Source organism: Seriola dumerili, unplaced genomic scaffold (assembly GCF_002260705.1).
Source record: "Seriola dumerili isolate Sdu_G_001 unplaced genomic scaffold, Sdu_1.0 BDQW01001298.1, whole genome shotgun sequence".
Lineage (NCBI taxonomy): Eukaryota > Metazoa > Chordata > Actinopteri > Carangiformes > Carangidae > Seriola > Seriola dumerili.
This window is the reverse complement of record NW_019175553.1, coordinates 474262-579261: the sequence shown is the minus strand read 5'-3', so window position 1 is coordinate 579261 and position 105000 is coordinate 474262. Positions and strand designations below refer to the sequence as shown.

At 42.2% G+C, this 105000-nt stretch overlaps 11 protein-coding genes across 16 annotated transcripts in view; 4 read left to right on the top strand and 7 right to left on the bottom strand.

Annotated features, from left to right (window-relative positions):
- LOC111238290 (ribosomal protein S6 kinase alpha-3) overlaps positions 1-13207 on the bottom strand; it is a 64980-nt gene extending 51773 nt beyond the window's left edge. For both annotated transcript variants that reach the window (XM_022767721.1, XM_022767722.1), the window contains exons 1-2: positions 12991-13207; positions 4818-4877 (exon numbers count right to left, since the gene is read on the bottom strand). In XM_022767721.1, the coding sequence (XP_022623442.1) occupies positions 4818-4877; positions 12991-13053 (123 nt within the window). In that variant the 5' untranslated portion in view covers positions 13054-13207. The remainder of the gene's footprint in view (positions 1-4817; positions 4878-12990) is intronic.
- Positions 13208-15344: 2137 nt separating this feature from the next.
- On the bottom strand, positions 15345-24448 carry LOC111238317 (pyruvate dehydrogenase E1 component subunit alpha, mitochondrial-like). Of its 4 annotated transcripts, XM_022767754.1 has the most exons (13): positions 24298-24448; positions 22769-22789; positions 21934-22089; positions 20919-20984; positions 20590-20763; positions 20389-20515; positions 20211-20302; positions 19892-19984; positions 19583-19738; positions 19123-19194; positions 18495-18562; positions 17976-18084; positions 15345-16128 (listed from the first exon to the last, which is right to left on the bottom strand). In XM_022767754.1, the coding sequence occupies exons 1-13, from the start codon at positions 24355-24357 to the stop codon at positions 15964-15966; spliced, it is 1359 nt and encodes a 452-aa protein (XP_022623475.1). In that variant the 5' UTR covers positions 24358-24448; the 3' UTR covers positions 15345-15963. The 4 variants fall into 4 exon arrangements, with proteins under 4 accessions (XP_022623475.1, XP_022623477.1, XP_022623476.1 ...); XM_022767756.1 differs by lacking the exon at positions 21934-22089; XM_022767755.1 differs by lacking the exon at positions 22769-22789.
- A 674-nt stretch (positions 24449-25122) lies between these two features.
- acot9 (acyl-CoA thioesterase 9) lies at positions 25123-33046 on the bottom strand. Of its 2 annotated transcripts, XM_022767739.1 has the most exons (16): positions 32881-33046; positions 31666-31760; positions 31022-31048; positions 30191-30236; positions 29329-29499; positions 29159-29196; positions 28989-29072; positions 28166-28269; positions 27798-27871; positions 27588-27655; positions 27362-27473; positions 26978-27068; positions 26455-26540; positions 26263-26350; positions 25963-26113; positions 25123-25804 (listed from the first exon to the last, which is right to left on the bottom strand). In XM_022767739.1, the coding sequence occupies exons 1-16, from the start codon at positions 32892-32894 to the stop codon at positions 25749-25751; spliced, it is 1305 nt and encodes a 434-aa protein (XP_022623460.1). In that variant the 5' UTR covers positions 32895-33046; the 3' UTR covers positions 25123-25748. The 2 variants fall into 2 exon arrangements, with proteins under 2 accessions (XP_022623460.1, XP_022623461.1); XM_022767740.1 differs by lacking the exon at positions 31022-31048.
- Positions 33047-34666: 1620 nt separating this feature from the next.
- Positions 34667-38828, top strand: sat1 (spermidine/spermine N1-acetyltransferase 1). The gene is made up of 6 exons (XM_022767750.1): positions 34667-34915; positions 35972-36023; positions 36114-36194; positions 37547-37648; positions 37740-37780; positions 37874-38828. The coding sequence occupies exons 1-6, from the start codon at positions 34853-34855 to the stop codon at positions 38048-38050; spliced, it is 516 nt and encodes a 171-aa protein (XP_022623471.1). The 5' UTR covers positions 34667-34852; the 3' UTR covers positions 38051-38828.
- Positions 38829-40955: 2127 nt separating this feature from the next.
- apoo (apolipoprotein O) lies at positions 40956-52871 on the bottom strand. Its single transcript, XM_022767729.1, has 10 exons — positions 52826-52871; positions 48749-48891; positions 48300-48413; positions 46854-46982; positions 46133-46165; positions 45722-45776; positions 45129-45224; positions 44397-44488; positions 42391-42480; positions 40956-42304 (listed from the first exon to the last, which is right to left on the bottom strand). The coding sequence occupies exons 2-10, from the start codon at positions 48770-48772 to the stop codon at positions 42260-42262; spliced, it is 678 nt and encodes a 225-aa protein (XP_022623450.1). The 5' UTR covers positions 48773-48891; positions 52826-52871; the 3' UTR covers positions 40956-42259.
- On the bottom strand, positions 49355-60473 carry klhl15 (kelch like family member 15). Its single transcript, XM_022767728.1, has 9 exons — positions 60261-60473; positions 58957-59044; positions 56641-56779; positions 55176-55364; positions 54848-55072; positions 54532-54693; positions 54230-54439; positions 53869-54059; positions 49355-53675 (listed from the first exon to the last, which is right to left on the bottom strand). Exons 1-9 carry the CDS (start codon positions 60319-60321, stop codon positions 52916-52918), a joined length of 2025 nt encoding a protein of 674 aa, XP_022623449.1. The 5' UTR covers positions 60322-60473; the 3' UTR covers positions 49355-52915.
- A 1209-nt stretch (positions 60474-61682) lies between these two features.
- On the top strand, positions 61683-66355 carry eif2s3 (eukaryotic translation initiation factor 2 subunit gamma). The gene is made up of 12 exons (XM_022767758.1): positions 61683-61782; positions 62756-62819; positions 62940-63067; positions 63258-63379; positions 63528-63622; positions 63737-63895; positions 64165-64299; positions 64411-64505; positions 64678-64822; positions 65049-65218; positions 65487-65659; positions 65871-66355. Exons 1-12 carry the CDS (start codon positions 61714-61716, stop codon positions 65932-65934), a joined length of 1419 nt encoding a protein of 472 aa, XP_022623479.1. The 5' UTR covers positions 61683-61713; the 3' UTR covers positions 65935-66355.
- A 1223-nt stretch (positions 66356-67578) lies between these two features.
- Positions 67579-75123, top strand: lrrc31 (leucine rich repeat containing 31). Its single transcript, XM_022767746.1, has 10 exons — positions 67579-67736; positions 68418-68609; positions 68955-69098; positions 69193-69360; positions 69624-69788; positions 70198-70380; positions 70992-71159; positions 71279-71443; positions 71677-71832; positions 74584-75123. The coding sequence occupies exons 1-10, from the start codon at positions 67706-67708 to the stop codon at positions 74955-74957; spliced, it is 1746 nt and encodes a 581-aa protein (XP_022623467.1). The 5' UTR covers positions 67579-67705; the 3' UTR covers positions 74958-75123.
- Positions 75124-75864: 741 nt separating this feature from the next.
- On the bottom strand, positions 75865-79290 carry lrrc34 (leucine rich repeat containing 34). The gene is made up of 10 exons (XM_022767744.1): positions 79196-79290; positions 78611-78720; positions 78466-78530; positions 78200-78286; positions 77682-77810; positions 77433-77528; positions 77139-77293; positions 76890-77045; positions 76206-76332; positions 75865-76104 (listed from the first exon to the last, which is right to left on the bottom strand). Exons 1-10 carry the CDS (start codon positions 79288-79290, stop codon positions 75865-75867), a joined length of 1260 nt encoding a protein of 419 aa, XP_022623465.1.
- Positions 79291-81383: 2093 nt separating this feature from the next.
- On the bottom strand, positions 81384-89193 carry LOC111238308 (myoneurin-like). The gene is made up of 11 exons (XM_022767743.1): positions 89158-89193; positions 88493-88562; positions 88343-88365; positions 86975-87249; positions 86423-86865; positions 85859-86305; positions 84858-85017; positions 84263-84441; positions 83747-83839; positions 83271-83396; positions 81384-82681 (listed from the first exon to the last, which is right to left on the bottom strand). Exons 4-11 carry the CDS (start codon positions 87238-87240, stop codon positions 82266-82268), a joined length of 2130 nt encoding a protein of 709 aa, XP_022623464.1. The 5' UTR covers positions 87241-87249; positions 88343-88365; positions 88493-88562; positions 89158-89193; the 3' UTR covers positions 81384-82265.
- A 15630-nt stretch (positions 89194-104823) lies between these two features.
- LOC111238302 (phospholipase D1-like) overlaps positions 104824-105000 on the top strand; it is a 42251-nt gene continuing 42074 nt past the window's right edge. Inside the window, exon 1 of the mRNA XM_022767734.1 lies at positions 104824-104944. The gene's annotated coding sequence lies outside the window, so the exon portion shown is untranslated. The remainder of the gene's footprint in view (positions 104945-105000) is intronic.

Here is a 105000-nt window from a genome sequence, read left to right as displayed (position 1 = left end):
TGGACTTCCAACCTTGTTTTCAGGGCTTGTCATGCTGACACGATCTGCAGGGAGGCAGACAGACATTAAAGTGGTGGTCAGTGTCAGTCTCTCCCACAGCGAATAAGTGACCTCATCCTGGGCCCAAACATGATACTGTGTCTGTGCAACACACACACACACACACACACACACACACACACACACACACACACACACACACACACACACACACACACACACACAGCTGAGCAGCAGCAGATGGCAGCAGATGTTAGTCAGTTCCTCAGAGAGCAGCGATGTTCCTAACACTGTGTCTGGAAACCATTTTCTGCCTCGCTGGGGGCATCAATGAGTGAGTGTGTGTGTGTGTGTGTGTGTGTGTGAGAGTGTGTGTGTGTGTGTGTGTGTGAGAGTGTGTGTGTGTGTGTGTGTGTGTGTGCTGCTGACTCAACAATGAACAGTGTAGTCAGTATGTGAAGTGAATGTGTTGCACTCATATCTGAACTAGTGATGATGAGTGTGTGTTATCGACTCAGCACACTTGAATGTGAGTGTGTTGTTCTGTCGCTGTGTTTCTGTGTGTGTGTGTGTGTGTGTGTGTGTGTTATTCATATATAAATTTTTCCTAAAGGTTTTAACTCAATACGTAATTTTCTGGAACTGTGAGGAAACACTCATTCCAGCCGACACTGGGTCTGATTTCTGTTTTAATGTTACAGATCTTTTGGGAATCAGATTTCTGTGAGTTTAACAGAACTGCTGGATTAAGATTAGGGAGGTGTTTGGAATAATGATGATTATTTTCATTATCAATTAATCTGTGAAATGTCAGAAAACTGTGAAAAGCACCTGCAATAAACCAGGAGATCCACTGACATCCAACACAGAGAAGAGTAAAGTTATGCCTCTGTTCTCTTTTGCAGTAACTTTATTCTTATGTGACAGTTATAATTTCTCAAATGTCTTTTCTTGTCCGACCAACAGTCGAAAACGAAAGACATTCAAAGTTTACTGTGATGTCTGAGGAATAAAAAGCAGGAAGTCCTCAGGTTTCAGCAGCTGGAATCAACAAACGTTACCAGAATTATTAGAATTGTATTTAAGAATATTAGAATAATAGAATTACAGTAGAATAATCACTGCAGACGTAGTTTAGTGAATGTATTGTGTCAGTGAGGACAGAAGTAAATGCCTCAGTTTCACACTGAAGACTTTAGCAACGTGACACAGAGAGAAGGCTGCCTCATTAGCCCAATTTAACCTGAGATAACACACACACACACACACACACACACACACACACACACACACACACACAGAGAAGTTTCACACTCAGTTAAGTCCGTGGAACAGTCTAACTCACTCATTAACAGCTTTATAATAAATTCATCGTCACATCCTTGTAACGTTCACACCGTTTTCACATCTAGCTTCTTGCCTCAGAGGTTGTGTGTGTGTGTGTGTGTGTGTGTGTGTGTGTGTGTGTGTGTGTGTGTGTGTGTGTGTGTGTGTGCTGCAGACTCTGGAGAGTGAGGTAATGAGTGCTCAGCTCTTCTCAGACAGTCGATCCATAAGCCATCTCCTCTGCATTTAAAAATCGATGTGTACAGCTGCCCTGCCTGCCTGCCGCCGACACGCACACACACACACACACACACACACGCAGATACACACACACACACACACACACACGCACATACACACACACACACACGCACATACACACACACACACAATTACGAAGGCCCTGAAATAAGATCAAAGTCAGATGCTGTTTGATTGCAGTGAGCTGTATTGTAGACTCCAGTGATTCCACCACAGCTTCAACATGAACCAGCATTTATTCCTCTTGCGTTTGTCCGTGAGCTACGTGCTGCCGTTCCTTCACCATACTGTTGATGTTTTAATCATTTCAAAGGGCTGACGAGGTAAAACTGCAGCATTTCATGAGAAACAGCAGAGATTAGACCGAAGTGTGGAGCGTCGTGGAGAAGAAATGATTTGCACACATGATTTCATCACTTTTAGCAATAAAAACTAAATCATGTGCACAAATTTGACTTGTGTTTTCACTGTGACACTCCCTGCGCTCCGTAGATAAAACTGTGTGATATTAAAAATGAATAAAAACCCCTCAGAGTCATCTGGTGACCTCTCGGGAGCCCCTGAGCCTCAGGTCGCAAACCCCTGCTCTAATCCAATGACACTGACTCCTGAACTATTCCAGACAAGCCGTGTCATTAATGATGATTTATACCTTTAACGTAGAAGCAGTGATGTCATTTGGCCTTACTGTCAAATATCTTAATGTGGGACACTGAAGGCCTGAAGAGACCAGAGACCAGAGACCAGAGACCAGAGTCCAGAGTCCAGAGACCAGAGTCCAGAGACCAGGACTTTATCTTTGTAACCCTGAGACAGTCTGATGTGTTGGACTCTTGCTGCAGATATTTGAGTGTTGTCAATAAGCCTAAAGCTAAAACGCAGACGGGGAAGCGACTCATTTATTATCTGTATCTCCTCATCTTAACTGTCCAAAAATTATAATTAAATCTTATCAACTAAATGAAACCAGTCCAGAGACAAGCTCTGTGTTTAAAAGACACAGTTCCTTCCTTCCAGTTATCTGTGTCAGTTCGATGCAAATGTTTTCATTAATATTCAAATGTCAAGCAACTTTGCCCACAGTCAGTCAGTTCAGCTGCCGATCTGCTGCTGAGGAACAAAGAGCTGGTCTTGAGCTCAGCCGGTGACTCACTTTTAATCTGATTGTGATTTTTCTAAACTGAAGTCGAACCAGATAAAAAAAGAAAAGAAAAGGTGTTGTGGTTCAGATGTCCGTCGGTCAGAGGAGGATCAGACGTGTCCGGCTCTCGCTGAACGGCTCAGCGTGGACGTGAGTCATCAACACTCCTTCCTCTTATCTGGAGACCGTTGTGAAGGTATTCTGGGAGCCGTGTCACAACTACACACCAAACGTGTCATTTCTACAGAGGGCCCGTACGGTTTGTGGACACGGTTCCCACCCAGAAAACAGAGAAGCTGCTCACAGCTGCAGAGTGAAAACTAACCAACAAACATCTCAGAGAACATCCTCCCTTCTCTTGTTTGAATCGTGTCACTTTATTGGTCTTTTGACGGCTCATATTTTACACAATTTCCTGTTGTTGTGAAGTGATTTGAAATCTGAATGTCCAGGTCCCACGTCGGACTGAATCAGTGTCTCGTGTCACGGTTTGTGTTTGTTTGTTTTCCTGACGTACGTGAAGGTTGTTTCTGACAGAATAAAACCAATACAACACACAGCAGTATACAGCATGGGACACATCATACGGGACAGCTCGGACTCCTCACCAACACAGCGAAGTGCGAGGTGCATTAGTATTATGGCGGATAGAGTGCAGAAAATAGAGCCTGCACAGTTTCATACTAACAGAATGATGCAACGCGTGTGGTAACAGCCGCTGTGTCAACACGCTTCTGCAGAACGACTAATGTCAGAAACTTCACAGATGAGTGAAGAAAAACTTTTTCTTAAATGTCTGAAGTCTGATTCACACGAGGATAAAAACAGAGAACGAAAACAAACCAGGAACAAAGTCTCTTTTATACAAAGGGTTCATTTTGTATGTTTGTTTCTGCTCAACAAGGATTCACGACGCTTCTATTAAAGTCTCCATTTTACTTCCTGTTCTAGTTCATTTCTGTTTCCGTGCACAGTGCAATATCGTAAATGGAAAAGATGTCTCGTATTTATCTATTTATTTTCTATCTACTTCCACTCATTTTTATTTTTATCTCTTTCTTTTTGATATGTTTGTGTTTTAGACGCATCTACGAGTTGCAAAAGTAAGTTTGTTTTACTAGAGATGTGTTCTCTTCTATTCTACTCTATTCTATTCATTACATTAACTTTTCATCACATCACAAAAAGCATCAAAATATTGTAATTTTTATAATGTGATAAAACAGAAATGTTGATCTGAATCTGCCAAAATAATTGCAACAGATTTTTTTTTTTTTTACATTTCGTTCAGGCCTCGTTTCACAGATAGAAATATGCCTGTTAGATTTTATTTGATTTTGTTGCAGTGAGTAAAGTAAAAACATCTTTACCTGCCTCCACAGACCATCATACAACAGTTTCTAACCTTTTCACAGAGGTGAGAATCTCCTCTCTTTGTCCATCAACACTCTTCATTTTGTCATTTTTCCACAAACAACAACTTCAACACAAACGTAGAATTTGTGTTTAGTTTGAGGCGGGGACACGAGTTTGACGCATGCTGAGGGAAAGTGGGTTTACATTAAGAGTAAATAAAACATCTAACCCAGAAATAACTGCAGCGATATGATGAATGTCACAAATAAATGATGATATGAGCAGCGCAGAGGATCCGAGGGAGGATTTCTCTGCTTTAAGATGACTCACGACTTTAATAGAGAGCTTCACTTTCATACCAGCAATTATCCTGCAGGAGTAGGCGTCAGTTTTCTCAAACAGTGGATAAATTATCTGAGAGCAAAACTCTGTGTGTGTGAGAGAGAGAACTGAAACTCACACACACACACACACACACACACACACACACAAGGTCACACATGTGTCGATGTACAAATGACCTGAAGGGCTGTTTACTTATCAATAATATGCAGTCGAACACACACACACACACGGACAGCTGCCATCAGTGAGTTCAGAGTGCTGCGCTGCTGCGAGCACTCACAGAGTGTTTACAGCTGAAGCTCGCTGATGTCAGACGGGACCAACAATAAACCTCCAAACACAATCTGGAGCCTCGTGTCTGTGTCATGTGAGCGGGACGTGGACTTACGGCGCAGGCGGGCATGGCGTCGTCCTCGCCCGTGGAGTCCTCCGGATCGTGATGAGCATCCTGTAATCACACACACACACACACACATTGACGCGTTAACACACACCTGATACAGAGGCTTCTTTCACACTGATCATCCATCAGCGAACATTGGTCACATTTATCTCTGTCAGTGTCCATTTTATTAGGTACACCTCCACAGTCTAATGCAATCCAACACCATCACGTCTACTCCTCTGGTGCTAAGTCACAGTTAGCGGTGTTGTTGTACTGGACTGCTTTATTATTGTGTTTCTAATATTCTGCAAAAAAGGACAAAACATTGGAAAGTCCGGGTCAACACTTGAAGATGATTGGCTGAGGATTATCTACAATGCATCACAGACAAGTGTTTGAAAGTCGTTTGCAGACACGAACAGAAACAGCTGGATGCATGTGGACATGAAATAAAATCTGATTAAAGGAGCAGTACTAGGTTTCGGAGGATGCTACTGACGCCAATATGAAGCAAGAACCAAGAACGAGTCATGCACACGATCGTTTATACACTCAACACACGAGATGTGACGTGTTAATTAAGCCCCTTTTCCACTGCTCTAAAAACCCGCTCACATCAGGATTCTGTCAACAATGGGAAAGGGAACCATCGGCATTCACACCCTGGTCAAATGACTCTGCAGTAGACGCAGGTATGTATCGGCTCTGGCTCTGATCGGCAGTGATGTAAACATTTTTCGCCCCTTTTCCTGCTGAGCACCCAGACACTTAGGCACACTGAGATTCAGGGTGAAAGAGTGAAGCTGCAGCCCTGAAATAAGTTTTAAAAACACACAAAGCGTCTCACACGGACGCAGTGGAAAAGGGGTCAGTGATGTTTTACTCTCTGTGTCTGCCATCCATCTCCACCTTTGTTTAAAAAACGGGTATTAAAGGGTGATAGCGAGCTCTACAGGTGCTGGGGGGTAGATTTTATTACCTCAGGACAGACTCGGGCTAGATGTGATTATTTTAACACCATCAAGTTGTTTTTGTGCCTAAACTGATCCAAACCTTTTCCACAGCGTTACTACATCATAAAATGGTTCATATTTACTTTATGTCACTGTTTATCTGTGATATATCTCCAGTGTTTATATTGATATTGTTCGTCCCTCCAGCTGAAGCTTCACAGACTTGGAGAATCTGTGACAAGAAGCAATAAAACTTTAAACTCTTTAAACTACTTTTTTTTAAGCCTTCAGTAGATAACACCTGGAGAGAGGTGACAGAAAAAGATGGAAAGAGCAAGACTTAGCACTTCATGGTCGGCATGCTGAATGCTAAACCACAGGGGGGCACTATGTCGGTTTCCCTCTTAATTTAGCCTGAGAAACATCTGTAGTTGTAGAAATATCTCTAATGAAATTATAAGGAGCTGCAATTCCAGAGTATTCCTTTAATCTGTCAGCCATCTGTATGTTGTTATTATGATCTGTCAGGTGTGAGTGATGGTGAAGATGTTGAATCTACAAGAATTAAATCTGGATGGAAACTGTAAAAAGTGACAAAGCTAATCACTGAATCTCTGAGGTTAATACAGTCTCAGCTACCAGCAGTTTCACTTTAATAGATCAGCCCTAAAAGACCTTCACCAGATAGTGAACTTTACAGTCCAGCTCTCATTTAACGATGTGCAGCAACCATCCGTTCCCTGCTGTGTGTCCACAGCTCAGATCAGGTCTGTGCACACGTTCATTTTTCTGTCACATCAAGGACTGTGCTGCCTACAAAAACCTGTCTCTTATTTTGAAACCCTCTCATCATCATCATCATCATCATCATCATGCCCTGTGAACTAAATCGAGGAGCTGGAGAGAACCTTCTCCAGGCGGTCGCAGCGTGAGATTTATCAGCGAGGACACCGAACTCGGACGGCGTCTACCTCATCTGCTCGGCCAAATGGGAAAACTAAAAACAACAGATATGAATTAGCATTACGTAAGGCAGATTATCAGCCTGTCTGCCTCCCTGCTGGAACAACAGCTGTGATTCAGACACTGATAGCACTGATACTACTGCCCGACAAAAACAATAATAACAATAAAAGCGATTATGGTGATTATTTACTTTCCCGCTAAGTACGGAGCCGGGAGGATAAGCCTGAAATCAGCACAGCAGGGTGACAGGGGGGGGGGGGGCACGGAGGAGATGGATGGCAGACACAGAGAGTGATGGATTATGATGAGGACGAGGAAGAAACATGCAGAGATAGAAGGTGACAGAGAGGACAGGGCTGAGGACGGAGAGGAAAAGGGAAAAGCTCGGGTTTTTCTCAGATGCTGATCCATGAGTTAAAAACATGCAGCTTGTGTCTGATGCAGGAGGTTTCAAAGACTGACAAGAGCAGGACAAAGTGGGACAGAGCGGGACCCTCCCCCTTAGACAGAAGTGAGGAACGCCTGCTCCATGCAATTCTAAATATGGGATAATCATGCTCGTAGTTTTGTAGAAACAGTTTCCATAATTTGGGGCCATGGAGTCAGTGAAGCCTGTATTTGGTCACATTTGGGCAAATTATCTCCATTAAAAGTTGCAGAATTAGCGATTAGCAATGTACACATGGATGTTCAGACAACAGTGTCTGAGTTTGACTTAAAAAAACATGATGATTCTCAGGCAAGTTCTGCGTCATGTTTCTTTGATGTCTAAGCAGATTTACTGACATTAATTAATTATTGACATCACACACATGATATCCACAGGAAGTGTAAGTGACACTGAGTCTAAAAATGTGCGTGCCGTGTGTGTGTGTTCAGATTTGACTGAGTTTTGACTCTGAGAAGAAAGAGAGGTTTTAGGAGCCGACTGCAGCCGTCAGGCACCGAGGGTTTTATAATAACTTATTTTTAATGAGTCAAATTACAATCACTAACTTCCAGCTGTTTCTCGAACATCAGCATGTTCCCGTCTCTTTCACCTCACGCTGCGTCTCTGCCTCCTCGCCTCTCCCTCCTCGCCTCCTCTGCACCGACGTTATCGAGCGCATAATGTCTGAAGCGGCGAGCGTTAAAAACTGTCCGGTACTGAAAGCTGAACACACGTGTCTGCCACATGTCGGACTCCTGGACACCGTCTCCACCTGGTTTCAACATGTGATGCAGCTACACCTGGTATTAATAAGCATTACTGTTGTTACCTCGCGTCTGCCAGCATTGTAATGGGATATTATTATGCAAACAATATGCAGAGCTGGCAGACCTGCCAAGAAACACGGTGCATCGCCGGCCAAGGGAAGTGATGCTGCCGTTTGGGCTTCACTCATTTTTCCTTTACAGAGGAAGGGCTCGTTTCTGGCTTTTTGTCGAGGTTACTCATCTCTGTAATTGTTCCTCCTGTTCCCACATCAGCTGCAGCGGCCTGACGAGTGATTATCTTTGACAGTTAAAGTCATTTTACTACAAAATTTCCCTTTTTGTGTCACCGCAGTGCAGCCAGGAAACACTGCAGAGGGAAACACGAAAAGGGAATTTTACAGTGAGAAGGAAAACACCTGCTTGATTTGTCAGACTCGAAAACCTCTTCGATGCATCTTTGCATAGAAAGAGATCTGTGGATCCTCCATCAAACACACCGGAGTTGTGTTGGGAGGGGCAAGTCCGACCAGGAGGAACAATTACAGTGACCCACATCACTTTCAACGGGTTAAAAAACGCTTCCTTTAAAAATGTAAAACAGCTCAGATTATGTTTAAACTTGTCTGAGATCCAATCACAATATGAATTTTCAGATGTGGTCTCTCTGATTGAAGCATTTCTGATGTTCTGTTTGCATTAACATCTGCATAAACATCTGGGTTTTTTTTTTCCCTCTTAGCTTTGATTCCTGCTTTAAATGCTCAGTTTGTGTAGGAGGAAAGATGTTATCAGCCTGTTTCAGTTTAGACAAATTAAAAACTGATGCTTATGAAAGAGCTGAATGAAAAACAAATCAGATTCAGCAGATTTCAGACGGAAAACAAAAAGAGGATTCTTAGAAAAAACTATTTTACATCACAAAAAAAACGAGGATCATTTTCTCATTTTTCAGATTACCTGTTCGTCAGGTAGAGACTGGATTTGTTTGAATGACGGATGCCTGTTCCAGCTGTTTGATGTTATCTCAACCTGCTGATGAGCCACGCTCCCAGGTGCGCTCAGGCCTGTACCTGAGAACGCTGCCAACACCCAAACACAGCGGGGGGTGAGCTGACGTTTGTTTGTGATCATGAAAAATTCAACCGCAACATGTTTTCTAAGAAACAATGTGCCGGTTGTTTAAGATGATCCAGAAACGTGACTGTGAACAGGTTGGATTAGAAACTATTTATCGGTGAATAACCCAGGGCTGAGTTCCAATAAATCTTTTTTAGTTTAAAGATCTGACGTCGAATCTGAAAATCCCCAGTTCAGGCGACGTGTTCTGACATTCACAGCTGTGGCTGGTTGTTGTCTTTTGTTTTGGTCTCGTGTACAAGGGCTCACTGAGTTGTGTGTGTTGACAGAAACTTAAATCCTGTAGGATCGGTGCTTAGTTGTGGAAAGTAAAGAAATGTAAGTTCGTGCAGCGAGCTCAGACAAGCTCTTCCATATTTACGCAACACTGATATTTACCTGATGTAACTCATTCTACAAGAGCAAATCAAAATGAACTGAAATGTCACTAAAGCTAAAAAAAAAAAACAAAACAAGAAAATGCAGCAACAGATTTCCCAGAGTTCAACAGGACGGCTTTGAATGTCTTGTTATGTCCAAACGACACAAAGATGTTCAACCAAAACTATCAACATGACAAAGATCCCAGGAAATATTCAGGCTAGGGCTAAAACGATTAGTTGATTAATCCATTAGTTGATTAGTTGATCGACTGTAAATTGATCTGTAATGTTTTTAATCATAATTTCTGTCATTTTTCAAGCAAATTTTCTCGTTTCACTTTTAAAATGTGAAGATTTGATGATTTTATTGGTCGTGTGTTAAATATATTTGGATTTTTAACTGTTAGTTGGATAAAACAAGCAATCTGATAATAATCATTTTTCATAAATTAATGATATTTTATACACAAAATAGTTTAATCAGTAATTAAAATAATCATTAGTTGCAGATCTAGATTAATCCATTAGTCGAATAGCCGATCAACTGAAAACTGATCGGGAACTTTGAGCGTTTCTCAGGCGATGATTTTATTTATTCTACATGATATTAAACTGGATGCATTTGGGCTTTAGACAGTTGGATAAAAACAAGCAATCTGATTGTGTCACGTTGCACTCTGGGAAATAATAACAGGCATTTTTTTATACCCAACACAATCCACTGATAATGAAAATGATCATCAGCTGCAGCCTTAAAGGAGACGGTAATAAAGAGTCGCTGCTGCAGCCGTGTTCATCCACACTCATCTTTGTTTCCACATTTTAAAAAGGCAACAGCAGCGCCTCTCTGCTCTTTGTGTGCGCGTTGAATGATCTTGTCTTTAGGGCATAAATCCTCCAGCGCCATGTCCACTTCATTCCACAACTTCCCCACTCACTCCTTTGTGTGTGTTAGTGTGTGTTAGTGTGTGTTAGTGTGTGTTAGTGTGTGTTAGTGTGTTTTGTTCTGTGGTGGCCTAGAAAAAGCCTGTACAACAGCTCTGGCTCTGCTATCAGACACATCGCCGCACGTCGAAGGGCGTCGAGGAGTAACACACGAGTCAAAGGTCAGTTTCATCCAGCAGCACGTTCCTGCCTGGTGGATAGTGAGGTGAGCGGAGGCGGAGTGGGAACGCTGCGAGCAGGTACGAGCTTGTCAGGAGGCCACACAGGACAAAGAAAAAAAGAAAGAGAGAAGCTGGCTGCAGTGACTCAGTGCATTTTTCAGGTTTGATTATACAGAATCTACAGTGACACACACACACACACACACACACAACACAAACAACACACACACACACACACACACACACACACACACACACACACACATGCATGCAGCCATTTCTCCATGCAGCCTTTGTGACACCTCATACAGGAAATGGACACACACACACACACACACACACACAAAGACGTAAGCTCTTCCTGAATCATGCGTTCGCAGTGGCACCGCCTCCTGCTCTTTATCAAGATTCAAAAACTTGTAGGAAGGAAGAACCGAAGAAACAACACACTCACACAGGAGCTGTTTTTGTTTCAGTCTCGTATCTCAGTGTTGGAGACAAAGACGTCTCTGCACCACATGAATCCCACACTTTCACTTTGTCGATTTGCATCGACTGATGTTTTTGTGTTACACCAAAAAAATAAATCCCAACGTAAATCACATCAAATCAAAACCACTATGAAGTGACTTACTCAACATTGATTTGACTATCACCTCAGGGTGCTTCTATTCACATACTGCATCATTTGAAGTTTGTTTGTACAAGGTCACTATCTAATTGATTTCTCAGGCAAACATGCCAAACATTATCACGCTCGAGCGACTAAACTGTGAAGAGAAAAGCAAGAGAAAAAAAACACACACACTTCTTCTTCACATCTTTCATTTTCTGCTCATATATAGACTACATGATTAACGAAACATAAGCGACTGAAAATACTAACACCAGTTAATAAATGTATTTAGGGTTAGGGTTAATAAATAAGCACATTATAGTGCTACAAGTATTTATGTACTGTTACAGGACACACAAATATGAAAGTACAAGTTTAAATTGACTTTAAAATACAAATGTGTTGCACATATTTGGTAGTTTATAGCCTTACTACGGTAGGTTATGGTTTGTGTCTCCCGTGATGCTACGTCCATTCAGTCTCACAGCGTGTTGGTTTATGCAGCTTTTTAATCACATTTGGTGTCACTTTAACGTCCTTACAGCAGCTTAAATGGTCGCTGAAGCTGCGGCTGGCGGTTTAAGGCTTCTCTGTTCACATGACATCATTTAAAGTCTCTATATGCTCTTATGGTGCTCACAGAAGTGACATATTCTGTAGTTTGTAGTGGTATTGTGGTTCCTGATGTATTTGTGTCTGCTGTAATATTACTTTAACACTTGTACAGCAGTCTTACAGCAGTACACTTGTACCCTTGAGATAGTGTGCTGTGTTTTTAATAATCTAATCTGGTGTCACTGTGATGTCCCCACAGAAGCTTAAAGCATGGCTGCTGCTGTCATCATCGTCTAATAGGGACTTTAAGGTGACTTAGAAGAGCTGATTTATAATGAGTCACAATCGAGCTGAGAGTGAGACTACAATTTATGGCCTTTTCAACCTCACTATTTAGATTAAAGTCCGTTTATCATTTACTTTTATATTTTTTTACTTTAAAGGGTTAGTTTAAAGGGTAGCTAATCTACTAACATTAACCATACTGTCATATATTTCTACTTCTATCACATTTACAACATCCTATAGAGATGTGTAGCAGATATCTGGTATTTTATAGTATCTGTGTATCCTGTAACACTACTTTAATATGTTTGTGTATTAATTTGGGGTCACTATAATGTCCTCAAATAGGCAATAATAATCTAATCTATTATATATACACATATTTGGTCCTGTATCTGTGTGTCCTGTAATACTACTACTAACACTTCTATATAAAGTATTGCAGCATTTTTGTGTACTCAGTGATATTATGATGCTTTACAGTGTATTTTAATCAAATTTGGTGTTAATTAATCTAATCTAATTGTCATTTTCTTGTTTTTGGAGGTTGCTGTACTGTCTTTACAGGAACTTAAAGTGTGGCTGCAGCTGTTGATAATGATCTAATCTAATTGTCACCAACTGTCCTGTCACATTTCTGTACTTAAATAAGAGTTTTAACCTCACAGCTTAGCAATTTAACACGGCTATTACACCCATATAGAGATTTTTAGCACATGTTTGTTAGTTTACGCTGACACGATGGTACTTCATATTATCTGTAGTATTAATTAACTTCTACACAGAGCATCACTGTGGTCTTAAGATACTTTAAGCTGTATTTTAATCACATTTAGTGTCTTTAAGAGAGGCTGCAGCTGTTGTATGCTAGCATTAAATGTCCCCCTGTGTGCTGTAGTCAGTGTGTAGTATCTCTGCTAGTTACTGCAGCCCGAGTCAAAGTCACTCAACTGTCAGTCAGAGTCTGTCTCCCGGTGTGTTTGAATGTGACCGTCTCACCTCTCCCGCCGTCCCCCCCAGAGGCATCTTCTGCCAGGGATCCGCCAACTGAGCCAGGGGCATCTTTCCCTTCTTCTCCTCCCTCTACTTTTTCTTGTCTTCTTCTTCTTCTTCTCCTTTTTTATTCCTCTTTTTCTGCTCTGGTTTGTCGTCCGTCCCCTCGGTCGACACTTTCAGTCCAGCCTCTTTCTTTCTTTTCTTTCTTTTCTTTCTGTCTTTTCTGTCTTTTTTCTCTCTTCTCTTTTTTTCTCTTCTTTTAAATGTTTTTTTTTTTGTTTTGTTTTTTTAAAGCTCCCGTCCTCGCGCTCGTGTCTGTCGGCTGGAACCTAAACCGCCGCGGAGTCCACCAACCGACCGACTGACTGACCGACCGATCGAGCCGAGCCGAGCCGAGGGAACACGGGCTGATTCCGGATCTGCTGTGGCGCTCAGACCGCCCCTTCCTCCGGAGAGACAGACATGAGAAAGGCAGAGAGGCGGACGCCCTTTTTCGGAAACTGATTGACTCAACACACGAGTTATCTCTCTATCTGCTCCTCTCCCTCTCTGTCTCTCTATCTCTCTCTCTCTCTCTCTCTCTCTCATTTCCGTTGTTTCCCAATATGGCGGCCGGTGTCGGCTTACCTGTCCGTCAGACTGCTGCGTCACGCCTGCGTCACGTCAGGAGGCGGCATCCTTAGGTAATAAGAAAAGTAAACTTACAACCACTTTGGCTTAGATTTTATCCTGAATTTCTATTAATAGAGAAAATAAGATTCACGATCATTTCATAATTCTGTCAAAAAACAAGCAAAATCATTTGGTATAAGTATAATATCCAAAAATATTTATATACAAACTCAAAACCTGTCTGTCTTGTCGTTATTGATGAAACCAAACAGTTTCTGACATAATCTTTCAGTCAAACAGTAAGAAAGCTGTTTAAACAACTAAAGTGTAAAAGTGAAATTTCCTGTTTGACACAAAACAACCACAAACACTCAAGACAACCGTGAAGACACACAAAATGAGCAGAGAGAGAGATAGAGAGATAAAAAATGACGTCAAAAGAGATGAAAAATTAACACAAAGACACTGAAGTCAACCGTACAGACACACAAAACAATTACAAAGGGACAAAAATTACCAGAGAGACCAATAATTACCACAAAGAGACACAGAATTTAATAAAGAGACATAAAATGACCAGGGAGATGAGCAGAGAGACACGGGGCGATTACAAAGCTGTATCATGTGTTAGTGCATCACTGTGTCACAACTGAATGGGAAGATTTTCATTAACTGTCCATAAAGGATTATAGTAATAAAACTTCCCATTAGATCAACCTGCTGTTCCTCACTCCGTGCCGTTTGGTTTCCATGACAGCGGATAAATAAATAAAGCTGAATCTAAAGTCTGGTGGTGACACACAGTGGAAGGAGGAGGAAAACAAAACTCACATGGTTCAATGTCAATTTTTTTTATTTTTTTTTTACACATTTTAAGTTAAATTTTTGATTAAATGGTTGGTAATATTATCACCAAAATCATACTGCTTCATATCCAAATAGCTTCTTTTAAAAATTAAAAGCGCCTCACTGTGTCAGCTGTGAGGTCTCCGACAACTTAACAAATCATTTTATATTTGCTAAGAAACTCAGCTTCTGGTAAGACTTAAAAAAAAAAAAATACAGACACAAGAAACAAATATTTTATCTCCCAATTTCTTTCTGTATTTATTTTAAAGCCAAACAGTCTTTCAGCTCAACATACACACAAAGAGTCAAGTAAAGCTTCATATCTGTACAAGCTCATGGTCAGAATCTGAAAACAGGAGCAGGAAATAAGTGTAACACAGCTTGAATTGCATCTTTACATGTAGCAGAGACATAATTCTCCTTAAATTCAAGTCCTGAAAACTGTAAAAAACTAAATTATATCAGAGTGCATCTACTCTTCAAACATGAGCTTCTTCCATCTTCTAATGCAACAACTGGAGTCTGATGTTTAAACATCTGTCTCACATGTAGAGATCACTCTGGGTTGTTTGTGTGAAGTGAAGCAGCTGGTTCATGTTTGAAGGTTCAGGTCAGTAGTTTCCTGCTTTGCCACTGTAACCGCTCTGAATAAAAGCATCAGCTGACGGCAGAATATTTATCTTAGGGTAGTGATCTCCTGTTAAAATATTGGCGGACAGCTCTGCTCAGCATCATCTTAAAACTCACATCACATGGTTAATTCCTTTAACTCCATAAATACACACACACATACCTTTAAAGTCATAGCTCATCTTGCTCTGTAGCGTTTTTAAAAATGTTTTCACTAAAGCAAAGAGGTCTGAAGAAAGTCACAACACTCAGCAAGTGATTGATTGCTTTAAAAAAAAAAAAAAACTGTGACTTTATAATTGAATTTCTCAAAGTTGGAAGTGATTTCTCGTGTTTCAAACACCTTCTGCACGTATTCATCCCACTTTCCCGCACTTTTAAAAGCTTAAAAACACCTGCAGAACGCTGGATAAACATGGAGGTAATTCATATCAGACATGTCACAATGGGAAAAGAAAGTTTAAAATGTGAAACTTTAACTTTTGTGCGTATATTGTGCAGCCCTGCTGTAAATAAAACCTTTAAAGTACACACAGTGCGCTCAGAGGAATGGCTCATCTTCTCATTTTCAAACAGTCTCCGGCTTGATGATGGTACAACACCGACTGGTCAGATATACGGCAGGACAGAGCAGAACAAACATACAGACGAGGAATAAATCTTAAATATTTCTATATAAAACTATAAATAAATAACACTGACAGGTTTCAGGTCAAAGCTGAGTCCCATTAAGGTGCAGGAATGCTGAGCTCTAAAGTCGAGGGAGGATGTGCTGATCGTTTCTGGATATTTGTGGAGCAGTGAAAGGGCCGTGTTTAGTACTGGGGGTTGGAGGTTAGAAGGTCGGTGTGTACACGTTATTCTTTGGGTGTGTGAAGTGCGAGTCTAGCTGATGGACTTGAGTTTGGCCCAGGGGTGCGTCCCGCGGACCTCCAGCGGCGGGCTGTTGGAGAAGATGTGGTTGCACAGCTCCTCCAGCGGCGGCTCTGGATCTGATGTGGCAAACTGAGCCGCGTCCTCCACCTGCTTTCGGATCTCGATGTCAATTTCCTGACGAGAGAAATTTGTATTAAAAAACACTGACGGCTCATTTATTTATTTATTTCTAAATGAAAACCTCATCTGAACCAGACAGAGTTTTTATTGTTTGAAACTCTGAGGAGACGTTGCCGTGTCCTGTCTGTGGTTTAAGCACCAGAAGCTGTTTTGATTGGTTTTGGTTCAATGTAAATAAATACTGTCTGAAGTCATTGAACTTTTTCCTGTAATAAATCAAACCAGGATCTTTCTGACTTTAACAAAGAGCTGAGAGTCTGAGCAGAAGCATAAAGCTGCAGTCTCTACAGGTGGAGACTGTTCTGCAGGATCACATGTTTTGGTGTCTGAACATTTTACTCACACGTTCAGTATCAAACATATTTAATATCCTGTCAAACACATGAATTAACATTTCTCCAAAACTGCACTGGTGTTGGTTACTGGAGTGAAGGATCAGTACATTCTTACACTGTAGATGACAGACGACATCAAACCGGTGAATGTTTCCAGTGAAAGAACTGTTACCTGATGACACTGGAATAACTGGATCATCCAGTTATTTGAGACACGTGACCATCAGGTGTTCAACTGAACGTCAGTGACGGTTTTTAGCTCGGACAGATTTCGTAAGTGAAACATTTGAGCATTAACTCAGCTGGTTTCAATTTACAATTTACAGAAGGAGGTAAGAAAATCTTTATGTTGCGTTTTTGGCTAAAATGAAGGAACATGAGTTTATTATTTCGAGACTTAATTCATGTGCTGATAGAATTGTTTTATATAGAGAGATTAATGTTTGAATCTAATGTTTTTATTTGATAAGTTCACCTGTATTTATGTTTTACTAAAGTCAATAAACCAAAGCATCCAACGATGAATCCTCAGACATCAGCTCCGTCTGAATCATGTCAAATGTCCCTTCAGGTAACAGAATCTTTTCACACACACTTCATCTGAAACGCACTGGTTTTAAATTTCTCCTTCGTCAGTGGAATAAAACACGACCAGCGTCAGATCAGAGATGTTCTTTTTTTGTTCTGCCCATTTATCATTCAGATAACGATTCGAGCCAAAAGAGAAACGATGCGAGGTCAGATATGAGTTCATATAAATGTGTAGGTGCCTCTGTGGTTCAGCATTTCCATTTACATCATGTTGGAGTTTCTTCTAAGAATATCTCCTCCTTTGTCAACATCCTCCACCGATCTTCTCAAGAAATTCTGACGGGGATTTTTTCTTTTCTATTTCTTTTTAAAACCAGAAATGACAAAGGGACAGTTCCCACGAGTGTAAGCTGAAACTTAATGCATCTTGTTGACCTTTTTTTAAACAGTGAAGTCCCAGTGTGATCCAAGTGTGCAGCTACACAATGAATCAAATGTTGTATTCCTCTTTGTAGTCACACGTCGCACTAGTAAGTTTCCATTTCCCGTCAGCATGAGCACCAGTGGTTTAATCGTATCAGGGTCAGAGTTCAGACGGCCTGTGTCTATACCAACACTTGTGGTATTTGTGGGTTGTCAGGTGCCCACTTTGTTTCTGCAAAATCTACTGCAGCTCAGAGGACGGTGAAAAACAAACGGAGCTGAAGCAGCAACACAATTAATATAAACAGATTAAAACTATTATTTTGAAAGTTATTGATGAAACTATGATTTAATATTTATGCTGTAAATGTCAGAGGTGCAACATCAATCAGAGCAGTGTCATGAAGAAGAACAGATGTTTGATACTGAGGTTCTGTCGTAGTTGAGTGATGTTTGGATCTGCTCGCTCTCTCTCTCTCTCTCGCTCGCTCTCTGCAGGTCGTCATGTGGACTGTAGTCTGACTGGAGTTTGTGCGAGTTGTGAGCACTCACCTTGAACTCCTCCACAGACGCCATGTTGTTGGTGAGCATGCGCTCTTTCAGCAAGGAGATGGGGTCGCTCTTACTGCGAACCTCCTGGATCTCCTCACGAGTGCGGTAGCTGCAGGAGGTCACATGACACTTTGAATAAATAAACCAACGCAGCTTTTTCACTTTAGAAACATCATCATTAACAGGAAGGAAGCAAGCTATGTGTTATAGGTGACTGATGACACCTGATGAGCGAGAATATGAGCTGTTAGAAATTTGAGAAAGAAAAAGATTCACAAACAGTTAATTTGCAGTTTACTTAGATTTTCCAGTGACGTCACCTTGTCTGCTGATTCATATAAAACCTCTGAGTCTTTGGTGAGAGAAAACCTCTCACCTGGTCACTCAGGGACGGATGAGTAATTAGTTAATAACAGGAGAAAAGGGAGGAAATGACTGTGTGGATGAAGGTGAAGCAGAGACTAAATTAAAGAGAAGAGAAGAAATAACAGAATCAAGTCAGTGTTAAAGATAGCTCACCTGACCCCGGGGTCACTCATGCTGTGCCCATGGTAACGGTAGGTCTGCAGCTCCATTATAATGGGACCCTGAAAACACACAACAGGTCATTCCCCACACACACACACACACACTCTGCTGTGGACCCTCACAACCCCTCACAGCTGTCTCACATCTGTGTGCACTGGATAAAATCTGTAAATAATTCTCTCAGAATTGGAGCTACGTTGTGAACAATGTCTAATATGGGTCTGTTACAGGCAAAGCTGCACAATTAATCTGAAAATGATCGAAAACCGACGTTAAAGGAAAATGTTTGTTTGGTACAAGAACAGAAAACAACCAGTCGAACTGAAATCACGATATCTGCCAAAATAATCAGAATATGAAGGTTTTTTTTGCTTATCGTGCAGCCCTAGAATATAATGAGGATTAATGATGGGAGCTGTGATACTGCAGGGAAAAGAAAAGAAATAAATGTCATGCGCAGATTCAGGACGTGTCGTCTAGCTGAAGTGATAATAGGAGGATGTGGGGACGGAGCTGTGAAGAGGATTCTGGGAGGTTTTCTGGTGAGACTGTAGAGACAGAGAAAAAAGGGGGAAACTGTAAACCCATCACACATTTTAACCCTGGACGTTCTCCTCACCTTTCCTGATCGGCAATGATCTGCAGCGAATTTGGTGGCCTCTCTGACACACAGGACATCCATCCCATCCACCTACGAAGAGGAAACACACAAGACAATAAGGAAGTGTTGAAACAGAAACAAACAAATGAGCAGTCTCGGTTCAGAGGCTCACAGGTTTTCCTGTGAGTGGTTTGTGCGCAGTATCATACATGAGCATCAGACAGCTGTATGCATGCTCACACCTGCAACTGCCAGGACGGATCATCAGCCTCCTGTTATAGTCTCGGTCCACACAGGCCAGCTGCAGCGTACGGCCCAGACACACTGCAGCTGCGGCCCAAGACCGCCGTGTTTAACCACATCTGACATCATCAAAGTCCAGGATCACAGTGAGATCTCTTTAACTACAGAGCTGCCTAAATCAAAGGGAGGAGCATCTGCAGCCTCATGTGTCTGTGGTGGTGCGTTTGTGTCTCACTCTGATTCCTGGGATGTAGTCTCCTCTCTTGTAGTAGTCGGTGCTGGCTGAAGCTCTCTCCACCGACGTCCCCATGCCGTACTTGTTGTTCTCGCAGATGAAAATACAGGGCAGCTTCCACAAGGCGGCCATGTTGAAAGACTCAAAGAGCTGACCCTGATTGATCCAGAGAGGACAGGGGTCCAGTTGAGCAATGTATCCATATCAACATCAACATATTTAGGAAAGTAAATAAGTAAATAAAGTAATAAAGATAGTTTGTGAATTTTAACTGCATCTCTCCAATCAGGAGGTTTTTCTACGTCTTACCTGATTGGCTGCTCCGTCTCCGTAGAGCGTGACACAGATCTGATTGTTGCCTTGGTACAGACAGGCCAGAGCGATACCTGCTCCCAGAGGAACCTGGGTAATTTACCAGCAGAGAAAACTTAGAAGAACTGGAGAACTGGGTTCATCATATTGAGCTTTCATACAAATCAAGAGAGAATTAATGACCAATGAACCAATCAATATCTAATCAATAACGAACTGTCAGCTCTGACAATAAAGTCATGTTCTTTTCTGTAGACATTACTTCTGTGTGTGTGTGTGTGTGTGTGTGTGTGTGTGTGTGTGTGTGTGTGTGTACCTGTGCTCCCACAATGCCGTTGCCTCCATAGAAATGAGGGGCGTACATGTGCATTGAACCTCCTTTGCCTTTGGCCACGCCCCCTTTACGACCTGAGGAGGCACATAGAAAAGTGAAGGGATGAACCCTAGAACCGCTTCAGGCCTGTAAAGGTGAGAGTCTGTGACCCCTCCCTCACCTGTGAGCTCCGCCAGGATCTCTTTGATGGACACGCCGCGGGTGAACGTGTATCCGTGGGCGCGGTACGCCGTGATCAGGTGATCAGAGGGGGTGATGGCTGCCTCGATGCCTGCAGCACACGCTTCCTGTGGGCGGAGACAAACCTCATCACATCTCATTCATTTATTCAGAAATGTAATCTGTGTGAGCATGTTCGTACCTGTCCATCATACAGGTGACAGAAGCCTCTGATGATCTTCTGTTTGTACAGCTGATCGGCTTTCAGCTCCATGCGCCTCACAGTCTGCATGGTGCGGTAGTACTGCAAACCCTGATCCCGAGTCAGCTCCGCCTTCAGCGGAGGACCGTCCTCCAGACGGTGCATGTCGCATTTCTGTTGACCAGGACAGTGCGGAAAAAAATATAAATATAGATCGATTCTTTTATTTTAACCAGAAAAAGTTTTTTTTTTTTTTTTTAAATCCACAATGCAAACTTCAAAATCTGCATTAAAAACACACTGATTGTGAGATCTTTGTTTGAACTTGCCTTGATGTCAAAGGTCGCCTGAGGGGTGAAGTCAGCGAAGGAGCGGGAGACCACGACTCTGGTGCCCTGGCAGACAAGACGACACACTGAACATTTATTCAAGCTCCCCGGTGGTTTAACAAATAAAATCACTGCAGCAGCAGCAGCAGCAGCAGCAGCAGCAGCATCATGACGACAAGCACACAGTCTTCCACACAGACAGCGTGAGGCCTGCCCTCCTCTTCACAGCAGATGCAGGGTTAGTGGGTGTAGAGAGGCTGGGGATCAGGTTTGGTTCTGGTGGTTCAAGCTGGACTAGACTGTAACTACAGCGGTGATATGTGGAGGTCAGTAACAGGGAGGGAGAGTAACAGCAGCCCGGACTTCAGACGCTCGTTTACTCCTCTAACCACTGGTCAACATTACTGCTAATGTGCTGTTATATAAAGGGAGATGATTCACCAAAGTATTTGCCAGATATGAGGCATTTCTTTTCACTATTCTCTGTTAATGATGTAACCACATGCATGTTTAAACACAAGACAGTTCTCAGTGTTAAATAACAAATGTTATATGAATACTCTGAACACAACGGGTGTTCATGATCGTGATCTAACATGTGATGGATCCATTTATTTCCTCCTGACACGTCTGAAATGTTACTTGAGCTGAAGTTTTATTTTTTTTTTTTTTATTTTAAACCATTTCCTACTTCGACAGACTAAACAGTTAATCGATTAATGAAAAATAAAAGGCTGATTCACAGAGACATGAGGGTGATCGTTAGTTGCTGCCCTGGTTTTACAGTTGATCTGTGAAATGTGGGTGTTCAACCTTCATCTTCACTTAGCAATTAAATATATTCTCCAGGAGAAAAAAAAGAAAAAGAAAAGGAGGGGACAAGGACCCAGTTACCCAGAAACAGAAGGACATCACCACTAACTGTTTCTTTAACATGTTATTTTCCTTTAATTCAGATTGTTTCCAACCCCCGTTAGTGACAGGCAAACATGGAGGATGCTACTCGTGTTCTTACTGGAGTGTCTAGCGCGTCGGCCTGGGAGCTAACTAACTGTGCCACAGATGCTCTAGTACTGACTGGTGGTGGTTTAGGTGGTTGTCGCTGGGTCGTTGCCAAGGCAGGCGCCGCCGGTGAGGTTAGATTGACGTACTCTGACAGGTCAATCAGCAACTGGGGAACACAGGAGCCAACCAATCAGACCAGAGCACAGCACAGCACAGCCAGAGCAGCTCTACAGAGGCTACAGGAAGACGAGACGTCTACGGGTGAAAACAATGGACACAGACATGATGACTTCTGTCTTCTAGAGACTAAAACATGGAGGGAAAACATGGAGACTGTGCGCCGGCCCAACAGTGTCTACACTTCAGCTGATACTTCAGGACTGGCACAACATTTTAATACATTTACCTACAGAGTGACGTCATTTTCTATCAGATTAATGTGAAAATGACTGATCAGTAATCAATTCATGATAAAAATCATGTTTGAGGAACTTAATTAAGGGATAAGTTTTTAAGCAGGTAACAAGGTTGAACCGTGCTACCACTGAATTATAGGTGATAATATTCGTAAATTCAATACATAAAGAAAATGAAAATAAAAAGACAAGATTCATGTTTGGAACGGGCACTTTAAACGAAACTTAAACCTAAACTTAAAATGAGAATGAGCTGTACAGATGGGGAAAATCATTTTTGATATTTATGGTGATTTATTTTAGCTGTAGCAGTTTTTCTGGTTTAGAAGCACGTTAGAAAAGCTCCTATGGAAACAACATCACTGCAGAGGGGAGGAGGCGTAGGACCGGGCCTACAGACAAACATCAGCAGAGTGACGAGCTGCTTACCTCAGACACTGTTTGGGCTCCCTACGGTTCAGGCGAGGGGGAAGGGGGAGAGGAGGGAGAGAAGCAAGAAATGAACAGGGATTGTCGTGAGTGTGAGTGAGTGAGTGTGTGTATGTGTGTGTGTGTGTGAATAAACAGGGAGAGGAGGCAGGAGGGAAAGAGTGACAGCCAGTTCAACACGAAGCCGAAGAACAACAGGGTTCCTACAGTCACCTGGAAATCAAGCGTCTCGACTCTGAAATGTCTCAATAACGAAAACATGGTTTGTTTGTAAAATCAGGCATAAACCTGCCTGAAAGAAATCATGAATAGGATTTAGAATTATTTTTAAAAAACATGCCTGTGGAGACCCTGTTGTCACCGACACCACAGCACAGACACAACATGCTGCTGCCAGTGCTATGACTTCTGCTACTGAAGCAGCTATACTATATCAAGCATAGAGAATATGGATGCACTGATGTGTTCTTACCGAAACCAATATCCGCCATTTATCCACTTATAGCTGCTGATCGACTGACATGTGATTGTCTCGCTGAGCATGCAAGCACATGCAGCAATGTGTAGCTTTCACACTGTTCATTGTTACTCTGTTCTACTACAAGAAGAAAATTCAGTCCGGGAAATAGTAAAAATATCAACAAGGTTAAAAATGGCTTCCGCTTCACTCCGTTTTCTCCACTTAAATTAATTTAGAACTGTATGCCATGGAAGCATGGGATCAGCTGAGATAACAAAACAAGCTCTTCTCAGGGCCCTTGTGTCTGTGGATACTGTGCTTATGTAAAGGATATTCCCAAACTCTAGAGCTGAAACATTCAGTCAATAAACTAAATTATTATTTATTAAAAATTATTAAAATTAAATATTAAAAATTATTGGCAACAAGTTGATTACAAGGCATTTTGGACTCAATTAATCAATGTTAATAGATAGTTTTCACTTTAAAAAAATCACCAAAATTTTATTGTTAAAAAGTATTTAAGTTCCTAATATTAAATCTAGTGCCTGTTTAATGATTTAAAGTGATATAACAAGTGGAAGCCAAGTTTAACCTTGTTAGTAGCAGTAAAAAAAAATAGTCACTGTATTGATACTTGGGGTGCATTTTAAAGCTGATATCGGCCAATATTGATCATATCAGTGCATCTCCAGCAGTGAAAGCTCTTTTTCTGCTTGAGGAAGGCAAACCACAACCAGAGACAACAAAAAAAACAAAATTAAGATTAAAGACAGAAACATAAAAATAAAAATGGCCGTTCCCGCATTTCCACATCTTCTTCCCGTGCACAAGCTGCGTTTTACCGTTAAACCAATCAATCATAAACGTGCTCGAACATTATATATCCGACCAAAATATTTCTTAAGCAACTTTAGAGCAAGAGAGTTAAACCAGCCAGGAACATGCTAACGTTAGCCGCTCACAAGGTCAGCCCCAGGCCGAACGTTTCCAGGCTAACTAACGGTTAGCATGGACCAGCTCGGCTCACAAACGGCCTCCAGCTCGACGTTAACCCGGGACCACTCACCACATTCCTGCCAGTGATCCGACAAAGAGCGTTGGAGATGATGGTTAACATATTTTGCATGCTACTGAGCTGCGACCGGTCTCTGAAGGGATTAATTAACGGCTCTAAGGCGCGGTAAGCTGCTAAATACTTTGTTAGTGTCCGTCCCAGAAATGCGCTCGGTGAAAACTGGCTGAGCAGAGCATTGGTTCCGCGAGGCTTTTATAGATGCCTGCAAATAAACCTTCGCTTCTTAAAACAAAAAAGCTGCATTAAAATCACTGTAAATATAGAAATATATAATTAAAGACAACAAAAAAATTATATAAGATGTGAATAAGCGGGATGTTACTAATTAAAGGGACAAACCGTAAATTTTGCAGGGCAGAATAGAGAATATAGGCTTGTTTTTTCAACAAAATATTCAATTATTTTAATGAAAAGTTTCAATTCCTTTAAAAAAAACATAAAAGTGTGGTATCTGAAAATTTGCATCTGTGTATTTGGCGCTTGGCTGTGCTGTATAATTAAATTAGATTAACCTAAATTTACATTTTTATTTCTACATTTATTACAAATGTATTTATATATTTATTCCTACACATATTTATATATTTATTTATGTCTGTATTTATCTATTTCCACATTTTATATTCATGAATTTATTGTTCTACATTTATCTATTTGCATTTATTTATTGCTTCTATTTGATTAGATAGATAGATAGATAGATAGATAGATAGATAGATAGATAGATAGATAGATAGATAGATAGATAGATAGATAGATAGATAGATAAATCACTTATATTAGAACATAAAGAAAGAAAGGAAACAACAACATCTGTATAGTCAGGATAAATAATTCATTTATTGCATTTGAGTAACTTAAGGCTAAAAACAATGACCCCATCGTTCCTTTCGCAGCTGTCAGACACATCCAGGATAAAGCTTCCCATTCCAAACAAAAAAACAAAGTAAAGGCGTTTGTGCGTGTAAGCGACAGTAAAATATAAAAATGTAACAGATTTTATTGTAGCGTCATGCACACAGTGAACCAGAGATTCATGAGGTTACGACAAGGACAGAAAACCAAACCTTTGTTTCATTTTCTTCTGTAAAATGTGACTGCAGAGACGCTGTAAACGCTGACTGGTTGTCAAACAAACAGCTTGGTATAGAAAACTAAGTGTGAAAGAAAGAGTAAATAAAATAGAAGCTGTCTTTTTGTTTCTGCTGTAGTGATCCAAACAACAGTTAACGTAAACCACCAGAACAAACAATGTAACAGGAGTCAAAATGTCACCAGGTGGGTTGTGAAAAATGTGCAAAGCGTGATATAAAATGATATACTAATGGCAAACGAACACACACACACACACACACACACACACACACACACACACACACATACACTCTTAGACCTCATTGGTCAGACGCTGAATGGCTTTAGCAGGAAGTAGATTTGATCTGTCAGTGCTCCACAGTTTGGTTAAAGTGTCTCTTTCCGTCCAGGTACAACATCGACTCTGTCAGACAAACACAAAAACACCAGCATCAAATGTTTCAGACGGTAAAGTAACACAGCATTTATTTACTTTTGTTATATTTGTATTTAAATTTAACAAGTTGTGTGTGTGTGTGTGTGTGTGTGTGTGTGTGTGTGTGTGTGTGTGTGTGTGTCTACCTCCATATGTCTGTGGGATGATGTTGGGGACGTCGCGGTCTGAAGCGAAGGTGAAGTGGAAGACGTTGGTGGTGTTGTGCTGGCGGGTCAGCGGGTCGAACACCTCGCTGTGAACTCTGACCTGGATGTACTTCCCCTGCGTGTAACACACCTGAAACACACAGACACACACAGACACACAAGTTGAAAAACTTCAGTCTTCAGATGCAAACTATTTACAATTTATAATTTACTAACCTTAACCCTGAGTTAGAACCAGGACACACACACACACACACACACACACACACACACACAGACCTGTGACGAGAGCAGCAGCAAGGAGCCGATGTCCACGGGCTTCTGGAAGAGGATGTCATCAACAGCCACCAGAGTTGGTCGACATCCTCTGCAGCACACCAGGGGAGGGGGCGGGACTCAGTTTAAAACTTCACGCCAAACAAACGTAAATAATTCTGCTCTGAACGCGGTCACATGATCAGAATCTCTCACCCGTAGGAGCAGGCGTTGGCCCAGCCCAGCTCGTACGCCTTCCTCATCAGGAAACCTCCGAATATCCTGTTGAAGATGTTTCTCTCCTGGTCACATCAAACACACAAACGGATTTAACCTCCACTCACTGTTTCGACTGTCAATCACCATATTCAGTTTAGAACAATATAAACACAGAAAAAAGCAACTAATCGTCACATTTAAAGGCTGAAACCAGAGAATGTTTGCATAAAGAAATCATTGAAACAACTAATTGATTATCAAGATAGTTAGTTTGTTTTTTTTTCACCCATTCAACTGATTAATTAATCAATTTCAGCCTCAACTTGAAACAATTAAGGCTGAAATTGTGAAATAATCTTCACAAAATGGCAATTTTATCTATTTAAAATGAAATCTACAACCACAATAAAAAGTGCAAGAAGTGACAGGGTGTGAAAACTTTCTGAAGCTCCTCCACATTTAATATAGAAATGAACATTAGTGTTTTTTATTCTGTTTTCCAGCTGTTCCCTGCTCTCACCTGCGGGTGGCAGATCTCCAGTCCTTTCAGTTTGCCGTCTTCCATCCACGCTGAGTTTGGAGGCAGAACTCTGCTGCGGAAACTCACCGTCCTGTTGGAGGAGACACAAACACACGGTCGAATACTACGAACCATCAAACCTACAATAACAATTTAACACCTATTGTTTGAGCCATTTAAATATTTTGTTGATGTACAGCCACGGGAGCCGGACCACCTGATGATGTCACCGGTGGCTCGGGTTAAATAATGTTTCTGGATTTTGTTCCCAAGCTTTGACCTTTCAATCAACAAACTTCAATTTAAATAAAAAGGGAAAGTTGAATCTGGTGCAACTAAACTCTTATCAAGTGCATGTATAATTTCATTATTTCTCAGCCGTACTTTGAATCCAGGGTGTTGAGGAAGAGGCTGTGGACGATCTTCCTCTCCTCATCTGTAGGAGCAACCTTCAGCAGCGACGCCGTGCTCAGCTCCACACGGCGAGATTTATTAGCTGGGAAACACGATCACACGATGCAGGAAACAGAGAAGAGGGAGAGAAAAGGTCATAATCATCTAAAAGGATAATATAATATCATCTTAACCATGGTGATAAAATCAAACATACCTTCTCCTTCCTGGAAGATTTTCTCCTCCTCTGGTCCGTCCGGCTTCAGAGGATTTACAAACGCTGCCCTGAAACAAACAGGAAGAGAGAGTGTAAACAGACTCCACACACTGACACTGACCCTCAGCGGCAGTTCATTCTGTTCATTCTGTTCATTCTGTAAATCCCCATCAAACATCCCAGCGTCAGTCCGTCCGCCGGGGTCCTCACCTCTTGTTCTCCGGGTCCCGGGCAACCATGACAAACGTAGCATCCAGGACTGGGGAATAAGCTCCATCGCGGTACTGCAGGAAGAACAGGCTTTACTTTATGGTTTATGTTTCATTTCAGGAAGATATCTGAGAGCTGATCTGCTGCATTTGTGATTCTCTTGATGTTGAGTTCTGATTTCTGTCACCTGTCAATCAAACAGTCTGGGCGGGACCATGACAGTTACTTTTGCACTTATCCTGGTGAAACTTGGGTTTTTCTGTTGGTGGTTACCTGTTTGTGTGGACTCTCTAGATGTAACACAAATATAATAAATGCATAATATAAATACTGTCTGTGTCTGAGTGTGTGCAGGTGTGTGTGTCTACCTGTGACATGTGCATCTTGGCTTCAATAGACGTCTTTCCCACCCACGTCACATGACCAGTGAACTTGATGTCGCAGTCGGGATAGATGATGTGCTGCCTCATGTCTGAACAACAAAAAAACAAAACAAAACAAAAACACATCAATATTAAGGTGGAACGTCCTTCACTGTTTCCTGGAGGCCGAGGTGACGTCTTCAAACGTCTAGTTTTGTCCAATCAAGAGTCAAAAACCCCCAAAATATTCACTTCATAATGATGTAAAACAAAGAAAACCAGCTGTTTAATGTAGTTGCTGATGAGTCAAACAAAATTAAAGTGTTAATTGATTAATTGACTTGATAGTTTCAGGATTAAAATCAACCACAGGAAGTGACACATAACACTACAGGTCGGAGGTCGAAGGAGGTGCTGACATCTTGAGCCAAACAATTAATCAATCAACTGAAGATTCACCTGCAGTGATTTAGACAACTGATTAATCGTTAGAGTCTGATTTTTTAAAGCAAAAATGGCAGAAATGTGCTTGTTTCATTCATTTCATATTTAATGTCTAAGAATATCTGCTGGTTTTCTTTGTCTTCCATTATAATAAACTGAATATCTGTGGGTTTCAGATGTTGGTCGGACGAAACAAGACGTTTGAAGACGTCGCTTTGCCTTTTATTTCACTGTTTTCTGACGTTTTATAGATCAGAAAATAATCAGCAGATCATTCAGTTCAACTCTAGTGGCGTCAAAGAGCCAAACTGACTGAATAAAGGTTTTCAGGACCAGACGAAACAATCTGTGGTGTGATCCTTCACTACACGTGAGAACCTCTTACCTATTTTGTCCACCAGGGCGGTGACAATCGACAGAGGAGACCTCTTCAGCGCCGGGTTGTAGGTGTGAGAGTAAGATATGAGAACTGAGGAGAGAAATGTATAATGTGTATAATGTGTATAATGATGTATAACAATGTATAATGATAGTTCTGTAAGTAAACTGTGATACCTGCTAAACTGTCCAAGTCCTCCAGGATACGACCAAACCTGCAAAGAAGAAGAGAGGTGAGTCCGAGGCAGACGAGAATCTTCTGTTATGGTTGGTTATTCCACATAGTGGTACTGGTGTGTGTGTGTGTGTGTGTGTGTGTGTGTGTGTGTGTGTGTGTGTGTTCATACCTGACGGTGTTGTGGAAGGTCAGGTACTTCTCTCTGAGCTGTGGCTCGGAGCCCAGAGGCAGGTGAACCTCCAGGTAACTGTCTTTCATCGTCTTTGCTGGAAGGTCGTTTTGAGACTTCGCCAACATGGACGACAGCAACACTCGCTCTGCCATGGCGTGCTTGTGGTCGCTGCGGAGGACATTACGAACTACATTAATACATGTAAAACTTCCTGGATCTGTTGCTGGTAAATATCCATTTCATTTTTTCCCCTTTTCTCTTTTCTTAACACGTTTAGTGAAATAAAATGTGGCTGAGTGTGAAAAAATAAGGATCAGAAAAACTGAAATATTAAGATTAACAGTTATAAATATCTACAAAAGAAAAATGTTCATATGTCACAAGTGCAAATATACAATGTGCAAGTTGTGTAAAGTTCCACTTTTTGATTTTAAATATGGATTTAATTACTGAAATAAAATGAGTAAGTCTCTAAAAAATACCCACAAATTCTCACAGATGTAAAATATGTCAATAACACCAAGAACTGCAGCCGGTCACTTACTGACATGTGTAAATACTTTCTGCTCAGATTCATAATCCTGTTAGAATTATTTTGTTTGTGATGTATAATTTGTATTATTTGCCACACAACTTTACATCCAGCACCGCAATAATACAACAAATGAATGTGTAAACTGAATATGAACAAGGGATACGACAAACAAGAAAACAAACGCACACAAACATATGCATGAAAAAAGACAGAGAAATAGAAATAACAATAAAAACTAAAGCCAATCAGAGTTTTGACTGGAGACTGAGTGTGATGACAATATGAGACCAGACGAAACACAACAGCTGTTTTTTGGTTCAGTACCTCCAGTTGGTGGAAGCTCCTACGATTTCTCTCAGTCTGTTCCGCACTGAAAAACACAGAAGACTCAGTCAGTACTTGTGTGTATGTGTGTGTTTTCTCTGTGTGACGGTCGTGCAGTGAAAGCACCACAACTTCCAGAAGTCAGAAGTCGCATGACAAACACTGAGACTGTTCACGGCTGCAGCCTTCAGACACAAACTGTTTGCATTTTGCGGCACAGGCACTAAATACTGTTTGGGGCTGTGATTATGTGCAGCAGTGCCACACACAACACACACACACACACACACACACACACACACACACACACACACACACACACACACACACACACACACACTTAAATTAGTGCACTGATCTGGAAACAGCTTCAACTGTGAAACCTTCTGTCTGTTTGTCTGGAGGCTGCAGCACATCGAGGCCCAAACGGTGAGCGGACATAAAACAACAGAGAGAAGAGAAGCAGTCGGACGGAGACGGCCATCACATGGTAACCAGCTGTAACAAAACACTGAAGCTCATTGGCACAGACGGAGGAAGAGATGAAGTTAACACACGCCACCTACGAATGCTGCAGGGAGGGTTTAGCTCTACTGTGGAGCAGGAACAGAGATCCAGCCGGAGTGAGAATTAGATCCAGACCTACAGAGAAGCAGAACGGGTGCATAGGAAAAAAAGAAGCTGCGTGTGAAACAAGGTGCCCTTCAGGTAAAAGAGTGGATGACAAGTCGGTGGGGGAAACATGCAAAAGGAGAGTTAACGAGCAACTAGAGCAAATTAGAAAAGAATTACTAGGTAGTTAGGATTTGTCTGGGTTTTACCAACACACACCATTTGACACGTGTAAGAGTGGATTTCCTGTGGAGAAACAAACATGATTAAATCATCTGTAAGGTGAAAGGTCAGAGGATGAGTCTGGGTGCATGTGAGGAACAACTGATTTGGGATTTATTCACAAAGACATTAAATATGTCACAATTTCACTTAAATCACCACATATGTTTGTTACAATAACACTCAAAATCCAGCAAGTGATTATGTCAGAATTATAACCAACCAATGACTAATCAATAAAGCTGCTCATTTGCAATTGATTAATTTGGGATTAACATGTTTTTCTTCTTTATTCTACACAGGTTTTCAGATCTGGAAACGACAACATACACCAGTTCTACAAAAACAAAACATCACAGAACAAACAGGCACAAGTCATGAGGAGTTCAGACATGTACAGTGTATAAAGTCTCATTTCCAGTTATTCTATATTTAAACAGTTAAGTTACTTGTTTGGTGTCTTGTTTCATTTAAATCTAAAACACATTTCTGAACAGTATCGAGTCATTTCCCTGAAGGATCAGCTTCACACTCATTTCTTCTTTTAGCTTTTTCGCTGGCGACAGGCAAAGATTTTGTTTCTGTACAGGTATTTCTCTGCAGGTCATTTCAAAAGTCAGGATGAATCGTTTCAATCTTACCGTCAGCCATGTCCGGCGCCCTGCCTTGCTTCGACACCCCACCAGCGCAGAGCGACCTGGTCGTCAAGGACGCAGCCGACCGGAGCAGCAGGAACCTGCAGCGCACATGAGGACATGACAAAAAAAATCCCAAAATAACCTTAAGATCAAGAAGCACAGAAACATCCTCCTCTTCTAATTATAGCGGTTTAAAGCATCTGTTCTGTCTGTAATCCACAGTGAATGAACAGCTGAGCAAACACACACAGACAGACACACACACACACACACACACACAGACACACACACACAGACACACACACAGACAGACAGACACACACACACAGACACACACACAGACACACACACACACTGCTGGCTGCCATGGTGTTGTCAGACACTTCATCTCTCTTCAGCAGCTTTGTTTGTAAAGCATCTGCTCCAACTTGTTCCATTATTAACACAGGAGGAAAGTGACGGAGCAGAGTCAGTACAGACAGTTTTATATAATATAGTGACATTACCTCATAGCTGTAGCTTTTACCCACTACTCATACTCATTACAATACTTTGTTTTACTTGTCACTTGAAACTTTTATCCTTACTGAATTTCAGATACTTTACTTTTTACTCGAGTGCATTCATGTCAGAGCTGCACCTACAAGTCACACTGTACAATAAGACTTCACATGCATATTATATATATAACATCTATATAAAATAACAAAAGCTTCAGGATTCAGTTTTACCAACAAAATGTAAATCTTATTTTATCTTAAAGATTTAAAAGCAAAATTAATCATTATGCAAAAACAGTCATTTCAGATTGTTAAATCATTAACAATACATTGTATTATTGGATATTATTAGTTAATGTTGGTACTTTTAACAATGAAGAATAACATATTTTATAAAATCCTCATATAATCTTTAATGCTAATCTTAATCTTAGCATTAATAAGTATTTCTAGTACTTTTTGTAGCAGTGGTATGAACATGGCAACACCCTCTGTGTATACAATGGATCCCCACCCTGTTTGGGCCTGGCTGACTGTTTCCAGGTGAGGCTGATTTCTTCATTCATGCAGCATATGAGTCATTAAACACCACTGAAGGTAAAGAATCACCGACACATCTACCTTATGAGGCTGTTTACTGTTTCTGGCGTTATTTAGCTGCATTGTAAGCATGCTAACAGTTAGCGATGACTTTGACCACGTTTTTACCGGCACTGACCTCGGGGAGAGCATCGTAGAGTCCGGGGTGACAGAGTTACAGCTTCGGGTGTCCAAATAAATCAGGTGAGCGGGTTAAAAGGGGGAAAGCAACAGGTTTTCCCTCCTCAGAGTGGTGTCGTGCCAGGCGGTCAAAAAAAAGCTGGACAGGAGGTTTCCGTATTGCCTTTCAGGCCACGCCCACCTCTTAATGACGTAAGACGTTCCGTTCGAGAGCAGTGGGTCTTTAGACCCTGAGTACAGCCTGTCAGGCACTTCTCCCTGCGTGTAAAGGTGAACTGATAAGACCTTCTGGAGAGTTTGGGCTGTGTCTTATCTTATCAGTCATTTCGGATTGTTATATCATTAGTAATACATTGTATTATTGGATATTATATTTAATGTTGGTATTTTAAACTGTGACGTCATATTTTATGACTGCCTCAGTGTCCAGTGAGATTTTATGTTTAACACTTTCAGTTCCAGTGCTACTGCAAATATTCACATCATGGTCACACACTTTATTCTGTTAGCTGTTGCTGTTGTTGTGGTGTAGCACAAAAATCTGGGTCCCACATATGTTCAGCCTCACTGGCCTCCCTCCCCCCCTTCCACTACATCCACTGTCACATCTGTACAAATACCTGCATTAACAAGTAAACACATGCTTCTGTGGTAGTTAGTAGGACTTCAACTGCAAGTTCATCATAGAAAGCCTGCATTACAAACTGGAGGCGTGGAAAGGTGTGTGCATTCATTGGGGAGAAATGTTGTTTGCTTTAGGGGAAATGCACAATCCAGAGTTTTTGGACCTTGACCCACACTAGGGATCGAAACTCAGGATATCTCCAGCTCTGCTACATCAATTTTGACCATTCTTTTTTTTAAATCTGTCTCACACAAGTTTCCTGACTTGAGTAAAGTGCCAGAGTATCCCTTTAAGTGTAGGATCTGAATACTTTTTCCACCATTGCATACTAGTGTTGTTACACTGACATAGCCTAAACTCATCTAACCTTTCTGTGTGTGAGAGTTGGAAAATTCCACTTTTGGTGCTATTATGGGGTGTGTATTAAACTACGTATGCACTGTTAGGGTTCAACACACATTAAAGTGTATGGAGAAGTCTTTGTTGTCCTTGCAGTCAGTTCCAGCTTCTCAAATTTGCTGCTTTTCTTTTTATTTATTTTAATTTATGTCACTTAAGATATGTCAGTTTGGACTCTGAGTATTTGTGATGGCATTTGGCACTATATGGACCAAGCAATGAATTGATCAAAAAACAAACAATCAGATAAATCTATGATAAAAATGATCATCCTATCCAGTCCTATACAAAATAGTCACAAATCAGCTTCACCTCAACCAACTTCAATAATACTTGCTAATCCATTAAAGCAGTGTGGTATTAGTATCTTATACTAACTAGAAGCTTCTAAAACTAAAGGGACCACTGAAAAACTATATCTACTTGTTACTAATTTACATTTAATACTTTACTATTTGAGCCCAGTAAATATACAATACCTTAACTTTAAACTGAGTAACTTAAAATGTGGAGTAGCTACTTTTACATAAAGTAGGAAATACTTCCCAAACTTTCTGCCTTCGCCATCAAAAACAAAGATCTTATGACCTTACAGCAGAATCAAAACAGACCCGCCACGTCATCATTCGGCTGCCTCTGATTGGTTAAAAATCCACCACAAGGTGCCGCTGATTCGTCAGAAATCTGAGACCTCTCTGAACCGACCAATCGCATTCCAGCGCGAGCCGGGTATAAATATCGCGATGTAAACAAAGGCAGGAGTTGTTTAACGGCAGCGACCCAGCCGAGGGTGACTTTTACTGGATGTTCTTGTCTCGACAAACGCGTCCCGATCTGAGGCTGACTGTGGGGGAAAAGCCACTCTGAAGCGAATGAAGAAACATCTAATCTTTCACTTCACATACCGAGGACTTCTAACGAAAGGAAAAAAGAGTAAAAGAAGAAAATGGAGTATAAATTACGAAAGGCTGAACCAAAGGACGTGTCTGATATATTACGACTGGTGAAGGTAGGCATATAGGACCAGCACAGACCAGATATGGTTTCAAAATAACATGCTACTCCACATGAATTCAAAATAACGGTCCGCTCGAGTAGAGCTTAGTTCGCCCAGCTAAGCTAACTGTTAGCTAGCTTCGTCTAGTTCCGACGACATTGTCGGATAAAGGTCAGACGAGGCCTCAAAAGACGGATTACATCGGATCATAGTGACGAAGTGGCAGGTGTAAAATGTCCGGAGGATGTCCGAGTGTGAGATCAGTGTCTGCGGCCTTTGTTTACACCCAGCCGACTCACATCCGCTATGGCTGCCAGTTTTCCAAATATGGTCAGTGTGTCGTCGATATGCCGTCCTTCTGAGGGGTTTACCCTGATGAAATGTGATTAGACTTCGTGTAACCACTGACCTGACTTAAATAACATGGCTACGATGACCATTTTCATAATTATTTTGCTTAATTCACTAAATGTTTAGTCTGTAAAATGTAAGATGTTGCACATCACTAGTTCCCAGATTCAACATAAGGTATCTGCAGATCTTAAAGCCTTAAAAACCTTGATTTCACCTCCTTCATATAAGCCCTTAGAAGGTATTTAACTTAATTTACAAAATCTTGAATAATTACCGAAAAGGAAAAACACATACTTCACAAAAAACATGGAAGATGGGCATTGAAATTAGAGTAGCAGAACTTTTTTCTCTACATAAATACTACACTAACCCTTTGGATTAAAGGTGTCTGGGCCCTCAAGTTAAGGAAACTCTGAGATAAGAACAAGGAAAAGAAGCAGATCCTCACACACGAGCATAAAACTATATTGAATATTTGGTCTTTTTGATTGAGAAATCACTTTAATGATTAATTGATTGTCAAAGTAGATCTCCTGCTCAGTACTTTTAATCTTTAAGTCATTTTAAGGATCTTTGAATTAAATTTTTCTTTTATAAATTTGAGTATCGGTTGTATTTCGACAGTATGGGTTGGGTTATAGTGTTGATCGACTAATTGATTAACTGATTTGTCATTTCAGTTCTAAACGTGAATATTGTTTTTTCTTGTCGCAGGAGCTTGCAAAATACGAAGAGATGGAGCACCAGGTGACACTGACTGAAAAAGGTGAGTGTTCAAGTTACCTCCATCTGTTCATATACACACTAATTAATCAGTGTTCTTCTCCTTGTGCTTAAAGTTTTTCTTTCCCTGCAGAACTCCTTGAGGATGGATTCGGTGACACCCCGTTTTACCATTGTATCATCGCTGAAATCCAAGGAGAGAACAGCAGTGACGGTACGAAACACTACATTTCCTCTTAGAAGAAGAAAAGAAACCAGCCTGCTTCTCTATTCTGGCTCAACTCACAGCCTTAACCTGCAGTTCCTCTACCAGTGTCCAGTAACAAACCCAGTTCATGTCCCAGCATGACACACACAAATTTACCGATTAGGGTGTTAACCTCCACCCTGTTCTCAGACCAGCAGTGTGAACCTAACAGCCATACAGTGTGTGCTTCCTGTTTTTGTGCAGTGACTATAGATCTCATCTGATCTGACGCCTGTAGCTGCACATTTTAGTTAAAGAGTGAGACGCTGCTCGGCTGCAGGTGTTCCCTCTCTGTCAACAAGCTGACACAGATCTAAAGTGTATAGATCAAAGTGCATCAAAATATCTAATTTAACTTAGTTTACTTCACGTCACCTTGTTTACAATAAGATGTTCTTGTCAAAATGTGGCACAGAAGTACAAGTTGTGCCAGACCTGTAATTCTTTACTTTTTTTTTTTTTGTAGCTTAAACAATCTTTTGAACAATTCAGAGGAAGTTCCCTGTGATCACAGAACATATTAACCTACAATTCAGCCCAGAGATTATCGATTCATGTGTCACAGCAGGACATGAAATAGGCCAAAGAGGAAGGATAAAGAACTATTTTAAAGGAAATGCATAAAATAATGAAATCAAAAGGTAAATATGTGCATTAAATACCTGAGACGGTGTATATGAGATGTGCTGAAATGTCTGTGCAGAGACACTGTATATGTGCAGCAGTAATGAGTCCAGTGGTGCAACTCTGAAACCCTGACTTGAGTGTCTGAGGTGAATAATGTTGAGTATCTCGTAACATCGGCGCATGTCGACGTCTGGGATTCGTTACCAGGTGAAGTGAGCAGTTGGTTCTCGAAGTCCATGTGTTGGCTGTAGGTGGAACGTGCAGGTGTAAAGACCTGAGCAGATTTGAGGAGAGCCAGACCGCGCTCCCTGTCAGTGATCCGAGGAGGAACAAACCATGAACAGGATCTGCTGAGAGGCAGCATGTAGAGAACCGACAGCATATCGCTCCCTGTCAGTGATCCGAGGAGGAACAAACATAGAACAGGATCTGCTGAGGCAGCATGTAGAGAACCGACAGCATATTTAGCAGGGGTGGTCATAATGAACTGAACATGCTTTTAGCCCCTTGTTTGAAAGGGATGCTCCCTCATTATAAGTCACTTTGGCCAAAGGCATCTGCCATATAAATGTACTGAAAATATAATGTATAAAAAAAGACTATATACAGAGGTGTTTGTGTACAGTATATTTGGATGTGTAAAGTAAGATATTGAACTATTTCATCATTATTTAACCTCCCTGTCTCCTCAGAGCCGAAGGTGGTGGGTTTTGCCATGTACTACTTCACTTATGACCCCTGGGTTGGCAAACAGCTCTACCTGGAGGAGTTCTATGTGATGGATGAGTACAGAGGTAAAAACAACTCATCTGCTTCTCAAGTCTAAGTTTAATTATATCTCAGCAGCTTCTTTATTAAAAAGCTCTTTCCTTTTTTCTTTTTTAGGGCTGGGCATCGGTTCGGAGATCCTGCGACACCTCAGTGATGTGAGTGTGTTTACTGAACCAAAGCTCTCAGCACAGTATTTAAATATTATATCAGCGTCTCGTCTGATCCGTGGTCTGTCCCTTTAACTCCAGCTGGCGATGAAGACGCGCTGCACCGGCATGATGTTTGTGGTGGCGGAGAACAACGAGCCGTCCGTCCAGTTCTACAAGCGTCGCGGTGCTGAGGACCTCTCCCAGGAGGAGGGCTGGAGGCTGTTCCGGTTCGACAAGGACAGCCTCGTCAAGATGGCCACCCCGGCTGAGGAGTGACGCAGGTCCGGCGCAGCAGAGGAGGGAGAGGAGGCAGCGGGAGAGTCTGGCCTCTGTGACCGACCCCTCGGCTCTCCTCTCCAGTCAGACGAGGTTCAGCTTTTAAAAAGGGGGAAACCTGTATCACAGTAACGTGATTTTGTGTGTGTGTGTGTGAGAGAATAGTTCAGTCTCATCAAGCCTTTTGTGTTTTGCTTAATCACCTCTTTAAGTTTCTATTGTTCCTGTGAATCAATCATGTTTATTCTAACCTCTCATTGACCAGTCTTTGTTAGAACTGGTGCATTAGATGTGCAGGAAGTTGCTATCACGTATGTTTGCAATAAAACAATAACTGATCACACACATCATGGTCTCATGCTTCTGCACACTTTGTACAAGCAGTTAGTTCTGCTTCCAGCGTCTGTTTTCAATGTTTCAGATTGTTTCTATTTTTTTCCCCCCAAAAGAAACCGTCTCTACAGAAATAACTTGGATGAATTGTTTCTATCAGGCGCTGGACACGGACAGTACAGGCTTCAATCAGCAGTTATTTAATATTCAAACTTTGTACTATTTCAAAGTCCAGGCTCGATGCTTATACAGCAGCTGTACGTGTTGATGAAACACAGCTGGAGGTTTTTACGCTGCAGACGGAGTTTGTGTAGTTACATCACAGAACTGAAGATGTGAAGTCTGTTCATGTTTTATTGGCACATAGCAGTTGGCAGAAATTAACTCAAATGTAGTGCAATAAAACGGTCTCAAGAAAGGTGAATAAATAAAGTGGACGGAGTAATAATAGCTTTCATATGCTTCCTTTTTTATTTTTTGTCTGTAATTTCAGTCTAAAGGTGATGTTTTTCTTTTCATACACTTCAATCTGCTTCAGTCATTTTCCTGTAGAAGATACAAATATCCACAATAAGACAATGTGCAGTTACACATTTCCTCGTCCAAACCAAAAACATCCAGCAAATATGCCAAATATTTTTCAAGCAGAAACATTTGATGGTTCCAGCTTCTCAAACGTGAGAATTTGCTGCTTTTCTTGGTCTTGTGTTTTAATAAGTAGAATAGTTTTGGTTTTCAGTTTTACAGACCGAGCGATGTTGCTGCAGCATAGATTACTAGCAGTTTGACGATCCGCAAGAAAAAACACAAACTTCTCTTAATTATGCCAGTTACAGACGGGGCAGTTACACCTGACTTTAACTGATTAAATAAACTTCTCTCAGTGATGTAGCAGCCTTTCTGAACTTGAATTGATGTATTACCGCTTTACTTTAGTCAACCCAATAAACTCAGCTCGTCTTATTTTGAAGGGCTGATCTCTGTGTGACTTCAGACATGTTATCATGACCCGAGGTTATTCCAGGACACGACTCTGCCCCATAAAGACGAGTTCAACTGAGGTGAGTTGTGATAGTTTACCACAGCAGTGAAGGGGGGACATGCTCTTGTGTTTTGCAGTAAACTGTGACTTTAACCTCAGAGTGGGAACAGAGTGACCCACTGCTGTTATCAGCTGGTGACGTTTATGATGATAATTAAAGCTCCAAACTGCCGTCGCACATACATCTCTGACCTCTGATCCCACTCCGTGTTTATGTTGAGTTATTGAACTCTGTGTCTGGTTAAATGTTGACCAGGTGAAGTTATAAAATACTTCTGCAGGTCAGTGTCAAGTCGGTAGTGTATCAAAGGTGAGATTATAATCATTTTATGCACAAACTGGATTTTTCCCTCAAATCAACCCTTCACTTTGTCCTTGTCCTCCATAAATAACCACATTGTATCACAGTTCAGCAGCAGCTAAAACCCTGACGCTTAAATGAATACCAGAAATCATTTTTACATCCACTGTTACAGTAACACTCGGGTCCATAAAAGGGTTTTCCCCTCAGGATGTGAAGCGCCTCATTCATCTGGATTATGTTAATTGTTCAGGAGGGAAATTCAGAGACACTGAACTTCCTCTGAAGAAGCTCCGACTGAAACTGTTCGAGCTTTTGTCGCAGATTGATAGAAAGATAGAAAATGTCGGGAAACTGTTGCTACTTCAGCAGCTTGTAACAAGTTGTTCACACGCAGCGTTCGGCCAAATATAAACCCACTTTCAAACATCTCAATGTGAATGACAACGCCGGCAAAATACATTAAGTTCTTTTGTTCCTCTGACAAACTTGTTGTGGTGGTTAACAAACGGTTCTTGTTGACGTAATTAAGTTTTGCGTGTACCTCAGGGCCACCGTAGGAAAACTGACACAATCTCCTGAAAAATTTCAAACGGCAGTCGAGGGTTACATCAGGTTTTCGTCCACGTTGCATCAGGTGTCTGGAGAAGAATCTAACCCAGGCTGAGAAAAGCAAAACAGGAAGAAGTGAGACGTCAGCTTGAAGAGGCTGATTCTCTGAAAGTAACTTCAAGTCAACTTTCTGTGGGTTGAGGAGGAACTGCTGCTGTGGTCTACCCACACACAACAACAGGACGTGACCTGCTCTCAATGATGCCTCCACATTCTCCTGTTGTCTTTGAGCAGCAGCTGATCAGACCTACACAACGTCTGACTGGGCTCCGACTCCAACACGGTCTTAGTTTGAATTCTGTAGTAGATTTACTTTGATGTTTAGTGTCATTATCCTGCGGCAGCCGCTCTGACATCATCCTGTCAGACACTGTGATTAAACTGGGAATGATGACATGGCAACATGTCCAGATCCAGAGGAAGCCACCGATGTGTCACTTCCTGTCGTAGTTCTGTGACTCTGCACTCGAGTCTTGTGTCTCAGCGTTGACGAGAAGTGAAATTGAAGCGTTAGAACTGAATGCTGATGCACACACAGTTGAATTTTTAGCTGCAAATGTTCTATTTTACTGATGACTCATGAAACAGAAAATAAACATGAAGATGTCACCTCCGTTAGATACCGTGTTTAATTAGATATCACTAAGACAAAACATCATAAGGTATATACAGAGCATTATCAAACATGGACCATAAACACAGCATCACCCAGTTCATTCATAATTAAAATCAAGAAGGAAATTGTTTGTTATTTGGCCCTTTGCTGTAGCACATAGAACAACATCAGGGGAAATAAATAGTAAACAATGAGTGTGTGAACGTGTCACTGACACCGAGCGATCATCCCGGAGATATTACACTGTGGAAACCTACAAGAGACCAGAAGACAGTGACGCTGCACCAGCAACACTTTAAATTAAACACTCCTCCACCTCCACGCAGCTCAAACTACAGAGCACACACACTGTCAGGACAGAGTGGGTCATCTGTCCACAGAAAGCTCCACTTACAATCTTTTACACCGCTGTGATTTGTGATTCTGAACTTGTCAGATAAAATTCTTCTTTTCCTAAAAGCTAATAAATAATTCACCTGTTTATCTCAGCTGATATTTCGAGCACGCACGTAATAACTAGATTCTAACCAAGACACCGGAAGATCAATACCAGCTTATCACATTTATCTGTGTTACATAATGTGGTGAATATTAGTGAGGGCGTACACCTCTGTAAATGCTTCATAACCCTCTAAAGTACCAGATGCAACAGAACAAAAATACTTTCATCTTAGTTTCTCTGAATTTCTGAGACAATAAAAACAGACTGAACATAAACAGCCTCAGTATCAGTGTCAGAAACTGGAAAAATAAATTGTATTTGTATTTTTTTTAAATCACTTTATGGCTCCAACTAATAATCGTTTTCATCGTGGATTAATCTGCCGATTGTTTGGTCTGTAAAAAATAAATAATGAAACTAATGAATTCATCCACTTTTTCTGATCTTTAAAAGTTTCACATTTTTCTGTGAAGTTTATGTTTTAACACATAATAGAACAATAAAGTGCTTCACTCAGAAAACCTGACACTGAACTCAACTAACTGGAAGAGCTGAGGTCACTAAAGGACAAACTACGGAATGGTTACAGAAGAAGAAGAAGAAGAGGAGGAGGAGGAGGAGGAGGAGGAGGACTGTTCCAAGAAACAGGGTCAAGAGATGTCCAGAGAAATGAGTAAACCTGCTCCGTGGAACAGGACTGGAAACGTTCAACTCTCTCTCCCAAACCTCTGCTGTAAGTCTTAATAAGCTCGTGTGAAGCCGTGGGAGTTTGGTTGTGAGGAAGGAGTCGTACAGGTGTGAGTGTGTGTTACTGGAAGGTGGAGGTCTCTCAGGATGGAGAGGGGAGCGTCCTTGTTGGCGTCTCAGCTGCTCGAGTCGTTGCTCTGTGTTTGCTCTTTCTTCTCAGCCTTCAGAAAAAAACAAAACGCACCACGATTATAAACCTTTAAATCTTTCGGACGACGGAGAAAACACAGAAGCGCAGAAGACTCACCTGCTTTTTGCCAAAGGGCGGATCCTTCCATAGAGTCTCCACGGTTACACGGCCCTGCTGAGCCCAGGTGTACGCCGAGTCGCGACTCACCTGGTGGAAAGAAACACAAGAAACATCGTTAGCCGAGCGCACACACAACACTCAGGTTATTTTACACTGAAGGACTTTTATTCTGAAACATTCACAAAAAGAGGAAGTGTGTAGGTGAGGATTCAAGGTCTTTTAAACACTTCCTGTCTTTTTCTTACTGCTCCTATAATAAAGTCATAAAAAGCCTGAAAACAGAAGTTTAAAAAAATAAAAAGTAATAGTAAGTAGTAAAATGACACGGTGAGCTTCATGTCACATCTGGAGCGACGGCTGCTGCATCAACAGGGTTTTCAGCTGCGGTTAAGTTTTTCTTTCTCTCGTTTTCCAGATGCACTTCCATGAATTTGCAGGACGAGAGACAGATTTATAAAATAAATAAATAAAGCAGTCGACACTGAAGCAGCAGATACCGTCATCAGACTTTAAGGGGGTCAGTAAACTACGTCAGAGCAGCAGGACAGCTTCGGAAACTCCCTCCGCCCGACACTTTCCCGACTTGAAAAGCGGCGTTTGTGTTTTTAAACTTTCTGAGGACGATGTGACACTCACATCCTCGAAGTGAGAGAAGTGTCTGGGTTTTAACTTCTCTTTACTTCTTCTTTTGAAGGTAATAGAAACACGTGTATTCTAACACGTCTCTGGTTTTCAGATCTTTGAACAGATCCACGTTTTGATGATTTCATTTAAAAAGCAGCTGACGCCGTCTTTCCTTCTTTCATTTAAATCCTCAGAGTCTCTGGTTTTTATTAAACATCTCTTAACACGAGGTTGAATCTCCTTTTATCTGGTCGGCTCATGTGTTTCCACAGCTGCCCCCCCCCCCTCGTCTGCTCCACCTCTGCATGCGTCCCGGGGGGTGAAGCGTGATAGCGTCGAGGTGTGTCTCTGCGTCCGTTCGTGCCTGGCGGTTCTCTGGGTGGAAATACAGTTAATAAAACCACCCAGACATCAGTGAAAATTAGAAACTAGATTCACAGCCAGGACTTCCTACAGGAAAGCACGGCCCTTTCCTCGGAGGAAACGAGTCAGCGATCAAACGTACACAAACACTGATACAGCACCGACTGCTTCATGAGACCTGCCTGGAAAGTTTTAAATCTACGTGATGTCCGTCAGAGCTGGAGACACAGTTTATAAGGCCTGGGTGTGATTTTCCTCAGTGGTTTCCTGTCCAAAAAAAAAAAAGAAAACTCCCCTGAAATGAACTTTCTGGTTGACCAGTGCCCCAGAACGAGCTACAATAAAATAACATAACTCATGAAGAAGAGGTGTCACTGCCTCTGCTTTCACAGCTGTTTCCTGACTGTATTTCACATTAAATAAAGTTCAGTGTCGACTTGATGTTTCCACTCACATCAGAACATGAACATCTGGAAACGCAGCCTTTGGGGGTAAACGCAGAGCTGATGCATCTTGTGCTTTAAATGTCTTTGTTGTTCACACTGAAAGGTTGTAATTTGGTGACACAGTGATCAGCTGACTCAGTCACTTAACATGATGTCTGTATTTTAACTGTTGCATGAACCAGTTTGTAACTGAACTGCAGCAAAAGAAACAAAGCGACTTCACAGTTAAACCCCATTTACACCCGGAGACGCTCCCAAGGGTTATCAACCGAGCAGCTGTTGAACTCTGAGCTGAGATTACAGGGACATTAGCAGCTGCTGTCACTGACGTCTCATCTCTGGTTTATTGTATTTTATCTGAGTATTTGCCAAAGATACAGCTCAGTGATGAAAACATAATGATCTGTGTGGGTGAGGGCTGATGTGACTAAACTTAAAATTATTAAGAGTTATTTTAACTAAAGGGCCAAAGCTGCAAGAGTGACTCAGGGAACAACTCTTGTGTAACAGCAGCTTCATACGTGAAACTCTAACATCTGGTAGGTGAATATTAATGCACTAAAAACACACCTTCAGGACGGACGCAGCCTGCTGAGGGTAAAACATGGAGGCACTCAGAGCCATGAGTCCCAGTGGAAACACCAGTCGCTTCAGCCTGGAGCCTGAAGGAGAGAAACGCAGGTGGATCAGACTTACATGAACCGCTGTGACCTTTTCGCTCCACGCCTCCTCACCTTTACTTTGCCGCTTTAAAGAGGCGCCATCGTTCAACAAGAAACATTAACCAAGACAAAACTATTCAAGGCTCAACATCTGCCATCACTGACACGTCGCTGTGTTCATTCATTTACCAGAAGGCTAAAAAGTTAGATTTATGTTTCCGTATCTGTTTCCTGGAGGTCGATAAAGGGATTCTGGGATCTGTAGGAAATGAAACTGAGACTGAGATAAAACTGGTCACACGAAAAATACTAAACTACAGCTTTTCTGTCGAGTCGAAGGTTGTTCCTGAAAGAGAAACTCGTCTTGGATTAAAAGGAAGAGCTACATAGGAAACAGATTTATCACGAGAAAAACACATTTAATAAGTAACAAGTGAAAAAGCAAACCGATGAGCAGTGTAACAGATTGTTCCTTTAATTTATCTTCTATTTCCTGAGTCTGATGGTGCGAGCGAGGCGCCGTGTGGTCACATGATCACCTGTTATCAGCCCGTCTGCCACCTCTGACCTGACTGCTGTGTTGTCTGCGGGGGGGGGAACGCAGGTCAGCGAGTGTGTTTGCGTGAGCGCTGAACGTTACCTTTGGCCAAGTAAAGTCCCAGGAAGCCGGAGAAACCCACCACGGCCACACTGGCGTAGAGGTCAGGGGGAGGGTCGCTGAGGAACTGGTACACGTCTGAAAGATCAAATAAAGGAGAGGAAGGAGAGGAGACGAGCGACGGGTTGTGAAATATCTGATAACGGCAGAGGGGTCATGTGGGTTTATTCGTCTGGATGTGAAGGAAATTTACTTCAGTTGTGAAGCAGCAACCAACATTAGAAAGGACATTTACAACATGTGCAGGTCAATTATCAAAAAGTGAAATATTTGCAACTCGTTTTGCTGAAAATACAAGATGTTCACACAGTTTCCTTCTTGTGTTGCTCAAAGATTTAAGGTTTAGTTTTTATTATTATTATTAAGTTAAAGGTTTAACAGACAAAGATTTGGTAGATCTGAGATTTCAGTCAACTTGTGTTAGCTTGATGTTGGTGTGTGGATTTAATTCTGGTCCATTTTTCCTGAGCAACAAGTGAAATTTCCAGACACCGGAGTCACAACACAGATACTCTGATGATTATTCTCACATCATACGTTGCATCAGCCGCTGAGTCAGACGTGTGTTTTCTCACCTGTGACGGTGGTGACTGACGTGTTGATGGTGGGCTCCACAGTCTTGTACACTTGCTGTGGTTCGTCAGCAGATACAGACACAGACAGGAAGAGCTGGTTACATTCATCTGATTACAGATAACAGCTTTTCAAAATGAGGAATACACAGCTACATACAAAATAAAGTGATAATGTTAAAGCTCCTGTGCGAAAACAAACAGAACCTTCTCAACTTTCAAGTAAAGGAAAAAGCCAGCAGCTTCGTTTGGACGTGTTTTGAGTGTAAAGACGTCTGTCGCTGAGCTGCAGCTGGATATCAAACAACCAGATGTGTCAGCGTTAAAAGAAAAACTCTTTCTCATAACAGCACAAACAGCAACAGCAGCTCCAGATAACAGTTCTTAAAGATTGTATTTCTACACTTCACCCACCTCAGCTTTCTCCAGTGCAGCCCGACCCGTTTGCTGCAAAAGACAAGACGACAAAACGTTTAACAGGCAGCATTCAAGGACTTTTCAAGCCCAATCCCCTTAAATTCAAGGACCCAACATGGCACGGATGGAGACACAGATCAAGGTGAATTAATGTCACAACATTAAGAATTCATCATGTGCATAATGTCAAGTAAAAAAAAAAAGATATATAAAAAATACTTTATATTATAATTTCACACAGAATATATAAATTCAAGCACTTTCAATGATCCATGTCTATTCATGTCAAATTCACAAACTTTCAAGGATATCCAGGATCCGTGGGAACCGTGAAAATAAAATTGCATGTTAAGCCGTTGTTGACCTTCTGAGCACAGATGGGAAAATACATGTTGCTTCCGTTCAGCATTAAAAATAGTCCCAAGCTTTCCTGTGTTAAATCCTGCAGGTTCAAAAAAAAAAAAAAGAAAAAAGGAAGAAAAGAGGAACTGGATCCAAACAGATGTGAAACAAGCTTCATGTGTTTCTGTGAACACGCCTGATAATTTCCTCTGTTTGTATTTAAAACTTGCCAAACCGCAAATGATTGAGCTTTTTGAAATTTAAATTAAAACCGCAACGATTCTATTAATCAAACCCCAGAAAAATGTCACGCAACAATCAGAGCTCTGTTTCCCTCTTCAGGGGGAAGCGGCACAGCACTCAGACGCTGACACACCTGACACTGGGTGCTGTACGGCTCGGCCCATTTCCTCAGAGATGCGACGCTCTGCTCCAGCGCTCCGGCCTCCGGCTCCGGCTCCACACACCGAGGCTCTGCTTCAGGTCTCGTGTATAAAGACGGCAGCTGGAACAGACGAGATGAGCATCAGCGTTAATGATAAAGTGCTAATATTCACTGCAGATATATGAAACATTTAAAGATGCTATGTTACTCTTTCATCATTTAATCATCTTTTTTTCCTTTTTTTCTGACATCATAGAAGGAATATTATGCATTAACATTAAGCATTTACGTTTAAGATTTAGTGCTTGTGTGAAGGATAATTTGCATTTTGTATTCGTCACATTTAACGCCATCAACTCTGTCATCACTGAACACTGCACGTGTTTAGCTGCAACAATAAGAAAGCTTCACAAACAGCTATTGTTTCATCAAAGCCAGCTCGTCTCACAGCGGAGGAAAACACCTGGAAGGTAGTAACCTGAAAAGACATGTGAGTGCGTCCTTTGTTCGAGGTTCCACTTTATCTGACTGAGACGTTTCGGTACCTTTTGGAAATGTTCCGATAAAAAAAGAAGAAAGAAATCTCCTCTCTTATAATCTTTACTTTAGAAATTTCAGCAGTGCAGTGAGGTGAGGAACCAAGATTAATATTTTGTCCAGACACGTGAAATGAGATGACATCACCTAGTGTGCAACAAAACAAGTCATTACAAGCTGTAACTGAGCCCAATGAAAAACATGTTCAACGGGTTCACAAAGAAACAGAAAACCCTGAAGTCAACAGTGTCAATATCTACCTGTGGAGTGAAACCACTGACTGTGATTACAGGCAGTGAGGAGTACAAAAAAATGTAGTATTAAATGTTTTATCTGCAATGAATATTAACACTTCTCATACAAAAATGTTTTCAAGGAAATTAAAATAATCCTTCTTGGGAAAATATAGAGTCAAAATAACTTAAAAAGTGTTTATTTGTTTTTAGCTTTATTATGCAAAATCTATGGCACTCTTATTTTTTATGTAGAACCAAATAACTTTTAGATGAGGTAGAACTATTTAATTTATTCAGTGAAAAAGAAGTATTAAGAGTAGAGCTATAGGATTGTTCAAGGTCCCATGAATCCCAGCTCATGTGATGAGTTTATTTATTTATTAATTCATTCATTTATTTAACCTGAATTTAATTTCCCATCACGTAAAATGACTCTAATGTCTCCATGTTTGATAAGAGATATCTAAAACAGGGATATCTGATATGAATGAAACCTGGACTATGTTTATGTAAAGGTGAATAACCAGGTTTCACAAAGTTTAATGTCAATATCATCACATCCTAGAAGTGATTAAAAAATAAGACACAAAAACCAAAACATGGTAAAGAGCTTTTCTGTGGTGGTGGAGGATGTTTCCCCCCTCCCTGCTGTCAGTTAACCCACCTCGTCGATGCTCAGGACGGGCTGTGCGCTCCTCTTCTTCCCCTCAGCGGCCGCAGCCAGCACGGAGCCGCCCAGCAGGCCGGCCAGCCCCGGAGCTACGGCGCACAGCGACACCTGGCGGCAGAACGGGAGAATACACACGCCGGTTAACGATGATAGACAATCACAAGTACGGCGGTAAATGACTCTTTGGTGTCTATTAAAACATTTTAATTCAGACACTGTAATTCACCACTAGATATAGACGATAAAACACATTTCATGTCCCGTTTTCTTAAAGAAGGAGACGCCTGTTTAACCGGCTTGCTAGCGACAGCAGCTAGCAACATGCTAACTGTAGCTGTTAGCTATTTTTTTGCAACGTTTCACTAAATGACAGCCACCGAGTCTGTGGCGAATTATATTTAAGGCAGCAAAAAGAGGAAAATTAATAATAAATGAGTCGTTACCACTTTCACATAGGACATTTTCATCCAGGAGACGTTTGTCTACAATCCGTGGTGCTCTCTGTACTTGTGTTCTTGTGAAACGTCATCAGTCATCGCCAGCCCAAGTACTGCTGCGTTCAAGACGGCCTTAAACTCGGGAACCTCTATGTGGGAACGTCCGAAAAACGTGCGTTCAAATAAACTCGGAAAATAATAAATATAGATATAATAATAGAAGTAAGATGAATCAGATAGAGACAGATATAAAAGCAGTCAGAAAAGCAGCTGAAAGTTGACCAATATGAACATTTATTTCTGGAAAGAAGTTACAAATCGTTTCCAAAGAGTTTCTACTCAGATTATAAGATATGTTAATCTGATTTTACTTTCTTTTTCGGATACAGTCGTTGTAGCAAGGTATGTTTTTTTTTTTTAATCCTCTATTCTGTTTTCCTACTGACAGACTGAAGACTGGTGGACTAAAGGATGCTGCGCTATGACTGAATGTGCCTCAACTCAGGACAATAGTACTTCATCAGGTACATGTTTCTTCTTTAAAGAGCATCATGAGAGGAGGAGCAGCGAGAGGACTGCAGAGTGACAGATGTGATGTTCATGGTATCAGAGTAATGTAAGGGGGACGTGGATTTAAAAAGAGGCTCAATTCCCAACCACACATGCCTCTGACAGTGTGACCATGTGTGTGTTCAGCACATGTGAGACTCCTGTGGCTTTTAAAGATTGTTGAGGCGTAAAAAAAAGAAAAGTGACCAGGAAAAAAAAGTGCAAAAATGAGAAAATAAAATGTGAAGTGTGAAGAATTTGAATAAAAATATCTGAAAGTTTAAAAAAAAAGTTTAAAAATTTGGGATAGAATAGAGTCTGAAAGCAAAAATAGCTTATTTTCCTTTGACTTAGTGTTTTCTATTTTCATTCCACTCCTGTTTTACCAGGTTTGATGGCAAAACATTTGTAAAATGACAAGTAGTGCAACGGCTGCGTTTCAGAGCTGCAACGATTAGTTGATTAATCGCTTTTCTTTTTACAGTAAATGACAGATCTTTGGGTTTAAACAAGACATTTGAAGACGTCACCTTCAGCTGTAGGAAATTATGACGGACATTTTTTCAGACTAAACGATTAATCGACTAAGAAAATAACCTTCAGTTGCAGCCCTCCTGCGTTAAATGCATTTTATTTTTATTTTTTTTGCTTTCAAACATTTCCCCAAATTAGAAAACAGAGATTACGTTAAAAGTCCACAGGGACACACACACAACTTCTCACTGCTGAGGCGTTCACAGAGGAAATGTACACAATCTAAGATCTCTGCCAGTGACATGAAGCGTTGAAGATTTCCCCAAAAATACGAACCCAAGTGGCATCGCATCAACACTGTAAAGCTGCGGCTCAGGTCTTCAGAGGTTCGTGTATGGACAACAGGGACAATGTTGATTCAAAGAATCATGAATTAAAAGATAATACCAGAGAATCCAATAGAAATCTGCCACCAACAATTTATGTTTTGGAAATGATGGAAAACCTGAAAATTTACCATCTGGTGAATCTTCATTTGCATGAAAGAAAAGGTAAAGTTGCTGGACACGGTGATAACTGGACTGTAATTTGAAATGACACCAGTATTCTCCTTTAAAATGCACCTGTTCATGTGTTAAGACCAAAGAAAAATGTTCAAATATTTCCACCTATAGGCTCACTGATTCTCTTCTTGGGAACCCGGGAGACGTTTCTCCACAGCATCCATTCATCAGCCACATGCAGTGCTGCTGAGGTGGAGGAGGACAGACGGCCGAAGGTGAGACGAGGAACGAAGACAAGGTACAGATTGAAAACAACACGGCTCACAATGAAATTCTTCTCATAATAAATAATCCGACTACTGTAACTGCATAGCTCGGTGAAAAGCAATACCTCACAAAATAAATAACTTAAATACGCGGCTGACAGACAGAACTGCATCAGTGTGTGCTCTAGCCCTTTTCACAGTTGGCTCATGAAAATAAAAATTTAAAAAAATAAAAAAAAAGGAAAAATAAATATCCAGAAAGGACACGGAGCTGCTGGGCTGCAGGGTCAAGGCGCCGGACTGCTTGGGTGTCAAAGCTGTGACAACAGAAAGGTTGCATCTGCTGAGTAACTCCTCTGACATGGCTCAAGTGCTCCAGGTGAAATCTCAGTGTCTGAAATTAACAGCCTGACAAACGCTTCAGTGGACAAACATCTGGAAACACTGGCTGGTGTTGATTCTACTGAGCTTCACTGGTTTACAGGAAGATTTGGGGATTTTTTACTGGTGTGTTTTACTGCACAGAAACTTGGAAACTTCTCTCACTCCTGTGCGGACTTTCTGCTTTTCTTTGTCATATTTCATTATTGAATGAAAGCCTGTGGGTTTTACACTGATGGTCAAACAAAGAAGACATTTAAAGACGTCACCTTGAGCTCTGAGAAGTTGTGATGGGTATTTCTTTTTTTTTGACAATTTATTTTCATATTTTACAGATTAAAAAAAAGGATATATGGATGAATCATAACTGAATACTTAACAGCAGCCATACAACTAAGTCTGTGACTGCACCTGAAGCTCTGCTGTGTAAAAATCTTGTTTTCACTCTTTGATAATATTTCTGTGAATGAATCTGTCCCACAAACGCAGCAGAACAGGAAGCTTTCTGCCACTATTTGATTATAATAACGACCTCCTCGTGAACATGTCGTATCCATCAAGTTGATTTACGAATCATTTTCTCTTGCAGAAGGTTTAGTTCAAGAATATCAACATGTTCTTCCATGATTTTAACTTGCTGCATATTTCATGGAGCGTTCACTGCGAGTCCGCCTCGACACGTCAGACAGAGAGTTAATTTCAGACACTGCTAAACGTCTCCAGCGTTACAGGCGTGTTGTGACACTACAGCTGCTTGGAAGGTTTAGCTGGTGAACTGTGCACTTGCACCCAACCAGAGGCAATAAAGTGCAGGGAATGTAGATGAGAGTAAGTAAAGCACTGCCAGTGACTGGACAGATACAGGACCGCTCCGAGACGTTACCTCCGCCTACGACATCGTCACCGTATGAAGAATGAACCATCGTGTACCATGGAGTTGTGCGGCGGTTTTTTTTTTTCTTTTTTTCCCTCTCAATCTTGCGTTCAGCTCTCGCTCATCCACACACACACAAATATTCTCAAACTATGAGACAGAGGAAGGAGAGGGGACACAGAAAGACACGGTGACGTTATATGGACATGAGCACAGTGGAGTGGATATCTGGGAGTAAAGAGCAGAATTAGGAGGAAAAAGCCGGAACGCACTGGAAGCGAAACCTGAATTTATGGATTTGTAATGGGACAGATTACAGCTGGCGGCAGCCTGAAGCGTCAGCAGCATCTGTGGCAACATCGTCATGTTTAACGGTCTCCATTCTCTAATCTGCTTCGTATACTTGGAGACAGGCTATGATATCAACTACACTACAGTATATAGTGTTACATTTTGTTTATATACCTCATTGTACGCTTTAACTTGCTGTTATATATCTGATAGGGCGTTTAGTGATCGGTGGAAATCGTCACTAACCTATTTCTCAACAAGAGCAACTGGATTAAAGATATACAGGATGTGTTTGCCTTTAAATAGGTCGATGGCTGCGACGCAGGAGGAGACGCATAATTCAGACGAGACTTCAGGTTTTCATTGACTGGTGAAGATGAAGTAAAATAAAAGCAGGTTCCCTTTGTCAATGAATGACTCTGACGCTTCCAGTGCGTTTCTGCAGTAAGCCTGACTGGACAGCTTAATACAGTAGGTGAGTAGTAGAATAGGAAACTGACCACAGTCCAAACATAAACCAGCAGAATGAAACCTTTTTTTCTCCCCACCATTATTTTCCTTAATTTTCTGAGAAAGCTAATTCTGAAAATGTTCAAGCTGACTGTTAACGTGTGGCGTGTCACCGCGCCACGCTTCGACTGCCTTCAGTAAGAAGAGCGAATCTATGGCCCCAGCCATCTTTTCCTTACCTTAGGTAAGTGCTGGTCTCTAGGTTAAAAGCCTGCACATCATTAGAGTCTCTCACCTGTAAACACCTGGTCTCCCAGCGGGAGACTTCAGTCCTTGAACAGTGCATTCCCATTTCTATAAAAGGAGGCGTGTTGTGGAGCAGACCTCAGCTGCAGCGTCTCACGTGCTCTAGCACATACTCTGGGAAATGCAGGCTGCACACCTGCAGACCGTCCAGTTTGCAAGGCATCCTGGGATACTCGTCCTCCTTCCACTTGTTTTCGTCAGGGTCGAAGGTGAGGATGGAGTCACTGTAGTGGCCGTTGTAACACAGGCCGCCCAGCACCATGATCTGCCTGTCCAACACCGCCACCCCGTGGCCGCTGCGCCCAATGGGCATGGAGGCGAGGATGGTCCACTCGTCAGTCTCTGGGTCGTACACCTCGGTGGACGGGCAGCCCTGCGACTCGAAGGAAGCCCGCAGGATCACGCACACGCCTCCGAACACGTACAGCTTCCCGTTGTGAGAGATCATCTTGTGGAAGCAACGGGCGTAGTTCATTTTGGATTTGTTCTCCCAGCAGCTGGCGTGAGTGCCGGGCAGCAGGGGGCCTCGGCCGGCGCGTGTCCTGTGTGCGTCCGAGCCGCCCGAGCTCCCTCCTCCTCCCCCACCTCCGGCTTCCCGCCCCGGATCAAACACACACACCTGTTTGGAGGTGGAGGAGGACGTGATTCCACCAGTGATGTACAGTTTTCCATTGAGGACCGTTCCCTCGTGACCGTACTTGTTTACAGGGTACGGGTCCACGAACTCCCAGCGGTCCTCTGTGATGTCGTAGCGCTCTGTGGAGTAGAAGGTCTCGTCTCGCGTCCGGCCCGCCACCGCGTAAATAAACTTGCCGATGACGCCCACAGCAAACTCTGACCTGCAAACAACAAGCACCGTGAATGTGTATCGATAAATGAAGAGTTCATGTGAAGCTTGTTGTCTGGGAGCATCTGTAAGAACATCTGTAAGAACATCTGGACTTCCACATAACGTGACGATAAAGACAGAAAAGAAGAAACAACAACAACACCGCTCAAAGAATGTAGTCTGAGGCTTCGGGCCGCTCTAACCTGGGCACGGACATGTCCGCCATGCGTAGCCAGGAGTTCTGGCGAGGGTCGTAGCGGTAGACTTTGGAGGAAGCGTGAAACTCCCCGTCGGGCCCCAGCTCCTCTCCGCCCAACAGGAAGGCAAAGTTGTTGACAATAGCCAGGCAGTCCGGTCGCAGCGGCACCTGAGGTCCCTCCAGCTCCCACCACACCTGAAGGATCACAAGAGCAGTTAGTGAACCCGAGACAGACGCCGATTCCAGATCAACAATAAATCCTGATCAAAGTCAAACACAGCTCAAAGGTCAGAGGTCATGGTCAGCTGCAGGATTACTGAATTTACTGAAACGTGCCCCTCCTGGACGGAAAAACGAGCAGACACCTTTGGGCGCTGCAGCAGCAGGATCTTGCTGTTGACCATACTGTGACCGATCATCCCCCTGAAGACGGCGGTCTGCGGGCGGACGGAGCGGATGCGGTTGGAGCGCGTCTCCACCAGAGGTTGCTGGTTGACATCATGGAAGTAGCTGAGCGCCTGGTCCACCTCCTGCCTCAGCTGTCTGGAGTAACGGTAGAACTCTGACGTCTTCACCTGAGGACAGAGGACAGACACCAGCCGCGACTCAGGACTCCCGTCAGGAGGAGACACAATAAAAACCCCCAGCTGCCGGGATCAGCACCCACCTTCTCAAAGATGTTGGCGGGCGTCATGAGACAGAAGCGGATGGACTGCACGATGGTGTCCGTGTGCCTCCAGCGCCGCCGGTCGTGTCGCAGCCACGCCTGAACAGCTTCGTACAGCTCGATTTCTGGGAAGCGGCTCAGAGCGTCGCTGTTCAGGTACGCCTGGGTCACACACACACACACACACACACACACACACACACACACACACACACACACACTGAATGTTGCAAACTTCATCTCTGCTTGACTGCTGAATGAATCATTTTAAGAGTCTTGGTTTAAGTCTTGGTAAGCGTGTGGACAACAACCGAACCTGCAGTCTCTCGAGGCTGAGGTAGGACAGGAAGTCGGGTCGGCTCATGAGGGGGACAAAGTTGTCGAGAAGGAAGTTGTCGAGCTGCTCCTGGACGCCCTCCACGCCCACGCTGAAGTCCTCCAGGAGCCGCATGACCTCGGCGCAGTTCTCCAGGCAGATCTTGGCCAGCAGGAAGGAGCAGCAGAACTCCACCGCCTCCGTCAGCTGGACGTACATGGCCGCCTGCCGGGACAGGAGGAGGAAACAGAGGGAGCGGGTTAGAGAGGGCGTTGTGATGGCGAGGAAAAACAAGGACAAGCACAGAGCCGGCACTCGTGTTGGCTACCTGCAGGATCTCTTGGACAGTGGGCATGCTGAGCTCCAGCGAGCCGTAGTACATGAAGCGGAGGATGTGGCCGAACCCAGCGGCCGTCAGCCCCTTCATGTGGATCTTGTCCTGGTCCCTCTCCCTCATGTCCGCCGTGAACATGACCCGGAAGTAGTCGCTCTGCGTGGCCAGAAGCGCCTTGTGGGCCTGAAGGAGGACGGACACACATTAGGACAGGACAGCGAAGCCACGTCCTCTGGTCGCGTCTTTCCGTCTACACACTCCACTCGGTTTGTTGCAGGATGTCTCACAGAACTCAGTGATTTCAGCTGCTCAGAAAATTTCTTACAGAAAGAATTTTAAAAATACAAACTCTCCAGATGGTAGAAAATATCTTTAGCCAATTACAGTCTGGCAGCTCGAAAGTAAACGACACGTACGATTTATTCCAACAGAAGAAGAACTGAGATGAAGTGACCTCCTCTCTGTAGCAATAAAAGATGGATTCTGTTGACATCAAAATTTAAACAATGAGGCAGGACTCTTCTCCAGCACACCATGCTTTATTCAACAAACACTTCCAGCTGCCTTGCCTTCATCAGTGTGGTGACTGAGGCCGTTTCCACTTCTCTTATAGAACACACTCCTCTGTATATCAGCACAGACACCATATACACTGTATATAAAACACTGTGATCGCTGCGATACCACTTTCCCTTTATATAAAACATTTCAATCAACCATTAAAGTCAGTTTTCTTTCAACTTCATTATTCCAGTCTTTCAAAACACAGTGTATTTAAATCTCCTCCTTCACTTAACATTTACAAAGAACCCACACTAAATTTCAAAATCCACGTGTGTTTGAACATTTCTAATAGTTCTCAAAGAAATCCTGTTAATGCAGAACAAATATAATCCAGTTGACTCTTCAGAATCTGCCTCAGGTCTAATCCATCCACTTCACGCTGCCAGACATCGCTTTTTTTACAGCCTCTAAGTTTCTGATATTTCCTCTCATCCAGTGCTTTTATATTTTCAACAACTTTATGAACAGATCTGTCAGATGTTCTTATATAACATGTTCTTATATAACATCCCGGACCAGGGCTTTAAAAACAACATGCATTTAAAAAAAGTCCCTTATTTTACACTTTTCGTTACTAAAACTTTACGTTTTACTAAAAGTTTTGATCCATAACTAGAATAAAAATAAAGCAGATTTCAGGTAAAAACACTCAGAGAAACCAAATCCTGCAAGGTTTGGATGGTGGGTCCAGGTGGGCGGGGCTTGGTGACTGCTTTGTTGTGACATCACAAAGTTCCAGAAGTCCTGACGGCTGGTTTTAAGGCTCAGTTTCTGAATACAGGCTGTGTGCATTTCTCTGTCACAGTATTAATATAGAACCTATAGATATCAATATATAACTTACTATATGGACATTTAATGCAACATACGTGTGTCTCCAGCTTTGTTTGTGTACCTGGAAGTGGTGCTCCTCTATCAACAGCGTGACGTCCAGCAGCAGACGCTCCTCGTACAGCGCCCGGAAGCCCGACGACACACTCCCATCGTGTACCTGGGACAGGTACACCTCCACATCCGCCCCCGACATAACACACCTGAAGGCGTGAAGGACAGGAAGGGGAGGGAGACAGGGTGAGGCGTTACGACTGATCTTTAGGGTCAAAATACTGAACTTGGCTACAGCTGTCTAGTGCAGGGAACTAGAATTAAAAGCTTCTAGAGGATGAGTTCAGCAAAAACAAAGATGTGAGTTTCTCCCAGGAAAAGATTATGTTTGTTTGAGAGCTGCTGGAAACAGCAAGTCTGGGACTGGAAGGGCATTCAATAGGACGCTCAGCATTAAAAGCTCAGCACTTCAGCTGCTGCATCCTAACAACCACCAAACGTACTGTGTGTGATTCTTTGCTGACACACTGGGGAAATACCCCACTCCACTGCAACACAGTCAGGTTAGTGAAAAATAAAGAGAAAGAAAAGGAGAAAAAAACATCCAGTACGTCATTAGTCCAATCTCTTCAGCATGAAAATACACAACCACAACCACACACACACACACACACACACACAAACCACAGAGAGAAAAGGTGACAACATGAACACACACTCGAAGCTTACATTGAACTTTACCCAGTTTTTCAAAACAGGAAAGACTAGAAACACAAACACACCAGCACACCAACACAAACTCAGTTATTCATCAAAAATGCAAAAGTAAACAAACACACACACACACAGCACACTCACCTCTGATTGGCCACGGGCATGTCAGAGGGGGTTGTCCGAGCCAATCAGAGGACAGTGCCCCTTGTGTCCAGTAGATGCTAACAATGTCCCTTTTCTGAGCGTCAATCACCTGGACGACAAAGCCAACACAACCGCCACATTAAAGCGTGAACGTCTGCAATAAAAAAGCCAAACAAGGACGTCTGCGCATGTTAAATATCTTCTACAATGGCCAAAAGTATGCGGACACCTGAACATTACACATTTAGATTGTAAACCATTTCATGTCCACATACTTTTGGCCATATTGTGTATGTCAACAGAAGAGAAACAACAATTTGTTCACTTCTCATATATGTGTTTAAAAAATGATTATTGCATGAAAATTTATGGTTAGTTAATGGTTAAAGGATTATTCCAGTTTATCACAACCTGAGTATTTGTATTAGTGTAGTTCTGTCCATCATTTCTATCTATAATAATAATATCGTGCTCAACATCTGAGATCGGGGAATATACCAACATCCTCTCTATGAATTAATCCATCATTTAGTTTATAAAATGAAAAATGAAAAAACACTCATCACAATCGCAGCCTGACATTCAAATTCTTTTCTCCAACCAACGGTCCGGAAAACAAAGATAATTCATTTACTATCACAAGTGGCAAAGAAAAGCTGCAAAAAGAAAAAGAAAAACGACTGAAACAATCAATTGATTATTAAAATAGACGCTGATTAATCTTCTATCGACTGACTGATTGATTAACAGGCTAATTATTGCAGCTCTAATCATGAAAATGGATCAAAAAAAGACTTTTACTTCTCTGATTGTCTGACCATTGTGGGTAATTTCTTTTTCAACAATTACTTCAACAATTACAGTATTACCATAACTGATAGAAATGATTAACTAACTATCAAATTAAGTCTCAAGTTGTAATAAACCAGAATCATCTTTTAAAATCAACAAACAAGTAAAAACACACACAAAACTACTTTCAGCTGAACATGACCATTTCTGCCGTGGATGAAATGAGACATGAGGCCTTTAAATGAAGGACATGCAATGTTAAATATCAAAACTTTTCTGTGGGAGTGGGCAGAGAAGTGGGTCAAACTCAAGCCCAACTAGAACTGTAGGTATTATAGTGTAATAAGATACACACAACAAATCATTACAATTCCAATCTTTCATTTAAGGTGACTTTTTCATTTATACAATAAGAGTTTTTAAAACTTTTAACCTCTAACAAGTAAAAGATGCTGCATTGACCCTGATCCCTGTGCACGACATGATGCTCAGCAGTATCACATTAGCCATGGAGTCTTGCTAAAGGACACGTCAGCAGTGCCGTGACTGTACTGACAAAGGGCTCTAACCTGTAACCACTTGTCTTCCCTGTAACATCCCAAAATACAGGGGGTGTTAAATGAAGCAAACTGTGTGAGGGAGGGGTGGAGGAGGAGTAAGAAGGTTGATGAGTTAAAGGTGAGATCCTGCTGGAGTTCAGGTCTAACATGCAATGCTTCAGGGTGGAAAATCGTACCTTTTGGAGCCTGGGCGAACAATCACAGGCTTTGACGGCTGAGCGCTAAGGGGCCGCTCGCATTTCCTGTGTTTATGTTTCCCTGGTTCTAACAAAGGAGACAAGAAAAAGACCCATAAGACAGTGAAGAGGAGCTGGGACACAAACTGTACAAACAATATCACAACTACTGCAACTATTTTCCACTTATTCCATTATTACTCATAGGGCTACAACTATTATTTTATTTAATTGGATCATTCACTAAGTGTAAGTTTGGGGTATTTCATTTGATCAACAAACATTTCAAGTTAAGATGCCACAGTGAAACACAGAAAAGCAGGTCCATCCATAATTTATCAATCTGAAACCAACAATCTTGATTGGTACTTTTTCACTGATAACTAACTACAATTATGCATGAATTAATTACTGAAACTACAATTGATTATTATCCAATTAACTACTCATTTAGTCCTCTAATCATTACAGCAATAATCCACAATACTTCTACGTGTGAAAAGATAATTGTGGAGGTTAAGTTGCCAAGTATCACAATAAAAACTTGAACCTCCAGTTTCAGTGGCAGCTACTAAGTGAAGACATATTTTATATTACATTTCACAGACAACAGCTGTCTAAAATTCACATACATCCCGGTGTAGTTTGGTATTATAATGTCTCAGCCTCTGACTGACCTGACTTGGTGGGAAAGAAAAACAACAGGTTGACAGCCTGCACAGAGTCTACCAGCTCACTTACTAGCCTGCAGCTAACTTCATTTACAGTATACCTATCACCCACAAAAAAAGACAGTATTTCAAGTTGAGTGACTTTTTATAAATTGAAGTTTTTGTTTGTGTTTTGTGTCATTACGTTACAGTAAGGAATGAGCCTTGGACAGGCAGGCAGAGTTGGTTCTTAAGACAAAGCAAAGACGGAGTAACCGTGTTGCTTCGACGTGCTAAATGTTAAACAGTGGGCTAGAACAGCTAGCGTCCGTCACCCCTGTTTGTCTTTATTACAGCGGCAGGTAAAGGTGTGCTACAGAGACCTTAGACGCTAAGATTAATGTCCCAAAACAAAGGCTAACGCTACACATTCAACTCCGGTATCCGAGCATGAAGGCGACTGTACGAGCTGCTAGCTGACGTTAATCACGTTGGAGGAAGTATACAATAAAGGCAGGTGTTTTATTCCGAAGCTAAAGCTAGCTACCCTCCTGACCCAACTAACTGTCACGATTCTCAGCTGTGGTGACAGGAGCTACGGGGGATCGACCCGGGGAGCAGCGTTAGCTTAGCTGCTGAATCTAGCCGTCTCACCTCGGCGGTGCGAATCCCCACAACCCCTCTTCGACCAGGCAGCTCTGGCTCCTTCGGACATGAAGTTGCGGGTTCGATTCCGGGCTCAAGAAAGCGGACGGCAGCGGTGCACTGCCATATTATTATCGTCCATCTGCCAGACGGAGAGACCCCCCCACTCTGCTCTGAATTAGACGGGTATCAAACCACAGCAGTACACAGGCTTTGCGGACGCCATTTTCTGCGCCGGCGTCATTTCCCTTCTGGGCGGAACTAAAGGGCGTTGTGCGGTGCAGCAAAGATTGTATATTGAAAAGATGCCTCACTCCCCTCTTTGTTACATCTTGACAGTTCCTGAAAACGTGCTGTGCTCAACATTTCTATTGCCTATCATTCATTTAAATATTCAACCATGGAAGGATTACTGAATGGGTCAACCGGGCACAGGCCAAAGGCTCAGGGGGCTCTGCTGAAGTGCGGTTAACATTTAATTTCCAGATAGTCAGTTAAATGACTACGAAAAGATTCAAAAGACTCAAAACAGAGGCTCAAAAAAACCACAAAGTAAATCTAAATGAACCACAAAGAGATGCAAAAATGACCACTAAGAGACACAAACTAACCAAAAATTGATTCAAAATAACCTAAAGATACGTGAAAAAACACAAATCTGAGACAAAACAACTGTAGACACAAAACAACTGCAAAGAGAGACGAAACAAGACTCAAAACAACCACAAAGAAATGAAAAATTACCATAAAGTAACGCAAAGACATCGGTGTTATTTGTAATCGTGTTTTTTTTCAGTCTGGGTGTCTTTTTTCCATGTAAGACGGATGAGGGGCCGTTTACAGTGTCTGTGCCAAGAGCCCTGGTGTCTCATAATATATTCATGGTTTAAATGATGTATATGTCCAGATAAATTGCATTTAATTTGATTATCATAGTTATTTAGATAACAGAAAATGTAGTCAGGTAAACCAGTACTCCAGGATTTCTCATTATACACATTACAGAACTACAAAACACATATCAGGACTACAAAAAACTCCATAGATGGCGTCACTAAACAACGACGGACCTGACACATGAATAAGAATATTTTTTTTTACGTAATGGAGAGGGAAAAGTTAGTCAAACTTGTGTCCATTTTAGTGATACACAGTTGTTGATGGGATATAAAGAGCAGCAATTTGAATTGATAAAGTGAAATTTGTTTCACGGTGGAAATAAATTGCATCAGCCCTTGTGAAAGGACCCCGTTCCCGTTACTTGGATGAATCACGCGAGTTGCAAACTGAAAATATCTGAATACCTCGCGTCTTTCACTAAACTTATGAGATTTCCTACTAATCCCAAAAAAGTGAACTACATTCGATTTAATAACTGACAACGGGAAAAGAAAAACGGCGTATTTTTTCGGTTGATCAGGCATTCGCCGCAGCCGCCTTCTTCATACCCTTTTCATTCAAGATGGCGGGGGATGAGTCTGGTACAACGCTTGGTCAGCCTCACCTGGCCAAACAAGACCTTAGTTCTCTGGTAAGTGTCTGTTTTACGTATTTTTAAAGCTTTCTATATTTATGTTTGGAGCTGTCGAGCCATCGTGTCGTTATAACGGTCAGACAAAAGGTGACAATTCTTAGCGTTAACAGTCGCCGGTGCTGCGCCGCCACCACCCGGCACATGACGGCAGGCCCGGCGGGGCGGAGAGCGACAGACACTCGCTTAAACACTGACACGAGGATTAGACTCAATTTTATTAACATTTAAAATCGAGATTGTCGTAATAACGTATAATAGTTACATTCGGTGGCTACTACAGTCGCCATCTTTGTTCTATGTGATAGTATCTGCTTTATCCAAACGGCATCATTTGGCAAGTTGAAATAAAATGGGTAAAAATGTCAATGGAGTTCGCAATGGTGATGGAAGACTATGCTGTTCAGAGTAATCCCAGTGTTTTCCCAGGCTTTTAAATTACGTTACAGTAACAGTTTATACATTTAATTAGTATATAATAACATGGATATTGGTTGAAGGTGTTCGTATTGATATGTATCAGGTTACCTTCCTTTTCTGTTAGACAGTAAAGTAAATAAAACTAGATATGGGTCAGAAACAACATGCTTTGCTATTTGATCAGTTCACTAACTTCATGTATGGTTCGTGTGTTTTGTTAAATTATGTTCAGAAAGCTGATGGAGTAGTCATTTAGTCCAATCGAATATTTTCAGGCGTGCACAATAGCACAGTTTTAATAGCTTTACATGAAATGTTTTCTGTCGCTGCCTCTGTTGGACTAAACTTTGGGTGTCCAGTTCATGAGTTTGCAGAGTCATTATTGGGGCTGTGTTTGCATGTTTGTCAATGTGCTGCCCCCCCCCCCCCCCCCCCCCCCCCACCCCCCTTTTGTTCCCATTCACCTCCGGGATTAAACAGAGGGATGCAGCGCTGCTCTGCTGTGTTGTTGTTCGGTGTGTGATCAGTCTAATGTGTGTCGTTGTCTCTCCAGGATGTGTCCACCCTGACACCTCTGTCCCAAGAGATCATCAGCAGACAGGCCACCATCAATATTGGTATGGAAATCAATCATTGGGCTAAACTATATTTACCATTGTTTTGGTTTTGGTACACTAGCTCCCATTATGGAGGCTGTTTTTTGACTTTCTCTACCCCCCCACCCTTCCTTCTGCTAGGCACCATCGGTCATGTGGCCCACGGAAAGTCCACAGTAGTGAAGGCCATTTCCGGCGTTCACACTGTCAGGTTCAAGAATGAGCTGGAGAGGAACATCACCATCAAGTTAGGATATGCTAATGCTAAGGTAAACAGTCTGTTTCTGTTAACTTGACCTCTGCTTGACCTCTTTTTAGAGGGAAGTGTCAGTGTGTTAAAAGTACATAAATAAAAACATGAGACTCCTTTAAGCTGCTATGTGTTGATAATAAAAACTCGTCCTCGTTTGGAGAAGCTTATACTCACTTGAATGTTTTTACCCTCCCATTGTGTCCTAGATCTATAAACTGGATGATGTCAGCTGTCCCAGGCCAGAGTGCTACAGGTCGTGTGGCAGCAGCACTCCAGATGAGTTTCCCACAGACATCTCCGGCACCAAGGGCAACTTCAAACTGGTCAGGTGAGCCTTCAAAGGGACAGATTAAGGGTTTTCAGTGAAGGGTGTCAGATTCTCTTCAAACGACTCTGTCAGCAGTTTGACAGTAAACTGGTAAAATCTGTGAAATCTTTGCACATGCATCAACAGGACTTTCTCTTCTTTCTGACAGACACGTGTCATTTGTGGATTGTCCTGGTCACGACATTTTGATGGCAACTATGTTGAACGGAGCCGCCGTCATGGACGCAGCCCTCCTGCTGATCGGTAAACCTCTGACTGCTTAACACCCTCCAACAATAAACAAGACTGAAATTGAATTTATTAACTCCCAGTCTGGTTGGAAATAATCTGGGTTTTGTTCTCGTCGCTTTGTGCCAGCGGGTAACGAGTCGTGTCCTCAGCCCCAGACGTCAGAGCACCTGGCAGCCATAGAGATCATGAAGCTGAAGCACATCCTCATCCTGCAGAACAAGATCGACCTGGTGAAGGAGAGCCAGGCCAAAGAGCAGTACGAGCAGATCCTCGCTTTCGTACAGGGTGAGTCAGAACAAAGCCACACTCCAAAGAAGAGGGCGTCTGTTAGGGTTTCGTTCAAAATCTGAAGCAACAAAGTGTCCCTTAGAAGAAAGATATCATTTAAACACAATCAGTTCAAAGTTATGATCAAAAACAAAATGCTTTTCCAAAGAGCAGATCCAGCTGCATTTTCCCAGTTTGGAAAACCAGTGTCTCTTCATGTCACTTTCTTCTTTCTCTAAAACCTTGATCACCGTCGCCTGATGTTGTGTGTAATGTTTCTCCTGCAGGGACGGTGGCAGAGGGAGCTCCCATCATTCCTATCTCAGCCCAGCTGAAGTACAACATCGAGGTGGTTTGTGAATACATCGTCAAAAAGATTCCAGTCCCCGTCAGAGACTTCATTTCTGAACCCAGACTCATCGGTAAGAAAAACCCCACACGTACACAGGTGGCTTCTTTCAGCCTTCTGACACTCTGTAAGTAAATTTCACTGGTTTGAAGTCTGTTCACATTTTTACTCTTCCATCTTTCAGTCATCAGATCCTTTGATGTGAACAAACCCGGCTGTGAAGTTGACGACCTGAAAGGAGGCGTGGCAGGAGGAAGTATCCTAAAGGGCGTGCTTAAGGTGAGCGTCAAACAAAAGATCCTGAAACCCACTAACATCAGTTTAGTAACTGCATGTAAGAACTTAAACAGCTCCTCTGTTTAGAGATTACACCTGCTTCTGTATCAAAGTCGGATTTGATTCATTTATTTATTTTGTTAATATGTCGTGTGTTGCTCCGTGTGACCTCCAGGTGGGTCAGGAGATCGAGGTGCGGCCCGGTATCGTGTCCAAAGACCAGGAAGGAAAGCTGATGTGCAAACCCATCTTCTCCAAGATCGTCTCTCTGTTTGCTGAGCATAACGACCTCCAGTACGCTGCACCCGGAGGCCTGATCGGTGGGTCCACGCTCACACACTTCAACCTTCATTTTTTTAAGTTCTAGTGAAGAGAGATGGCCACGTCTTAGTCACAGGAAACCAACAGATTTATGAGAAATCACTGAGTTTTGTAAAATAACTGACGGAAAGAGGTTGTAGTAAAATCAACAAAACTTCTACACAACAGTTAGGGGTAAAAAAAAAAAAAAACCTTTGAGTGATTATAATATGTGTTTGCGTGCAGGTGTGGGCACGAAGATCGACCCGACGCTGTGCCGTGCCGATCGTATGGTCGGTCAGGTGCTGGGTGCCGTCGGAGCGCTGCCAGAGATCTTCACCGAGCTGGAGATCTCCTATTTCCTGCTCAGGAGGCTGCTGGGAGTCCGCACAGAGGGAGACAAGAAGGCTGCCAAGGTGAGCTGTGCATCATGGGAAAGACCTTCTGAACTATATGTTTTCCTGAGCTGTAACTGTGCCGGCAGGTCCTGGAAACGTCTTTTAATTTAAGTTAAGATATTCAAGGCTTGGAATTAATTATTGTATAGTTGTAAGGTGGGTCTGTTATATTCTCATAAACGCAGTGAAACTCAGAATTCAAGCTGAGACAAAAAGTTTAAACAGTTTCCTTGTTTGAGATGATCGATGTGGTGACGGCAGCCCTCGTCTTTTTATGTCCCTGCAGGTCCAGAAGCTGTCTAAGAATGAGGTGCTGATGGTGAACATCGGCTCGCTGTCGACCGGCGGCCGCGTCAGCGCCGTCAAGGCTGATCTGGCCAAGATCGTCCTCACCAACCCCGTCTGCACAGAAGTCGGAGAGAAGATCGCTCTGAGTCGACGAGTGGAGAAACACTGGCGGTAAGGACCTTGTTAAAATACGCAGTTATCTCAATGGACAAAGACAAAGTTTGTACAAGTGGTGACGTGAACATTGACAAGCTACCGTCCATCACGTGATGTTAACACAGTCTATCATCTCAGCTCATCCTCTACATACTTTTATTTTGACATTCAGTGTTTGACAGTGTTTTCTTCCTCTAACCTGGAGTCTCCTCTTTTCTCCTGACAGTCTGATTGGTTGGGGACAGATCAGGAGGGGCGTGACCATCACACCCACAGTGGACGACGACTGAGGAGAACAAACTGGGACGTTGCCATAAAGTTCCCATCAGCTGGACAACACAACCATCCCACTCATCTTGGCATTTTTTGTTGTTTTTGTTTTTTCCACAAGGAAGGAGGGAGGAAGGAAGGAAGGAAGGGAGGGAAGAGAGCAGGACATATCTGTGGTTTAAAGACGCCTCCTTCCTCTGCGCTGCTCTTCTTCCTCTGCAGCCGCATGAGAGTCAGATCAGGTGGAGTTTAGCCTTTCTGCCGTCTGTTACCTGTTGTTACTGCAGATGGAGGAGGACAGAGGAGGAGAGGAGGCGCTTTAGACTGATAATCCTCCAGAGAAGGTTCACCTGCAGTGAGCCAAAGGTTGATTCAGTACAGAGATGATCCTGTACATTCCAGAGTTTTCAGTCAGATCTAATAAAGTTAATTTGGAAGAAACGTGTTCGTGTTTGAGGTCTGTGCGTTTGGTTTCATTCATGTTGCTGCACACAAGTATTAAACGGGTCAAAAGGATTGATACTCATGAAGTGAATTTGTCTGATAATTTGGTGTAATTTTTTATCTTTTACATTATTTCAAGCAAAGCTTGAAATTAGTTGATTAATTGGTTTGTGATTTACTCTTTAACAATATTTTTTTAAACAAAACACCAACGTTTTCCAGCCAATAATTAGAAGGTGCCACTTTGAGCTTTAGGAAATTGTCATGAGCTTTTGCAAGGATTTATTAGTTGGGCAGAGAGTTGCCCAGACTCAGTGTCTGATGCTCTGGCTCTTTTCCAAAAACTTATTTTAACACCTTAATTGTTTTATATTGACCTGGCACGGTCTGTTTTGACAAATGTGTTTTTAATCAAAATAATTATCATTGAAAACAACAGCAAGTTTTGACAGAGGCTGTTTTAAAATGTATCCATGAGCGTTTTTCACTATTTTAAAATAATCATAATTTCCTCTAATGTAAGCAGCAGAACACACTGAACGTGATTATTGTGAGATTTATCAATATTATTTAATAATATATATATATATATGTTTAAAAATATATATTTTTTTCTGTTTCAATATCACCCAGCCGTGATTTAATTTCAAAATAAAAGTATGTAGTAAATGGTGATGCAGTCACAGCTGGATAATTAAAAAAATTAGAGTTACTAAAACATTTTGTGACAGTAAAATGGATAGAAAATTAAACAAAATTGAACAGATCAATCACATATTGATTATGTTGATTGATGATCATTTAGAGACGTTCAGTTTGAGAACATTTTTCTTGTTTTATATGAATTTATTTTGAAAATAAAATCAAACTGGTCGAGAATAGAAGATTTTAAATATTACTAAATTATTACTTTCACTTGCGTGTCACAATATTTTTTGTGGGTAATAAATAAACAATGTTAAGTTTCCATGTTGAATATATTTGGTTTAACAGTAATAAGAACTAGTTTTAACGGCTTTGAGTGCACGCACAATGTTATACCAACGTTTGCTGAAGGTGTTGTCGCACTTCCGGGATGATCCACCTGACGAGCACGGGACATAACGTCACCCAGGTGTCAACGTGAGACCCGAGCGGAGTTAGCTAGTTACTTTACATAAGGCTGAATCAGTTATTAGGAGCTGCAGATATGATTTAAGGAGTGCGGACATTACAAAGACCTTTATTTTTTTATCTTTTCATTTTCACGAATCAAAACAAACAACACGTGAACGCCTCTCCGTGACGACTGATTATAAAAACACTGGAGTTTCTTTATTTTCTCATCATCTCTGTCCTGGTCAGCGCATGGAGTCTGCAGGTAAGACGACTGCTGCAGGTGAGTGCAGTAAAGATCAATCTTTTTGCCCTGGTTTCACTGGTTTCACTGGTTTTACTGGTTTTACTGCAGTAATGTGCAGGACTGCAACAGTACAGTGATTTCTGTCCTGGAGGTTCTACAGGCTGATTCCTCTGTGGAAGAAATACATTGATTATCGATCTATCATTTATAACTTTAACCTTCCTAACTGACTGTAAACTTCTGTAGAGCGAAATTAAAACACTTTAAGGTTTAATCCCTTAAATGCTTTTACTTTTTCCAATATGGTTAATTATTAAATATTAAACTTTTAATTGTGACTTTTTTCAGCTGTTAATTCATGGAGAATCTCTTATTGTAGTTAAGAGACTTAATATAATTACGATACATAATATACTTCATTACAAAAGTGTTATCTCTTACACCTCCCAGTTATTCTTTTGTTTCTCAAGCTCATATTGTCAGTAACAACGATTAAAGGGTGATTTATTGGACTATAATTTAACATTCATAACCCTGTAAACATGCACATAGATGCACACTTACAAAATCCTTGCATCATAGCATTTATAATAAATTAATCTTTGTTTTAACGGTGATATTAAGAAGATTTAAAGGATGAGATGTTTTTGGTTCATAGTGTCACTTCATTAAAATTTCAGTTGATTGACCTCTTGTTTTGTGTTTCTCCTTGGTCAGATGGTCAGCGTGGGCGAGATGGCGGCAGCCAGAGACGCTCACCTCTCGACGTCATCATGAGCCAGATCCGTCGGAAGCGCACGGCCTCGGACAGGAGGCCGCTGGGACGCTTCCTGTCCCGAGGCTCGGACCGGACGGGGATCCCTGAGGACGGAGAGACGGAGGGCAGAGAGGAGAGAGGACAGAGCTCAGGTTTGTTTTCTGTTGTCCACTCTTTCTGGTGGTGTCAGTCGAGATGAGATTACCAGGTAAAAATCTCAGATCTAAACTTTCCTTTGACTTCACATTAGACCTTTAAGTGCAAGTGCTAAAATATCACTTGAGCACAGTGAGTCTGGCTCTAAAACTGGTTGAATTTTTTGTGTTTTTTCTCTTTTTGTGAACTGATCCTTTAACATTGTTCATGCTTTTGAAAATGATGACTGAACTACAGAAGCAAATGTTTAGGTGTTTAACAGTCTCCTAAAGGTAAGAATGAAAGAATCGGGTGCAGACGGCTGTATAAAGTTCGTGCACGTGTGTGTTTGTGTGTTTCAGGTGTCACAGAGGCGGCGGAGAGTGAGCGAGATGTCGGCTGGGGTCGAGTGTGTGTTTTCCTGCAGAAGCTGGGGAAGAAGGCCGACAGCAGGAGCCTCAGTCTGGCTCACTGTGATCTAACTGCTACAGATCTACTGGAGCTAGGTGCACGCACACACGCGCACACACACATTCACCCACTCACATATTCACACACTCACACACACTCATGTGATTTCTTCTCCTCTGCCCCCCTCAGCGACGCTGCTCCAGTTGCTCCCTCAGCTGGAGGAAGTGAACGTCTCCTGGAACGAGCTGATTGGTGGATGTCTGAAGGCGCTGACCTCTCACCTCCATCATGTGGGTGGGATCAGGACGCTGAGGCTCTGCAGCTGCAGGCTGAACGCTGATGACATCACTGCACTGGGTGGGACTAAAGACTTCATATTATTATTATTATTATTATTATTATTATTAAGAATAACAGACTGAGTTCATGCATCAAGCTGCTTTTTGAGTTATTTTGTTTTCAAAGGTGAAACATTCATGAAATCCTGATTGCTTAAGATGTTTTAATTTCACATATCATAAATGAGTTTTCTCTGACTCTTTAGCTCTCACTGCTAAAGAAACTAAAATAACTAAAATATATCGCTCCTAATTTTCAGTTCTGTGTGATTTTTTTTTTAGGTAACGCTCTCGACTGCATCCCTCTTTTGGAAGTCTTGGATTTGTCCTGGAACAGCGGCATCGGGGACGGAGGCTTGCAAGGCCTTCTGGGTAACCTTCAACCACCACTGAGGGAGATTCACCTTGTGGCCTGTCAGCTCTCTGCAGCTGATGCTACTGCTCTGGGTAATAAAACCAACCTCTATTCACTTATTTATTCATTAAACAGAAGAAGTTATTAGATAACATCTCCTGTCTAATGTAGTTCTATTTCAAGTAGCTGTTTTTCCTATATTTCCCATAATGCCACAGGAGCACATCCAGGGAAAGTGAGGGATATAACAGCATGTTATAATCATGTGTAGCTGCAGTGTTTATGGTTCATTTACTTCTCTCTGTATGATCATTCAACTCTGCTGCTACACGGCAGCTGTATATTGTGTTCAGTTATGTGACATAAACAAAAGAAATCAAACTACAAAACGGACTCAAAACAGACTTTAAACTATAAGCAGGTTTATAAAGCTTCGTCAAAGCTTGTTAAACTTCATTACATCGTCTCTGTCTGCTGTCTTACTGTTGTCTGTCCTCTCAGGAAGAACAGTGTCTGCTCTGCCTGGACTCAGCGTGCTGGATGTCTCTTGTAACCCTCAGCTCGCACAGGAAGTGGACGATGGTGGCTTCAGGGAACTGGCCACCTCTCTCTCTCACGCCGCCTCCCTCACTGTGCTGCGGTTACAGGCCTGCGGTCTGATGACGGACTGCCTCCAGGCTCTCGGTAGGAGATCTGCTGCTGGTGAAACTGTCAACACAGGCTGTATGAGATGAATGAGATGATGGTGAAAGCACAGTTGGGGTTATAGTACTGTATATAATATACTAATTATATTTATCATGGAGTTCATATTTTCCTTCCAATTTGTCTGTTAGTCATAATATTTCAAAAACTACACAATGGATTTCAATGATATTCGGGGCAAACTTCCTCCATGCAGAGAAGAAGTGGTTTGTTTTTGGTGCAGATAGCGCCACCATGTGGCTATTTATAAACCACTTTACCTTCTGGCTAATTCCTGTTTTATTTTCCCGGATCATCTTCATTCTGAGGGTGACTGAGTTTCCTCTGCTCAGGTGGTTTTCATGCTCTGTGTGTTTGTCTGTATCTACTTTATTTCTGCTGTTTTATCACCTAAAAATGTGAATTCAACAAATTTCATTCAATCAAATAATGGTTTGCAACAAACATGGATGAGCCAGAAAAATAGATTTCTGATATTCTATAAATAATTAGTTGTCCAGTTCCTGTAAGTGAGGCCTTTTTCTTATAACTTGACAATATCTTTTTAAATAATTCATGAAATGATCCCCCCTCGTCCCACTGTCCTGCAGGTGGTTCGCTCCGCTGCCTCCCCTCAGTGCGAGAGTTGGACTTGTCCTGTAACAAAAATCTAGCTGGAGGACTGAACCAGCTCACCCTCCACCTGGCTCACCTCACACACCTGGAGAGCCTTGACCTTCACCTGTGCTGTCTCACACACACCGACCTTGAGGCCCTGGGTGAGTGAGTGTGTGTGTGTGTGTGTGTGTGTGTGTGTGTATGTATTAATATATTAATCTGAACCCTCAGGTGAACTGATATGAGAGGCTGTAGCAGTCATGTGACTCCTTGTTTTCAGTCCAGGTGCTCCCCTCTCTGACAGCGCTGACAGAGCTCGACGTGTCGTCCAATAAGGAGGCAGGAGGCATCGTTCACCCGCTGGTCTCTGCCCTCCCTCTGACACAGATGAGGCGTCTGCCTCTCAACAGCTGCAGCCTCAGTGAGGAGTCGCTCACTGCTCTGGGTAAAGCTGATCCTCGTACTACAACTACCACCAGTACTACAGTCACTACTTGTACTGGTACTACGGTGACCAGTACAGCTGCTGCTCCTGCTGCCTCCACTTTATCTGTACTTTGGAGTCTGAGTTCTTGAGCTTGTTACATACAGGTGACCCCCGCGAAAAAATACCAGCAAAAATTAAATTTTTGTGTGTGTGTGTGTGTGTGTGTGTGTGTGTATGTGTGTGTGTGTCAGCCCTGGCCGTGCCTTACCTCCACAGCGTGGATGTTTCCTGGTGTAAGGTGGTCAGCGGTCGCTCGGCTCTGCTCCTGGATGCTTTGCAGTCATCAGTCCTCCTGGAGCTTCGCCTCAGCAGCTGTGAGCTCTGCACTGAAGACCTGCGTCACCTAGGTAACAGACAGACGACTTCTATTTACTAACTCTGGGTTGCGAATTCCACAACGTCACAACGCAGCAAGCCCCGCCCATTTCAATAATGCCACTATGACGCCACAACACAGAAACTCCGCCCATGTACACGACGTCATTAATACGTCACGAAGTTCGTGAAACCGAGTTAGTAAATAGAAGTCGTTTTCTCTCTCTTCAGTAGAGCCGCGCTCCCTCAGGGGAGCGGTGGCAGAGGGCTCTGGCGGTCGGGTGAGCGCAAGGTCTCGGTCTCTAGGGACGGCGACCGAGATGCCCACACGCACAAGGCTGCGGTGGAGGCCCCGTGAATCTGGAACTGGACGTTGCAAGCTTAAGTTTGCCGTGCGGCTCTCCTCTGAGATTGAGCTGCTGCCGACCAAGTGGGGCAGTGACATCCGACCGCCAGAGCCCTCAGCGAGTGGGAGAGCGAGTGGATGTGTGAGTGAGAGAGCGAGTGGATGTGTGAGTGTGTAAGTGTGTGAGTGAGAGAGTGAGTGGATGTGTGAGTGTGTAAGTGTGTGAGTGGATGTGTGAGTGTGCAAGTGTGTGAGTGAGTGTGAATGAGTGAGAGAGTGAATGTGCCAAAACAAACATGAATATCGAGCATCCAGCACCAGGATGACTGAACGTGAATCGGTCATCACGGTGTCAATTCATGTTAAACTGTGAAATGTCTTCACAGTTTAACTGAATGTGAAGCTGGAACATTGTTGTTCGTTTACAGAAGGCCACACCGTGAACACAACCCACACATGCCACCTCCCCTCACCGTCCTGTAGACAGTCAAGCTGTACATTTAACCGTGATATTCAGTGCATCACTCCCTCTCCTGTGATATTACTTTTATACAACAGTTCTACGGACGCCACATTAGTTAAATGACGAACAACAGATTATGATTTGTTTTTGGGTTTTTTTTTGTTTGTTTGTTGTTGTTTTTTTTTATCATTTTGGCTACGACAACACAAATAGTTCCGACACTGGACTGGCAGACGACCGTTGCTAGCTAGCTACTTTGTGTACACGTTACCTCAGGAGTGCGCTGAAGTATCCAGACTTCTTCCCTTCATCCTCCTCTGACCACCATACTCCATTTAATACAAATATTATTTCTGGAAATATTTTCATCTTTGCAAAGTTTTTTTTTTTTACAATCTAAGACAGATAACGACCGTTAAGGTAACGCTAATTAACGGTTAAAAGAACACCGGTGAAGCGGAGTGATACAATAAGTTAAAAGTCTCAGTGCTGTTGTATGAAGGAATACCTCTCGTCCAAGCAAATTACGTGGTCGGAACAAACTCATGTATCATGAGTAGTAACACAATCACAGGTGATGCAGTCACAGTGAACTGAACACAAGGTTAAAGTTGATGATTGGTTTCCTGTTTTCTTCTTTTTTGCTTCTTTTTTCTGAAAACTTTCCACCAAACAAACGTACGTTTGTCACATGGGGTGGACAAACTACAGCATAATCAAGTCATGTGATAATATAACATATAGATGCAGGATAATTCATGTTCTAAAGTAATTATTATTATTTTGTTCCGCATAAAATCAGCCAACATGTACAGTGTTTCCTCAGACCAGCTGATCCAGATGTTTGCTTCCTGATTCCAGTGATTTAAACAGCTGTACCTCTTAATTAGGCTTTTTGAACAATTAATAATCCATCAGTCAAAAAAAACTGGTTAACTTTGGGGGTCATCACTGTTGTGAGGCGTTGTTCTCAGGCCACAAAGTTGATTTTTTTGTTCTTCCTATAAGTTAAATATGGTGTTATATTAAATGTGGAAGAAATACTCAAATCTTTAAAGTAGTTCTACCACAGTGGAAAAATGTTGAGTAACAAAACAAGCTGGAAAAATATGACTAAACAAAAACAATTTAATTTTACTGTCAGGTGAAAACAGCAGTTTGATTAACTGTGGTCTGCGAATTCCACAACGTCACAACGCAGCAAGCCCCGCCCATTTCAATAATGCCACTATGACGCCACAACAGGAAACCCCTGCCATTTACATGACGTCATTAACACGTCACGACGTTCGTGAAACCGAGTTTGTAAATAGAAGTCGTTTTCTCTCTCTTCAGTAGAGCCGCGCTCCCTCAGGGGAGCGGTGGCAGAGGGCTCTGGTAGGGTGAGCGCAAGGTCTCGGTCTCTAGGGACGGCGACCGAGATGCCCACACGCACATGGCTGCGGTGGAGGCCCCGTGAATCTGGAACTGGACGTTGCAAGCTTAAGTTTGCCGTGCGGCTCTCCTCTGAGATTGAGCTGCTGCCGACCAAGTGGGGCAGTGACATCCGACCGCCAGAGCCCTCAGCGAGTGGGAGAGCGAGTGGATGTGTGAGTGGACCGCCAGAGCCCTCAGCGAGTGGGAGAGCGAGTGGATGTGTGAGTGTGTAAGCGTGTGAGTGAGAGAGCGAGTGGATGTGTGAGTGCGCCGGGGATTTTGGGCCCCATGAATAAATATCACATTGGGCCCCCTCACCAAAGGTCAATAAAAATATATTTTTTATTTTTTTTGGGAGGCCCTCTGTCAATCATGGGCCCTTAGAATCTAACTTTCCCCCCCTTTACGGCCCCCTTGAGTGAGTGTGAATGAGTGAGAGAGTGAATGTGCCAAAACAAACATGAATATCGAGCATCCAGCACCAGGATGAGTGAACGTGAATCGGTCATCACGGTGTCACTTCATGTTACACTGATTTCTCCTCTGTGTCCTGTGCAGCTGCAGTGTGCAGACGTGGTTGTCTGTCGTCTCTCCGGGTTCTGGATCTCTCGTACAACGGCTCTGTGGGTGACGACGGCTGGTCGGCCCTGTTTGCAGCGGGAGGCCTGGGCTCCCTGGAGGACCTCGACCTCAGCCTGCGACCTTCGACCTCCGCCTCCTTCTCGGCCTGGCTGCCGGCGCTGCTCTGCGCTCTGCCTCGGCTGCCGGCGCTGACCCGGCTGGCTGTGCGGCGGTGGACGATGGGCTCTCAGGACCGAGAGCAGCTGAACCACAGCCTGAGGAAGAGGAGCGTCCTGCTGGAGTGGGATCCCGACATTGAAGACGCGGCATCATCATGTAAGACGACCAATCACGAGAGGCCAGAGGAGTAGGCACCAAAGATGAAGGACGTCTGAAGAATCAAAACATTTCCAGCTCTCATTTATTGCACCTACGAGATTTCACCAGAGCAAAAGCAAAATGCTTTGTAAATAATCATTTATAGTTTTTAATTTTGTGATTTTTTTTTGGTTCAATACAACAAGATATGAATCTGATTAAGGCGTCTTCTCAGGTCTGGAGAGATATTAGGAATATTTTTTGTCATTTTCACAACTTGAATCTTTTTCAAACTGGCCAAAAGATTTTTTTTTTAAAGTCTCATTGAGAATCTACATCCAGGCAAACAGCTCTGTGAAGTTGAACTGACAGGAATGTCATTAGTCGGGCAGGTGTTGTGGTTATAAGATTTCTGTTAACTGCTGTTTCCATGGCAAACACATGGTAGTTTCTCTGAACCTCCTGCTGTACGCTCTGCCTCCCTCCACGAGCTGATTTCATTAGTGTTTAGGTGTAACTGGTGTGGAATCATTACTCTGGACACAGATATGATGATGCTGTGTGTCCACATCATGATGCAGTTTGAGTCAGAGTAGATATTGAATCACTGCTGAGATTTAGAAATGCACTTACTGAATACTTGAACTATTTCAGATGCACACACAATGTATGTTCACCTGCTTAAATCCTTACAGTTCATATCATTCACCCTTAAATCTCATTTCACATTTAAATGTAAAACAGAAGGATCTCGGGATGCAGATGTTGATTTTGGATTCACCTTTGATTAAAGAAAAAGAATCATAGGCAACATTTTATTTACCTTTATTGTTCAGAAGCTTCACGACTTCTTTTGTCATATTTGCATCATTTATTCTGTTCTTTTGATGCTCGTACAGGCTTTGGTGGGTGTGTCTGACTGTTCTGACTGTCTCTGTGTGTTGGGAGAAGTTAATGAGCTCAGTAGGGCTGCAGAGGAACGAGCTGCTGGTTCTCAATGAGCCGTGCAGAGGTGAAGTCTGGCCCGGCAGCGGGGTTTGAGTCGGAGTGTGTTTCTGTACCAGAGCAGTCTGTGCTGTAATAATTTCTCCTCAAATTCTGGAAGACCTCGGCGAGAAACACCCGACCGTCCACCTCGTACGCGCTGACGTCTGTGTGCTGCGGCAGCAGGCGGCCGCTGGTTATCAGCTCTCTGAAGGCCTGAGGGAAGCAGCTCATCTGAATCTGTTGCAGCTCAGGAGGACAGCATGTGTATAACCATAGTGTGTGTGTGTGTGTGTGTGTGTGTGTGTGTGTGTTACCTGGCAGACAGGCTCTTCCAGTAGGTTTCCCCAGATGTAGATGTGCGTCAGAGTTGTGTTAGTTTTCATAGCCTGAGTCAAAGACAGCAGACCCTCCGTCCTGATGTTGTTACTGTTGACAGACAGCCTGACAGACAAAGACAGACTGAGTCATTCATTTAAAATAATGGTTCTTAATCTGGGGGCCGGGACCCACCAAGGGGTCTCAAAATAACTCTGAGGGGTCACAAGAGGGTTATTTTTTTATTTGTTTGTTTTCACTCACTCACTCACTTTTGATTTTCTTTATTTTAATTTTAGTTTTAATTTTAATTTATTTTTGTGGAGCCTGGCTTTCCTAGTGATCGAGCCGGCTGCCAACCGGTGGGGCTGTGGGATCCGGACTTCCAGAGCTTTCAGTGAGTGAAAAACAACATAAAATAAAATCAGCATTGTTGAATATTCAGATGAGAAAACTGACACAGAAACAAACTAAATTAAAAAAAGATACTTTTTGCCTGTAACCCATGACCCACAAGGAAACACTGATTCATTTTAAAGGGGTCAGAAGCTGTGAACTCACTGCCCTCGACCACCAGAACATTTACTGAATAAAAATAAAATGTTTAGATAAAACAGGTTTAAATGTCCGAGAGTGAAACGTCACTGTAACTTCTAACGTTTTCCTGAGTGTGTCAGACTCACTCCTTCAGGGCGCAGCGTGGCCAGGCGATGGCTTCACTCAGGTACACAGCGCCCTCATCTTCAATCCGATTGGACGACAGATCTATGATCTCCAGGGTCGGGTTCTGCTTCAGCACCTCGGCGAGATGGTGCACGCCGTCACGAGTCACACGGTTGCTACAGACAACAAAGACGAGGTGAGGTACCTCAGCAGCACCCACAGTATGAATTTGAACCACGCGGCATTTTGTTTGATGTTGTCGTTCCTACCAGCGCAGGTCCAGGTAGCGCAGGCTGTGGTTGAGCCTCAGGCCTTCGCTCAGCCTCTCCATCCCGGTGTCGGTCATCCCCATCTTCCCCAGGTGCAGCTCCACCAGGCTGCTGTTCAGAGCCAGCATCTCAGAGCAGTGCACCGCCCACTCCTCCTGAGAGACAGAGGCTCAGGTTACAGTCGTACATCTGTCAGCTGATCCACACTGATACTGACCTTGTATTATAAATCAAATATGAAGGACAGAGACACTCAGAACTAATACATCAGTGTGATGCTCTGTGTGTCTGTACCTGGTGGCTGAAGAGCAGCGGCCGGCTGATATCAACAGAGCGAAGACTCTTGTTGCTTTTCAACACGATGGTGAACGCGATCACACTCTGAGTGGCCTTCAGGGACAGAGGAAAGGTCAGACAAACCAGCTCCTGATTGGACTGTGACAATCTAACCTTCTACTCTGCTGCTTCACAAAGTAAAAAAAAACAGACAGTGAAGTGACACTAAAACCATCATCAGTGGCCAACAGTGCTATGTGTGTTTACCAGGTCGCAGTCAGCCAGCTCTAGCTCCTGCAGGGTGTTGTTCACCTGCAGCATGCTGGCCAGGTGCATGGCTCCCCTGTTCCCGATCTTATTACCTGACAGCCTGAGGGAGAGCAAGGTGCGGTTACACTGCAGAGAGAGAGAGAGCAAAATCATTACCCTTCAGACATTAGACATTTAAAATCTTAAGGCAGAGGGGAAAAGAAAAAAGGTGTTACCGTCAATAATTACCATGAACACACACACTGTAGTTTAACTCCTATACACACCGTCCTGCTGCCTCAGATACTCACTACAGCATCAAATGCAGATTAATCCACCGTTCAAAATAGTTCCCAACAAATTTAAATGATAAAATCCCCTTGTTTGTCTGATAGAAACTATGTCTGGTATTCATGGTATTTCCTGACAATAAGAAATATATAAAAATAACCCCAACTTTGTCTTTTAAATCCACACATGTAAAAGTAAGTGTAAGTTTACATTAGCATGTGCATTTATGACAGATAGAAATTAACCTGCAGGCTCTTGCTGAGGATTTCAGCTCCGTCTGTCAGGATGTTGTTGAACTTCAGGTCCAAACAGCGCAGAGCTGAGTTCTCCTCCTGCTCAGGGAAAACACACAGTTTAACATAAACTACAGCTGCAACATGAATAACATGAAACTATTTTCCTCCTTTTGTTTGTTTTTAACCTTTAACATCCATGGACTGTGCATGAAAAGTAAAATGAGACTCTGAGCTGTTACTTATTTAAAATCAATGACCTATCCCCCATGACCTACCTGTAAGAGGTCGGCCAGGTGTCCAACCCCTTCATCTGTGATGTTATTGTACCTCACATCAAGACCTGTCCATATACAAAGAACAAAGTTTTAAAATAGTTTAAATATCCTAGTTAAGGTGTTCACCAGAACCAGGACTGCTCACCTGTCACACACTTGTTTTTCAGACATTTACAGACAATGAGAACGTCTTCATCGTTGAGTCTTTGAACGCGTCTCAGTCGGTTGTTTCCTGCCAGTTTCAAGGTGAAATTCCTGCCAAACACGAAACAGAATTTAACTGATTTACATTTGTAAAAACCTGTCTAGTTTTACACGCGTACTGTCCCAGATTTAGATGAAATACAATAAGTTGTTAATCAAACATTTTCTACTTTAATTTACTTGGCACAAGTTCTTGTAAGTGCATAAGAATCTGAATAATTAGAAAAAAGGTCAAAACAAATCTTCAATATTTTTCTCCTAAAGATGCAGAGCCAAAAACAGAAAACCGATTGTAACAGCTTTTTAATTTTGATTAATTAAATACTTTAATTGCAATAATTTAGTCCAGTGTTTTCTGGGAAAGAAATACTTTTAAAGAAACAAATTAGAAAATGCTAAATTTGGAAAAAGCTCTCATACTCGACTAGCCGAAGACTCGGAATTCAGGAGTTCTACTTATTTAATAAACAACGTATAAATACCTAATCTTAATATTTAGTTATTTAATGTACAGTTAACTACTCACTCCGTCAGCGTCGTCTTCTCTAAAACTTCTACAATAAGTGGATTTATTTTTATCTCTTGCTGTGCGCAGAGAGATTCGTAAAACTCGCGAGCCATCTTTATTATTGTAACGTATGAGTTGCTACGGCAACAAGGGGGGACGGCGTCTCGCAAGGGACAAAAGACAAAAGCAATTTTTTAAAACAGTAGTAAACAATTTTTTCTGTAGCAAGCGTTAACATAATGTCTCTTTTTATATTTTGATGGTTAAAATTTATTTTTAAAAATGTAAATTTGATTCCTCTTCTCTCAGATACCAAATGACGGTGAAATTAATGATTTTATTAATGATTAATAAATAATTTACTAATGCTTTATAAGCCATTAATGGTTTAATTAACCAATCTTATTAATTAATAAGAGCAGCTTTTGGGTTGCTTGATTGTAGAAAATCCTCCTCCACCTTGACACGTATTGATTACCATTAAACTTTATCTTCTTTTTTTATGTTGTAATTCCTGGTTTGGCTTGTTTTTATTTGATTTTATTTTCTGTTGTTCACATGTGGATACTCCAGGAATATCTTGTTTTAACCATACATATAAAGCATAATCTTTTATTGAATATGAGGTGTTTGTTTGATAAATGTGCCACACACCTGATTGTCCCTTTTTGTCTTTTATTTTATTTTCCTGTTCTGTTGTACAGTTTTTATACAGTAGTGAAGCTGTGTATGTAATTCACATTTCTGTACACGTAATGCAGACGTTTTATCCAAAACAAAGAAAGAAAAAAGAAAACATGAAACAAACAGCTACTTTCAAGTTGATAGAAACACTGTATATGAAGCAGTTTTCAAACTTGAAGCACAAACATTTCTGCTAAGACCTGAAACAGCTGCTTTAAAAAAAAACAAAAAAAACACTAACTATATTACACTGAAACAGAAACCTTGGTTTGCATCAACAGGGCTGTTCACAATGATAAAGCCACCATCACATGTCAAACACTTACAGGTGAAACATTTATGATAAATAAAAATCATATCTCAGAGCGATAACTAGGCTCCTGCTAACTACATACATATCTATTAAAACAATGGAAGAGTTGTATTGGCTGTCTCATTACACATTTATTCTGTCAACATTTAGGTCTGATGACCTTGTTTTTCTGTTAGTTACTCATCTGTTACTGAGCTGTAACAGAAAAGTAACTCCAGCCACACGTCACTGTCCGAGAACATGTTGTTAGTCTGACAGGTTTTTTTTGGTAAAGTAGTAAAATTTAAATAAAGTTCAACTAAACTCATCAGCCACAGTGGAAGAAAAAGTAGAGCAGAGAGGTTTTCTGGCGATGTCACTGACGCTACATGACGCGTTACTCAGAGTGATGAAATGAGACATGGCTCTAAATGAGGAGTGATATTCAGACCTGGTAGAACATTTCCACTTTTTACCACAGACAGTTTTGACTAAAAGTTCCCATAAACTAAACCCAGGAGGCTTTTCCTCCTCTTCTGAACCACTGTGAGGATCAGGGACGCACCGATCAGACTCTGTCCTCCTCTGATGCTGATCCTGACACCTGAACTCGATGCTCTTTAAAATCCGTTAACCTCTAATTAAAGTGATTCTTTTATGTGTGAAATAGAAAATATGACAACATGCCTCCCGCTGTTGGGATGCTGTTGAAATGACAAACTAACTGCTGTCATTTATGCTGCAGGATTTCTACGGCAACACAAAACTGAATCGACTCACTATGAGTGATGTAACTAAGACCCGAAACAGTAGATTTTATGACGTGAATAGAAACTGTATCTAATGTGGATTAGTCACGTTACTGTATGGGTCAGTGTTGGCAGCAGAACGCTGGATCTGTGCATCTCTGATGAAGATTTATTAACGAATTTCAAAAGATCAAGCTTCGTTAGAGACAAAACAACATGAACTCATCTAGAGCTGCAACAATTAGTGGATTGATTGATTGTCAGAATAATAATCACCAACTATTTTGACAAGATTCATTATTTAGGTAAATTTTCAAGCAAAAATTCCAAAAGAATTGCTCTTTTCAGCCCCTCAAATGTGAAGATTTTCAGTTTCTCTGTCTTGCGTCACAGTAAACTGAATATCTCTGGGTTTTGGGATGTTGGTCAGAAAAAAACAAATCATCTGAAGACGTCACCTGGGATGGATCAATATTTTCACAGAGAAAAATAATCTGCACATTAAATGATGAAAATAATGTTTAATTGCAGCCCTAAAATCATCAGTGTTGTTTATGTCACTCGGTACAGTAAATTCCTCACCACCTGTTTCAGAGTTATGAAAACACTTGCGGCACCAGGAACTAAATTGAAGTTGCTATGGCGACAGAGGGTTATCTGTTCAGTGGCGTTGATTTCTGGCTTTTCTGGCATCAATAACGAATCCACTCTGTTGGATTTCTACCTTCGATTTCCACTTAGTGAAAATGTGGCCGAGTCGTTTGTCAGTGACGGACTCAAGAGAAAAGGAGACAAATGTTAGTTTGTTTGTTTTACAACTCAGGTCTTATTTTGAAGTTTTTTCTTCCCTCATTTCTACAAGTAATTACAACAGTAACTTAAAGTAACAGCTGAGATCTGGAAGCAGCAAAATCATTTCACTCAAGTTTGATGACACGAGAAAAACAACCAACGATCAAACAAACTGAAAGCGTGCGCACCTGAAAAGTTCAGTTCAGTAGGTCGAACTTGTTTCTAATGGACAGTTTGAATTATAATTTCACCGTCTGCTCGTGTTTCTTGATCTGTCCGACTTCTTTTTACTGAGTTTATCAAGTTGAAAGATCTCAGCTGCCATCTTTAATCATCTAATCGTTTTATTACTGATAGAGATGACGGACAAAACTATAAAAATAAAACCCAAGTTGTAATAAACCAGTTTTATCCTTCACTTACATTTTACCACATGTCCATTAAAGTCTATTTTTAGGGAAACAAGACTGAATTTGAGCCTCGACTTGGATCCACAGGCTGACTGCAGCTTGTGTGTCAACAAGTGAAATGTTCAACCACAGTGACCTTTGACCCCGCCGTGGCTCGGGCCTCACTGCTGAGGAGGGTTGTTTTCGGCGGTGTCCACTGTCCTGATGATGACGATCTGCTCCAGGCTCTGGGCCGGGGAGGGCGGCGGCCGCAGCTGCTCCACCAGAGCGTGGAGGGTGTCCGAGTTGATGGTCTGCTCCTGGTCAGCGTCGAAGGTCACCTGGTCCGCGGCAGTGATAGGCGGGTGAGCGGGCTCCGACTTGAAGCCCTCGATGATGGAGGCGGTGGTGGTAGCGTCAGCGTCGGCCTCGGCGGAGCTGGCGTCCGCGTCTGCAGACGGAGCTATGGCTTTGGGGTTGGGGGTGGTGGGCTCCGGGTTGGCTGGCTCGCCTTCGGGGATCGACACCAAACCTTTGTTTTCCTGGGAGAGTTTGCTCTGGACGAAGGCCACAGGATGACTGGAGGCCAGGAGGACGACTGCTTCTCACACACACACACACACACACACACACACACACACACACACACACACACACAGTCAGAAACTGAACCTGACTGCGTCGTGATCTTTATGGGAGACTCACACGACTACGTTTTCATTTTAACACTCATCACTTTTCCTACGTTTCCTGAGACTGAGACCTTTGTAAACAATGAGGTCACAGCCACGGTCTCTCCTGATTGGCTCTCATCAGCCTGGACTACCAGTGGTGAATACAACATGATGATGAATGACAGTGTTACTGACCTTGTTGTCTTAGCAGCTGTTGTTCACTTACATTCTCTGTTTTAACACTGCAGCTGTCTTTACTGTTCCTCGTTCATAGTATTTTTTGCGACTAATCAACTGCAGAGTAGATAATCTACTTCCTGTTTACACCGGCTCGCACATGCTCAGTGTACATGATTGCTCATGTATGTGTTTTCAGGTGCGTTAGTCTGGACGGAGAACGTTTGCGTTTGAAAACACTGTCTTAAAAATGAAAACGTAGTCATGTGGACATAGCCAGAGTGTGCGATCAATTTCAATTAATAAAATAAAAACATCCTGTTAAAAAACACCCACCAGCTCTGGCTCTCTCCTTGTGTTGCCGCACTTCATCGGCGTGAGCCTTCTCCTGGTGTTTGATCATGTTCTTCACGCTGGCGAATCTGTTTCCACACAGCAGGCACTGCACGCCGGTGTTCCCCTCTGCACAAACACAAACACAGTGCGAGACAGATTAAACCCTCCTGTCGTCCCCTCTGATCACCGCGAGGAGCAGCTCTGTTGGTGAACTGGCTGTTCACTCGTTCAGCAGTCAGGGTTAAAGTTCACATCACGTCAGTTTCTCTTGAGCTTAAACTTTTCTTCAGGCCTTTAATTTCCTCTTTTACCTGCAACTTCCCTCAATCAGTGAATCACAACATCTCTACTCTTCGTATTGAGATGATGAGTGTCAAATTAAGAAAATAAGAAATTACCCTAGGCGTGCGTCTTAATCTTAGTTGTGAATATCATTTGTATGAAACGTTGTTCTATAAAGAAAAGTGGAAACTCACCTGGGTGAAGTCGTCTCATGTGTTTCTTCAGTTCAGAAGACGTCACAAAACGTGCGTCACATTTTGGCTGAGAACATTTGTACGGAGTCTCACCTAAAAACAGAAATACGTTCATATCACACACGTGTAAAACAATATATTTAAATTTTAAAGTATATTTTTTGGGGCTTTTGTGCCTTTATTGGACAGGACAGTAGAGAGAGACAGGAAATGGGGAGGCAGAGAGAGAGGGGGAATGACATGCAGTAAAGGGCCGTCCAATGCGGGATTCGAACCGGGGCCGACTGCAGCGAGGAGCTGCCTCTACACACGGGGCGCCTGCTTAGACCACTGCACCACTCGACGCCCCAATATATTTAAATTTTAATACTTTAATATAATTAAACAACTGAGTCAAGCGAATGGAAACAAGCTGCTTTGAGCTGTTAACTGAGAGTCTGGAAGGAAACCAGAACAGTTGTGTAATTCCTCCTTCACTCTTTCCCCGGGTTAATAAAGAAGGTAAAAGCATCTCACCCGTGTGTTTTCTTGCGTGTGCGATGAGGGAGGACGAGACGGAGAACGACATGCCGCACAGGTCACACTGGTACGGTTTCTCTCCGGTGTGTCGTCGTTTGTGATACGTCAGGGTGCTGGACTGAGCGAACGCCTGACCACAGATGTCACAGACGTACGGCTTTTCCCCGCTGTGCAGTCTGTAGAAAACAAACAAACACAAAGTCAGGGAGTCGCACTGAGACTTTGTTTGTGTCTACGGAAACAAACATCACTCGACTAACATGAAAAATAAAATGTCAGGAGTCAGGAGGAGATGCTGAGTTATGTCCAGAGTTAGCAGACACTTATTAATTTTAGTCATTCATCCAGTAAAAATTCCAAATATCAGCTTCTTAAACATGAGGATTTACTGTTTTTTTTTAGTTTCATATCATCGTGAAACTGAATAAATCAAAAATAATTGACACATTAATCAATATAAGTTGCAGCTTTAAGGTGTCACTATTTAACCCTCTGAGGTCGATGGATGTTTCTATTAATATCTTGTGATAATACAGAGAAGAAATGTGGATTAAATGTTGTTAAAGTCTGGTGACTGACGCAGCACTTGTACCTGATGTGTATTTTGTAATTGGACGACGTGGCAAACTTGAAGCCGCAGCGCTCGCAGGTGTAAGGTTTCTCCTCGCCGTGGTACATGCGGCGGTGAGCAACCAGCTGGCACTTCTGAGCAAAACACTTGTCACAGTCGGAGCAACCGAACGGTTTCTCGCCTGCAGAGAGGAAGAGACACAACAAGGAGAGATTAGCCACGAAGAGAAAACACACTGATACGAACTGTCTGAAGTTCATCAAACCTTAGCTGACATCGCTTCATGTGCTGGAACAATTTGTCAGCTGTTGAATTACAAAGAAACTGTTGAGCAGAGGTGGAAACCACTAAACCACCTCCACTCTGATCACAGCCACGGATGAAACTAGTGCAGCTGCTTCACATGAACGCTTTTTATTCCAGGCCAGTCAGAGTTCCTCCTCTAAAATATGCTGCAGAAAATCCTGAATTAGTCAAAAGACAAAAACATTTATTTTCAGTTTTAACGGTTCACGTTATTTATCAGGAAATCTGAGATGAGGATTTGCTGCTTTTCTGTGTTTTATACCATTTTTAAAAAGGTGTTTTGGAACAAAACTTTTACAGACTTCACCTTCAGCTCCGGGAACTCTGATGCACACTAAAGATTTTCATTATCGATCAGATTATTTATTCAATCAATCGTTTAGTCTTTGAAATGCCAAACAGTAGTAAAAGTATTTAGTTTACAATGATATGAAGCAGAGAAAAGCAGAGAATTATTTTTCACTATTTCTGCTTGAAAAATGACAGAGACAATTAATCAATCAAAAAATAGTCACTGATTATTTTTGTTCTATTAACAGATTATTTAATGTGTGAAATGTTTCAGCTCTAACGGAGACTATTTTCTGATTCATTAAAGATTAAATGATTCATTGATAAATGTGACACAGATTAATTGGTAATGAAAATAATAATTAGCTGACTGATTTACCGTTCTAATGAAATCCCTGATAGCTGAGGTATTACCTGTGACTCACCTGTGTGAATGCGCAGGTGTGTCTTCAGCTGTGTGGCTTGTCTGAACGTCTTGGAGCAGAAGATGCAGACGAACGGCTTCAGGCCCTTATGGATCTTCTCGTGGCGCCGGAGGCTGCTCGCGTCTTTAAACAGTTTGTTGCACTCGGTGCACGACAGCGACATCTCGTCCATCTCTGACGGATCCTGTTCCCCAATCTCACCCTCCTCCTCCTCTTCCTCATCCTCTTCGTCATCCTCCTCTTCCTCCTCCTCCTCTTCGTCATCAGCCCCCACCGAGCCGCTCTCCTCCTCTACTCCCTCCTCCCCAGTCCTCCTCCTGCCTCGGCCCCTGCCTCTCCCTCTGCCCCTGCCTCTCCCCCTCCCCCGGCCTCGTCCTCTCCGCCCCTCGCTGCTGCTCAGTCGAGGCTTCTTGGCCGGAGAGTCGTCGTCCTGCGAGGGGCTCCAGTCTGCGGAGGTGTCCCCGAAGTCCTTCACACTCGTGTCAGAATCTTCTAAAGACAGATCTTCATTATTAAAACCTCCTCTTCCTCTCCCTCTGCCTCTCCCCCTGCCCCTCCCTCTGCCTCTCCCCCTCCCCCTGTAGGCCTGGGTTTTGGGGGTGCCATCAGCCGAGCTGCCGGGCTCCGCCTGCTCACCACTGAAGCTCTTGGGCCTTCCTCTCTTCCTGCCCTGTCCACGTCCAGCGCTCTTTGGTGTTGTGGGGGTGTACTCTTCATCGCTCTTGTCTCCCTCTCCCACATCCACATCTTTGGGCTCACCCTCCTGCTGTTTGCCATCCTTCCCCTCATCATGCCAGTCCCCGGCAATGGAGACAATAGACAGGGGGACCGGGGAGGTGGGGCTGCCGGGAGAGGTTGGACTGGGAGGAGAGAGGCCAGTTTCTTTGTCCACCTCAGACTGGGAGGTTTCGCTGGGCTCGGACCAGTGGGGGATTTCCTCCAGATACTTTGTGGCCTCAGACATTCCCAGGAACACAGCTGCTCGACGCACAGCTGCTTGTCTGGTGCTGAAACCATGAAAACAAACATTTTATTCAGTAACTCACCTGAAAAAATGTAATTTAATCTGAATTCTCTTTAAAACAAAAGCACACCCTGTATGAAAACCTGTGTTACCTGCTGAGGTTCATCTGTCCAGTGTAAATAAACTCCAGTAGCTTCTCCAGGGCGTAGCGGCTGACCTTGTCCGGGTCCAAGGTCGTGACATCTTGAACTTTCTCAGCCTGGGAGGAGAAGTACTTGCTGAAGGCAGCCAGGATGTTGCGGTGAGCTCTGAACTCCACATCTCTCACCATTATGGTTATGTCGCACAAGAAGTCCATCTCTCGCTGCTGATGCAAACGCTGCAACAGCAGCTTCCCATGATTGGTGACATGAGTCATCTCTGCTGCCTGAAAACAACGGAGACAGTCGCATCAGTGTCATTAATGTCAGTTTAAATTCACATGAAGAAGAACGCCGAGTTTCTTTTCTCTGTATGAGCTGTTGTCCTCTGGGAGGCGCTGTAAGACACTAAAAGTGAGTATTTTCATTCTGAGAGAAATCAGCCTCATGAGCCACAAACTGCAGATACTGAGAATTATTAATTTAATCTTTAAACGTTGCACGTCACACTTGCATTGTTCAAAAGAAGGAAAGCATTATTCATTTTGCCTATTGTCAACAAATCCCATGAAAATGCTAAAACTAGTTTGTCTCTCAACACTTTCTGGTTTCCATACTGTGTCTGCAGCTCTCAGCCCCAAAAAATGTCTCACATTTATATATGGTCTAATTACTTAAATATGAGTCTTAATTATTTCCTAATTTCAGATATTTTTAGACAAATGTTACTCAAATGAGAGGAAATACTGCTTTTGTTGGGGACTATTTTCAGTGGTGGATTAATCCACATTTTGCTGCAACAGTGTGTCTCCTTGATGTGTTTTTTAACAGTTTTCAGATCAAACAATTATTTTCATTACTAATTATTCTGCCAATTATTTTCTCAGTGAATTGGTTTGTTTATAAACTGTCAAGAAATAAAAATAAATAAATAAATAAAAGGTACTGGTTATAATTTCCCAAAGGCTTAGATAATATATTCAGATGACTTATTTTAGTCAACAAATAAACCAAAACAATAAAATATTGTTTAGATTCAGTTATGATGAAGAAAAACAGCAAATTGTCAAATTTAAGAAAATTTAAAAAGCAAATGTGTGTAAATTTTAATTGAAAAACTATTAAAACGATAAATTGATCATCAAAATAATTGCAGATTAATTTTCTGTCCATTGACTAATTGATTAATTGTTGCGTTTCTGCTTTGAATACATAAACAATACTTGTTTTTTTTCATCGTTGGTTTGGTCGACACTCAAAACCATCAATGAAATCCTGAAGTGAGTATTTAATCTGTTCAGGCCTTGAATTAAACTGACTACATTTAAAGCACCTGCACATTAAATAAAGCCTAACAGTTTGTTTACATTACTCACTCACCTGGCGCAAATCCAATGTCAGAGCTAGAAAATAGAGACAAAATATTTCAATTAAATTTAAATATTATGAAAAATGGCGTCAAAGCTCAGGGGAAAAATGCTGGAATTTTAAGTCCATGTAATAAAATAATAATAATTGAAAAAAACTTACTTTCAGTAGTGTATCAGTGATGCTGAGAAGTTGAGATACAGCTTCACCTCCTCTTAGATTGTAGATTTCTCTGTTGGCATAGTTAAGAATGAAGAAGAGAGTATGGGAACGTGTAGACGGACAATCCACGGGGCATGTTAACAGCCTAGATAACGATTTACCATCTAAATAACCATTTTTCAACAGATATAATTCTCTGAATAAGCAGCGTTGACAGGTGAGATGAAGAAGCGGTTTTGGAAAATAAAAGCTCCCGCCTGCTTCCTGAGCAGGCCTTCAGCTCCGGCTAATGCTAACAGCAGTGTCGTAGATAGGTCAAAATGACTTCTGGTGGTTGTTAGTCGCTTCGCACAGATTTATGAACACTCTGTGTACCGTACAAGCCATCACAGAGGCGGTTACAGTAATTCAGTGTCTAACGAGAGAGGATAGTTTGTGCGGCTGAAGCTAACTGTTTTCATAGTGGTAAAAAGCGCGGAAAACATTGAGCTCTTATTTCGAAGGTTTGTCGGTTTGTACCGGCGGTGTCGACGTAAGTTGGCACAAAATGCCAGAAACGCTTATTTCAGTTACGAGTCGTGCAAACACGTCATTAATTATCCCTATTTGCTTAAATAAATGCACTAATTTGATCCAGAGCAAAGTAAATAAAAGCAGTAAAGTACCTTCTAATATCCGCGATCTCCAGCCATTATCCCGTGACGTCGTTAGTTCTCGCGAGACCGCCTTTCATCAAAGTTACTCTGTACGGTCAAGATGAGTACCGCCCCGCCTGGACAACGGACGAGAGTGGGGAATGTTTACTATCTCAAAATTCACCATCAGACATAAATAAGACATTTCCTTTGAATTAATCCACAGACTTAAACACTCTCGTTTTTATCTTGATATATTTAAACACAATATATATCGCTTGTGATTTATTAATCGTCCTAAAATATATTCTTCATTATTAATTATTGGGAAAAAAAAGTATCCAGAATTTATCCTGTTTTTCACTTAAATGAGTCGTTTGGTTCTTTGACCACAAAAGGAATGATAAGGACAAATAGTGCTTGATCCATATTATCAGAATTATGGCCAAATTAAATATTCATAAATATAAATCCTGCTATTTCCTGCTTTAATTTATGAAATGAAAAACTATATCTACATTATTGCTTACAATACAAACAGTGAAAGTGTTTAATCATACACCACCTGCGTGTTTAAAATGTATTTTTGTCTTTTATGATCTGTGTGGCCTTTCTCCCTGATAGTTCACATAACTGCACACTCTTAATATTCTTATGTACTATATATTATATGTTGTTGTACACTTTGTTGCACTTGAACAGTTCCCACCCTTCTCAGATAATCTAACAGTTACTAGAAAACATAAATATAAAAAAATCTTTATTGATTTCTTGATTTTAGTTTGAGTAATGCAAATGCAACTGTTTACCATGATATTTGTGGGTGTGTTTACATACAAATGTAATGTAAAGAGCATGTCCAGCCCAAGGCTCCATCTGGCAGCACATATAAATAATCAATTCTTGATTAAATCTCAAAAAGTAACTGAACATCAGCAGAAAACTTGTTTTTGCTGACCTCCAGCGGTTGAAGTATGTACACACAACTGTGACACATGAGGAAAATACCTTTTAACCTGGTGTAAAGGTTTTGTGTTTTTCTTACTTCTAGATCCAAACCCTCTGCTCACAATCATGTGCTGAGGCTGAGAAAACTCTGTCAGGTGTTCTTTTTTCCTGATGCTACTGGATTAATCTGATTTGTGGTCACCACACAGCATTTTACAGTAAACTCTTCCTCTGAAATCCTGGAACAGCCAGAGGGATTTCAGTCTCTGCAGGTGCATTTTAATGGGGAGATAAGTGAGCTGAATATTGCACTGATAAATCATTAAAATCTTCAGCATGTCAGCTAAAGAGCCCTTCTCTTTTCAAATGAGTCTCATTAATCTGCACCAGAAGCATCATTTTGGTGTTTTGCAGGAGCAAACTACCATCCAGGGAATTTTATTAGCTCATGACTTCAGTCAGTAAATCTTGTGCACTGCCCTCCCTCTGGTACAGAAGAGAGTAGCAGCACAACAACACCCTGCAGCCGCATTTATTATTGGCAGGAACTGAGGCTTTTATCGTCTGAATGGACTCGAGGATTCGGCCTCAGATTCAGCCACAGTCAGATTTAATTAAAAAGCCTGTCTGTCATGGGCTGAGAAATATTGATTTTGTCTCAACCACATACATGTCACAAGTATTTAAGGATAAACTATTGATTATTTCTAAAGAATTGGAAATCTAGCTGAAAACGCACCAGACAGACAGGATAACACACACAATACAAAACTCTGCAGGATCCGCAGGAATCTTTGGCTGCTCAGGAATGTTCCTGTAATCACACCTGCAGGCGCACACACACCTGTACCACCTCTACCTTGACCTGTGTACTTGCACATTATTGGGGGGAAACTGTTACTAACATCTGAGAAATGTGACTCAAAGGTCAGTTTAAAGGATGGTAGCAAGACACAGAATAATAATCTGTTATTAATATTATAATATTAATCTGTTATCTGTTATAAAAGTGTAAAATTATGGAAATCTGTAAGTAAACACGTCAAGTTTTACAATAACCCAATAAGACTAAGTGCTTTTATTTTGATTAATATGGCTGACGAATGGTATAAACTCTTATACAGTTTGTCTGCAATCACAGTTTAAAAAGATGCAGTTTAATTAGAGAGGAAGTTGCAATTTTACATCACCAAAATAAAAGCACAGTGTAGTGACACTAACAACAATCAGAACTGAAAACATCTGAAAATATCCATTATTTTCTGAACATTAATGCAGCTTTAATGGTAACGACAGGCTGCACTTGTCTGTGGTTTAAAATGACATTTGACCACTTGAATACACGAGACCACATTCTGGGATGAGGAGAAACAAACAATGAGACTTTATGATGCAACACAGATTATATGTTGTGAAGCTTTGATGTAATGGAATCTGTGTTATTATAATATTTCAGAACAAAGTTTGGCAGCATGTTGGTATTTATTCTGTAAATTAAAATAAATGTCTGGAGAACATGATTTTCCTCATTGCTTCATTTATCCCTCACCAGAGGACATTTACAGAACCTGCTGTCTCATCATCAGAGTCTCATCTCACCCAGGGTCACCGCCTTCTCACCCCGCTGCCCTCCGCGGGGAGACACGGGTCCTCAAGAACTCGCACTTTCAGATTCCTGACGGGTTTTTATCCAAGTGCCATCAGAGAACTCGACTTCTGAATATCAGGCTAATAAGGACAACACTGACCTGATCATGTGCCATATTATCTGTGCAATAGTACTGAGGACTCATTCTGCTTTTATTAATGTATACAGATTGTGTTTATGTTTACTGTATGTAGCACTGGAGAAGTTATAATAATTAATAATCATTAATAATTGAAATTGAAATTATAACAGCTTCTGCGATTTGGATTTTGCTCTTGAAATAAATTCAAAATAAAATGAAAATATTCCAAACACCTCAGACTGATGTGTACGTGCAGAACTTAGTTCATTTTACTGTGGAAAGTGACTCTCACCAGCAGTGACAGGGGTTTTGCATCATTTTGTTACGAGCACGTCATCAGTTTCTGCAGCTCCGATGTTTCAGCTCGGAGAAAAGCTGAATATGCAAATGCATGAACCACAGAACCAGATTAGAGTGACAGAGATATTAGCAGCTGCTCCAATAATCATGGAGCTGATGATCCGTCTGTTAACACGCCACAGGTCTGTTCTTCCTCTGTTTCAGTGTCTGAGCGGGAAGAAAGAGGCGCTCTGCTGCTGTGATGTTTAATTCCCTCTGAGCTCAGTGTGTGTGTGTGTGTGTGTGTGTGTGTGTGTGTGTGTGTGTGGGTGGTAATGAGATAACAGAGTGAGTGTAACCGGCTCTCTGCAGAGATAACAGAGGCTGTGGTGAGGAGGAGGAGGAGGCTGCTGATGTGGCTCAAGGAGGCAGATATCTGTCCAGCTGTGTGCAGCTGGAATGGATCAGAGTTTTATCAGGACCGTTAGAACAATGACTTACTGTGTGTAGGTTTACAACACCAGGCCGTTTTATATGAAGGTCAGTTTTAAAACGTTCATGGTGATGCAAATAAAAGACACTATTATGGGCCGAGTGTGATGCACACACACTTTGAGATGATGATCTTTGTAGAGCTGCAACAATGAGTCGATTACCAGAAAATTATTTGGCAACATTCATGTTTTAGTTTTTTCTTTTATGAATAAATGTCAAATATATCAATATAATATGTAGATTTGATGCATTTCTTTGTTGCATGTGATAATAAAACTGAATATCTTTGGTTTTCAGAATAAAACAAGACACCTGAAGATGTTGATTTGGGCTTTTGGAAATAAGATGAGGCTTTTTTTCACTGTTTTCTTATATTTTATGGAAAAGATAATTAACTGATCGATCATGAAGCAGAAGAATCGAAGGCCAATGTCAAACAACATGCACGAGACTTCAGAGAAAAACATTCAAATCCAGAGTAAATATCCCAAAAATTGAAAGAGTTCTTCCCTGGTCCTTGCTCCATGCTGCCTGTCAGGTGACACAGGTGAAATCATATCCTCCCAGGTGATAATTAGTTGAATCAGCTGCAGCGCTCCGTGTTTCTGTCTGAATCTTTTAATGTAAAGATCACGTGATGTGATCGAAAGCTTTCCCATCATGCCCTTCCTCCTGTTGTCAAACACAGACTCCATCATTAAACACCTGAGGCCTAAAGGTCAGAGACAGGTCGTGACCCTGGAGGTTAGGTTACCTGTGGCTCACCTAAAAGTCACATGGTCAAGAGGTGAAAGTAAAGCTCCCACATTAACTCTGATACCATGTACTGTACTGTCTTCCTCCCTCTCACACTTTCTCTCCCCCCTCCCTCCCCCCTCGCTCTCCCCCTTCATAATCACAGAGCTCCTGACAGATTGATTATATGGTTGAGCTGATTGCAGACGTCAGCTGGTCTCTGCAGAGAAAGGAAGGTTTGTTAATTTAACTGTGTGTGTGTGTGTGTGTGTGTGTGTGTGTGTGTGTGTGTGTGTAACTATAAATCATTGTAATAGTCCTTTAATATCCTTAAATCTCACGGGAAAGTTGACAGAGTTTCCTGTGAGACTCTGTGGTTCATCTGTTTTATATATTTATGATCTTTACAAACCCCTCACATGTTCATTATATTTCTGCTCTGAAGGCCGCAGGCGTGGTTAATGAGAGGAAACCACTGGTTGTGATCAGCTGCATCAAGTTAGAGAGAAAACAAGAGGATCCGGAAACAAGGCAACTCACCCTTCAAAATAAATGTTACAAATTTGATTTAAAACTAAAAATCTTTTAAATTTTTTTCTTATTTTACTTTTTTTATTCACTTAAAAATATGAATTAAGGGAATTCTCATGTGTGTGAAAACAAACACACAGTGTCACACAGTGTTTATGCAATCTATCTATCTATCTATCTATCTATCTATCTATCTGTCTATCTATCTATCTATCTATCTATCTATCCCATGAACTATTGCACCCCTCAGTCATTTTGCAGTGTACATATTTGTATTGTATATATTTATATTTTCTATAATACTTCTTCACATTTTATTGTATATAAGATAATATTTTATGTAACGGTTAAAATTTCTCTATTTATATATAAGATATCTGACCTGCAGTTACTATCTATCTATCTATCTATCTATCTATCTATCTATCTATCTATCTATCTATCTATCTATCTATCTATCTATCTATCTATCTATCCATCCCTTCTGAATCCAGGCTGGGTTTTATTGTGAAGGTCTGATGAGTTGACTTCCTGTTGTGAGTCATGGCTCTGGTCTGTGTCCTGGTGCTTTTGGTCTCCGGCTCTCTGCGCCTCCGCTCACTCAAACCACCAGCTGCTGCCGCTTCACTTCACATCAGCAAGGTAATTATCGTGTGTGAGTGCGTGTGTGTGCGTGTGTGTGCGTGTGTGTGTGCGTGTATATGTGTGTGTGTGTGTGTGTGTTCAGCAGCGCGGTTTGTCCTCAGGTGTGTTTGTGTGTTTAACTGTGTTGTTGTTCGTTGAAGTTTGCGCACTTGTGTAAATGTGTAATTAGCAGTAAATTTGCCTTTGCGCGTAAAGTTTGTGCGCAATCCGTGATGCGGTGACGTGGAGACATAGCAGTGTTTTCGCGGCTGTTTTTTGGCATGTGAAGGCATCCGTCCTCTGCAGTGGTCGGGCAGAGCAGAGCATCCCCCCCGTCGTGTGTATGTGCGTGCGTGCTTGCGTGCGTGTGGGTGTGTGCGCGCGCTGGATTGCAGTGGGAAGAGCAGCCATGTGTTACGGAGAGATGTGGAGCACATCAGGCGGGTTGCAGAGCCAGACTCAGGCCCGGAGCAGGACCAGAACGGGTCAGACCGGTACTGAGGAGGGTGTCACTGCTCGCTCCTTCCTTTTTTTTTTTTTGCAGTCAAACCAACAACAAAACCACTTCCTATCAAAAGCAGCCAGTCCATCACAGCTTGTAAACTGCAACACCTCAGCCAACCGCTCTGTGCGAACTTCCCGGAGCAGAAAGCTCCAGTGTTTCTGCTTTATATCAAACATTCGTTCTGCCTGGATCTCTCCATGGAAACCTCCTCACACTTGAGTCTTGAATATTTCCTCCTTCACTTACTGTCTCCTAGAAATGACATTTACATAGAGTCAGGTGTCGGTTTATCCAGTCCAAACTAATGCAACAGCGGGAGGATGTGTGTGTGTGTGTGTGTGTGTGGGTGTGTGTGGGTGTGTGTGTGTGTGTGCCGCTGTTCCCCTCACTCATGTAAAAAGGGTGTGGACAACGAATAGAAATAAATCTTTCTCCTGAATTTTTAAGGAAATAAAAAATGTTTGGTCGGTTACTGAAGGAGCAGTTTCAGGGTCAGGACGCAGGCTTGGTTCCTGGTGAGGAGGTGATGCGTTTACCTTCACTGGACGTTGTTTTCAGCTCCATTTCTAACTTTTAAGGAGCCGACACACAGTAATACGTCATCCAGAGTTTCCACCCAGAAAATTATACCCGAGCTGATGTGGTTAATCACCCACATCCTGACACGTCTTATCTGGTGATCAGCTGTACATGAAGTCTGAAGAAAAGTCACACGTGTTAAAAGTGTAAAAAGAACTTCTTCCTTCAAGGTTCAATTTCATATTAATGACGTTAGAGTGGAGCTGGTGTGTTTTCCTCTGTACTCCGATGAATGGACTTCATACTAAGTCAGCCTGTGGTTTACAGACTTTAAGAATAAGAGGAACTTTATTTAGAGGATCTGTAATAACGATGGGTTTGTTTCCAGACAGAAAGTCAGTAGCACTTTGTACAGAAGCTGAAACACAATGTCCAGTGTTTGTGCTGAACATCTGTGAATCATGTCAAGGGGAACGTGGCTGCAAACTGATGTCAGGTATTTTTAAAAATAAAGACACAGTCTGAAATCTTAACAATAACTGTTTTTCAGTTTGTGAAAAGCCAAACCCACATTTACAGAGATGCATGTTTTCTTCAAGTTGGTGGCGCCAATGCACAGAGGGCAGGGATGTTGATTCATTTCTGGGTCATTCTGAGTCTACTGTTGGTCATTTTGAATTTTTGTGGTCATTTTGTTTGTCTTTCTAGTCCTAAACATCCCAAAGGAAATGTTAACAGCCTCTTCAGATGGACCAGTTGAGTTTAATGACTTTGCAGTGCTTCATCTGTCAGTCTGCAGAAAGTCCCTTTTTCATTGTGTTGTGTTGCAATGCTGCGTGTCCTCCTGATGAAAGACGTCTGAGGTAACAACACGGCCGACGGACAGGAAGTCTAGGCCTGACTAGTCCAGCTCTGAAAATAAGGGAATTACATTTTCATTGAGAGGCCTTCCTGAGATCCCGTCTCTTATTTCAGTTGTTTATTTTGTTGTGTGTTTTAGAGACACTCTCTGTCAGGGTTTGGTCATGAATTCAGGACTTGGTTGACTCACCTACTCGGTTCAGTGGAGACTAACTAATGGGTTTGGCTCTAGTGTAGTGTTATACACAGGTAGGATACTCTGTGTGTGTGTGTGTGTGTGTGTGTGTGTGTGTGTGTGTGTGTGTGTGTATGTGTGTGTGTTTGATTGCTTATTCATGTAATGGCTCTTCCAGCAAACAGTCGGCAGCATGGGAGTGCTTAATTGACTTTGCGGGTGTGTCTGTGCTTTTGTACCACACACACACACACACACACACACACACACACACACACACACACACAAACACAGATAAGGACAGGACAGCTCAAGGGGCAGTGGGCGCGGTGGGAGAAGTTCAGCCTTTAATCAATATTATCTGCAGAAAAATGTCACGACTGGCAACAACAGACACACTGAGGCTCGAACACCTGATTCATTCACACAGTGTCTGAGCTACCTGAGAACAAAAGCCTCCTCTTGTGTTTTCAACTGTCGACTCCACAGGAGATTCATGAAAGACTTTAATCCTGGAAAAATACAAATAAAAAGTCTTGAAGAAAGGTTGACTACACCATCAGAAGTGTGCGGCTGCGACGGCGTGATGCTGCTCTCACGGCCCCCACACCTCCGCTTTCAGTCTTTCCACCGTGATGATGAACCTTGGGCAGGGAGTTGCTTCGGTTGCGGTCCAGCCCTGATAGTGGGTGATAAGATCCACATCCTCCCTGAGCTGTTGGACGGGGGTTCAGTACAGGCCAGTCAGAAAATCTGAAAGTATCACCTGTCGTTGGATTTAGAACTTGTTGACCATGGAAAAGTCCTTGGAATCACAGTAGAGTGGCCAAAAGTATGTGGACACATGCCAGGAAGGAGTGTCTTCAAAACAGGGTTATACAGCCCCCCCCCTAACAATGACATGTGTCCACATACTTTTGGCCACCACAAAACAAAGCAATAACTCAACAGGTGATTGGTAGAAAGTGAGAGAGGGAGAGAGAGAGACAAAGTTTAATACTGAAGATAATTAAGTAAATCATTTTATATTTTCAAAAATTAAATTAAATTCTTGTTTCTGCCCGTGTACGTAAACCTGATGTGACAGCGTGTCTCAGGGTTAAAGAGATTACTGTGTCACCAAAAGGTCACAGGTTCGATCCTCACTGCAGCTGTGTGTCGTGTTAGATTAACTCTCAGTAACACCCCCACACTTGTCTTCATCACGTCAGGATGTGAAGCGGCTGCGGTCACATCAGCCACATTCTATTTCTTCTTTGTGGATAAAATAAAGTGTTTAAATGCTCCTTCGACTGAATAACAGCTTAGCGTGTGTTAGCGTGTGTTAGCGTGTGTTTGTTGAATGTGGTTGCTCCACCATGAGCAGCCTTTTTAAAAGTCAAGGATCTGTCTCAATCTGCAGTCGAGCTTTTTAACCAGAGCAGCTGGTTTGTTGTTGCTGCGGGCGTCAAACAGCAGAAGACAAACTCCCTGCTGCGTCTGATGCAGTCCAGAATCTCCTGGAGACCAGTAAACTGTAATGGCTGCGCACTCGCAGGACTGCAGACCGAGGTGAGCCATGCAAATCTCTGGAATAGTGTTATATTCTTAAAACAGTTTAACTTTTATAGTCAGTAATCATAAAATTAGAGCTTTAAGATAACTGTTATGGCTGTAAACACAGGCAGGAAGCAGAAGAACAGATTGTAGATTTAAAGCTGCTCCAGTGTAAAGGTCTGTGTCCATGTGTAGTGTGATTATAGATCAGCTCTAGCTTCTATATTAATACTGTGAAAGTATCAAAGCCTCAGTCCACAGAGAAATGCACACAGCCTGTATTCAGAAACTGAGCCTTAAAACCAGCCGTCAGGACTTCTGGAACTTTGTGATGTCACAACAAAGCAGTCACCAAGCCCCGCCCACCTGGACCCACCATCCAAACCTTGCAGGATTTGGTTTCTCTGAGTGTTTTTACCTGAAATCTGCTATATTTTTATTGGATCACTCAGAAAACAGTCAGCCAATCAGAAGAGAGGATCAGAGCCGCCTCCTTTTCTGTTGCTAGGCGACATCTAGTGGTCATAGTAACTATGACCGGAGGGAAAAGTGTCGGTGACGTAGTATAAAAAAGAGACAAGGTTGTGGTGGATGGATGAATATGACACAGGAGAGCGGTGTTCGATTCCCATTTGAAACCAGCAGTTTTTTGTCATCAACGACTGTGTAACCATGACAACAGAGATCATCTCACGTTGAGCAAGAACTTATTTTAACCAAAATCAAGATCTTTCCCTAAACCTAACCAAGCCATCACCGTTATTATTGTCACCACGGCAACGAACGGTCGCGTGTTGATTATGGTAACCGTGACAACCAAGGTCCGGTACACATGGTACAGCACCACAGCGCTTCAGTCATGGTTTGTTCTGACACTTTTTACCTTTTTAAAGTGGAAGAACAGTTTTTGGAAAACGGGTCAGCTGATCTGTTGACGCTGTTTACACCCGTTTGTCTGTTTGTGAATTCAGCTGTGACACATGAGCTTCCTCCTGCTGCTTATAATGTTATAATGGTGATTTGGGAGTGTCAACTGAATGCCACAAATGTCTCAGTAAATTGGACACACACACACACACACACACACACACACACACACACACACACACACACACACACACACACTGTTGTGCCACAGGTTTGGCTGGTGTAAAGGTCTGAGTTGAGTCATGTTGTTGCGGATCTGGAGATTACAATCAGCTGATGGAGATAAAGATACCAGGAGGAGTCTTAACGTTGGGTAGAAATCGGGCGTCTGTGTTACCTGACCTTCCACTCGCTCTTACAAACACACACACACACAAACACACACACACACGCACAGTAATACACAAAATTTACAGCACAAGAAAGAGGAAGGGTGTTGCAAGCTGTCAGTCACATGGTGCAGGATGATGTCAGGCTGCGTTCATCAAACTGTGCCATGTTGTAGACAGACGACAGACCGGTCAGGATGCTGTTTTTGTTCGTGCTGGAGATGGACACCGCTACAGCTCCCAGTACAGAAACTGGAAACCAGTAAAGAAAGTCTGAAACACAGGTTCTGTTTTCTTGAAATCACTTCAAACAGCAGAAATGCAGAAGTTTGCCACTGATGAAATAGGATGATTGTGAAACAGTATTAACTCTCCACATCCGACACAGGAGCTCGAGATTGTAAAACATGTTTTACTGAGGATGGAAATAATATCTGCAACTAGTGGAGATGTTTATGTAACAGGCCTGAAGCTGCAGCGTGGCTCCCTTTTGGGGAAACGTCATTTTCCTCCAGAGGGAAATATCTCAGCACTACTTTAACATGAGACAAAAACCTTTGTCCTCCCTCCTTCTGAAACTGTGACACTCCCCAGAACTGGAAATACAAGGTTGGGTGAAGTGAACTCTTCTTCTTCTTCTCTGAATACTTTTACTGCTTCGAATTCTTGAGTTCATTTTTAGTGTCTGTGGTTTTGGGGAAAAGGTTATCTCCACTTTGTCTTCTGCAGAGTGACACTGCGCCACTGGAGAAATTAGATTCTGTTTTAGTGAATTAATGAAGTTCAAAGTAAAAGATTAAAGCGTGAAACGAATGAACTGTCATGGTCGACGGACACATCAGTAAATCTAGTGACGAAAAGTTGAATTTAAAATATTTAATCCACTTATTAATCATCATCTAAAAACAGAATGGTGTGACACTTAAAAACCATACTTTCCTGCTTGGATCTAATATTTCAGACAGTTTTGGTTTTATATATTTATGGTTTTATTTTCAGATTTCTGTCTTTGAGATTTCTACATTCGCCCGACACACCCGAGGTGAATCGAACAAAGACTCTCTGCGGGTGTGAATAAGCTGCGAGGGAGTAAAAAGTCGAGCTCCCTGTGTATCCGACATGTTCGGTTTGTCTGTGCTTGAATGAGACCTGGTCCCAGATTCACGTGGTAAATCTGATTAAACACAAATCAACTTAGAAATCTGCAGCATGTCAGACCAAACTGATTTAACCGATGGTCCTAGAGATGTTTTAAAACTGGATTTTGACACAGGGAGATTTGGGACTGGATGGAGGTTATTTATTTGGTCGTATGGTTTTCTGTTGATTAATGAAGGGGTGATTGTCTACAGTTTATTTGTCAGGCAGAGGAAGCTCTTCTTGTTTTATTCTTCCCTTGTGAGATTTAAAGTAAACTTTCACTTCTATATTTAAGCTTTCATTTACTACTTTTAGCAGCTATTACAACCGTTTATTACCGTACGCTCACAACACATGATTTCAGGAGTTAAAACCAGCTAATGTTGAATGTTGTTTAAGTTAGTTGAGCCACAATCTTTCCACATTCCCTCAAGCAACTTTAGAAGTACTTTATCATGCGTGTGTTGTGTTGACTGTCACAAAGCAGCTGACTCACAGCCGTGGATGTATGAGAAGACATGTTCATGTTCATCTGTGTGAGCTGATGAAGTGAAACTCTGAATGTTTTTAGTTTTTCTTCCACTAAGATTGTTCATTTTGTGTCAGTGGTTGCTGCAGTAGACAGAGGTGACCAGTAGGAGGCAGCGTCACACTGCGTCTCCAGAGTGTGGACGTTAATAAGCGTAGTTCTGTCTCTGCTTCTCATTAGAGGCGTTACCTTGAAGACGTTACAGGAGGTTTAATCCACTGAATTAGTGTTTTCTCTGTGAGTCACAGTGACGCCGGCCTCCTGCTGCACAGACACAGTGCAACATGTTAAACCCTGAGAAAACCTGTTTGTGCTGAAGGGAAATGATCTAATCACCTCATTGTTCTGGACTGAGATTTCCACAGATGACACTACATACAGCATGTTGGAGGAAAAGCAGCTTTCTTCCAAAGAAAAGCAGCGGACGGGCGGAGCGTCGTTATGGTCCGAGCTCTGTAAGGTCAGCCAGGAACAATCGTTAAGGCGACCGTTGAGGATGATGATGGTGGAGCTGATGGCTTCTTAATGAGCGGCATTACAAAGACGAGCTGACACACAGTATTGATCAGGAGCAGGAAATGGCCAAGTGGCGTTCAGGAGTTAAACTCGGACTCCGGTTATCTTCTGTTTGTAAAAATGTGTTTATGTCCATGTTCCTTTTATTAAACCAAGAGTTGTCTTTCTAATGTAATGTTGTTTCATTTCTAATATTCATAATACATTTAATTTCAATCACTTGTTCCTTGTTTTTAAATATTTTTCATGCATTTTAATCTTTTACAGACATTCAGTTTAAAAATGTTCTTATTTTTGGGCTTTGAAATTTATCCACAAACAATCACAACCACTTGTTTCTTGTAAGAAGCTGAAATATTTTCCCAGATACTGAAGTATTTCACATGATCCTGTGAATTTAGTTTTTTCCTGCTCTGCAGAATCTCAGGTCTGCAGCTCATGCAGCATCTGTCTTTTCATTAATATAATTCACACTTGTCGAGGGATGAAGAATTTCACACCACATTCATAACGAAAGCTGCATAGAAAAACATGTGCTAGGATGAAATGTTGAGTAACAGGAGCAGTGCAGCAGCAGCAGTCTCTCTGTTTCCTATAAAATAACATCTGACAGGAAGCTGGTGTTTATCAACAGGCGGCTCTAGAAAGACGAAAGGTTTAAAAACACTGCGGAGTCCAGATCTGTCTGTAAACCACGCTGCACATGTTTACCTGTTTCCAGGTAGCCGCTGGTAGTTGATAGTGTCATGAACCCTGAACCACAAGCTGCACTTGAACCACATGAACATTCACAGTACAAAAATAAACACCAAGAAGATGCTAAAAGGTGAAAAATGTCCAAAAAGAAACATAAAATGATGCAAAATGATGAAAAACAACCAAAAAGAGATGAAATATGTTTGTTTTCAGGTTTTGGAGAACTTTACTTTGCGTGGATGCACAGGAGAGGCAGGAGGGGGGGGCAGATTAACTAATGTGAGGGCACGATTTAGTAATTTCAGGGGATTAATTATTAATTTGAGGGAATTAAATTATGAAGAGAAGAAGAAAGTAGGAAATGATTTGTAATTCATTCTGAGGTCGGGCTTCGTACAGCTTTAAGCACAATCCCTTCAACTCGTTTTCTCCAGTTAGTGAAAGATTTCTTCTGTGTGTGTGTGTGTGTGTGTGTGTGTGTGTGTGTGTGTGTGCGCTTCTGTGTGTGTGTGTCTGTGTGTGTGTGTGCTTCTGTGTGTCTGTGTGTGTCTGTGTGTGTGTGTGTGCTTCTGTGTGTGTGTGTGCTTCTGTGTGTGTGTGTCTGTGTGTGTGTGTGTGTGTGTGTGTGTGTGTGTGCGCGTGTGTGTGTGTGTGTGTGTGTGTGTGTGTGTGCGCTTCTGTGTGTGTGTGTCTGTGTGTGTGTGTGTGTGTGTGTGTGCCACAGTGCTCACATGTGGGTGGGAGTCTGAATGCATTGGCCCTTCTCTGGAATGTCAACAATGAGTCATGTTGGCCTGTTGGCTCGTCTCAGGGAGGGAAGACGCTCACACACACACACACACACACACACACACACACACAAACACACACACACACAGTCAGAAAAATCCTTCTGGTTCAGCCAGTTTCCTAACACAGTGTTCAGTCATAGGAACACTCGTACAGGTGTGTGTCACCTACCTGATACTGATACACCCTCTTCTCACTCCTCAGTCTTCCCCTCACGTGTTGCTGTTACTGTACGACCTGTGACCTCCTCAGGTGACCGTGAGCTCCCGGCCTCCTCACTCAGGTGGATTTGGTCTGGGCAGAGCAGCTTGTTTTTGTTTTGTGTAAGTTTTCAAACATTTTCTCGTTTCAGCTTCTTGAATGTGAAGCTTTTCTGCCGTTTCCTGTGTTTTATATCACAGTAAACTGAACATCTCTGGCTTCAGGACTGTTGGTCGGAGTCACCTTGGGCTTTAGGAAACTGTAACGGCAATTTATCCACTATTTTATATCATCTGGCCGACCGAACGATTAATAGGTTAATGGAGAAAAAGCAATCTGCAGATTAACCGAGAGACACTGAGGGACAGTTAAAGTTTTATGTAAATGTGCTTGTTTGTTTTCTTTGCCAAGAGTCAGATGAAAGGCTCAAACCACTCTCGCATCAGTGTGTGCATAATGAAGGTGGAGCGGCAGCTTGGCATCCAGCTGAGGCATTAACGTCTCTGGCAGCAGCGCCGGGCTGCACAGTCAAATCTCTGCAAACGCTCCAAACACGCAGCAGCACGTCTGCTTTTCAGACCAGGACTCGCTTCTTCTTCTTCCACTGTGAACTGAAAGTGAACGATGACTCTTCCCTCCATCAGGGCGAGGCGGGAAATCTCAGTTTTTCCTCTGCGTGGTCGCTCAGTGGTGGAATCAGTTTCCACATCGATCAGCAGCCGTTTTCTGTCTTTAGAAAAACTTCATGTAGCTGCAGCCCTGTGTCTCAAAGACTTTCCAAAAACCAGGAAATAGTCTGCTCCTGGCCAAGAAACAGTCCCACCCATCGATTAGCGAGCTTCGGAGTCGCTGTTTCCCCCCGCTTCCAGTCTTTATGCTAAGCTAAGCTAACCAGCTAACTCTCAGTAAGAAAGTGAATAAGTTTGTTTCTCAAACTATTCATTTAATGATTGAGATCAATGTTTGGAGTCACGTTATCATCAGTGATTGATCGACTGATCGATCAGCAATGAGCCAAAGTCAGTTCTCAGTCGTTAAAATGTGAATTTAATAATTTTGCAGTGTTAATGTTGTACTGTGTTTAATCGATTCATCGATTGGTTTTTAAAGCATCAGAAAATAGTGAAGTGTTGATTACAGCTCAGTTTGTTTTCTTTGTATTTGTTCTTTTCAAAATCACGTAAATGATTGATCGATTACATAAATGGCTACATTTTCTGTTGATCGACTAATCAATGACCCGACTAATAGTTGAGTTTCCTGATAAGAGACAGAAAAAACCGCACTGACCACGTGGCTCCAGTGAAAACCTGAACTACTTGCCCCTTTAACACAGCCAGGTGCCTCAACCCCCCCTCCCCCCTCCCCTCTCATTGGCTGTCTTCAGGCTCCTCAATCCCCCTCGGGCCAATGGCGTGTCCTCCCTCCCCAGCAGTGTCCCGCCCCCCTCAGTCTTCCCCTCCTGTGGCCGAGGCTCCGCTGCACTCGGCTCTCAGCCTCCCAGACTGTGTGCGAGGGCTCTGTGCATGTGTGTGTGCATGTGTGAGAGTGTGTGTGTGTGAGAGCGTGTGTGTGTGTGTGAGAAGATTTAAAGAGAGAGAGAGAGAGAGAGAGAGAGAGAGGAGAAGAGCAGCTTCTTGATTTATTTAGAGTTTGTTTTCTGACGGAGAGACAGTTCAGGGAGGTGAGGACGTGATGATGATGATGATGATGAAGATGATGATGGGCTTCCCTCAGCCTCTGTGGGCTCAGGTCAGTGGATGGCGACGCTGCAGAGCTTCTGTCTGGTGTGTGTGTGTGTGTGTGTG

Excerpts from the sequence above, each read along its gene's own strand:
- LOC111238317 (XM_022767754.1), bottom strand. The coding sequence starts at position 24,357 with ATGCAAAATATGTTAACCATCATCTCCAACGCTCTTTGTCGGATCACT. Across the intron at positions 22,090-22,768 it reads GAGCCCAAACAGTGTCTGAG|TTGCTGATTGACCTGTCAGA; the intron begins GTAAGCAGCTCG and ends TGTGTTCCCCAG. Across the intron at positions 19,739-19,891 it reads GAGACGGAGCAGCCAATCAG|GGTCAGCTCTTTGAGTCTTT; the intron begins GTAAGACGTAGA and ends TGGATCAATCAG.
- lrrc34 (XM_022767744.1), bottom strand. The coding sequence starts at position 79,290 with ATGGCTCGCGAGTTTTACGAATCTCTCTGCGCACAGCAAGAGATAAAA. Across the intron at positions 77,811-78,199 it reads TCCTCAGCAAGAGCCTGCAG|TGTAACCGCACCTTGCTCTC; the intron begins GTTAATTTCTAT and ends CTCTCTCTGCAG. Across the intron at positions 77,046-77,138 it reads CGCTACCTGGACCTGCGCTG|CAACCGTGTGACTCGTGACG; the intron begins GTAGGAACGACA and ends TGTTGTCTGTAG.
- acot9 (XM_022767739.1), bottom strand. Across the intron at positions 31,049-31,665 it reads GGCGCCGGACATGGCTGACG|GAAATCCACTCTTACACGTG; the intron begins GTAAGATTGAAA and ends GTTTCTCCACAG. Across the intron at positions 29,500-30,190 it reads GGAGCTTCCACCAACTGGAG|CGACCACAAGCACGCCATGG; the intron begins GTACTGAACCAA and ends TGTCCTCCGCAG.
- apoo (XM_022767729.1), bottom strand. The coding sequence starts at position 48,772 with ATGAAAATGTCCTATGTGAAAGTG. Across the intron at positions 48,414-48,748 it reads AAATGTCCTATGTGAAAGTG|GTGTCGCTGTGCGCCGTAGC; the intron begins GTAACGACTCAT and ends TTCTGCCGCCAG. Across the intron at positions 46,166-46,853 it reads CGTACAGCACCCAGTGTCAG|CAAACGGGTCGGGCTGCACT; the intron begins GTGTGTCAGCGT and ends TGTCTTTTGCAG.
- lrrc31 (XM_022767746.1), top strand. The coding sequence starts at position 67,706 with ATGGAGTCTGCAGGTAAGACGACTGCTGCAG. Across the intron at positions 67,737-68,417 it reads AGGTAAGACGACTGCTGCAG|ATGGTCAGCGTGGGCGAGAT; the intron begins GTGAGTGCAGTA and ends CTCCTTGGTCAG. Across the intron at positions 71,833-74,583 it reads TGAAGACCTGCGTCACCTAG|CTGCAGTGTGCAGACGTGGT; the intron begins GTAACAGACAGA and ends TGTCCTGTGCAG.
- sat1 (XM_022767750.1), top strand. The coding sequence starts at position 34,853 with ATGGAGTATAAATTACGAAAGGCTGAACCAAAGGACGTGTCTGATATA. Across the intron at positions 37,649-37,739 it reads TGTGATGGATGAGTACAGAG|GGCTGGGCATCGGTTCGGAG; the intron begins GTAAAAACAACT and ends TTTCTTTTTTAG. Across the intron at positions 37,781-37,873 it reads TCCTGCGACACCTCAGTGAT|CTGGCGATGAAGACGCGCTG; the intron begins GTGAGTGTGTTT and ends CTTTAACTCCAG.
- LOC111238308 (XM_022767743.1), bottom strand. The coding sequence starts at position 87,240 with ATGACTCATGTCACCAATCATGGGAAGCTGCTGTTGCAGCGTTTGCAT. Across the intron at positions 83,397-83,746 it reads CATGAGACGACTTCACCCAG|AGGGGAACACCGGCGTGCAG; the intron begins GTGAGTTTCCAC and ends GTGTTTGTGCAG. Across the intron at positions 82,682-83,270 it reads CAAGGAGAGAGCCAGAGCTG|TCGTCCTCCTGGCCTCCAGT; the intron begins GTGGGTGTTTTT and ends TGTGAGAAGCAG.
- klhl15 (XM_022767728.1), bottom strand. The coding sequence starts at position 60,321 with ATGTCCGAAGGAGCCAGAGCTGCCTGGTCGAAGAGGGGTTGTGGGGAT. Across the intron at positions 56,780-58,956 it reads GTTCGCCCAGGCTCCAAAAG|GTGTGTTATGTCGGGGGCGG; the intron begins GTACGATTTTCC and ends TCACGCCTTCAG. Across the intron at positions 54,694-54,847 it reads TCAGCCTCGAGAGACTGCAG|GCGTACCTGAACAGCGACGC; the intron begins GTTCGGTTGTTG and ends TGTGTGACCCAG.
- eif2s3 (XM_022767758.1), top strand. The coding sequence starts at position 61,714 with ATGGCGGGGGATGAGTCTGGTACAACGCTTGGTCAGCCTCACCTGGCC. Across the intron at positions 64,300-64,410 it reads TTCTGAACCCAGACTCATCG|TCATCAGATCCTTTGATGTG; the intron begins GTAAGAAAAACC and ends TCCATCTTTCAG. Across the intron at positions 64,506-64,677 it reads TCCTAAAGGGCGTGCTTAAG|GTGGGTCAGGAGATCGAGGT; the intron begins GTGAGCGTCAAA and ends TGTGACCTCCAG.